The sequence below is a fragment of the Chamaea fasciata genome, unplaced genomic scaffold (assembly GCF_029207755.1).
Source record: "Chamaea fasciata isolate MVZ Bird 193981 ecotype frontalis unplaced genomic scaffold, bChaFas1.0.hap1 SCAF_6, whole genome shotgun sequence".
NCBI lineage: Eukaryota > Metazoa > Chordata > Aves > Passeriformes > Sylviidae > Chamaea > Chamaea fasciata.
The window spans coordinates 68,933,075-69,060,930 of NW_027094091.1; the positions used below are offsets into that span (position 1 = coordinate 68,933,075).

The 127,856-nt window shown below is 44.5% G+C and overlaps 3 protein-coding genes across 9 annotated transcripts; 1 reads left to right on the top strand and 2 right to left on the bottom strand.

Moving 5' to 3' along the window:
• Positions 1-38,569: 38,569 nt before the first annotated feature.
• USO1 (USO1 vesicle transport factor) lies at positions 38,570-64,094 on the bottom strand. Of its 5 annotated transcripts, none has more exons than XM_066186734.1 (25): positions 63,992-64,094; positions 63,643-63,729; positions 63,449-63,513; positions 59,107-59,186; positions 55,840-55,940; positions 54,814-54,916; positions 54,601-54,656; positions 54,238-54,358; positions 52,798-52,976; positions 52,214-52,354; positions 51,356-51,444; positions 50,687-50,841; positions 50,230-50,435; positions 49,377-49,397; positions 47,593-47,703; positions 46,839-46,957; positions 46,450-46,631; positions 45,461-45,582; positions 44,367-44,505; positions 43,442-43,605; positions 42,817-42,906; positions 41,984-42,070; positions 40,592-40,690; positions 39,917-40,132; positions 38,570-39,528 (listed from the first exon to the last, which is right to left on the bottom strand). In XM_066186734.1, the coding sequence occupies exons 1-25, from the start codon at positions 64,055-64,057 to the stop codon at positions 39,451-39,453; spliced, it is 2,877 nt and encodes a 958-aa protein (XP_066042831.1). In that variant the 5' UTR covers positions 64,058-64,094; the 3' UTR covers positions 38,570-39,450. The 5 variants fall into 5 exon arrangements, with proteins under 5 accessions (XP_066042831.1, XP_066042830.1, XP_066042833.1 ...); XM_066186733.1 differs by having other exon boundaries at positions 50,230-50,441; XM_066186736.1 differs by lacking the exon at positions 49,377-49,397.
• A 9,518-nt stretch (positions 64,095-73,612) lies between these two features.
• On the top strand, positions 73,613-90,253 carry G3BP2 (G3BP stress granule assembly factor 2). 3 transcript variants are annotated; one of them, XM_066186739.1, is made up of 11 exons: positions 73,613-73,730; positions 75,883-75,964; positions 77,015-77,188; positions 78,085-78,175; positions 79,102-79,204; positions 80,759-80,939; positions 81,901-81,999; positions 85,759-85,861; positions 86,134-86,262; positions 86,447-86,565; positions 87,323-90,253. In XM_066186739.1, the coding sequence occupies exons 1-11, from the start codon at positions 73,636-73,638 to the stop codon at positions 87,593-87,595; spliced, it is 1,449 nt and encodes a 482-aa protein (XP_066042836.1). In that variant the 5' UTR covers positions 73,613-73,635; the 3' UTR covers positions 87,596-90,253. The 3 variants fall into 3 exon arrangements, with proteins under 3 accessions (XP_066042836.1, XP_066042837.1, XP_066042838.1); XM_066186740.1 differs by lacking the exon at positions 81,901-81,999; XM_066186741.1 differs by lacking the exons at positions 73,613-73,730; positions 75,883-75,964 and adding an exon at positions 76,019-76,086.
• Positions 90,254-95,026: 4,773 nt separating this feature from the next.
• On the bottom strand, positions 95,027-105,326 carry ALB (albumin). The gene is made up of 15 exons (XM_066186743.1): positions 105,192-105,326; positions 104,404-104,464; positions 103,445-103,577; positions 102,409-102,623; positions 101,685-101,817; positions 101,416-101,513; positions 100,510-100,639; positions 99,395-99,609; positions 99,137-99,269; positions 98,235-98,332; positions 97,937-98,075; positions 97,063-97,286; positions 96,421-96,553; positions 95,417-95,473; positions 95,027-95,200 (listed from the first exon to the last, which is right to left on the bottom strand). Exons 1-14 carry the CDS (start codon positions 105,274-105,276, stop codon positions 95,423-95,425), a joined length of 1,848 nt encoding a protein of 615 aa, XP_066042840.1. The 5' UTR covers positions 105,277-105,326; the 3' UTR covers positions 95,027-95,200; positions 95,417-95,422.
• Between the last annotated feature and the right edge of the window lie 22,530 nt (positions 105,327-127,856).

The following is a 127,856-nucleotide window of genomic DNA, read 5'->3' on the forward strand; positions in this document are numbered from 1 at the left end:
CTCCATTCCTGTGGGTTTTTATCTACCCCATATGTAAGCACTTTGCAAATATTTGACTGGAAATCACCAGAGATAAGACAGGTCTGCCCTTGCTGCAGCAGGCAAGCACCTACCAAGCAGCATAGGAACTGCAGGGATATATTTCAGCTTATCATATCCTAGAATGAGTATGGTGTTTACTGAGAGACTGCCTCCTCTACTTCCTCATTTATCCACTACAAATTGTAGTTGAATATCTGAAATGCTGGCATTTATTTATTTGCTGGCACTAGTTCTCTTTGTCCCACATTCCATGTTTCAGACAAACTGGGTTGTGCAGGAGGAATGATAAAGGTGATGCTGCTGATGTCAAATGCCAGCATGGACTTAGCACTGTCTTCTTCTGGAAAAAGACCTGTCTGAGCCTCTCCGCTCTGGGAGGAGAGCAGGCTGGGGTGTCCCAAGTGCAGTCCTCTGTTCCAACTCCCTTTTGAAGCATATTAGCAGTTTCCATCCTCCTCCTAATTCCACTGCCATAAAGCATCCTTCTTACTCATGAAGCAGAATATCTAGATCCACCTTCTTGCCTCCTGGCTAATTACTGTCATTATCTGGCTAGACTAACTTGTCATGAGATTAGAATCTCCTCACAAAACAGGGTCATCTCAGGAAGTTCCTGCTATCTGGTTTTGTGTAAATCAGTCACCTCTGGAGCTAAACAGCTCAGATTGTTGAGAATTCACACACTCCCAGGAGGGGAGCAGAGGAGTATTTCCACACAGGAGATGCTTCAAAAGAAACTGGGCATTCCTACTGACATCAGTGGGGCAAAGCCTATGCCCACTCTCTTGCACCTGCTCAAGGAGTTATCCTTTAAAGATACTGAAAAGAACTAGCCACTTGCAGTAATTTCATTGCCTGGATGGATCATTGCTGTAATAAAGTTGTTATATTCTACTTACTGTATCTTTCACCCCTCTGCTTTGGCAGTTCACCTCATTATAACTCCACAGCAAGCCTCAACATGGACAGAGTCAAGAAAGAAAACCAGGCTGGTCATCTTTTTGTGTTTTTTAAGGCTTCAGGTAATTCCAGCTGAAGATCCAAAACTAAAATAAATTCAACTTCCCATTTAAAACAGACACTCAGCTTAGTGCTGTAGGCATTGGGTGGTTTGCCCTCAGCTCTGTGGGGCTTTTACACAGAGGCTGTCGGGGCTGGCTGTTTCCATGTGTGGGGAATGTAGGTCTCTTTGTGCTTAGGCAACTGGAGAGCCAAGGACTTCTTACCCAATGAGCGTCCTAAGCAGGCGAGCACAGCTGGAATCCTTCCTCCCATAAACCTCTGATGACTTCACTTTGCACGCTAGCCCACATGGGCTCCCATGCCAGAGAGTACTATGTCACCAATGCACTAAATAACTGTATTGCATTTTAACAGGCTTGTGGCATCAAGGAAACTCGTATTACCCCACCAGTGCTCCAAAACGGAAACCTGCGCAGTTATAAGTGACTGTAACCCTGGCTACAGTTAAACAAAACACTCCCTCAGCTATTGTAGCAACCTAAATTGTAGGTGGATCTGGCTGTCTATAGACCTGTGATGCTCCAGTGATTCTCATTCTCTAGTGAGAAACACACAGCTGTACTGGAAGAAGGCTGCGCTGCTCTGAGCCAGCCTTTGGTGTAAGTTCTCTCATTTTCCATGTGAGTACATCTTGAGGCCTTGCTGCAATCCATTCTTCAAATGGTACCCTGCAGACTAAACCAATGAGACTGTTCTTGAGCTTTTCTGAGCCCTCCACCTCTGTGGTATCTGTGTATTTGGCAAGTCTTGTTGAAAAACTCACAGACTCTGCTCCATGTAGTGCAGACTAAACTGAGGCTGGTAACGCACTAAGCCTAAAAACAGAGCAATTCCTTCTTTCGGTGTCTGAGTTTCCTGTGTTACTGCAGGACCAGTGCAAGGCTGTGCAGATGAACATTCAGAAAAGGGGTGTGTGCACACATTCTTAGTGAAGAACTCTGAACAATTCTGGTTTGTTTCTTTGCACAGCAGGGCAGGAGAGCCAGATCCTCAGGGCAGCAATTGGCTGCCCTAATCCTTCCTCTTCCTACAGTTTCTTGCTTCACTTACACACTTTTGTCCAATTTCAACAAAAGTTGAAGCTGGGATGCTACAGACAATAGTATTCTCTGATTCATCCTTGGAGCAGGCCCTGTCCTGTGTAGGAAAGTAGGGAAAAATACAGTATTGTCTGTGTGTGTAATGAGTCTGTTTCATAATCCATTCACACAAGACAGCCAGATGAGGGCCGTACAGACATGCTATTTCCAAAGGGTACCCAAATAAATGAAACTTCCTACTTGCTTTTTAAGGGCCCTATTTGGACAGATTTGTGAACCAGCCAGCTCTGGGGTGAATCTAGGCTATACTTGGCAGTCTGCTTGGGAGTGAGCACTGTGGTTGAGGGTGCTTGTGTCAGACTTCTGAGCCATTCCTCAAGTAGTCACACCTTTGTATAGCAGTGCTGTGAATTGTCCCAAGGGGATAGAACTGAAAAAGCCTGGACACTAGTCAAAGGATGCATCAGGATCAACTTGGTCAGTCCTAGAAAAGGCTTCTTCCAAACCACTGGTTCTTAAATCTAGTCTGTGTGCCTGGATCATAGCAGCTGTAGCAGATCTTCCTCTGGGTTAATCTCTGTTAATATCTCTTTTTCATACTGTAGTAACTGGTCTCCAATGCACTACCAAGTGTGCTAGTGCAGCCAAGAGGGAACAGCATGCTCTAGGGAACAGGTGGTGACTGCAAGGATTGCCAGTCAGCCCTCAAGAAGACATCCTTGGTGAGGTGCAGACTGAGGCTTGAACTGCCTCTCCTGCTGAGAATATGTTTATCTGCAGGCTGTTGAGCCAGCTGGAGCCACCTCTACATCTCCTTCTCTCCTGTTGAAGTGCTTCTGCTTTGGTGTCATCAGCTTTGTGAGATTTGAGAGGTTCAGGGTCACTCCCCAGGGTAACTTGTAAGAACAAGGTGTGCCATGTTCCCTCAAACCAGGGCCACATGCATCTGAAGTCTTACCGTCAGCTCAGCTCAATATTAGTGGAGAGGAGTTAGATCAGAAGATACTCCCCTGAGAATGCCACATTTGTGAAAAGAGCAGGTTGGTTTTATAGTGAGCAGGGACCGTGCTGGCTGTCCTGCTCCTGGCAGCTCTGTTGGACTGTCGAGGCAGAGAGGTAAAATAGACCACTAAGCACCTACTGGGGAAGGGCAGCTCCAGCAGAAGGGTCTGAGGAGAAAGAAAACGATCCAGTTTAAAGCCCACTGATCTGCACACCTGCCTGAGATAAAGCACTGCTTCAAAGTCCTGTTCTGCTGGTTTTGGGTCTCAAGTGTTTAATTTCTCCCAGAGCCACCTCTCAGTGTCTTGGGGCTGCTGACCTTCCAGGCCACGGTGCCCTCCCTCTGCATTACCTCCAGCTCTTCTGTTGATGCAGTGATACCATCAGGGGGATGAGGGTTTCAGTGCTGACTTCTGAAGCGTGTTGCAACTCTCAGTACCTGTGGGCTGTCAGGGCAGCAAGAGCAGGTATGTCATCCTGACAGGGAGGGAGGGGCCCTTGAACAGTGCACCCAGAGAATGATTAGACAAAGATTTGGGATCTTTGCTTAGGCATGAGGAGAGACAAAACCTTGAACTTTAGTCTCCCATCCTCCTTTAGATTTCTGCTAACAACATCTCTTATTCCCTTAGATGTAGCTTAGGATAGTGAAGGAGGTAGAGTAAGTGCCTGGTGCTCCAAGATGCTTCAAAGTGACCTCTGATCTGTCGAGCAGTCTCCATATTCTCTATATTGTATGTCATGATCATGTATCTCACAGCTCTGTGACCATTTGGGAAGTCTGACAGAGCATAAACAAAATATATTGATATACATAGCAACCAAATCCACCTATCAGATCAACACGTAGGTTTTGCATTCAATATATAGAATAAATTTGACATCAGACTTCTAGTGCTGATGCACAGTACCCAGGTTATCAACAAAGCTTCCTAGATAACCATAATAATCTTGGCTATGACATAGCAATTAAGAGAAAAAGAGATCTGACATTACTACATGCATGCTTGTTTGTGCAGAAGTCTCTGCTTGCCTTCCAGTGAAAACAAAGCAGTTTCTTGTGTTTGCACTCCTCACATTTAGTGAAGAAATGAATCATTTTAGGGTTTTCTTGTTTCGTTCATCAAATACAAAGTAAAAGCACTCTCTTATTCCCTCCTACCTTTTTTTGGCTAAGCAGGCTCATGCTCACCTGAGAGCCACAAGACCTTGACAGGAAGGTTACAGCCTTCAGGTGCCTTTCCTCCTTTACCCTTGACTCTTGCTGAGATCGCTGCCTTCTGCCAGGACCTTTTAGATTTGTGCTGGGAAGCAGCGCCCCAGCACAGCCAGCCTGGTACTGCATCCCCTGCTTTTCTTGCTTGTCTACTGCACTGAAGTACCTGCTTCCTCGGAGAAAAGCGTTCCTCTGTCCGTGTTTTCTCTCCTGACAGTGGGACCTTCTTGCCACAGTAGTAAAGCGACTGAACCATGCTAAATGGTGCAGGGCTGCAGCATCCACAGTTGCCCTCCTGGCCACAGCACAAACCTCTTGTGAATGTGCTGATTGTAGACTTGTCCTTCAGCAGCTGAGGGAAACGCATCAGGTCTGCTCCTCCCACTGATGAGGCTTCTCTACTACATGGAGCTATTCAAGCAGGACAGGCATTGCAACTGGTCCTTCACAAAGCACCTGTGTCTGATTTAGCTCTTCCCTCACCCCTGTTTCTCTTTCTGCTGTGGTAAAGAACAGCACTGGTTTCCAGCATCACCTTAGGCAAAACACTTGAGGGTCTTACAAGCTTTTCTTGGTGTTGGCTTGCTACTTCCTTCTCATGTCCGGAGGATTTAGAGTTTTGCCCTGGGGCAAGCAATCTCCCCGTGCCCTTTCCTCCCTCTCTCATCGCTTCCTGAAGCCAGGCCCATCTCTGCAAACCCATGGGACAGTGATGGGAAGCAAGGGATGGAGAAGAGTTAATGTCACTGACGTAAAACCAAAGTGTCTTTCAGTGTTTATTTAGTATTTCACAACCTATAAAACACTCTGTAGGGGTGCTGGAAACAGAGATAAATTAGTGACTTGACAAAGATCCTTGTTGGTTTTGGTGGGTCTGTGAGAACCCTCTTCTGCACAGGAAGCCGTGTTGACACACAGCAGATAGCAGCTCTCCCCTGGGCTGGATGTGTCTTGTGTACCATGGATCATTTCTGGTAATGACCTCTTCAGTGCAGAGACAGTGGTCAAATGTTAATTAGTTTATGGATCCAGAACCAAGCACATTCCAACGACATGGTCACATGCCTTTCTAGTGATCTGCAGTACTTGAAATCCAAGATACAGTGATGCACTAAGTTAAACACTAAATAATGAAGCCTCTTTGGTTTGGGCCAAGGCTGGGACTGAACACAAGAGCTTGAATGGGAATCGGAATCAAAAGCTCAAGTGTACCTCAGGCTCCTCCAGAGGCCTTGAGTAAAAGCTGCCAGCCCAAATTGTCCTGTCTAGACTGTGTGCCAGAGCACAGCTTGGGCCAAAGAGTAAGGAGTCAGGAGTCTCAAATCACAAGTTACATTTGCATTTTTTTGCTTGTAAATGAAGTGTATTTGATAGGAAATTTCTAGGACAACAAGCACCACTGTCTTGCAGCACAGTGTAACTAAACCCTTATACTCAGAAATCACAAGTAGAGCCCTCAAAAGACTCTTAGGCTTGGTATAAACTTGATAAAACATGGTATCTTAGAGTAAATATTTTACACTGCATTTATTTGCTAATCATCCTTCAGAATTCAGGGCTCAAGCAGTTTAATATCTTTCTGAAACCCTGTGGGCTACCAAGGTATTTACTTTTTCTTTCTTTCTTTAAAATGAAAAGTGGTAGTCTCATATAATTTCTGGAGTTGCAGCTGTAAAAGGGAAGGATTGCTCTAAGAGCATTGTCATCACAGCCAGTGAGACTGTTTTCTGGGAGGTGCTGGACTAGGCCCCTCCTCAGCCTTCTGGGAAACACGAGTTGTTGATTCCTCTTTCCAGTTTTGTTTCATGACCCTTCTCTTTTGTGTCTGAAGCCTGTGTTTCCCATCCACCCCTGAAACTGGTGACAGTGTCAGCCTGAGCTGTGGGGGACAGCAATAGGCTCCAAGTAGGTAAGCAGACACCCCAATCTATGTTCACTAGCACTGTCTTCTCTGGTACAACAGTGGATTTTTTTTGTAAGGGCTGCAGCATCCCTTTAAGCTGCAATACTGATGTACTTTAAGCAAGTATCATTCCCGTCATTATGATACGACCCTTCAGCCCAATACCCATGGTAAGCATGCATCTGTCTAGGGCTCCTTCTCTGGAGCAAATGAAGCTGTGGTTTCATCTTCATCCCAGAGAGATGTCACCCTCTGGGGAGGACAGCTGAAGCTTCCCTAGTCATTCAGACAGCTGTCCTATTGTTCCTTACCCCTCCCCAGCTGCACAGCATGAGGAGTTTGTTTCCAGTTCCTCTCTGTAGCAGAGATATTTTGAGGAGCATGAGGTGGGATAGTTGTATTCAGTTGTCACACATGCTCAGCACCCTCTACAAACGGGCAGAGTGAAAAACTCAAAACAAAATAAAGGGCCTGAGGCTAGTTTCTCTGCAGACAGACAGACCTGCAGTCTTGCAGAACAAAACTCTTCTCCCTGTCCTCTCTGTCAAACCCCAGCTTCCTCACTGAACTCAAACTTTCCTTTGTACAGTCAGAGTGACCTCTCACCCAGGGCTTGCCTGCCCAATTTGTAAGCCCTTTAATAATGGTAATTCTTTATCCTACTTTGCACATCAAAACACATGCAGGCTCCTCCCAAACAAGGGAACTTGGCAGATGAGCCATGGGTAAAGAACACAGTAATTTATACAAATTATGCTGTTCAAAGGTGTTATTTCTCTTTCTCCCTAGCAGAAGGAAAAGATTTCTTCCCATCCAAATGTTACAGAAGCAGTGTTTATAATTAATCACTGCAGTATTAGGTTTATCTAGGCACAAGACCACTCTGCTATAGATGTACCATGTACTAGGGGTGCAGCTGGCAAAGCCTCAGTGTGTCCTACTGTCTCTCCAAGACCATGGCCTGGAGAGGGGGGCTGGATCAACATTTCTCTTGCTGCAGCATTGCCTGTGGTTGTCTACACTGCATCATAACCCTTTGTAAGTGCTGCATTTTGTTGCTCTCTAAAGAGAGCTCATGCTCCTGTGATTATGAAGCATCTAACACAACAAGTCTCTAATTTGAGCTGAGGATTATCTAAGTATCTGTGGCAAATTCTTCATGGAGAAAATGAAATAATTGTAACGTGTTGCAGCTTCTTTTAGAGGTGATGACTTCTGGTATCGTTGTGGAGGGGGGCAGTGAGTTTGTATGCTTTGCAGTCCTTTATAAGCCACAGATAATGTTTATGAGAGCTCCTTCATTCCTGGGAGTGGAGGAGATGCAGGCAGACCATGCCGTGGATGTGCTGTACCCTGCCCAGGACTGGGAAGGATTGTCACTGCAAACACATGGCCCCTGTTGCACCGTCCCTCTTCAGGGCAGTGGGCCGCTTCCATTGACACAGCTCATCATTGCCACAGAGAATCTGTTGGCATCTTTTAGACCTATGTAAATTCTGGTGTTAATTAATTTGGCAGCTTCCTCTTGAAAACCTTTATTGGGTAACTTTCACACTGCCCCCACAGAGCCCTGTTCCTTGAAGTCAATGGGAGATCTGGGTGTGGTGAACAGTCAAGATGAGACCTGTAAATCAGATGATAAAGAGAAGTGAATCAGTAGGAAATGCATTTGGGGAGCAACATATTTCTCTCCTGTCAATTGAAAGAGCAGGGAATGGCCCAGAAAGAGTTTTCCTCTGACACGTAAGGGACTGTATTTCAACAGCATGATGATCTAATAGGGCTTTCTGGTAGGCTGAGGACATAAAAGCACACTTGTGCCAAATACATTGTTCAGGCCATCTAATTCAAACCATTTCTGAGGAAGGATATGCAAATCTCTGTGGTTCTTCCAAGGATTCATTGAGACCACTTGCACATTATTCACATAGCCTGTGGCAGAGCCCAGTCCCCAGCAAATTGATGTGCTGTGTGCTATGGCCCAAATATGTTTGATGTGGCTATTCAGGCTTAGCTCTAGGGAACATATTCTGCTGTGTCCAAATCTCTTGGGTACTCTGAAAACCTCCCCTATTCACTGGCTCCTCCTGAAAGATCTGTGGCAACTCACTGTGAAATTATGTACCACGTCTGTCTTTTTGGTTGCTGAGTTTATTTACGTTATTCCAACTTTCTTCCTGACTTTCTTCTTCCTTCATTGTTTCATAAGTCACTGATACCTGGTATTCTGTGGGTCATAAGTCATCAAAAGGTTGCCTCTGACATCATTGCAAATAAAGTAAAAATGCATTAAAACAAGCCTGTGCATGTGGAGAGCCCGAGTGGAGAGACAGAAAGGGCAAACAAATGTGCCAGCTTTCAGTGCCAGCAGCTGCAGTGCTTCTGGTGCCATGCTGAGGTGAGCTGTGCTGGCACAGGGCCAATCTCAGGCTTTGTCCCCAGAGGATGAGGTAGGCTTCCATAAAAACACAGATTAGGAAATTCAGTTGCCAGCACTGGACATCCTAACTCCTATTGTCTGTGCTCATAGCATTTCCTGTGGTGCTCCCTTGCCCCTGCACCGTGGCTCTGCTTCTGCTGCCACCCTATCCTGGCTCTTTCTGTGTTTCTGGGGCAGTGTTTGGGAGCCAAGTGCCTTTTCATGAGCTGTTCCATCTTGTTGCTTCAATCATGAACAACAGCGGAGCTAGTAAAAGAACTTTTGAGTGCTCTGCAGATGGAACATGTCATACTGGGAAAATCAATCCACAGATCTGCTCTTTGATGGAATCTAGCTGCAGGCAGATGCTTTCATGTGAAGCAGCATCTTCCCAGACAGATTATTTCCTTACTCACATTGTGTACAGACATGCAACTCCTGGCATAAGCAGCTTTGTGCTGCAACACTTCTCTAAACACAACTAGAGTTCCTTTCTCATGCAGGCCCCTTTCCTTTAGGGGTGTTTTGGAATGAACGAAAGAGAAAAGAGACTGGCAGTGCATCTGACTAGGTAAATGTAGTTCCAGGAATAACAAGAGGCAATGCACCAGGGAATCACAGGAAAGCTACAGTCACCCCTACAGCCAGCCTCAGGACAGTGCATGGTAAGGTAAAGGAGATGAGAGAGCAAATATCTGGCACATCCCGTTGCTCACAAGAAAAGGCAGGAAGTTGGTCTGTCAGCATTTCCATCTCATTTCCTCAACATTTTTAAAGTGGGGAAAAAAAAAGTGCAGCCACATCCATTGCAAGCAGGAAAATTACAAGGATCAGCTGGGAGTTCTGTTCAGACAGCTATGCAGAAATGGTCTGGAGTTCTCAGCAGACAAAGAGACACATTGGAACATGTTGTGATACTTTGTTCTATTACTCAGTATCTCATGTGTACCTAGAAACAGCATGAAATTCCCAACAGGCCAAGTGTCCCACATGCCAAACTCCAAAGAACTTCCACAAACAGAGAAAAGGCTCCCTTTGTCCACACACTTTTCGTATTGCACACTGAAACCATAATAAATCCAACCTGTGAACTTCTTACATTTTTATGAGCCCACATTTAGGGCAGGTGTTTCATTTTAAGTGAGATTGTGTTTGGTATCCGACAACTAAAACTAAAAATAGTAAATTGCCATCTAATCTAACCTTGGGTGACTCAGCTACTTTCTCCCAAGCCTATTTGGTTTATATCTCAATGTCAATTATTGACTGTTAACAGCTTTCCACAAGACAGCTTCTAGCCAGGTCCAGGGTGAGCACAGGAAAATGTAGTGGAGTGTGAGGGCTTGTGAACTTTGAGACCTGAGCTGACACAACCTCTTGGAGCACCTCCCCAACGCTTCTGCTTTTGTAACCCTCTCCCTTCCATCCACAGTTGTCCTAAACACACCTTGTGGCAATATGAGAAGTCATTTATTTACATGGAAAAGCAACACTGGAATAGTGCCAGTGCACTCTGCTTTTGGTAGGAAAAGCAAGTGGGTTTTGTCCTTTTAAAAAAAGTTGTGGAGTTTTTTTTTTTTGTTTGTTTGTTTGTTTTAGCTTTTCTGTCTTATTTTACATCTCATCACATGTTTTTCTCCCTCCCTTGCAACCCGCAGCCCTAGAAGCTGGTTTCCATCAGGAGGGGTCACTGTGCCTTGTCTGAGCTCTGTCTCTGCTGAGCCTGAGCTCTGACTCTGCTACACATCATGCACAAGAGGGATGGCTAAAGAAGGACAGGCACAGTGAAATTTCACTCAAATCAGTTCATTCAGCCATCCCCAGATTTCCCTGTAAGTCTTGCTAAAGTTTACTATTTGGTAACTCTGACTGTGGGGCACAGCTCTATCTATGTATCTATGTATCTATGTATCTATGTATCTATGTATCTATGTATCTATCTATCTATCTATCTATCTATCTATCTATCTATCTATCTACCTACCTATCTACCTATCTGTCTGTCTGTCTGTCTATCTATCTATCTATCTATCTAGTCTGTCCATTTTTACTACACAGCACTTCAGTGACTTCCTCATAACAGACTGGTCTCTTAATTGTTCTGCTGTTTGTTCTTCCAAAGTGCAGAAAGGTTATTCTCCTTCAGATCTCAGAGTTAATGGCAGACAAAAGGAAGTGGGTGTGAAGTAGCTTACATGTGTACTGAGAAAAGCAGATGCCCTTTCTATTTATAGCCCTGCTTGAACTTTCATTCATTTAGTTGCTATTTTGGTATGACAAACATTCAATCTCCTGGGGAAAGTACGTTAGCAGTGCACGTGAGCAGGAGAGAAAACACATTGGTCATGCAGGCAGATATTGAATGGCCTAGAAACCAGTGCCATTCCCAGAAAGCATATAGAACCAAAGAGATACTGAAGGGAAGCGCAACTCATTCAGCTAACAGGCACAGAAGTGCTTTGAGGTAAACCCAAACCTTTTATTGACTTCATGTCTTTTATTCTATTTTAAATCAAAGGAATTGTTAATGTATCTGTTTTCAGTGGCATAGGTTTGATAAAATGACCACCCTCAGTCACTTACCCCATGCTCTGCTTTCTGGGTAGAGAGCTGGCTAATGTACACTGAAAAACCTCAGAGGGGCTTTCTAGTGTTGGCCAAGGGGGTTTCCATAGCTAGTCAGTGTCTCACATCTGTCTGTTACAGAAATTTTTTGTTCTCACCTTCTTATCTCTTTTTTTATCTAATGTGAATTGTACCTACCAATACAGACTTCGTGCACAAAGTCATATGAACCTCTTTGTGGATTTCACTGAAGTTTATCTGCTGAACAGGTAAACAGTCTGGCCACTGGCTTCAATTAAAGCAAATTGATGAAGGGAAACTCTGGGCATGGCCGTGTGTAGCCTGTACTTCGAGGTCTTCCATGAGGCACATGTGCAAGGAGGAAGAAGGAAGGTTCATTATGAACCAGGAGTACTTGGTGTGACAACTGCAGTCTTGAGGAAGGCTGTTAATAGTCAATAATTGACATTGAGATTAAAAAAACCCAAGAAAATATGTGTATTGATAGACATATTTTCTTCTGGTTAGGGAGGCAAACTGAGAATTCTTGGCCTAGTCCTGATGGATACCGAGGACACAGATGGAAATGGTATTTAATTCAAGCTGTTAGGTGTTTATTAAAAAAAGAAGTTGGATACACTCAGTGATTTTGACCTAGAGGAGCTGCTTTCTGTTTAGGACAGGGAAGGTATTCCAATCATTCCATGGGACAGAATGGATGTGCTCAGTTCCTGTGACTACTGGAAACAGTGAAGCCAGAAGTCTCATTTTGAAGAACACAGAGAACCCGTTACTTTGACCTCCCTCTAATTGCACGTGAGTTTAACCGAAGTGGTGGAAGGCCTTCCACTAGATGGAATAATAAAAGAGAATTTCCTTAATCCTTCTCTGCATTTGGTTTACAGAAGCAATGAACTTTGCAAGCTGGTTGTTCAACAGGCATGGTGCTTGCCCTCCGTTCTGGGGTTAAGATCTGAGGGCAGCAGCAAGCCTTGAGGACAGTCCTGTCACTATGAAGGAAGATGTGAGTATTGATACTGTCAGAGGATATTGACATCTCTTCTGGCTTGAGTAATCCTGGACGTGGGGCGAGGTCATTCACACTTTCATGTGCTAGCCAGCAAGTTGGATTCTCACACCCTTATCTATTATACTGGCTAAGGCGTTGCTCTGTTTTCTCTTCTATCTGCATAACCAGGTGTTGAGCAACTGGAATGTCATTCCAGAAATTCTGACTGGCTTGGGTGTATGCCCCTCGCAGGAATAACTTCTGGGAACCACTTTGGAGGGCCAAAAAATATGGTCTTCAAAAATTATGCTACTGTACAGTGTGAATTTAAATGAATTATGTAATTTAGCCAAGCATGATCCCTCTATTGCAGAGTAGCAGACTCCTCTGCCTGCTGTTTCAGAGGGTGATCCAGCTCCTTGGAACTGTGTGCTATTCACATAATTACAATGTTTATTCATACTGCCTATATGTGCCAGCAGGGAGTTAAGATTTATTTCATATTTTCTGTTGTTTCAAAATTGTAGCAGCATTCTTCATCCTCTCACAGCCCCATGTCTTCATAATTCAGCCTTGTCATCATTCATTTCACTCAGCTACAATCAGGACACATTCCCAAATGGAAATGACACTGCAGCAGGCACAGAAACTGGGAGGGAGTGACCCTTCAATGCAGCTAAACACTATTTTCTATGGCTCTGGGCAAAACCCTGGTCTCCAGAGCAAAAGGATGATCAGAGTAGGAACAGGAAGGCTTGGTGAGCCAGGGAGCCACCTCCTGATGAGCCCTGATCTCAGGGGGACGCATTCCCCTGCCAAGGGCCACAGTCAGGGCAGGCTCTGGCCAGAGTGAAGGGCAGGATATACCCCATGTTCCTCTGGGCACCACAATGGCATCAGAGCCCCCAGGACAGCGGGGAGATGTAGGGAGCATCCTCGAGCAGCCAAGTCTGTGTTGTGTGTTGTTGCTGTATCTTGTTCAGTTGGCATAGTCAGCTCAAGGGTCAAGACAAAGTGTCTCCTGAGGGAATTACCCACCACACTTTTGCTGGCAGGGAGCAGGCAGTAGGAAGCTGTTTGCCATAGAAACTAAGGGCTAAGTCCCACTTGTACACACAGAACTCCAGTGGCTGTTAGCAGATGGCCCTAGGATGCAGGCAGCCTTGGATTTTAAATTCAGTGCAATGTTTGTTTATCTAAAGACAGTCAAGGGCATTTAAGTGAGGCTATGGCAGAAGAAGAGAAGCAGCGCCTTAAGAAAGCATAGTTAATTTTCTCAGAGCAAGCCAGCTATGGATCAGACAGCTACTCTAGGTCATAGGAGCTGACCAAAGCTGCAGAATATGAAAAAAGTCAATTCTGCATCTGTGTGCAGCACACCAGGCTATAGCAATTTTTGTAAAAGTTGAGATTTCCATTGTGTCTCGATGCTTCAGGGCTCCCTGAGAATTCGAGGCCATCCTTGATGCTTGAGCTCCCTTTCAGCTAGATGCAGTGACTGACCAAGGCCCTTCTGTACATCTCCTGAGGTTTTGCTTCTGAGGTTTTGCACCGAGAGCAATGACAAGGTGAGCTCACACCTCCTTCCAGACCATGGCCACTCATACAGTATTTAAGCAGAGAATTATGCTAGAATTGGCAGCATCACTTTTTGATATCTGGAAATTTGGCCTCTCCAGAGCATTTATAATCAAGAATAAATTCAGCTGTGATGGTAAGGAAAGCTGCCGATTAGAAACTTTGCCTGGCAATTGTGCTTTATGTAGCTGGGATATGTTATTAACTCACTGTACAACCACATTTCAGCTGTGCATTATGCAACTGCTATTAGCATTAATGAGTTACAAGGTTCATATACTGATACGGTTCCAAGAAACATTGGATTGGATTAGTTTGGGGAGTTAGATGGAGCAGAGGGGCCCTGTGTACTTTAGTCCTCTGTTGGATACCTGGATCCAAACCCAGACAAGGGTCCGGTCCTCAGCTCTGGATTTCAAAAGTGAAAAAAAAAGCTGCCTCTGGGGTAAAATTTGGATTCTGGTTAGGAATAATGTCTCCCAAATGTTTGTGAGTTTGATATCCAGCCTGATATAGGGATTGAGGAAACAAAAGCAACTATTTAAAACCTACTAACTAAAAATCAAAATAAAATTCATCTCCAGAGCATAAAGATATCCTACCATGGAAACCTCAGTAAATTCCTATTTTGAGTAAAATGAAAATAACTGTCAAATGCTTACATTTCTCATACTGGTATAGAAAATACACTTCGAAGAAGGCAGAAAGTGCAGCTTAACCCATCTCTAATAGGTCACTGAAGTCAAGAAATAAGCATTGTTTTCTAGTGACTGAATTTCTTACCTTTTTTTGGGCTAGCAAAGTAAACCTCTGGTTTCTCGGGCTGACAGGAATGAAGTTTGGATCTCAGATTTGTTGTCTCTCCAGAGGCTGTGCTTGCTCTCACCAAGGACTATTTGCATGTCCAGACTAGGCACTGACGCAGCCATGGATTTAGCATACAAACTGGTACTGACTTTGCTGGTGCAAAACACAAACCCTCTCAATTACCTGTCGAAAATCCTAGCCAAGACCTGAAATTTGTGTTCTGCTTGGATGTGGCACTTCCTCTCATGTTCCCTGGCAGCTGTGCAGGGCTTCCTTGGGAGCCTGGAGGAAGACAGGGAGAGGATGGTAGGTGCAGTTGAAAGGCAGCTGGATCAAAGGCGGGTGATTAGCATCAGGACAGGGTGTCTGAGCACAGCCTTCCCCTGGCTGGCACTCAGGGGTGGGTCACTCCTTTGTTTCTACCAAGCCTCGTGGGTGAGGGGCAGCCTGTGCATGGGGCACAAATTAAACATGCACAGGCAGGAGCCCAGGCCAGCCACATGGCTGGGGCCAGAAAGATGCCACTGGAGATTCCCAGGACGCTCTTGGCCAAACACGAGACCTGAACAACTGGTGGGAGGTGTGCAGGTAATCAGGAAATAAAACCTGGCATTCTCAAGCGTGTAAACAGCAGAAACCACAGAACAGCCATACTTGCTCTGGTAAACAGCACTGCACTTCTGGGGCCAACAGCTGGCCAGATGCTCAAGCTTGAAAGGCAGTGACTCAAAGCCAGTACCAGCCTCGGACTTGCTGTCTTGCATCGAAAAGCCACGACGTCCTCAAATCTGTCAGAGAGAGGTGTTGAGGAGAAAATTGCTCTGTTGTCTTCATGCCAGCCTGCAGTGCTGAGGCTAATGCTGATCTGTGGATATGGATCAGGAAGAGCTTGGGTAAATTATTATTCCAGAGTAAACTGGCAACAAGGAAGAAATCTGCAGATTTCATTCACGCATTCTCATGGTGTTTTTCAAGCCTGAGCATTCCTGTTCCATAGCCAGACAGCAGAAGTACATTTAGCTGTGTACACATAACTTGGTCTGTGCCATCCAAGGAACCTGGACTGTTTTGGGGTGTCTATAGAGATTTTAGGATGAAGGAATAGCCAGGGGAGTCTTTCAAGCACTGGAGCAGCTTAGGCACTCAGGGGTTCACAAAGGGCTGTCTGCCACATCATGCTGTAGGAGGTGGTGCTTAGAGGAGACTCCCTGAGTATATCCACTGCTTCTTGCCTGTTCCCCTTGGGTTAGGAGAAGCATCTTTCAAAAGCCATGCTGTAAGCATGCCACCCACCCCAGGTCTGCCTTTCTCCAACTACCTGCTTTGGGTCCTGTAGTGACAGTAGTCTTTTCCAGGTAGATATTTAGCTGTTATTATACATGTGTTGTCAGCCTTAGCCACATTCTGTCATTATTGGTGTCACCGACTGCTCCACTTTAGGAAGGTCAGGGCTAGACCACTGCAAGGATGGAGGGAACTCTGCCCTTCATCATCACCTCCCCCCCAAAGCTGATTGCCAAAGCATTTAGTGGGCACCCAACAATTTTCATACCTGGCATTCACTGTGAGGAGCCTATTCTGAGTTGCAGCTTTGAGTTTTTCAACCTGTGGTGCCAATACAGGTATCCCAGGCAAGTCCTACCACCCCTGTTAACTTTCAGGCAGCTCTTCACAGAAATCTCTTCCCTAAACCTTGCCCATTCCTTGAATTTATAGTCTGGTAGTATCACCACTTTGGGGCCTGAGCAAAGGCCTTTGCTTAAACAGCAAATGCCCTGTGACTAAGCAATCAGCTGCAATTTTGGAGTGAAGGTGTTTTAAAGATTAGGACATGTTTTACTACATGAAACAAAGACAAATGTCTCCTCACTCATGGACTTAGCACTTAACAGAGCTGCATGCAGCAAATTCTTTTGCTTTGTGTCTCTTGTTTTCTCTTTCATAGTAATAACTGGGCATGAGCTTGTGCATTTCCTTGTTTGTTTTTAAAGGCAGTGGATGGAGTTGGCAAAGATTTTCAGTTTAGGAGGTCTGAGCCTACTGATTTAGCTCTGAATAAGGGGATTATAGAGTCAGAAACACAGGGAAACCCTGTTCTGGTAGATCTTGTACACATTCCTTCAGACTTGTTTTGTCATCTCTCCAAAACCAATGGTAAATTATGTCAGATGCTGTGAGAGAATGGCAGGAGTGTGAGTATACATCTGCTTTTGGGTAAGAGGGGAAAATATGCTTGCTTTTTCATTCAAGCTCACTTGGGGAGAAGAAAAGGCAGGCAGGCATAATGCCAAGTACTAAGGCAGGTGTTGTCAGTATCCACTGAGGAAACCAGGATGCTTTCTCATATTAGCAGTGGCTCCTCCTCTCATTTTCAGCTTGACAGTGCCTGAAACTGTAAGAGCTTTGGGAAAGCAGTCCAGTATCATAGCTCAAAACTACAATGCTTAGGAACACCTTGGGTTAGCAGGGATGCAAAGGCTGAAACTAGGATCAGCTAGGCCATTCCAGCTGTACCCTTTGAAGAGGTTTCTGCCCCTATCACTCAGCCCCATCCTACTCAGATGGAGGATGCTGGTCCTCACCAAACTGTTTCCTTGAGGCTGGTCCCTGTTCTGGGCTCTAGGAGGATGCAGGCTGAAATCAGCAATAACCTTCACGGTCAGGAGTCTCTCTCACCTCTTCTGTGGTCAGATCCCACTCTCCTTGTTTCTCCTTTCACCTTCCTCGAAGGGTGAATGTTGACTTGCATGGGGAAGGTGTTCCCCTCTCTGTGGGCCTGTGAGTTGTATCCCACATAAAGCTCTGCTAGGTTCTGTTTTCTGCCCAAACTGTCTCTGTCCCAAAACACAATTCTCATGGGTTCCATTTTCATCCCTGTACCAAATTAGGCCCCTAAAAAAAAGGGAAAGACTAAAGACTGCACTGCTCCCTCTTCTTGTTTACCCTATGAATGCCCAGTGATTCGGCTGATCCAAACCTCTTCCAAATTGCCAAACCCATTTATTTTAGTTTTTTAATTGCACTGGCTGTGCATAAAGATCCTTTGGAGCACACTAGAGTCAGAGAGGCAGTACATCCTAGGCTGTCAACTGCAGCCAGCCCACCTCTTGTTGTCCAGGAGGTCTGTGTTCTCTGTGCCCAGTGATCCCCCAGCACATTTCCCAGGGTGACAGATCTCTGCAAAGCCAAGGTGAAGACTGCCACCTACTGAGTCCCCAGAGGTGGCTCTGGGGACACCTGACTGTGGCTTTGAGGTTTCCCAGCTGGCACACTGCTGGAGGGGAGGATCTCAGTCAGGATCCCTTGGATCTGAAGTTTTCACGTGTCATTAATCTCTTGCACTGTATATTTAGACATATTGTGTTTGGATAGCAGGACTTTGGGATGAGATTGCCCCATGCAGTGTTTTCTTTTAAGGAAGAATCACCTTCAAAAGCAGCCCAAGGATGTTTCTCTATATTACCTGTTCATGGCATGGGGCTCTCCCAGGAGGTATTGAAAACTGCTGCTGCTGGGAACAGCTAAATTTGGTTTGGTGCCTGTCCATTCAGTGTGTAAATATGGGGTGGGTGAACATGGTGTGAATTTCTACAGATAGTTCAATATTCCAGGGCCTACTGAAATCAAAAAGACTTCAAGGGATGGACTGACTGTGTTTAGCCACAGAGATTTAGCAACAAAAGTCTCTAATAGGAGTGGTACTAGAGGCCAGGTTTACTAGAATCACATTCTTAAAGCAATTAAGATCCGATTGTATAATGAATGAATTGGAGATCACCACAAAGCTGCAAGTTTCCCACCCTTGATTCAAGTTGCAAAGACTTGGGATCATCCTGTTTAGGCATCTGTTGCAAATACAATTTATCATGCTGTTGCTGGGAGGATTGTGATAAGGGAACAAAGCTGCAGAGTTAATTAATTAATGGAAGCCGGCACTGGGTGGGAAGCCTGGGAGGCCACAGGGTTCTCCATCTACCTTTTGCAGGGCTCTTGTTGCTCTGGAATGTGCTCATGGCTGCTGCTGTGAGGTGGGATCAGCTTTGATGTGCAGTCACAGGCCTGCTCAAAGCCAGTGGGTGTGTTAGCACTCCCCTGTCAGGCTTGATGGCAGGAGCAATTAAATCCCATTTCTGTGGGAGAGAACCTTGAAACAAGAGAATCCAACAACCCAAAATCCGCATGACATGGCCTGCTCTGGGCTCACAGGGTGGCTGGAAGGGTCTTGTTCTGCAGCTCGCATTCACTGCTCTTTATATTAAGATAATGTGTTCAGGAAAAGATTGTTTTCCTTGTTTTATCCAGTGCCTGGTTTTAATCAATGATTGAGTACGACCAGATGAGTTTTAGATTTAGATGAACGGGAAGTTTAGCCTGACTACCTGCTGACACAGGCAAGGCTGCAGAGCTCTGAGTGACAGCACTGAAAGGGAATGATAGTGAAGTACTGCCTTCAAAAACTTCAAACACATCCCTTTATCAGAGTATGATTCAAGGCATCACTCAGCAAATTGCTACAGGTGTAAGTTATCACTTGAACACCAAGCACATTCCAATAACTGCCTCTGAAACCAGGAGAATACAATCCTCAATATCGGTCAATATAACATCTTTCCCCTTTTGAACAGATGGGAGAACTTTTTTTCTTGGCAGAGATGATGGTCCTGGGATCCTCTGCAAGTTCAGGGAACTAGCAGCAGTGTCTAGCAAGAAGAGCTCAGCACTGAAATATGTGCCTAGTTGTTTAGAAAAAGAAACATGGAATATTTGCAAACAGCTCCAGCAATCCAGCGAAGAGTCTGGAGTTCCAGAGGCAGAGGGGAGCCACAGGACCTGCCTCCTCACAAGTGCATATAGACTGGTTTACTCCCTGCTCCCTTCCAGAACTGTCTCCTTGGATTCAAAGCTGAACTGACCAGAGAGGAAACTACATTGGATGGAACTGGAAAAGCACTGCAAGCTCGCTTCAGAGAGCCTGCAGGCTCTAGTTCTAGACACCAATCCAGAGGAAACCTGGGATCATGAGTTTCTGGGGAGCAAGTCCTTTAAACAGGCATGGAGGGGACAGACAGACAGAGTATAGAAGATAAGAAAACTGTAGGATAACGCCTTTCTAAAGCTCAGCCCATGCTTCTTTCATTCTTACTCTGATCCCAGTGTTTATGCAAACAGTCTGATAAGCCTCAAGAAGCTGAACCGGTTGGCTGTTGCCATAAGCAGCTGTCAGCGTCCTGTCTGAGGGCACCACAGCTCCAGCAGGGGGGAAGGTCAGTGTGAAACCAAGGGCTGCCCTCACACTCCTGACCCGTGTCGGCAGCACAAACCAGAGTCAAAGCCAGTGGAACTTTTCTGGTCACCTGTTTTATTTATAAGGGTCATGCAGCTCATCTCAGCTGCAGAGTACTGCAGAAAGAGGTCAAGAGAGCATTTAGCTACAGCTTTATGTAATGGACCACACCAGGCATATAAAAAATAAATGACTCAAAATATTGCCAAACTAGCAACACCTGGAATTTCTTAGTTTAATAAGTTGGAAAAGTTTGCATGGATTGTGCATCCATATAGTTAATGCCATGCCAAATATTTTACCTCCTGCCCAACTTAAAATTTAGTGATGCCTGGAATAAAGCTGCCTGCTCATCTCAGCAAAGCTGCTTCAAACATGGCCAACGAGTCCTGGGCACCCACGGCCTGTGAAGCCTTGGCCAACATCCTCCGGGTCTAGAAACAGACTGGTATGAGGCACTTCACCAAGCAGCATTAGCTCTCCAGTGCTTGTCTGGAGAAGGTACTGGAGCCTTGCTTGTTCCTGGTAACACACATGGAAAACCTTGAATTTCTTGAGCTTGCCAATAGAGGGAAATTTTCTGGATCAAGGCTCTTGTCTGTTCTTCTTCTCCTTCTGATTTATGAATAGCAGAAATCAGCAGCATTCGAACTATGCATTTGGTGGGTGTAAAAGAATGACTCATTAGCTTAATGGAGAGCTATCTGGGCAATAAATGCATGAAAAAGGATTGTGACAATGAGTCACTGTTTGATTGTATGCCTCAGTAGAACAGATACAGGTACCATTTTGCTAGGGATTGGTGTCGGGCAGAGTTCAAGATGGGTTCACAAGAGGTAGGATGCTTTTTTCAGAGCTTAACTAAAGACCTTTAGCTGTAAGAAAGTTGTCAAGCTTCACTGGATTCACACTTCCCAAACAGGGTCAGTCTTGCTGGATGGAAAGGTCTTGGAGCTGCTTAGCTAGGTGTGCCCTGCAGGGACTGTCTGCAGGATCCCACAAAGAAAGCCCAGTCTTGTCCAAACCGTGTCCAGAACCAGCTTCCATCAGACCCTCAGTGTTCAAACCCTGCCCTGTGTCCATGTCCCCCTCACATGTCACCAGCTGGTTGTGTGAGCTTCAAAACCCAGGACAGAGCTGAGAGTGGTTGTGTTTCGGTGTTGCCATAAGTCTGTCAGCACTGCCAGGACTTGTAGCCTCTGCCACAGCCCTCGAGCATTCCTAGGCTGTGCCCCTTGTGCCTGTGGCACGGCTGCACCTAAATCTCTTATGTGGTCCCATAGCTGAGGAAAGGGTGCATGTGGTCCCTGAAGGAATTCTGGGCAGGGATCTTCATCTGGGAGTTAGAGCTCCTGACTTTTTGGTTCAGGAGGACCTTTTGTGATTCATCTTGAACGACTATTAACTCCACATCACGGCCTGGGTAGGGCTTTTGGGGTGACCCACTGTTTTGATGACTGTTCTGAGGAAGAGGTTTCAAGAGGAGGACTCTGCATGCCTGCTGAGGTGCCTCAGTTGAAATGCTTAGCAGTCATAAGATCCTAAATCATTAGTTGATCTTTAAAGCTCTGGCCTGGAATTTCTGATGGATGGTAGATGCCAGAAAGTGAAATTGCTCTTTTGATCAAATGAATCCTCCCAGTGTGTGAGGGAGTTACAAAACTTCCTTGGCACCATTACACAACAAACAATTGCAGCTGGTTCGGGGAGAAGAGCCTCCACCCTTAAGTATGGTCTGTACCACTGCTCCACTCACGTTTTTGTAGGGACTGAACAGGATTTGCAGGTGTTTCTCTATGTGAGGCTGTGCAGTAGTAGGGGCTGCAGCTGACCTGGCTGAGTCTGTAGGCCTTCTGAAAAGAGGGCAGCCAAACCTGGTGATGCAGATGTGGATGCAGCACTTCACTCTTGTAAGGTGGTGGTATTTCTTAGTCAGCTTAGAGCTGACTTCTACGACCCCAGGTGCGGCCAGCAGCAGGGGGTCTAGGGTGTCTGCTACACTGGTGGTGCTATCCAGAATCACTGTGCTCCCCGCATTAACCCGTATCATTTATGGAGATCCTTCCCATCATTCTCATTGGTGCAGCGACATCATCTTGGAAGATGATCTTCCCCCAAAGCTCTAACCTACTTGAATCCCAGCAGGGAATAAACAGGCAGCACAATCCCTGTGTGACTCTGAGCGCAGGTGTTTGATGTGGCTCGCTTCCCCAGGGCCAGCCAAATTCCCACCCACCACAGCATTGGAGTAACAGGACAAACAAGCAGTACCTACATGGCAGCCCTGCCAGGTGTTTTGGCACCAGGGAGTTAGGGGAGCTCACAGTGGAAAAACAAACAGCACCAACTGAAAAAAGTACTTTTCCCCTCTGTCTAACAGCTCTGGAAAAGGCAACGGACTGTCAGTCCAAAGGGCCACAAGAGTATTAGGCCTTGGTAATTGCATGAAATCATATGGCCTCCTGATGACAAGACACAGCAGTCTAAGAGCATATTGCTCAACCCTCCTGGCACCTTTCTAGATCTGGAGTGGCTTCTTTTCTAGGGCAGACTGCCAGGGGTATCTTAGCAAGGAAATGGCCAAGATAATCAGGCTTGGTGGAGTGAATACCTTCAATCCAACCTCAAAATGCAGGTCAGCATCTACATACAGCAGTCCTGTAAATTGTGATGTTAGTGTAAATATCCAATGAGTATACTTTGCATACACACAGTCTGACTTTTTCCCTTCTGTGCCACATCCATACAACATCCAGGGAGATCAGGGAGCACTTTATTTATTATTTAGAGGACTAAATAAGTATTTTCATGTAGGAATACAGGACTGGAAAGTACTTCAGTGCATCAAGTCTAGGCACTGGCATTGCAAGCTAACACCTTACATAATCCAGTTAATTCATTTATCACGCTCCAGTTTAAACCCACTTAGTTTTCCTGCCCCAGGCTCCCTGGCTGAAGGATCATATCAGGATGTCAGAGTGCATCCCTGCTGAGTGCCTGCACACCTCTTACTCTCTGTTGGACTGAGTTTGGACACAAGTTTAGTCCTTAACACATTTCACATCACCTTGCTGGTTTATTATGGACTCAGAACCTCAGAAGATTTGAGCTTAAGAGTTTGGAAATCCCTTCTGAAAAAAACCTAAACAAATGAAACAAAGCTATACAGGCCACAACAGCCTGTAAAATTTGACACTCATGTTTATCAGAGATTACATTTCAGTTCTTCATTCTGATTTTGTATTAGCCTTGTACTTCAAAAATTAAAAAAGACTCATAGCAAAAAATGAAAATCCTTAATTTCTACTGAGCCAATAGTTGGTGAAGGTGAAGCAGTTTCTGGCTGTTGTGGTACTTTTCATGAGGCAGTGCCATAAACAGCATTTAGTGTCTGTCTGGGTGACACCACCAGGGCCTGTGAAGTAACATATCAATTAATGCAAAATAAGCTTTTCCTTGTCCCCTGGGATTGTGAGCCTGAAAGCTCAGTACATGTTGTTCTTATTTAGCGTTTTGAGTATAAGAATAATGATTCCCCTGTAAGGACATGAAATGCTCTTTTTTTTTTTTTTTTTTTTTTTTTTTTTTTTTTCCCCCAGTTATTTGGGAAGGTTTCATTTTTTTTGTTTTTTGGTGGTGGTGGTTTTTTTACCTATCTTTATGTATCACAAGAGACGTTGTGGTTTGTCATTCTAGGATCTTGTTGTTTCTTACTCCTCAAAGAAACAGTGATAACATCAGCAGACTGCTAAGGAGCAACAGCATTTGATGTCTGCTACAGGGCTGGTTGAGTGTCAGGGTACAGCTCTCCTGGAAGGCCATACAGAGGTCCCCACTCCTCTCCATGAGGATTGGACCAGGTGTTTTGTTCTTTTCTGAAAGACCAGGACCAAGAAGTGTTTAATGTGAAGAACAAGCAGCACATGGACAAGTCATTTGTTTGTGCACACAGCTGCAAAGCAGACACATGATGGCAGAGTTAATTACAGGTTCAGATCCAGTTGCTATTCAAGGGGGCATTTTGCACTCAGGTGAAGACTTCCCATGTGATCCAGCATGAGTCTAGCAGACAGTCCCATCCACAAGCCCATTTCATTCAACCCTCTGCCCTTTCTCATGTGCCATGGAGAGGCCAGAAGAAGGAGAGGGAGAGAAGGAGAGAGAGGGAGAGTCACTTCTTGTGCTGTGGACATATCCCAGAATCTGCAGCAAACCCCAATAACTTCAGGCTTCTCTTGGTGCCAATCAGACTCCTCTCCACTTAGGTTGGTGGGCACATATCAGCCCTACAGTAGCAGAAGTAAAATAAAAATCAGGGCCCAAGTCTGAGTATCAGTGCCCTTCCCAGAGGGAAAAAAAAAAAAAAAAAAAAAAAGAGCTCTCCCAGTGCTACGCCCTTCCTTTCCAACCTCTCCCCTAAAACCAGGTTACCCAATTCCAATATGATTTACCTCACAGCTGCCACCTCGAAATGCTTTCCTCCTGTCATCCTTGTCTGGCCCTCACTGTTAGCCACTCTGCCACATGCCTTGCATTGCATGACTTAATCATTTGAGACTTTGGACTCTATTTACATATACAAACAAATAAAAAATACACACCTGAAGTTGCTGTGGCCAGCTGGGAACTGCCTGAGCAGTAGCTGCATTCCTAGATCATGACATTGTACAGAGACACAGATGGGGCTTGCATGAAGTGCTCCTTGCTGAGAGCCATCGGCAGCAACCAGTGCCTTTGCTCCTTGTGGGCCTGCTCCCACAGAGATCCAAACCCAGCCAGGACTGCACCTTCTTGTGCAAGAAGCTTGCACATGGCCCAGGAAATCCAGCCAGTAGCGAGGGAGTGGTTGGGAATCTCCATGCAGGAACTGAGATACTGGTTATACACACAGGTAGCACACCTGGCCTGGTCCTGAAACCTCTCTGTCTCCATCCAGTAGGCTTGCAACAGGAAAGGAGAATTGCAAGGGCAGGATGAGGGAACAGATTGATGTCAAACCCTGACTTCCTTTAGATAATCAGCAAACTTCCCTCTGCCTTCTGCATGTGAGCAAAAGCCTCAGCTCTGTTGTCTTTGTAGTGTGAGCCAGGTGCAGTCATGGCCCAGTGGACCCACTTTGTCTCTAGCGCGTAACCTGCTGGAGTGTGGCACCACAGTTGGAAGGCCCCATGCAGCTTGTTACCACCATGGGCACTGTCAAACATCCTGATAATTTAGTTTCATGTGAAAATGTCAAAGCTTAACTCCTGTCTTGAAAATTTTGGCAAAAATAGTTCCTGATGCTACAGACCCCAGCTGTAGATGGCTCTGAGAAACCCAGAAATCTCTGGATACCTATTGCCCTGACAGAATCCAGACATTTCTTCCTTTAAGTCCTAAGAGAAAGAAAAATGTAGTCAAAGCCCTGCTTTGTCTGAAGGGCACATTAAATGCTCAGCCCTTCCTCTTGAGGAATTTTGGGTAGAATATGTGTGGAGCTAAGGTTAATAAATGATCAAACATGGTTTTAACAGTTAACATTTCTTGGCATTGTGTGAAAACCACTGGTAACTCCTGTGGCAGGAATGAGAATGCCCACATGTTTTAAGTCAGGCATGTGTTTAAACACTTGAGTCAATTAAAACTCCAGGACAGCACAAGTTTCTATTATTAATAATCCAGTGTTTCACCAGAGGATACTTTAATTGTTCCTCATCGGGATCCCAGGGACAGAAGATTCACCTTTTAAGAAGCTCAAATGATAACATGCAAAGCACTACTCAAAATGATAATGAATTGTCTGTTCATATTGTAGACTTTGATGACAGCAACCAAAACAATGCACATTGGGTAGCTGGTTTGGGGAGCAGACTTCCCCTGGATTACAACAAATTTCTGGATAACAATTTATCACAGTTTAGTACGTCATGATGCCTCACTTTTCCAATTCAGTATTCATAAAACCCTTGGGAACTTTACAACGCAATAATTAAGCCTCTCTGCTCTATTGGGAAATAAGCAGGTAGGAGCAGCACAGCATCTCAGCATAAGCCAGGAAAAACCCAGATGATTGATGTGATTTGGGAAATCCCATGTTTAGATGGCCTTGGTGCCTAGTCCCAGGAGGCAGCTTGAAACTTTATCCAATGTGGTCCTCCTTGCCACGTGATAACTGTGCAGGAGGCACTGATTGTGGAATTTAAACAACAAATCAAAGCAACAGAGATCACCCAGAGAGATCAAGACTGTCTCAGAGACAACTGAGAAACACTATGTAAGTCAGGATTTGTTCTCTTCACCTAACCCATAGCCACCCTGGCCTTCTCTCCACACTCTGCCACTTGTGACTCAAACGCCTTTAGCCAAAAACTGTGCAGAAAAGATGTCTGGAGCCAGTGTGCAACCACACAAGAGACCAGTGTGTGGAATCAATGGGGCACTCACCGATCCATGGCACCAAGAGAACACGTGGTGTGGCAACAACTGGAGCTTAGCATCTTAGCAAAGTAATTAACTCTTCCCAAAACTCAGTATAAACACATGATATAAGCTGATAGGAGCATATGTGACAGAAGGCAGATGAGGAGACAGATGCAGCCTAGGTGAAGGGTGATTGTGGGTTATACTCTGACAGGTTGGCAAATGGTACCCTTTCCATGTGCTGGTCAGCCATGGTTTCCATGTGCCGTGTCACCCTGAATAAAGAGGCCTTCCTGTCCAACCCTCTTTAGGATCTATCTTTACAGGTGGGCAAGGCCAGGAGCAGTTGAATCAGAAGCCGTCTCTGGAGCACTTGGGCTGCATCCAATGGAGGAACAGCTCCCTGCTGGGGTGCTCATAATGGGAGGGGCAGCCCCTGGAAGCAACACCAGCAGCACTCTGGTGTGTCAGCACAAAGCACCCAGGCACCTGGCTCTATTGAGTCACTGTGTCAGCAAACGTATCCTTCTGCACTGAGACTCACTGTGAGGATCAGGCTCCAAAGCCCAGTGGCCACTGTCCCCAGGGCCACCTTGCCTGCTCCCATCCCTGCCAGGCAGGAGGCAGGAGCCTGGATGGAGCTGGGCGCTGCACAGGGCTCTGCCTGGGCCAGCGCCACAGCACTGGGAGCAGAGATGTTATCCCAGGGCAGGTTAAAGCCGGACAGAAAGTCAGCATTAAAGACAGATCCAAAGATAAAAAAGCTCAGATTTCCATCAATTTACTTTGCCACATTATTCGTAAAAGCACTTTGATCTTGAGTCGTCTGTTGCTATAATTACTGAGCCATGGTTGATGCAAACACACTTCCCACTGCAGCTGGGTCACTAGAGCGAGGACACTCTTGCCTGAGCACTGACACAGTCCTGTCTTCCCATCCCCTTCTCTGCTCAAAGGGCTTCACACTGAGGGTTTTCTTTTCTTTGGAGATCAGAACTTGTTGACTGGCAGTCAGTTAGCTCTCTGCCATGTGTATGGAGCAATCACCGTGGAAAGAGACTCTGGTACAAGAGCAGGCTGTAGAGAGAGCTCGTCGCAGGCAGACAAGATGCTGAGCCATGCCTGGGGCTAGCTCAGGATCAGACAGTTGGGGTGCTTATCTGTGGGTGATCACCTTTTGATGTTCCGTGGATGCTGTTTGGACAAGCCCATTTGGGAGCTGCTCCAGAAAAGCCACTCTACTTTATGTTTTAGCAGAGTAAGGCAGGATCTGATCCTTGATGTAAACACGCCTTCAATAAAACAGGTGCATTTTATCTTCTGCAGTTCCCTGCTTCTAGCAGCCAGATCAGTCCTGTGCACTTCCTGCTGCTCCCTCTGCTCCCTCTGCCTCTGTATGGCATTCCTAGGGTCAGACTGCAGCTTGCCGTAGATTCCTTTGATGCTGCCCGTGCAGGTTGCAGAGGATGAGTTGATGCTGGGGACAAAATACTGCTTCATGGAAAAGGGAGAAGGGAAATCACTGAGAGCAGGAATGACAAAAGAAGAAGTCCCTAATCTCCTGGGAACAAAAGAGAAAGAAAGGACTTTAAAAAGGTTGTCTCCCCTGAACTTGCTTGCAGACATGGCGAGGCAAGGGGGATGCCACTGCCTTCCTCCGGTCTGGTGGGTGACATCCCACCCATTTTAAGTGAGAAGCTGCCAAGGATCTTTCTACCCTTTCTTTCTTTTCATGCCAGTAGCAGGAATGACCTCAGAGGCCCTGAGTCATGGACAGCCACATCAGCCCAAACCTGTGCCCTCTGGTCTTTAAAAAACTCTTTCTCTAGAGCAGGTCTCATCCATTTTTAAAGGCCAGTTGAACCAAGTAAGCCATTGCCAGTTGGAAAGGACTTCGTTATTGTTTTACCAGTTTGCACTTTGCCATATCAGTGATCTCCATTTTCACTTACTTGTCCTTATAATTCATGGAGTTTCACTTGCTCCTGGGGCAGTTACAGTCATCTTCCATATCTTAGCAATCGCCACAAGGTGATTTGACTTAAACAATTAACGTAACAAGTAGCACACAGGAAATGAGAAGAGAAAATATTTATGGGAAATGGAATTTTTGAGGAACAGGCCACTTAATGAAGTTTGTCTCAGATGTTGTGCTTGGAGGTTCTTTTGCTTGTATGTCACATAATTTCTTAGGAAGGAGATGGAGTGATTTTTCCTGTATATGTAAGTTCTTTATAATAGAACCACAGAAGGGGGTCAAATGGGAGTGCTGACTTTGAAAGGCTAAGATTTCAGGTGCTGAAGATCAGTGTGGGAAGTTCCAAGTTAAACTTTGCTGTTGCAGTGATGATACAAATTTAAAGGGGAGCCTTTTCCAGGTTTCTTTCATAATGGATCAAAATCTGACTAGCTTCTTCCAGTAGGTCACAGTCCAGAAAGCCTGCAGGTTGTCCCAGGCCTCCAGACATCCTTGACATCCTCAGCCCTGAGCACCAGTGGTGCTCAGGCCAGGTGCATCTGCTCATCAGCCAGCCTTTTGGCTTCCTAACCACACTCTTGTGCAGGGCACTCTCCCTCTTTCTTCCCTTCAAGTTTCCTTTTCGCTTATCCTACGTCCAAAGGATACCTGTAATTTTCATTAATTTCTTTGTGTTGAAATTTGCTTTTACAGTTATATTTATTGCCATCACATATATCACAAGGCATCATTGCTGCCTTTTGACAAAAAAAGTATTGTCACAATTGTCAAATTGAAACACACTAATGTTAGGGCAACAAAGCAATTGCATTGTTGAGACAGCAAGTTAGTGTTCTTTAGGATTCCTGTTCCATGGGAAATTGACAGCCCTGGAGTTTTGCTCCTACCGGACCATGGAAAAAGCTACAAAGTACTGCTAATTGAAAAGAAACTCAAGTGACTATTAATACAAATCATTTCCTAGATAATTGGAGGTGCCTTCTGGAAGAAGAAACACCTGAGACCTCTCCTCAGGTCTCATACCTGAAAATAACGCAGCATTAGCATCACTGAACTACTGGGGGATTCCAAGCTATATCTGTTCTCTGTCCCATCAGCCTGGTTACCAACTCCTGTGCAGGAAAGCAAGTGGAAAAGTACTGCTGAGGTGGACTTCCCTCTACTCCCCCTCAAGAGCCAATGACACAGCGTAGCATGCCTGGTATCCTGTGTTTCCCAAGCATCCTCTGTGCTAGGGAGGGACCTCTTCGATGTCTGCAATAGATGGAGCTGATAACATGTGCCCACAGCACCTATGAGGAGTAGGTCACATGAGGTATGGCTCAAGATGGCAGCACCAGGAATTCTGTCATGTCTGGTTGATCCGCCTTGATTGCAGAAAGGATCAAAGCATCTATAAATAGTTTAAGTAACCTGTCACCTTGGGAAGGACTAGAAGGAATACTGGGGTTTAGGTCAAAAAACAAGCAATTATGCACTAAGAGGAAATTGCCCAAATATTTGCAATGCATTGTTGCTTTTCTTAAGTTCACCTTCATGATGCATCAGTTTCAAAGGGTCAATCATATTTCCAAAAGACAAGGGTCTCTGAATTACACTGTGTGTCCAGTTTAACCAGGACGTGCCCTGCAATCTGAGCCTGGCCCTGGGGAAAGTGGTGGGTACAGGGACAGCAGGCCAGGAGCTCCTGGGTGCCGTTGTCCCCTAACGCCTGACTGTCCTGGAATGTAGTTGCTGCTCTTCCCCAAGAGGCAGCACAGCTTCCTCAGGCTGCCGAGGATCCAAACCTGCTGCTTGTAGTAGTCCTGCTTCTGAAACGAGTAATACTGATGGGGAGAGAGGTGATAAGCAGCTCGCTCTGAGCCCCCTCCCCTTCTTTTATTTCATGAGGCTTTTCTGGTAGGAAATAGAGGAAAGAGAAGCCCACCCATGGGGAGAGGGGAGAGTCCTGATGGCAGGAAGGAAGTGATTAGACGGTGACATTCAGAGCTGCCACTTGTAGCCAGCTGTTCCCTACCAAAAGGGAGTGCTCCTGCTTTGAAGTTTGTTTGGAAAGCCTTAAAAATACTTACTAATTGAGGAACACTTTGCAATGTAAATATGCTCCCTTGGTACACTAAGAATTAGATAACAAGCTCATACCCCTTGTAGAAGCACAGCTTGTCACTGCCAGAACCTCCCTCAGAGGTCTTGGGTTATCCTTTTCCTTCTATTCACAGTGAGTGGCTTCTGTTCTGGAAAAATGCAACATGGAAGTGTGTATGCTAGGTGTCACTCTGACCAGTGTAATGTCCCACCTATAGCAATAGTCAAAGAACTCCAGAATTCACCCAGCACAGTCGGCCTTTGCCAGCAGACAGTTAAAATATGTTCTAATTTCCCAACAAAAGCATACCTGTGAATCCAAAGGAGTTATAGTCAGTGGGGAGATACAGTCCTTCCTCGTTGTGTTGGAGGGCCTAACTGAGGGTGTTGGTGCTGATCTGGAGCTGGAAGCCATGGCAGTGTCTCCATGAGGACATGGAGGTCATGTAACAACAAACTGTGTTGGAGCCACATGCCAGGTGAGAGAAGGTCGATAAACCACAAAATGTAAGTGATGGATTGTTTCTGCAAGATAAATACATGTAGAGTTCACTGGAGCCAATGTGAACCAACGAGGCATGCTGGGGCAGGGGAGGAGTGGGAAGAAGGAAATGAGAAATTGTCTACTCGAAGGGATGAGTGGGGGTTCAGGAAAGGCGTGCTGCTCAAGCAGAGATTCAGGCCTGGTGAAATGGCATTTTAGGGAGAAAAATTTGGGCCTGTTGTCCCAGCCAGCTTCCTCCTTGTTAGTATTGTCCACATTTGCCTTATCTGTAAAATACCCACCTCTAGGTGTTGCCCTATAATCTTTCCAGCTTTTGGATTGCTGTGGAGGAATAGTAAAGGTGGGAGCAAACATGTTTTATGTAAGCAGGAATCCTTGAGGCATCCCAGTCTGATTCTACCAATAAATTTAGTCTTGCAGACTTGGACTTAATTCCCTTAATTCGTGGACTTAACTCCCTTTCCACATCCCTCAGCCAGCCCTGACTGCCCTGTGTCAGACTGACCCAGATGTATAGAGAAAGACTGTCTGGCAGCAATGTTCCTTTGGCACTTGTGTCATGATGAAGTGACTCAAGGAGGTCAGGAGCAGGTCTTCAGTGCATAGAGAACCTACTCTTCAGAGGAAACCAGTCGCAGGAAATAGCAAAGACTGGTTTTTCACTCATTTGATAATGTCACTGTAGAACTAAGAATGGACGTCATTCACATTCAGTCATTTGCAAATAATCGATCTAAAGTAAATAATCCAGTTACTTTTCCTTCGGGTGTAGACAACTTCCAGGTCTTGGCTGGGTGGGGGATTTCCTGTCTGTGTTTGGTTTGTACCTTTTCCAAGGCCTGTAGTTTGCCAGCTGGTTCATGCCTCCAATTAACACCTGCTGCATGTTGAACTCATTTCTAATTTTATGACCAGGGGAGTGAAGCCTGCCATCTGCAACTGGCAGAATTATCCTGGCAGCTGAGACTGTGCCTTCTTCTGCCTGCTGTGAAGCCAGAGGGTTTGCTCAGTTTTGTTTTGCCAAAACTTACCTTGAGAGTATAGAAAGGGAAACCAAATAGAAAGAAAGGGAGGAACACAGAAGCACAGCTTCCAAGTTATTTCTGTTCATCTGTCAATGGGTACCACTGCTGGCAGAGGGGACTGCACATTAGGAGGGGCTTTGGGAAAAAGGTGCTGTCAATTCTGTCATCTTCTCAGAGATGGACAGATGTGCTACATCATCCATCCTGTTATCCTGACACTTCCTTTGGGACATTCTTCAGGGAAATACAGCCAAAAAAAAAATAAATCTGCAAGTAGCAGATATTTGTAGACAGGTTAATCAGCATGCACCTGAGAAGAAAATATTTTGACTTACGTCCTATTGCATTCCCAAGCAATAGGGAAGAAAGAATATGACAGTCACGTTATTGCTAAATCAGAAGTCTGCTCCTCTGATGAGGAGCTGGGAGCACCACCAGGAACATTCAAACAGGAGTTGAAGGTTGAAGAAAATTTCCTCATAGCCACCCCGTTGTAAAAGCTGTGTTGCAAGGGTAAAAGCAGAAATGGGGGGGAAACTTCTCACTTGTTCTTTTCTGCTCTCTGTTGAGGTCAAAGCAGGAGATTTCTAGAGCAAAGGGCAGACTGACTCAAGTGTACGTGAAACTTTGCCGGGAAATTGTTTCACAGTACTGACATCAGAGCACTTCATCCTGAGCACCGGGCCCAGCTCAGGCCCTCACACGCTGTGTGCAGAGCAGGGGCACTCGACTTTAGGTGGCCAAGTCAGGGATTGTAGGGATGATGCAACCAGCCTCAGAGTGCACAACCAGTACTCAGCTCCGGTTAAAGGGCACCTGACAGAGCTGCACTAAGTCCAGACACTGCTGCGGACTTGCAGAGCACACAATAAATGAGGGCAACCGGCAGCCCCCGTGGCTCCCTTTTTCCCTCTCACAGGAAGGGGAATGTCTTGCTGGGTGCTCCCATCAAGAGCAAGGAGCAGTGGGGGACCTGCACTTGAGAGTGCTCAGAGTAGAAGCCTTGTATCAATTGCCCAACAACAGTTGCCCCCCGTCATTCCCAGTGAAGCACATAGTGTGTAAGATAACATCAGCTGCAGACAGCTGATGACAAGGTGAGTATAGGTGTCTAAGAAGTTTTAAAAAGAACAACAGAGAAAGTTTGTTCGTATCCAAGTGGATTTCCTGGAGCGATGAGTGAGCCTGGCATGTTTCCACTCTACCTTTGGCATATGCCTGTACATCTGGCAGGCTGACACACCTCATTCATTTCTAGTGAGAAAGGAGCAGTTGACCTTAAAAGTAGAGCCTGATCTGTCCCTGCCTCTGCTGCACTAGCCCTCCCCCTTGTGCCCCCTCCGGGACAGCTCAGTGGGAGGGAACAGGGGAGAACTAACCTCCATGGAGAGCATCTTGCTGCTGCCATCTTGGCATGCCATGCCTGCTGTCTTTGCTCGCTGCTTTGAGCCAAAACTGTCTCCTACCACAAGCGAAAAGTCAGACCCTTGGTAGCCCCTCATATTCCTGTACTCATTTGTGGCTGTGACAGGCCACACAAACCCTTTGCCCTTTTGCTTATCACCAGGCATCCTAATAAGTCTTTGCTTTTTTCACCTCAGAAAATACTTTTTCCCTTGTTTTAAAAAACTTATGTTCTGACACTGAGCTGCTAGAACTATTTTAGAACGAGGATTACCAGGATTAGATAGCAGGAGAGTAAGTTATATTATAGCTGTTTGCTGATAGCCCTCTTTAAAACCAAAAGCAGCCATCTAGTTAGCTCGGAAACCATTCCACTCATGTAACCTCCGCATCCGTAAGGGTTTTTTCATTCCAGACTGCAGCCGGCCGGGTTTGGTGCATCCGGGAGTAAACCGTGACATCTAGTGGCCACACTCGAGCTTGGCAAGCGCTAGGACCCCTGCTAGCAAAACGTTCCTGGGATCGCTGAGGCTGGCCGTGATGGGTACAGAACCATGCCAGGGGATAAACAAGGGCTAAATAATCACCTTGGCAGCTTTCTCCCTCCCAGCTGCACACATGTCCCCGAGCCACTGGGAGAAGAATGCAGCCTGGGGCAAACCTGCTGGCCTGGTCTCAGTTTAGCCTGAATGTCATTGCGGGTGTTCAGTGGAGAGAATCTGTCCTCACTTGAGGGCCAGGAAGGCTTGTATCAATAAGCTTAAACCTGTGCGTGTCAGAACTCCCCTGATTAATGTGGAAGCCCTATTTGTCCTTTGCCTTTGAGCCATATGTCTGTCTGGGGGATAAGCTCTTTACCCAGTGCCATGTCCAGATGCATGATGGATTTATAGGTGTAAACACTCCCCAAAGAAGGAACCTGTAGAGTGAGAGACGTTGAGCATGCAGCAGCCTGGCCCCATTGAGCACCTACTTCGTGTCTTAAGCTGCAAATAGCACCTCTGTAGACCCTTTATTCTGAGAGAGAAGGTAGCAACAGAGAGGGCAGGCTGAAACTTGGACTAATGATTCAGTATGATACAGAATGAGTGAGGTCCTTCAGGTGACACACATAGAAGTACGTTAAGTACAGGCAATAAATGTGTCTGCAGAGGAGGAGCAGGTGACTTGGGAGTTCAAGGAACAAATTTAGAGTCACGCAAGTGCTGACAAAGCTTCTCCTTAGACTTGTGTGCTTCCATGAGTTTGATCCTATTTTGTTGGAAATGTGGGGTCAGCATGATTGAGGAGGGCATAAGCACCAGCTCTGTCTTTGGCCTCAGCCTGGCTGCAGTGTAGAGCCAAGAAGCCCAATAGCGAGATGGTTTCCTGTTCTGGATGCAGAACTTGCCTTCCTCGGGGCTTACCACATGGCACCCTGGTGAAAGACAGGGTGTTTAGGATTTCCTGCTTTGCCTATAGCCCTGCTGCACCTGACAATTCAGGAGCTCAGGGAAGCTCTTGGAATCCCTCTTTGTTGGTGAAACTCAGATGAGAGCCTTCTCACTCCGTGGAGTGCAGTCCTCTTGTGTTGTCTTATATGCCCTCATGCATCCCTTAGATGCAGGGAGGGCAGAGCCAGGCACATACCCATGCTGCTCTGCTCATTTTCATGGTGGCATTTCGAGACACAGCCAGGGACTTGCATACAAGCCAGGCTGTTCTGCCCTTGTCTAAATGGAGGCACAGCAAGAGAGGAGTCAGAAATGGCTCATTCCTGTAGCATGGGCTGGATGTTGTGAGCAGTGTACTCAGTGCCAGCCGTGGGAGCTGGGAAGCACGTCTCTGCCCTGTCTGTCACGTAGCCTGGACATCCCATCTCAGCATGGAGATAGGATCTGGCTGCAGGGGCTGCACCTGCTGACATGGCTGGGGGGTTCTGGCTGTGCTGTGCCTCAGGTCTCACCCGTCATCGGGGCTAATTCATTTTTCTTGATGCTGAGCTCATCTGTCACTTGCTGTCCCAGGGCCGGTCTGAGGCCACGCTGTAACACTAACCCTGGAGCACATTTTTTCTCAAGGATCTTCCCTTGTGTAGAGGCATCAGCCTGAAGAGCCACATCCCTTCTTGAGTGGCACTAGTATTTCCCTGCAATCAGGCAGGCTGTCTGCCCTGGGGTCTGATACACTGCTTCTGGTACAACACATGCTGCCTACCAGCAGCGTTAATGACCCCTGACTTTCCCCTCCTTGCCCAGCAGTGACACTTTCAGCCTCAAGGCACAACACTGCACCGATGGTATTTTTGGCCTTGGCCTGACCTTCACATCAGCCTCAGCTGATGCCATTGCAAAGCCATTCCATCACCATTTGCTCCCAGTAGGATGTTCTTTATCAAGAACAGTGTCATAAGGTTATTGGTTTCTTATAAAAGTGATAGGACATGATCACAAGCTTGTTCAGACCCAGTTCTTGTTTCTGAAATGTAATATCAAATAAATTTCATGTTCTAGCATGCTTCATGGAGAAAAGGTGCAGGATATGTACAGTAAAACCCAGAGCCTGTACAATGGAGCTGTAAAATTAGCAAAGAGCAGCTTGGGAGTACCACAACTACCTATCTAGTGACAGATTCACCACCTGCCTCCACAGAGAGGGCCTGTGGGTTTTCAAAAGTCATTTTAGCTGGATCAGCATAACCAGGTGAGCATGGGGACTCAAGCTGTAGGAACCACTTCCCATTAGCCATTTCTGCAAAGGGACGCTTTGAGGCTGTTCCATGCACAGCAGTGCTGTGTGGGTGTGAGGTACAAATGGGCCCAAGTGGCATGACAGAGTCACACCTTCAGGAGCAGCTGAGAGGGCAGTGAGCAAATAAGCAATCTATTGCAGTTCTGTTTTCACAGCAGAGTCTGGATTTAGAAGCAAAGTGCAAATCTGGCTCCCCACAGGGGCTCTACTCTTGTTTGATGGCAGTTGTCCTTTTGCTGCTGTCCATCTGCACAAAGCTGGGGTAACCCAGTCAGCATTCCATTTAAAGGAGATGCTGCTTGCTGAATTTTGGGCACTCATGAGGAACAGGAGAAAAGGTCCTGATTCTCCTCCAGGTCTCTTAGGGGCTAAGGCAGGAACCCTGCAACGGGACAATGGCAAATGACACTGCTGGTGGTACGGGAGCCCCTCACCTCTCCTAAGAGATGTTTGCCAGCATTAAATCCCCCTCAACCACCAGTCACTCATGATACTGACAGCTGTCCCAAGGGCTGTAGGGAGTAGCTGTGTTCCACAGACCCCCATACCTGCCTCACCAAAGTGCCACACAGGCCAGGGGCTGATCGCTTGGTAACCAGTCTCTCCCTCAATTAGTCTCCAGTCTCTCCTCATTCAAACTTCTCCTCATTCCCACAGTTTAAAGAAAGGAAGACAATCTTTCTAGTAAAATATTCACAAAAAGAAATCTCTCTTAGGCTTATACACACTGCTGAACCTTTGTTGAAAATAAATTCTAAGAAAACCTTCACACAAACGAAGGGGGTTTGGTAGTTTTTGAGCTTGCAGGAGACCAGGAGCTGGCAGAGGTTGGTAACACAGGTCAGGCTGCTTTTGCTTCCCTGAAATCTGTATTTTGCAAACAACTGGTCCATAACATAGTGTAACACATGTCTTAAAGAAATGACAAAGCCTTCCCATGTTCAGACTGTGCAGCACAGTTCCTGGAAAGCCATCATGGAAAGGGTGTACATGAAGGGACCCGCACTGCCTGGTCTGGACATGATGTGTAAGGCCCCAGCTCTGCTGTTAGCACATCCTCATCAGAATTACATGCTCCTGCTCTCCTCTCCTGGTGCTCTCTGCAGTTCAGCACCTCTTTCTGTTTCTCTGTATCAATGTGAACACATGCAACAAGCAAAGCTGAAATCTGGGATGGATTTCCTTTCTTGTTGGCAACAGCTGCTTGCTTTGACAGAGACCCTGTGCAAGGGATCTGAACACTGCAGTGAGAGGAAAACCACCCTGTGTTTGTGATATCCCAGCCACAGTGTGACAAGAAAAGATTCCAAAGATCAAAGAATTAATCTGATTTTCATGACACAGCCAAGAATGCAGACAAGTGAATACCTCCATTTGACAGTAATACAGTTATCACCAGACACGTCTGCTACCAGCAGGAAGACAGACTGCTAGGATGGTGCAATAAAATAATCCACCAAACAGGTTTTCTAACTGGGAAAGGCACTTTGAACAGGTTTTTTTACAACCTGTTTGTAACCAGCTTGTCTGTCTCCTGAACTCCCTACCCCCACCTTGTTCTCTTCCTTCATTTCTTGCAATTTTAAACATTTCCAAGTTGCACCCAAAAGGAAGAATTTCCTAATAATAATGCTGCAGAGACTGGCAACAAAAAATATGTTGCAGCATGCCATCTTTTGGGAGGAGCACTGGTGTCCAGGTCTGGCTGCCAGATTAATAGGGCCCCTTCAGGGTAAGGCCAGAGCAGCACGCACTTGCCTTTTGCTTTCATAAACTGAGGCTGTGCTCATGCATCTCATCCGTGGAAAGAGCAAGGGAGGAAATGTCCCCGCCAGTCCAACTCTACAGGGCACATCAGCTTTCCACATTTTCCATACCCAACAAAGCCACAGGGCTTACTGACACCACTGCTCCTCCCCTGTCCCCTTAAGTTTCTGCTGAAGGATCCAACACTTCCAAAGAAAAGCACTGCTTCCTGGGCCAGATGCCAGTAATGGGGAAGGGGCTCCAGCAGACATGACTACATTGGGCTGCCTTGTTCAGGCTGGGATGGGCAAAACATCAGCCTTGTACCCCCCTGAGGGGGGCCACTGCTGCCACAGCAATGAACAGCCAGCCCAGCAGCCACCAGAGCCCTGCATACTGAAGCTGCCACCACTGCCAGGGATGGTAAACTTGATTTCCCAAGAGTGGCAGCTGCAGCCCTGGGTCCTGCACACCAGCTCTTACCGTAGCCTAAGAATGCCCAAGTTAAGCTTTGCTTTACTCCAACCCACAGCCTGTAACTATTATTTAGGCCTGTGAGTCCTGGTGTTCTTCATATTAGCTATTGATTAAGGAATGATTTCATTTAACTTTCTTGGACCATTCTTAAACAGTCACTGAGGACTGTAGTGTTCCAAAAAACAAAAACTCAACCCCCATCCCTCTCTACTCATGTGGTGAGAGGCTCAGTATATGGTGTATTATTACCTCAATCAACCAGAGTAGACTGATTGTAGATGCTCTTATGCATATTAAAATTTATGTTTTTAAATTAGGACAAGAGAATTAAATGAGGACAAAGGAGACATATTCTCTTTATTACCAAAAAAAAGAATTGGATGCATTTACCATTCTCTGTTTTCTTTTAAAATGTCATCTTTTATTTACTCATAAAGAGCCAATAAGTTATATAAATCAGAGTAGTTTTCCTTTCCTTACTGAAGTAGTCAACAAGATTTAAAACTTAGATTTATGCTGACTCGGTAGCACTTTAGATCTTAAAGTGTACTGGTCTTTGTTTCCCATAGCAATTCTTCACCCCAAGGCTACATTTCTTGCACAGCTTTCAATGAAAACTCTTCCATGGTATTAGCAGAGCACAGTTTCCCCAACAGGTTCCAAGTGCAGCCAGGAAAGTGTTCAGGTACATATCTGTGTGCAGGACCCCTGGCACCCCCAGAATCAGACTCTGGGCTGGCAGAGGCCACCCCAACCCTTCTGCCTCCCACTGCTCTTGAGAGGAAGCCACAAACTACACTGAAGCTCCATGCTGAAGGCAGGGGGAATGACTCCATGTAACAGATGTTAAACCAAATAATTTTGTATTTAATTGTGTTAAGAGCTCAAGGAAGTTAAAACCATAGGCAAATGCACAGAACTGTCAATGACAATCAACCAAGGCAGTAACATTGCCATTCCCTGCTTTAAACAGTGTCTGAAGCAACTTCTAAACAAGTACAACCTGGGATATTCATGTAGAACTGAAACTGTGATTTTTGTTTGCTTTACCTAGTACAAAGGATTTTCCAACACTTGAGTAACTTATAAGTAGGCCCATGGTTGTCATTTCCCGATCTGCTTCCCATAGGCAGATGTTCTCCTTTGTACACCAGTAATAGATTTTCCCCAAAAACAATGCAATCTAGCTTTCATGGTAACACACAACAGTATTCTAGTCTTGTTCCTCTTCATCCCCATCCTCATCTTCATCCCCTTGATCTCCAGATTCAGTATCATCTTCATCTTCAACCTGAAATACAAGATCTGTTGTGAGCAGTAATATCCTAATATCCCTTATTCTGATCCAACCTTTCGAAGGCAAGACAAATGCTGACTGCAAGTAAGCTTAAAGATAACCTAAAACAACTATGCCACATCAATCAATGCTTATTAAATGCAACTGTCATCTTGTAATGTCCATAGTTCTTCACTTCTCCGCTGAAGACAGCTGACCACTGGGGACAACAGGCAGTGGTCATCTTTCATAGACAGCTGCCAGAAGAAGTTGAAAAACTAACTGATAGATTTAACTTCCCTCTACTTATAGAAAGCAGCCTCACCAGACTTCTTGGATCACACATTACTGTGCCCAGACCTGTCTCAGACCCAAGAACTCACTGGTCCATTTCTTTGCTTACCGGTACACCGAGGTCCTTCAATTTGATCTTCAGTGCAGATATTTTCTGATCCTGGTCAGCCAAAAGCACCAGGAGATCATCCTGTTCTTTCTTGGATTCTGCAACTTCTCGCTGCAGTTTACTTTTCTCATCTTGCAATATAGCAACTGTGCTACTGGATGAGTCCAGGTGCTGCTTTAGTGATTCCTTCTCCTCAGAAAGGGCTTTGACTTCACTCTGGCAACAGGGACAATCCCACATCAAATTACAATACAAGCATAGGTAAAGCTGAAGCTCTGTATCCTTCGAACACATTCTATACACAACCTTTAGCAGCTCCAGCCTACTGTTGGTTCCTGTAGCCTTGTTCCCACACACACTACCACATCCTTACACAAACTATTGCAACTTGGATAAAACAGGAACAATATTAACAGTGGTTACCCTCCTCCCAGTCAGACTGGACTGTCTATGTCAGAGTAAAGCTACAGCCTAGACTGTCCTTACCAACTCCTTAAAGGCAGTTTTCATTTTCTAAGTGAAAAATGAAGGGGACATCCAGCTTCCCTTTCAGAGCCTGAAACACTAAGGATGCTGAGGAAACAAACCACTTCCAGCAGCCCCGGCTACCGCAGAAGCCTCCTAATTGAAAGCTGAGTATCCAATGGCTTGGTTTGGTGCTCACCCACTACCCACCTTCAGCTCTTTTATTTCTTGCTCCAGTCGTCCCTCCAATTCTGAGCTTGTTGCTGCTGTTGCACCACTGTCTCCTAACATGGGATCTGCAGTTGTATTCTGTGGACAAGGAACTCCCTCTCAGTGCTGCACACACCAAGACAGCAAGCTGTCATTTTTTTAAAAATGCATTCTCTTTTTACAGGACAGCCAAGGTGTGGTCATTACATACACCCCATGCTGCAAACAGATCTGTGCTTCCTCGGGTCTCAGACTCGTACACACACAAACACCCCCACCAAGAACACAGAGTGAAACCTTTACTGCAGGTGCATTTGAAAGACTTGTGGGGTTTTTTCCTACACAGACTCTATTACAGGCAATCCACCTTTGCTCTCATACTTCTGAAGTGCCACAGAAGTCTTTTTATTAGGCTAAAGATCCAGTTCTTTGCATAAGACTACTAAAAATAGCAACAGTTTCATCTCAGTCAGCCCTACACAAAGTTATTTCTAAAATGTGGCAGCTGCCTGTCAGCTGCCTGGCACAAATTCAAGACCAATGCCTCTCCAGTAGGAGCACACTTAAGCCAGTTCTCCAAGCAAGGGAGGCAGTAGGATGTAGGATGGCCTTGAGGTGGCCTGACAGCTGGAGGTACACTGGGACACACCTCTGCCTCAAAAAGCATCACCACAAGCACACATAGCCAGCACCTGTGCAACAGCATCTTCCCTCCAAGCAGCTGAGTCTGCCTCTCTTGGACCATGTGTACATGAAACACTCATTTGTCAACTGGTTGCGGAGCCCCTGTTCCTGCAGCATGATTTGTTAGCTCTGCTGTGGAAGCATCTGACAGACAATTTGTTCAGGTTCTGTAGCCCAACATTCCCTTTCTAAAGCTGTTTATTAGTTTTGAAGACAGTTACATTTATTTAGCCACAAGGCTTTACTGCCTCATTGGTTCAGTACACAGCCAGAAAAATCTCTGCAGCATTTGAAGGCCTGCACAGACAGATGCCCCTATCATTTGCCCTTCAAATACATCATCTTTCCAATTAGTATCCTCAACTGCTTGTAAGAATAATGATCTCTCATGTGGATGATATCACACAGTTGTGTCTCACAAAGGCTATTTAATTAGAGCATATGCTTGGAACAGGCAATAGTTTATAATAGTTTAAAAATACCAAGGACCAGTGCCATCAGAGAGAACTAACTTGACTAGAAGTCCCCTCTATGCTCCTGAAGGATTTGTCTGGGTAACTCATTACTTAATTTGAAACCCTGTTGGAATCACTTGCTGATGCCTGCACTTAAAAGGAGCTTGGTTTAGTAAAGTAGCTACAGTAGCAGAAAGGCAAGTCTTGAAGACTTAGTTCCCACAGATAAAACAAACAACTTGTTCACCAGTACCATTACTTGTAGCTTTTGATTCTCCATCTGAAGCTTAGAGATTTCCACAGACTGTAGTTGTATCTGACTCTTGAGCATTTCTAATTCCTTCAGGAAAAAGAGACAAAACTTTTCAGTTAATTTGATAAAACAACATATTCACATGAAATTTTCCTGAGGTTAAATGCTCCCAGAATAACCGCTTCATACTAGCAAATGTAACAGGAAAGCTGCCTCTCAATGAGACCACAACAGGTCTTTCTTTAAATGACAAGGCTAGACAGAAACATGTACACCCTGCTCTCACAAACCCTTTTCTGTGGAATGCCCAACCAAGGCACCTGTCTGAGCTACAGTCACTTTTATAAAAGTGTTTCATACCACCTGCACTCCCAACAGTGACCTCTGTGCATTGCCCCTCATGGTGCAGAAACCCATGACAATTTATTAATCCAGGCACCATTAGTTCTCCAAACAGAGGAACTCTGCCAGGTATTTTCTGAACAACAGCTATCTTAAAGAACTGAATCTCCAGTTATTTATTCTGTGCTATATATCTAATACCTGGAAGCTTTCATATCAACATTTAAATATACGTTTTGCACTGGATAAACACATTATGCAAGTCAGTTCAAGTGTTTTATTCTGCCTCAACCCTGCTTAGTGAAAACAAACAATTCATTTTTAGATGTATAACCTTGATGCTCCAAGATTAGGACCATCATCACAAAGATCCCTGATGAAAAACAGCAACACATTCAGGAATCAACGCTCCTCCCTAAAGAGTAAAGCTCCCTTCCCATCCCAAGCTACCCCTGGTTCACCCTAGCTGAGCTGAAATACCACAAGCTCACCTTCATCAGCTCGTTATTGTGCTCCAAGCCACCAAATTTGCTGGTCTGTGAAGACTGCTCTGTAGTTCCCATTTCCAACTGGGAAGAATTCTGTAAGAAAAACAGAAAAAAATCAGCTTTAGTACTAGAATTCTAAATGTAGTTACATTGTCAAAAACCCCCCAGCTGTTCTTGCATTATCACATTCCCAGCAGAGAAGCTGCAAGCAGGCTAAGCAACGCACATCAAAGCTCTCTGATGAGAGCAGCTGGTTTCATCCTCTGAGGTGGGTGTGGAAGGACCTTTCACCAGTGCAGGAGACGTGCACCAGATAAAACACAGCACACGCCACCCTGCACTGCGACAACGCATGGAGCTCCCAGCAGATCTCTACCCATTTTTTTCCCCACACTTTGAAAACAGGCTAAAAACCACTGATGCTACAGCTGCACTGATTGTTCTCTGCACAGTGTGAAGCGGACAAGGCTCTGCACAAGCCATCTCCCACCAGATTCCCTATTTCTGGTATGCAGTCAGTCAGGATGGCTTGGCTGTCACCACAATGAGGACGTGCACAGCTTAAGGCAAGTTGGACTTGAAACCAGGAACTGGCAGCTGGATCAAGTTCTGCTGAGACAGTACTTACCAATTTTTCTATCACAGAATCCTTTTCCTTTAATTGCCCTTGCAGCAGCTCATGCTTGTTTTTCCACTCTTCCAACTCCTCTTTTAATTTGCTCACTTCTTCTGTCTGGATGCCATTCATCTGAAATGTGTCACCATGGGAATTATGATGCTGGGTGTCCTTTCCTAAACAGCAAGAGTTTACAACCAAGGTCAAACAAGCAGTTCTATAACTTAGTTTCCAGCACACCAATCAAAGTACTTGTTACCCATCCTGCTCCTGCCCCACAAGGCAATACAAGCCCTTCTAGTTCTAACTAAAAGAGCAAAGCACACTACTTAAGAACTCTCTACATATAAAACAGAAAAAACAAAGAAGAGTTCTCATTTGGCATTTCTTCAGGTATGTATGCTGCCAGCTGCTTCAGCCATTCCGTTCATCCAAAATAACAGCATGGAGAAATTCTGAAGGTAATTCATTCCTTACGTGTTTTTAATCATAAGTAATCATGAAGGCAGTTTGGGTATTTTTAATCATGTCATGTACACCTTATCAGGCATTTTGACCTTGGGATAAGGAGAACATACTGCCCCGATTTACACACTGAATTATCAGTTTCTCTAGTGACAGTAATAGGCTTCATCTCGCACATCTGCCATACCATCTTCCCCAATTCACACTTCCATTCCAGACCCAAACTTCAGCTGACTCCAGGGTCTATCTGGTCCTGTTCTGACCCTGGACAGGAAGTGACTGGTTTGGATTGACTTGATTCAAGGCAGAGGCAGCCTCCCCCAGCAGCTCCCTGGAAGCCAGCAGTTCCACAGCCAGTGTGAGCTCTTACACCCACAAGGTTGTCTCTGCTGGAGCTCTGCTGCAGCTTGCCAGAAATCACAACAGCTTTGCACAAGGAAGATGATTTTATATTGTCACTCATGAAGCCTACCAAGCTGAACTTTCAGGAGATTATATTGGTCCTTATGCTGTTGGATCTGAGACACTTGTTGTGTGACTGTAGCCTGGAGCTGTTCATTTTGAGATGTTAAAGTGTTGACTCGTTGTTTTAGTTCTTCAAGCTCCTGGTCCTGTGAAAGAAAAAAAAGGCACTGTACTATATAGATATAGATATATATATATAGATATATATATAGTTATACTAGTAACTCTTAAATACAATTCTGTCAGGAAGGTGAAGGAAAGCAGCAAAACCTGAGCTCCACCACTTGGTGCTAGCCAGGACAGATGAGCAGGAAAGCCCTCTGCATACTTAGCTAGCTATGCCTAGGAAAAACACCTGGGAAAGACAGCAGCAGTCTGTCACACCAACAACAGGGAAAGAAAGGGAAAGGTAGGAAATCTGCTAATTGTAATTTTTATCCAGCATATTACAGCCTGCATTTGTTTAGTCTACTACTTCAGGAGTCTTTATAAAGAAATCATGGTAACTACAGACATCACATGTTCAGTAAAGCCTCTGGTAGTTCCGAAGCATCCCTAATGCCTCATGGACCCCATGCTTTGATCTCAGAACACCAAACACCTGCTTCAATTTCCCATTAGCAGTTTAAATTAATTAGCTTTGTTCCTGTACTTCTCCATCTAAGCTGCAGCAACCACACAAGTTAACTCCCCCTGGAAAAACGTTCTGAGAGTCTGGTCCCAGAAGGTATAGCCAAACTTCACCAACAAACCATTTCTTCATTCAGCCCCATTTCATCTGTCATCAAAGCGATAGCACAGAACTAAGACTTCTGTCTCTGAAGGGCTGTGAGTTCTCTAGTTCCTCATTTGAAATTAAACACTCCAACACAGTTAAGAGCATGTAGCCCAAGGGGAAAAAAAAGAAAAATACCTTAACCAGTGCTCCATACACTGACATTTCAGGTGAACCTTGACATGAGTGTTGTTGGAAGCATTTCTGCATTGCTAGTGTCCTTGTTACTCACTTTGGAACAAGGGGGATTGAAGTGCACAGCAGAGCCTCCATAAGGCAAAACCAACAGCTTTTGGAGGCACATGGAGGGTCCAGCACCCTCTTACCTGCTCTCTGATGACTTTTTTGTAGTGAGTAACAATGTTGTCATGCTGTTCCAATGTCTTCTTGACCTCCTCTTCCTTTTTATCTTCCTCGCTGGACTTGTAAATTGCTTTACTTATGACACCTGTCAAAAACAGTTTCCGTCAACTAGATCCCAGTTCACATCTTTGTCCTCAGAACAGTCTCACAGTTTGAGTTCATTGCATTGCAAACTCAACCTGCACATTTAAAAAGGGATTGTCACAAAGGTTTAACAGAAATGGTGACTTAATTGCAGTTTGCACATTTACTGCTTTTCTCTGTTTCTGACAAGTAAATGGGTGTTTTGAGTACTTCCTGTCAAAAAAGCTGTGTTCTACTTGCACTATGACTCCACTGCAGCTGCAGCTCAAATTATTTTGCAAATAAGTGAAAGACTTAGGACTTCAAGAGCAACATGCAGACAAAAGTCCTTGGGAAAATCCATCTTTACCCTTGCTGCTTTAAGGTTTTTTCTTTCTCTGGACTGATTTAAGTTTAGAGCAATATTAATAAACAGGACACCAGTCACATGTTAGATTGATGACAATCCAGGAAGCACAGACCAAAGCAAGTGTCCATTTCCTAACAAGCCAAGAAGTTCAGCATTCACCTTTTTTTAATTTATCAATTAGAAATGGCAAATATCTGGATTGTGTACTTCAACAAATGAAGTTTCTATGATCATTGTACAGGTTCAATACTTGAGTTTCCATGTGAGCACAGATAAACACCTCTTGGCCACTGTGATAACTCACAGAATCTATTGATAATCATTTCACCTAAGAATATCAGGTAATCCAGTTACAGTATTTTTATTTAATGCTTAAGCTGCAACTTGGGTATATGATTACTTACAGCTATTACTATAACTTTTAGTGTCATCACACTACTTTCAAGAGTAACACAACACGTTTGGTAGCTCATCCATCACTTTATGACAAAAACTAGAGAAATGAGTGTAGCATCTCACCTTCCAATTCCTTTACCAGCTTTGTAAATTCATGGTCAAACATCATGTGGTCTGGGCTGGAGAAACTGGGCTGTGGCTTCTGAGCAGCTCTGGAATAAAGTTCATGTTTGCTAATGAAGCCAAGCTTCTCAATGAAGTTCTCTCTGCCAATCCTCTTCTCAATCAGCTGCTTCAGTTTCTCTCTACACGAAAAAGACAAACAATGACAGTGCAACAACTGGACAAGAAGCAAACCCATCATTCCCTCAAAGTGGGTTCTGCAGATATAACTCTTACTATCTGTCTCAAGTCTTAATCCCACGGCTGTCCCACTTAAAAGCTTCTTGAACCATCATCTGCCTTTCACAGAACACTTCCATACAGTCCTATTATTTCTCCATCATACTTACTTCCTGTAATTCTCAAGGGAATTGTCATTGTAGTAGATGGAAATGCCAAGCAAAAGTGCACACAGGCCTTGGACAAGCTGCTCCTCTTCTCCAAGGTTTTCAGCTATCTGCCCTGTAAGCTAGAACTCTTGATAAGGATATTGGAGATATTCTGTAATCACAACACATTTAATACTTCTCTCTGTCTACATTCCCTTTTATTTATACACAAACCCAAGCTTTGTTAGGAAGTAAGACAAAAGAGCTGACAAAACCCTTGCGAAGGTAACTCCTACTTTGAAGGACTTGGGTGATCAGTGGTTTCCCATAAACTTCTCAGTAGCTGTCTAACCTGAGAGATTTAGTTGTTCCAAAGCACACCTGCAGTGTAGATAAAGGTCCCAGTTCAGCTTTATGTGCTCATGTACTTAACTAGTTTTTTTCCTGAAAAGCACAGAAATTAACAGAAGTACAAAGCATTCCTCTTGCCCCTTCAGTTTAATTCACACTAAAAATGCAAACAGGCTTGTTGCACTAAAAACTCACTTGGCTGGCAGACTGAGACAGTTTTCCACACTACTTTGGTATGTGCATCTTATACACAAGTCTGTACACAGAGCACTGGCAACAAAGGCTGATTTTGTCTCTTGGCCCAGTGCATTTTCTGTTTTGCAGAACCCCTGTAAACTGATCTAGACAAACATTTAACTTGAATATGAATAACCCAGGTCATGTCTAAGCAAGGGGTTCCATTCCACAAGCAGGTCAAGGATACAAAAGGCACATTGGCTGGGTTGTGAAGGAAGTGGGTGACAGCAATGGAGCAGTTGCTCAGCCAAGTACAAAGCAGCATCAGTAGTCCAACCCTGGTCTGTACTTTGCTGCCCTGTAAAGAATAAACATCTCCATCGTTATCTTCCCACTGAGAGGACTAAAATACAAACCCAAGCTGTATTGGATCAGAACTCACCTACTTCCACCTTAGTGTTTTATAAACTACAAGTCATGTCTTTCCAAACACCCATTTGTTAGTTATACTGAACAGCTTTAATGCTTGGATAAAACAAGGATCATTCATGTTGACCTGTTTTCAGAGCAAACCAGCAAGCGACACAGATGTGAAATATTACTCAATGCAAATCAGCACCAATATAAAATCATAACATATTAGTTCCGCATTTTTAATACAAGGGTGACATAAAGGAACATACACAAAACCCCTTTAAAAAGAAGGAACAAGGTGTGCATTTAGTCACATAAGGATTCCCTGGAAAAGATGCATCACCAAGACCTACCCTGCCAACTTAAAACTGACAGGTGTTCCTAGTATTATTTTCTGAGTAAAAGAACAGTAATCCTGTAGTGGCCTTTGGTTTGGACAATATGCACATTAAGCCAGCAAGGCAAATGCTAACTGCAACATTTTTTGTTAGACGGACAAAATTAGTTTTCATCTCCAAACTGACTCTTAATTGTGCCTCTGCTGCAGGTATTTGGGCCCAGCTGAGCTAAGATAAGCATCCATCTCTTCCAACAGTCAACATTCAGATGGCAAGCAAGGCAAGTGTTCCCTCCCCCATTTACAAACACTGCCTCTAATTGTCCGAGCAGGATTTGCCAGCCTATGCACACTGGGAATAACCCCTGTAAGAGGCAGTGGCCCTACAGCACATGGTCATACCTCAACCTTCTCCAACCTTGGTACCAGTGGTCCTTCCCCTTCCCTTGGGCTTGTGCAGACCAACACTTCAGCACACCCATATGCTGGAAGCAGCTGCAAACCACATTTATTCTCAAGCACTGCTTGGTGTTCAGAGGTCAAATTGATCTGTTCTGCCTAAGGATTTTCACACAGCCAAAAACCTCCTCTCTAAAAAACAGCTATTTTCTAGGCATATCACAATAACACCTACTCTGACAGATGACAGCTCCCCAAGGCTGCTGTTCCACAGTTCAGAGCTGGTAACAACCCTGATCTGTGATCAACAGGGTAAAACAACACAATTCCACAACAGAAATACTTGGTTTTGTGCCACCAATAACCAACTCAGCTATGTTTTAAGTAACAGCCTGGAAATCAAACAACGCTTCAGAAGCAATCTGCTCATAATGAGACACCTGCTATTCACAATTAGGCAGGCAGGCTGAACCATTTTACCTCTAGCAGTCAGGACATTAGCAGCATATCCCCACTTCTGATGGTACCAGCTGTTTGCTACAGGCCATTCAGAAAACACTATTTCTAACAATTTTAGTTCTCCTTACAAGAAATCCCACCTATTACGTGAACAGATGGTCCATTAGCCTGCCCACCAAGAAAGAAAGCACCCGTGCTGCACAAGATATGTATCCCATAGTCTTGGGGAGCACCCACAGAGATTCCCCTGGAGGCGCCAAGAGGTTGATATGCCAGGGAAAACCCAAACCACTGCAATACAAAGCTGTAAGTGGAAACACATCAAAAAGCAGTTAAAGAAATCCTCCCCGGCAGACCCCAGACAAGAGGGAAAGGCCTGCTTTTGGCAGGAAAATGCACAAGCTGTGCCAAAAAATACATACCCGTCTGTCGATCTTATCACCCTGCAAGTTACACACACATTACTTGAGAACCTTCAAGTGGAACATTTCAAAAACATCCCCCATATCTGAGTCCCTTTTATCATGTAGTGCTGAAGAATCACAAGCATTTTTACTGATTAAAATTTACCTTACACAGAAATACCTTACACAGGTTAAAAATGAATACTGACTATTTTTAGCTAAAGCAGGAGAAAAGTCATAGGACCAAATTCAAAATTCCGGCTGTTATTTTCACTAGCAGCAAAATCTAATTACCACCAGACTTAATCAACTCCCTACTATTACACAGGGAATGTGCATTTAGTCGTGAATGGTTTTTTCCCTGAATGGTTCGAAAACAGGTTAATGTCACAAGGAGGCGTGGGCCAGGAGGTGAACTTCACTCACCTGACATTTGCCAAGCCAAGTACTAACATGTTGAACAAGCTCAAAAAAGTTTTATCTTTGCATAGCATGACAGCCTAATATTTTTCATGATATCTCCAGTTAGCAGGTTCAGGTTAAATACCCAAACAGGCACTGCTTCAGCGAAAAAACCCAACATGGGTAGAGACTCTGCCAGTTGGCCTTGTCCTTTAAACCACGTTTAAGGCATGGATGCTTTGGGGCCAACTGAAAACAGGCAGCACTAAGCAGCAATCTGACGGAAAAGCAAGATTTGCTGCTATTCTCCTCCCCTCAAAGGAGCTTTAAACAAAGCTTTAAAAGAACAGCCTGCAAAAGAGAATCCTCCTCCTCATCAAGGCAACACTCATGTCCCCACAATGGCCCTGCCCAGGAGGGACACTACCCCCGGACACCCGGAGCCATGGCAGGGCAGGTAGTGCCATACCTGTGAGAGGATGTTGGTGCACTGCTGCAGCAGTGACACGGGTGGGTTGCCGATGCTGGTGGCCAGCTGGACCCGCAGCAGCTGCTCCTTGAGTGTGGCATTCTCCTGCAGGGCGTGGGCCAGGGCCACAGCAGCACACCAGTTGGACAGAGAGTCCGTGGAGAAGAGGCCCCCGCAGAGCAGCTGACCCGCCGAGACAGAGTTACCTGTAGCTACCAGAGCAGCCAAGAGGGACGAGGGAGGTTAAAACAAGCCACAGAAAATATTAATTTTCAAAATATTTAAGACAACACACCTAAAACACAGACGAAACAAATTAATGAGGTTTTAGACAAATCTAAGTCAAATCACCCTGCCCGGAGCTGTCACTGAACAGTAGGTACATAATGAGACGCCAGGTGGTGCACTGAACAGGTGCTAATTCAGAACTCACTGCAGCGATGGTGCCCTGGCCTACCGTCAATGGTGGATGGCAGGAGCGTTGAGACAATTTCTCCTTGTCCTTTTTGGTTTTTGTACAGAAAACACTGGAAACAGTAGAGAACAGCACAGCGTAGCACGAACGGCTGCCTCTCATTTACCATGGACATGAGCAGCACTACAATTGCAGGCCTGTTGGGAAAGCAGAGAAAAGCAGAGAACTAAAAGCAAGGAAAAGTTGAGAACTAAACTGTGAATGAAAACAGCTGCAGGTACATGATATGGATGTATTCCACAGGTAAGGAAAGACACTGTGGCCTAGTACTGCCTCTATTACTATTTAAAACAAGGGTATTAAAACCCGTGGTGTTAAAAGTTTTTCAGTTATTTATACACAGAAAAAGAGACTGATTATCCATCTCCCTTGCCTCTAAATCCTCTTTGGCTGATAGCAACAGCAGTTCATCCTGATTGAGGAATTTCTCAGTCATTGCTCATTTGTTTTTCAAGTTGCTAATACCAGTTCTAGGCCTCACCTCTCTGCAAACACACTTGACACCTAAATGCTGTATCCAATACACCCTACATGAACTTGAACCTGTTATTCTGGACCATAATTCAAAGTGTGGAATTTAAAGAAACCCTATGGATTGCTCGTACCAATATCTTATCACCTAATAGAGTTAAAACACTTTTCTTCCTCTACCTTGGTGGATTAGAAGGTGCATTTACAGAGGCAAAGTAGTCTTGATTTGTCTGGCATCCTCGGATGACCTCCGACACAGTATTAATGGTCTAGGGAAAGGGCAGAGAAGAAAGTTAAATCCATGTTTAAATATGAGCCATGGTCTACCACCTAGAACTTTCAAAATTATTGCAGTTTACCCTGACAATTCAGTACTGAAAAGCACATACAAAGTCTCAGCTCAGAGACTTAAGTAAAACCAGAGTGCATGAAATCAAGGCATTTAACAGCTGTGAAAGACGCTGAGCAAAGCAAAGCTAAGCAAAGGTTGAGGGACACAAAGCTCAGTCACCTCCAGCTTCATTTTGTATGCCAGATCCGTTTTTCTATGACAGCAAAATAACAGCTAAACTGGACATTTGTAAAAAGTGAAAAGGTGAAACCTTTTAAGAAATTAAGAACCGGAATAGAGGAGTCCACACTCAATCCAAGCACATGGTTTTATCAAGGGAAAAACCCTTCACCACTGGAAGCTATACAATTACAATATTTGTAGACACTCCCAAAAATTAAAAAGAGAAATAAACCCACCCCCAAACCAGGAAAAGTCATTAATAAATTCAGCTGCTCTGGGATATGCTGAAATCAAAAGGAAAAAAAATAGGCAAATCCAAATCCTTTCTGGTTGCAGAACACCAGAAATTTACTAATGTAAATAACTCTTCTGTTTATGCTGCCACACAGGAAGCCGACATCTCTGCCATCTGAAATAGTTGCTTGGCAAATACTCAGTTAGTCTCTACAGAGCTGGCTATCCCTGCAGACTGCTGTTATCACCTGTCTGGTCGTTCCCACCCCTCCATCCATTGCCCCTCTTACTTCCGTGAGGATATCAGCAGGAACCCCGGTTGCCATGAGGATAGTGCAGAGCTGCTGCAAGAGCGCACAGTGGAACATGGCCTTCTGACAGCTGCTGGTGGCACCAGGAGGGTTTGTGGGGGACACCAGGACCCGCACAAGCTACAGAGAAGGAAACACTGCCATGTGAACAGAGCCTGGGACCCTCTGAACACAAAACCAAACTCATCTGCAGTTTCACCAGAAAACAGAATTGCTTCTTAAAATGGAGACTGGAGACAATGAACAGAATGTTTACCCCATTGCTATGTATGGCTGCTTGATTTTCAGTTTTATACTGGGGGATTCTTTACACAGAACACCCCTAATTATGTTTTTAGTTTAAATCTCTCTTACATCTCAGGTGACATCAAGTTATGTGATATGCCAACTGCCACAGATTTACCTCTGACAGGGTTTGTGCTGAAAGCAGCACAGCTCATGAGCACTGCTACCTAATTCAAAGCTGAAGGACTGGATTTCACCGTTTTGACATGACACTTTTCACTGCACATGAGTCAATAGAGAGCTGGCATCAGTAATTAGGAGTTGTAATAGCACCTTACCTGCAGCATCAGGTGAAGATTAGTTACTTTCTGTGCAGACCACCCGCAGTTGTCATCTCCAACCTCAAACCAAGGCTTCATACGCTGAATGTATGAACCTTCCTTGAAGAAATTCTGATTGGAATTATTATTCTTCAACAAGTTTTGCAACAGAAGCAGACAGTCTTCTACCACTATTCCTGATGAGACAAAGTATTACGTGGTGAATCAAAATATGCCCCACAAAAACAAATTAGCATGTCCATACACTGAGGATGTTCTAGATGGAACAGAGCACACATTTCTGAGCTCTTCATTCTTAACACACATTTAGGCTTGGATCAATAACTAGAAACCTTGTGAAACCAAAACTGTTTTTGTTCCCCAAGTCCAAAGCAAATTTCCAAAGCATGTGCAGCTCATATCAGTTAAGTGGGTAAATGGGAAAAGCTGCCAACAAAACCTCACCATCACTTTGTGTCCCAAAGTTCACCTGTTCCACAGACTACACTGTCCCTATCAAATGCACTCAATTGAAGTTCCTCCTGAACTGCATCTTGATTCCGAGGCAGTAGCTCTTCCTGCCTCACATATTCATTCTCTACAATTACTGGCTACCATCTTCCAACTTATTTCAAAGCTACTTTTCAGTTGTCCAATTGCACTCAGATAAAGGCTCCTCCTATCAGAGGAACAGATAAGTAGCAGGGGAGAAAGCAGAGAAGTCTTAGCACATAGGAATTTACATAACAAGTCTAAAAATATTAACTGCCTAAAAATAGCAGCTTTAAATCAAAGGTTTGCTGAATATTTCCATGCCAACATACCTGGAATAATATAGCAGGGAGAGAAGCAATAACTGCTCCTGCAGCCCACAGAAAGGTCATGGAACAGCAACCTATCATGCTACTGAAACAGACTGTAGTAAATGCATCACATTGCTAGCAAAAAAAGCAAGCCCTCAAGTGCTGCATTGTTTTTTGCTCCTTTTTAAAATGCTTTTTCCCTCCCAACAGGTGACTGACTTGTCAAAAAGCTGACCAGAAAACTGAAGTTGTTGGTGCAGCTGAAGGAACTCAGCAAGCTGTTACTTCCAGCCACTCCAAGCATCCAAGGATCTTGTGGGAAGAATGCAGATGCTCAGCTCGGTAAGTGACAAATGCAGCACGCACATCTGACACTGCCACTCCAAGCACAGGCCTAGGTCAAGCAAGAACACACTAACTCATGCACACGTGCTCAGAGGAGTTACCTGATGTTTTAACTACGTACGCCAATTTTTCAAAAGACACTGAAACACAGCTACCTGGTCAATCTGGTTTTGCTTATTTTCTTACAACCAGTCTATGAATTGTGATCATTTTACCAACTGACCAGTCTCCAACCACTGACTAAGGTAAGCCTGGAAACATCAGCTCATAGTTGCAGAAGCACAAGGCTAAGTCTTAGACTCCACTGTACCTCCATCGCTGTTTCCTTCCTCTGTTATGATATCCAGAAGTCTCTCAAAGGCATTTTCAAAGGCAACAATCTTCTGTATGGCTGCATTACTTTTGGTCAACTGCTGTAACAACAGGACTCCCTTGGCAGGTAGAGGAGAAAAGAAACCAAACCTGGGTTTTAATAGAACTCCATTGTTTTTCACAAATCACAGCTCTTGGGAGGAGGCTGAATCAGCAGCATAATCCTCAGCCAGGATCACAGGCACACCCTCATGCCCTGCAGCTCAGCACATCTACACCCCCCCATGGACAGCAGGTTTCTTGGGCCTCGATACACGGATACAGAGGATGCCAAGGTGCCACACAGTACCTCAGTACTTACATCATTGCGGATAACCTCCCTGGAGTCTGCCAGCAAATCCATGAGGCGGGAAACACCTGCAAGAAACAGTTCAAAAAAAACCCCCAAAACATTAAAAGGTGCCGCTTTTTCATGCTGGAGGTCTTTAAAGCATTTTGTTCAAGATGCCTCTAGGCCTCTGCCATGTCTGCTGAGCATCAAGCTCCAAGTGTAGCAATAGATTCAAGCACTTACCCATGGGGCTGACCAGAATGATCTGCTGCACTTGAGGCCCTTGCTGCTTTAAGAGAGATGTCAGTAGCTTCACTCCAGGCCAACGAACATGGAAATCAAATTCCTGAAAGCATGAAAAAGAGCATATTAAGTAATAAATTCCACAGCATTTGACTCAGATACACTGACAGTTCCTTCATACCGCTCAAAGCATGACATAGGTTCCACATGGAAAAAGCAGAATATCATGCTTTTTACTGAGGTTGGACTACAAAGGAAAGGAAAAAAGAAGAAAGTGTTGTATTGTTCTCTCTCTCAAGCACAATCATTCTTAGTTTGGGAACAACAATTTTAACAGCTCCAAGTAAAAAGGTACTCCATGAGGACAAAACCATTGGAAAATGAGTTAAATATCATGCTGCTGGAAAACAGTCATCCTTTCCACTTGAACTGTATCTCAGACATAACTGTCTCCTGATGATTTAATGATCATCTGAAAAACAATCCGTGCACAAGGGACAACCACTGCTGTTTGGGGAGCAATAATTTTTATTGTTTCTAATTAAGGAACTGAACCCCTTTCTCAAGTAACAGGATGAGAGAAAATGGCCACAAGGTGCACCAGAGGAAGTTTAGATTAGCTATTCAGGGAAATTTCTTCAGTGAAAAGGTGGCTGGGCATTCAAAAGACTGCCCAGGGCAGTGGTGGAGTCATTCCTGGAAGTGTTCAGGAAACATGGATGTGGCACTTTGGGACACAGTTTAGCAGTGAACACGGTCGTGCTGGGTTAACAGTTGGACTCTATGATCCTAGAGGCATTTTCCAACCTAAATGGTTCTGTGATTCTCTTCCATGTTCCCCCGCTTTAAAAGCTGCACCAATGGTGATCATCCAGGTCAGTCCTGAGTCACCTCCAGCCCCATCTTCACTGGATTCTGGCACACCTCATCCCTGACACCAGCTTCACTAGGACAAAACCATGGCTCTCTCCATTAGGAAAAGCACCACCCATCTCTCAGGAGCTTAAACATTACACAGTTACTCACCTCCACCAGAGTCAACAACAGAGTGATATTTTCTTGCTGTTTAATGAAAATCTCTGTGAACTGACTCCCCAAATCATCAACTTGTTTTGCTGAGTTTTCTTCTGTAACAGCAAAAAACAACATATTACAACACAACTGGAACAACTTCAGCAGCTGTGGTTTTTATTCTTACTAAAATAAGGCTATGGGTGACCGTAAGATTTTGGGTCGCTGTTATAAATGTTAATTGTTTTCAAAACAAACACCAAAACAAGATTTGCACAAAACAAAAACCCTACATTATTCTAAATGCAACTTTTGAATCTCAGCAGTTACATCCCCATATAGCTCCACTATTCCAAGAGAGCAGCCCCTCATAAGCACCCTACACTGATGGGCTAAAGCAAAGTACATTTCATACCAAGAACCTTTTAGTGTAAGGAGTATAAATCATCTAAAGCTAATTGCCCCAAATATCTTCATTAATCTATTTGGTTTAGCAATAGAAAAAGACCTAAACGTCAGGAAGGGAAGAGTCACACAGATAAGCATCAAAACCTCTCAGTCTTGGAATCTGAATTGATTTCCAATGTACCAGAATTGAGGGCTACTCCATTCTTCACTCTACAGTTACACAGAATTGGGCTAGCACATTGTCTTACATAATTATTTCATGCATCACAGTTGCATTAACAAAAAACAAATGCAAAAGTATCCCACAAAACGACCAAACCCCATGCAAGCAACATCTCTGCACCACTGCTATTTTTCTAGGCTGAGTGACAATTTACATAACCGTTCCACAACACAATGTCTTGTAGGTACTACTGCTTGATATAATCAAGGAATGTCAACTGAAAAACTGAGCAAGAGCAATTCTAAGTCAAAGGGAAAGTATTTGTTTTAATAGAAATAAACAGAAAATAAATGGTAAAGAAGTGAATTTCTGACCAAATCCAAAAGTCTTTGGATTTTCTCCTCCAAGAAACACTCTGCTCTGAATTTCTAGCTGCAGAAATTATGATATAGTACAAAAAATGTTAAAAGGGAAGACAGACTATGTGCAAAAATAGCTCCAGCTGAGGCACGTAGCATCTAGCAGGACATACGGCCTATTGTGACCTCTCTGAAGTTGAGGGTCTTATCAAGTCTAGGCCATTCCTGAACTGATATATATTCATTTACAGAAATGAAGATTAAAAACTCCACACAGGTTCAGCTTCTGCACTTTCTGCTGTAGAATAAGAGGCAGCTCAGCTGGGAATCAATCACACATGGATTGCGCTTCCTGTAGGTGGCTGCAGGTCAAGGAGAGAGAGTCCAGGAAACCTAAGCATTTTACTTTCAAAATTAAGTCAAAATACTTCACTTTGACTTTTCCATGAGCTGTGACTGAACGCTTTGTCCTTGTCCCACCCTCAGCTGCAAATAGCAAGTGTTTGAACTCTTGATGCCAACTGTTGCCCTTGCACAAGCTCCAGGTGCTAAGGCAAAACCTGAGCAGCATACACAATTGGCACAGCCTCTCTCAGGGTGTAGTTAGTTTTTCTTATTCTAGCTCAGTATTCATCTATGAAAGGACCAAATCACATTTTTTCTTCTCAAGTATTTCTTCTACTGCGTTTAATAAAAACCAAACAGACAAAGGGAAACTGCATTTTCCACTTACACCAGAGATCTTGCAACCAGCCTTCTACTCCCAATTGTTCTTTAAATCTACACATTCCCGGGCTATCTCAAATCTAGCCAACAGCTTCCATCTAGTAAGATCAGCTCTTATAAATTCACTACCAAGCAGCACTGCAGATTAGAAATTAGTTTAAAAAAATAAAACCAGTTTCAAAAAGAGAACATGCAAAGCATTAGTGGTAACCTAGAGTAGAATTGAATACTGTATCTTAACATGCATTGCTTAAAAGAGACACTGTGAAGGATGCTCACATGCAGCTCATGCACTGGTGGCCAGCTTCAGGGCTTCTTGCAAACACAAACTTTGATCCCTTAAAATCCTACCAGTTTTGGGCTGCACACCTTTGACATCTTTATCAAGAATTTACCATTACTGCAGTCTCTGGGGATCTGCTGGCATTCAACATGCCAAGTCACAGGAGAAGTCAGATTGGAAACACACTTAAGGTCCAAAGAGTAAGGATACAGCAGAAGGCAAAATGCCTTCCCTGAGCTCCAGTGCAAGTTTTTACAGTGTCCTTTTTTAAACAGCAGCAGCGTTACCAGCAGGAGTAGCAACTAGGGCTAAAATAAAGTGCCATATTTACATAAGTAAAGGTTCTTTTACCTTCAGAGTCATCTGTCAGTGCAGATAAAATAAGAAGAAAGAGACAGGTTTACCAGTTGAACAGCTTTCCACACAGCACAACCAATTACAGCACAAGCTCAGGTTTCCAAAGCAGCCATCCCAGCTTCCTACAGCAGCTGGACTCCTGTGTGAAGTTCTTATGGAAGGGGTCAAACTGAAGCACCCCATAACCCTTACAACCCTGGTCATCTCTCACAGACAACTCTAGCTAGACACTTCTTTGCTCTTTGGAAAAATTTGCCAACACTTTTGTCTAGTTCCTAATCAAGGCCTTTACCACAAAAATGAGTTCACCAGCACTATGAAACTCTGATCTTACTCTAAACCTTTTTAATCAAGATGAGGAACTGGAGGAAAATGGAAAAGAAAGCCAAGTAAGCCAAACACAATTTGAAACATGGTTTAGAATAACATTCATTGGCCTTGGAGACGGGTTCAATGGCCTTCAAAAATGAAAGAGGTAGGAGTGGCATGGATTTTTACAGCCCAGCTGTAGAAAGACAAGTAGAATCTCTCTAAATCTCTTTCTCCACTGCCAAAGCAGGGTTGAAAAATGTTTTCACACTTATATGTGGCACCTTATCACAGGTACCTCAGATTTTACATCTCAACATCCTTGTCAAATCATGAGATGGTAATGTCCCATTTGACAGTAACAGCCAAAACTATCCTTTCCCAACAGCAAAGAAGGACTTGATTCTTGACTTCCAAACTAGAAAAAAAAGTTAATCCCATTCCAACCTGGCTCCTGTTCAGAGAACAAAGTCTTTTAAATTAATAAGCAAGAGATCCAGTGTTACTTTAATGCAAGCTACATACAAGACCTTTAGCATTATCCTAAGAGCTATACACAGTAACAAAGCAGGTCTAGGTAAGCATTAGTAAATCACAGTATTACAGCTGATAACTTGAACAAAGCACCAAGGAAAGCAATGCCACAGTTAATACAACTATTACTACCAAGTGCTTACCTTGCTCCTCCTCTTCTAGGTCATTCGATATAACATTGTAGAGTGTGTCCAAAGCATAGCCAATTATTTCAGAATCTGAACTGCAAATGAAAGAACCACTTTTCTTTAATTACTTATTTCCAACCACTCTTACAACATTGCTCTTCCGCCCAGGCAGTTCCCTTTGCAGCACTAGGCCAAGTAAGAAGCAAAGACTTGTTGCAGCACCATGTAACCATGAGCTATCTGCTCCCTCGACAGAGTCAAGCTCCTTTTCCCAGTTCCGTTCCCTCAGGTGAGCCTCAGGAAGTCTGGTGAAACCAGATGACAACAGGACTCTTCACTGTAGGAATGTCTTTAATTTTCTGAGTCACTCCCTCTGACCTGCTCCTAAACCAGCAGAAATCCCTAGGATTACTTCAGACTTGTCAGAAGATCACCCAATGAAGCTGCAGACAAGCTTCAGCGTTTCCAGGTGGGACCCTCCCTGCTACACTGTCAGACAGAACCAGAGCCAAACCTCAGAGCTCCAGGGGAATGCAGCAGCAGCTTGTGGATTCTCACAAACAGGTGGCCTCCATGTCACCAAACCCACTAAACCTAGTTATTACAGGGTTTTGAACTCCAGCATACCCAGGAAGCTGCAGGGAACCCCAAAGCATCAGTTCACCTGTTCACACCCAGACTCTTCTCCAGAAAGACCTGTTTCTTCTGCATTACCAAGGCTGAACCCTCTGTAAACCCATTGCTTACAACCAAGACACAGCACAAGTTTATGGGGCAGAATGAAACTATTTCTGCTACTTGCTTTGTTGCTCTTAAACCAAAAGAGAATGAAAGCAGTTGGTTAAAAAAAAAAAAAGAAAAAGGAAAAATAAAACTTAAAACCACAGAGGAAGGTGTATCCAAGTGCAGAAGAACACACCTCACAGCACTTTCATGACTATCAAACATCTGAAAAGAAGACTGTCAAAACCAAAAATCTCTCATTCCAGCTTTTAAGTACTTACTCTCACTGATCTCCAAGGCATTCCAAGTAAGGCCCCCACACCAAAGATAAATTTGCATTTCATGAGGCTGCAAAGCCGGTTCAGAGCAGAGGCCTGAACAACCACCCTAACCTTCTAGTCCATGGAAACAGTCTCATCTAGCAGGTATGATCATACCTCCAGCCTGCTTATGCTTTCCTTTTACTGTCATTTTAATTCTTCAACACACTACCACAGAGTCTATGCTTTAATTTTCATAGAAATGAAACAGATTCACATCTAAAAACACACAAATTCTTTCATGGAAACTTGAAAAGCAAGGCTGCATTTTGGTGCGTTTTTTAACATCCTTCGTTAGGGAAATTACAGCAGCTCCAAAACAATAAGCACATTTAACGTACATATGACTAAAAGCAGGCGTTGTTTCTCTGGTTGAAAGACAAGAGATTACAAAATGAGGACAGCAGCATCCCACCTCTGCTGTTCACTGCCTCGCCACCATCTGCTGCTCAGCACATCCTACATCTCATTGATTATTCTGTTCATGTTGAAGCTGTCCAGCTTTTACTCTACAGTAAAAACCAGTCAAGAAACAAGACTTTTGAGGCATCCATAAGAGGCAGCCTTTGTGCAAGGCAACAATCCAGCACAAGCCACCTCGGCCAACCTATCTCTGCCAGTGGTGATTTTCCACAGCATTCAAGTAAGTTCACCAACAACAGCAGAGCAGAACCATGTGGGAGTGAAGGCACCTGTGTACTGACTGTCCAGCACATGGATACCTGAGGTTTGTGCCTTTAGGGAAAAAAAGTGCCATCTCTTAGGATCACATAACTAAGCTCAAAATTCTTTCAACTCTTTCAACTGTCACACTGAAATTCAAAAACCTTTTAATGTATGTAGAAACAAAGCAATTAAGGATCAAGTTGCCTTCTCACCCCAGTGCCTTCTCTTGCACCAACAGTCGAGTGGTATTGCCCTGTTCAACAGTCAAATGCCTTTTTTTTTTTTTTTTTAATAATCTCTGGTGGGATGTAGCAACATCTCAACAACAAGTCAGTAGAAGTCCTCTACCAGATCACTACTACATATTACAAAATAAGCACATAGCGTAAGAATTCTAGTGTATTTAAGTCTGGAACATGTAAAAGCTGACTCAGGCTCTGGGATGCCCAGTTGACAGAACTGGAAAACTTGAACAAATCAGTTTTCTGTAGAACAAGTTTTGAGCACTTGAGCAGGAGACACAGCTTCAGGCAACCTAAAAGTAAACTGTTTAACAAGTGGAATAATGTCTTCCACTTCAGAAGTGGTATATTGCTGTTTCAGGGTAAAGGTTGTAACTAATTCAAAGGAGGATCCAAGGAACTGAGAACTGGACACAGGCAGGACTTACATTTTTCTTTTCAAATTAAACCTGCTGTCATCTTAAGCTTCACAGCAACACAGCAAATGGGCCACAAGACAGCACATATGCATGATTTACATGAACACAGTGACATGTGAGAAGACTACAGTCAGTCATTGACCTCTCTTCTTAAGCAGCTGCAGTGAAAAAAAACCAAATCAACCAACAAAAAAACAACAACAAAAAAACCCAAAACAAGTGGAAAAGAGCATTTTCCACTTCTGCAGAAAGCTTCAGGGCACTTCAGGTGGACACTGGAAAGGTCCAAAGATCAGACCTGTGCACACACCATAAGAGCAACCTCCCAATTCAATATATCCATCACACTAGGCTTTGGGGACAGCTGAGCCTGTGATTCCTTTATCAACCACCTAATCAGTTCAGCTAGTTTTGATTTGCATTGAAAGAGTCCAGGAAACCTCACCTGTATCATTACTGACACCAAACAGTAATGAGAACTTCAACACGTAACACCTGCACTGGTCATACACACAGACTACAACTCTCTCTCCAGGAAGCCACAGCACCCAACACTTGGCCCAGATGATGTGCTGGCCCACCAAATAAGCAATAGCAAATGACCCTAGCAACATCTTGGCAAAGCCAGCATTTCTTCAGCTGAAAACCAAAAAAAACCCTGTATATATTTTTTTTCCAACTGCAGCCTGAGTCACACAAGATATGTGTGCAGAACCCCAGCACACACAAATTCCAAAGGATCAACTGGAGCCCAAAAAGCACTTAAAAGCCTCAAGCCCTTGCCCTACAGGGTTCAGGTTGCCTCCTCAGCTGGATGAGTAGAGCCCCGCCTCCCTTCTCAAAGTTCAAATCTGCTCTCAGAGCAGATAAGTGGATGAAAGTAGGCTCCTTAACCTATTTTTTTAAAGGGTTTCCCCTTCACATCTGTGACAGTTACTCCTATAACCTTCCCTTTCACTGTTTTGCACCAGGTCAGACATTCAGTTTTAACTACCTGGCCCAAAGAATAGGAATAACATGAACTTGCCTAGACAGCAGCTTTCACACCTTCTTCCCAGCTGGTGTAACTGGCCAGGCAAGAAAGGCCTCAATGAGCAGCCTTCGGCTAAGCACTGAAGAATTTCATGTCCTACATCCATAACTGGAGCAGGAGGCCTCCTTCCAGACACCGAACAGCAGCTTTCCTAATTTTCCTCAGTACTGGAATCAAAGGACATGCTCCTCCTTCCAGTGTATGCACATCCAGGTATTCCACAGCCTCACAACTGTCTCATATAAATTTACCAGCCTGATGTTCAAATCCAGATTGAATGACTATCCCCATACACTTGCCTACCTCGTTACCAAGTATGTGCAGTATTTGAAGCTTAAATCCAAGGACTGCGAACGGGTTCCACAGTACAACACGTAGGCACTATCAGGTACAGCACGGATTCCAAGGATGGATAACAAAGATATTCCAAACACTGGACTGCATAAGTATTACATTCTAGTCCACACAGAGCACTCAGACTAGTCCAGCTCTCCTGTTTACCTGAACCCAACTTGATTTTTAACACACATGAGCAAAAACACACACCTGCTGACTTCATTCTTTTCCTCTATGTAATTCTGTCTAGCTCACCTTTTGCCCAATGACAGCTTGATCTGGGCTATTCCAAACAGTGCATTTAGTTAACATGATCCTTTGGACTCACCCTTCTAGAGCAGTGGAAAAATACCCCTGAGAAGCATTAAGACATACTTTGGTAGTATATTCACTCTAAGAGCTTGTCTTTCTGTCTCTCCTCCTGGTTCCTGGAATTCTGTTTTTTTACCTCCGAATAGGCTCTGAGGACATTTACCAGCATAAAAAGCCCAGGTGGCAGAGGAGTTCCCCGAAACCCAGCTGCCCTCCCAGCTCTGTCAGGCCAGCAGGTTTGCATCTCTCGCGTCAGCAGCAGAGAAGAGTCAGGTCAGCAGCCCAAGGCAGCTGCAGGATGCTTACCGGTCGGTCTGGAGAACGTGGATGAGGTGTTCCATGGCTTGTATGCCGACCTCCAATCGGTATTTCTGTTTGGAAAAGAGACGAATAACCATTCGAATAATGGTAGAGCCCAAACACCAAACAAAGCCTTTTCTACAAGTACCTGACAAAGGTACTTGAAATTCACGTCGCTACTCGGGAAGTTGGCTCCTTACCTTGGATAATGACTTGAGCGCACGTACAGCATCCCTCCGGTCATCCAGTAACGTGGACGAAGCCACTCGGTCACACAGCTTCTGGATCTGGAAGGGTACGTACAACACACGGGATAAGCCAGCACGGCGGGGCTGCAGGAGAGACTCCCGACACACAGCCTAAGGTCAGAAACCGCACGGGAGAGCTGCTCCTCCCCCGTTCCAGTCAGCAGCTCACGGCCCCGAGCAGGACCGGGCACCACCCGGGCCTGTCAGAGGCAGCGGCGCAGCCAGTGGCGACAGGGCGGCCCCAGCCGGGGCTGTCCCGGCCCCCCGGTCCTGCCCCAGCCTGGCCGCGTCCTCCGCTCACCGTGTCGGCTCCCGAGGGCTGCGGGCCGGCGCTGGGGCCGCCCATGACGCCCCGCAAGAAGTTCATGGCGGCTCGGCTCGGCCCGGCCCGGCCAGACGTTCCCGCTCCCCCCGCGGAAGCGGCCGCCGCGCCTGCGCTGCCACGTGGCACCGCCACGGCCGCGGGCGGGGCTCCGGGAGGCGTGCGGCGGGACCGGCCCAGGAATGTCGCCCGCCGTGCCCTCCTGAGCTGGGGCAAGCTTCGACTGCTCTTCCCAAATGCGCTCGGGTCCCAGGGCGCGGCCCGCCTTTCTCATGAGGAAAAGGGCCCCCGAACAGGTCTGCATGGCGGGGCAGCTCGCAGAACGTTTTGCTGCGCGTTTGCTCACCGTGAACAGCAGATACGCAGGGGCTGGGGCCATTAACCTCTCTGAGAAGTTAAAAAGCACACCCCTGTAACACGGTTCCATCTACGTCTCGGGGTCTGTGCATCCACATCAATCCCTAGGCAAACTCTCAGGCTTGGAATTCAGAAATTGCATTCACTTCTAATGAAAACCAGCAAGGTGATAGCTACTCTTAACTACAAGTAGAAAGTATCCAAATACTTTTGGAACGAAGACACCTCAGTGAGAACCAGAAGCTTACCTAGATAAGACTGATGGTTCGAGTCCAAGAGAAAAGCACCACGAAGTACTTAAATTACTTTCAGATGCTGAATGCCACCCTTGGATGTCACCATGACATATTCTGGATTCCTGCTGAGGAGCAGCAGCCAAGAACCAGAACTTCAAACCCTTCGGGCACTGCACCAACACACCAGCTCCCACCCTCATGCTGCCTTCCTAATGGCTACTGGTAGGGTTTGGCAGTGCTTGGCTTATTCTACATATCCAATTAAAGCAATTTCAGTTGCAACCACAGCAAATGGGCACAGAAAGTGCCAAGATCATCAGTTCCAAAATCTAGTTAATTTCATTCCAGTGAGACAACCCCTCTCACATCACAGTTTAAATCAAGAGCTTTGGGGATTTCATTTTCCTTATCTACTAAAGAATGAAATTCACCACCCAGCATGTGGCCCAGAGGTTTTTTACCTTTTTCGGCAACAAAGAATCCTTATGTGAGGTTTGGTCACCAAATAACGAGGTGGTTATAGCAACCATAGCCATGTTAGCAGTTTCCTGATGCACAGGAGGGTGACTCCAGCATGCAGCCACCACACACCCCCAGTTTTGCTGAGCACAGTCATGCATATCAGGCCTGTGCATCCCTGACTATGCTTTCTCTCCTCAGCCTACCCGGTAGCATGCTGGTGCTACATAATGAGCTGCAGCTCACTCACAACGGCCCTAGTTTTTAAATGCCCAGATCCTCTTACACCTCATTGCTCACTAGTAGCAAAACAAGTCTGAGAAAACAAAAACCCCTTCTCCTAAACCAAAGGTGTTTAGATATTCAAAGGTTAGGAAAGGATCCCCACCCCTTCCCAACAGTGATGATTCAAGGCCCGTTCTGGGCCAGTGCAAATACACACCAGAACTCACCTGATATGTTCAAGTTGGCATAAGGAAATTCTAGTCCTTAGCAAGAAAACAAGAAATAACCAACACCAAGTTCTTTCACAAACCAAAATTTATTTCAATATTTCCATCCTCACACACAACCGCAGGAAAGAAAGTGAGCTGCCTCCAAAATAGATGTCTGACACGCCCCAGCTGTCCTGTTGGAGAGACAATATACTCCAAGGGGCAAATTCTGCCACCCTGTAAAGGAGTTACCTGGTATTTGACCTGCAATCACGCACAGTTTTTTATTTCAGCATAACTCAAAAGTGTTTCTATTTCAGTGAGAAGATGTAAACTTCTGACTGAGCAAAGGACGGGGGCGCAGCTCTCCGCAGACCCCTGCTGTATCCCAACACTGACCGCACCGTGGCTCTACAGGCTGGAGACCTCCGTCCAAGCGAAACAGCTCCGGTGGGCACTACCAAGGGGGTCAGGAACTGAACCCGCCCGGCCACGCGCCACGATTGACATTGGTGCCTTGATGCCATGGTAAGGGCCGGACACTCGGGCACACCCGGAGGAGAACCGGAACAGTTAAGGCAGGAGCAAAGAGCAAAGCCCACTCTGCCTACAACACCACTCCTGCCGCGGGCACTCCGACCTCTCCATGACCACTCCCCACCCCGCCGGTGGTGGATATGCCCTCGCGCCTGACGTCACCGCGGCAGCCCGGTGCTGATTGGCGGAGAGCGCCCCGGGATGCTCCGCCCTTCCCCTCCCTGCCCCGCCCGTCTCCGTTCTGCGCAGGCGTGCGCGCGCACGCAGGCAGGCAGGCACGCACGGGAGCCGCGGTCGCCCGCCCTCCCCCGCCCGCCCGGCTGTGACGCCGCCGCCGCCGCCGCGCCCCGCTCGCCTTGTGCTGCCCGCGCCGCGGGACGCGCCGCCCGAGTAACACGCTCGCCGCGCCCGGCTCCCCGCAGCTCCTGGCGGCCTGGGCGAAAACGCGCCCCGGCCCCGCGCACCGAGACTTTTGTCCCTTAGGTGAGCGGCGTGGGGGGCGGGGGGCAGGGTAGGCCCCGGTGCGGGCGGTGTTTGTGTGTGGGGGGAAGGCTGTTCAACGCCCGCCGGGGGCAGCGGCGGGAACGGCGCTGTGCGGGGCTGAGGGCAGCGGCGGGAGCGGCGCCGAGCGGGGCAGCGCCCCGGATCCCGGCTTTGCCCTTCGCTGCCCGCCCCGGCCGCTGGCTCCCGGCTCGGTTCGGAGTGGGGTGGGGGGGGGGCAGCTTTTGTTCACCGTCACCTTGGCGGCTCTTCCGCTTCGCCCCGGGCGGCGCGGGGAGGCCGGGGAAATGCGCCCCCAAGCCCCGCATTGTTCGGCACTGGCTGTGTCGTTGGGCCTTGCGATCGCCTCTTCCCCTCTCACTTCATGGATCGATCCCTGTGCACGGGCCTCCAGCGGTACGTGGGCTTCGGCATGGGCAGGGTGCTGCTGCGCCGGCCTTGATCGTGCTGCTGAAGCTCCCTTAGCTCCCCATCCTCGGCCCAGCAGGCCCCTCTGCTCTCCTACGAGTTGGTACAGCCGTGGCAACCTGGCTGTAAGGGCTGCCCCAACTCTGCAGACCTCACCATTTTGCGCTTCCCCTTTCCTCAGTCATAACCTAGGCTGCTCTGTTTCCACAGAGTGATATCGTAGATGTTCCTGTGAAGCACCTTTTATTCTGCAGAGCTGGATGCCTTGAGTAGGTATTTTCTGAGCTGCTCTCGTTTGTCACCTGAGTTGAGCTCATTGGGTTCTCAGGCTTCTGCCTCCCTTCACCTCGGGGGTCGCTGCAGTTCCAGTGTGGGTGCCCAGGAGCATCTGCACAACAAGTGTTTAAAATCCCTTGGGTAGCTGGGTGAGCCTGAATCTTGAAATTGGTGTCAGGTACCACTGCATAAAAGGACTGTCACAAGAGAGAACGAGATGATATGAGATTATTGTGTAATTTCAACCAGAAAGTCTTAACTAGTCATGCGGATGCTGTTATTGTGGCCTTCTGAGATGGTTTAACAACTCCCAAGCCCTCTGTGTGTTCTTCAGTTCAGTGTGCAAATGGATCTGCTTTCATGCAGAAAGAATTGTAGAGATGCCCAAGGTACTTGGGAATGGTTGAGAAAGAGGGGAAGTTGTGTCAGTCCATACCCAAGTTCTGTATGTGGTGTGGCTCTGTTACTGTAGCGCTGCGAATGTAGGATTTGTCAGCTTGGATTCTGAGCCGAGAAGTGATTGCTGACAAACTGGTGTTTGTTTACTTCTGGCGTTGATTTATCATTCAAGAGGCATTCTTGTGTCCATTGTGGGTGTGGGTACAGGGCCATACCTCCCCTAGGAAAGCCTGTCATTCTTGAGGATTCCTTCTTCTTGTGAACCCTGTTTGCTTGTATGTCAGAAACATAGTCTTGGTTTGCCATTAGAAGTTTTCTTGGAATAGTCTGCCTGGTGGATGTGGGCTTGCTGTGTGAAATTATGATCTGTGTCTGATCATAATGAAATTTTCATTAGGTGTATAAAATCTTTTCTGGGTAAACTAGCTTGAACTGAAGAGAAAACCAAATGTCCGTCATCCACGTAGCTGCTGATGTCCATATGAATGTTCCTTTATGGAACTGAGGATTCGAAGTAAGCATCTATTCTCACACTCAAGATTATTTAACAGCACTGAAGATACAGTGAGAAAGCACTGTACCTTAAGGCACAGTGTTGGACTTGAGTCTTCTGCTGTAGTACTTATGGTGCTGGATGTCACTGCTTTTGAGAGCATTTAACAAATAAAGAACTGTGTTGCAACTCAAATAACATGAACAGATGAATATGTCAGACTAATAGACGTATCTGATGAGACACTAGGAGAAAGGTGCTGAACCTGGTCTTGGATGATGACACATAGGTGGAATGGCTCCCCCAGATCAGATCACTGTTGTTATTGCTCTTTGGGTGGCTGTTGGCCCTTTTGGACTGCACAGCTTAATTGCCCAGAGGATGGTCCCCTATGGCAGCTGTGTGCCTAAGATACAGGGTGCTGTTAAACTCCTCCCCAAAAACCCCAACCACAAACCAAAACTAAACCAACCTCTCAGGAGAGCTTGATTTGAAAGAGCTGCTTGCTGTGCCTTTGAGCCCAGCCAGTTCAGAATGTAGCACATGGGTAAAGGGGATTATAAAGTTAAGGGATTCTGGTAGATTACACATAGTTGCTAGTCCTTGCTGCAGATGCAGGATGCTCTGAGTACTGACCTTGCAGAGTGTGACAGAGGGATGGTACTGTCAATACTGGAGTGTTCTCTGGGACTTTTAATTGCCCTTTCAGGATTTTTTTCCTTGCAGTATGGGGTACTCGCCAGCCTCTTGCCGGGCTGTGTGTGGGAAGCCCTGCCTTGGGGCTGCTGGGCTATCAGTTTGGGTTTTTAGCTTTTTTTGAGGTGTGGCTGCTCACTCCGTGTGTGGCAGTGATGGCATCTCACAGTCGTGCTTAAGGATCGCAGGAGCAAGCATGACCTGTGAGGCGTTCATTTTTGCTTGTCTCTAGTAAGAAACGCAGCTTAAAAGTGGTACTCTGGGTTCAGGAGAAAAGTGTCCAAGATTGTGAAAGCTGCTGTCCCCTTCCCTTCTGTTTTCCCTCATCTCCAGTGGTATGTGAAGTGGCACTGTGTTCCTTGTGGCTTTGCTTAGTGTGCCTGCTGTGTGGGGAACATCTTCCTGATTTGCCAGAACATTTTTCTCAAATTTATTTTCATTTTAAGTGGCGTATTTAAATCTGGTTAATGACTTGGACAAGAGTTGCAAACTTGTGGATGTACAAACAAGCCATGCTGTTGCAGATTTATATAAAATGATAGCTTGATGTCTGTGTGCCTGTAGTTATGGACAAAATGTTCTATGGATGACTTGTTCAGAGGATGAAATTTGCTTGTCAATAAAACAAAATTTTATTGGCTTGTAGGTTTTTATTAAAACAACTGGTGAGGTGCACAGCTCCCTTGCAGAGCTTTGAAGATTTTCTTGATGGAGGTTACGTTCAAGTTCAGGTGATGCTTTCTTCAGCTAGTGTCAGAATTCAGTTCAGCTTTTTTCTGGTTTGTTTGTTTTTTGTGTTTTTTTTTTTCCCAAGTAGAATTGATGAAATGTCCAGGCAACTTCACTCTTGTTGATCTTTCTTGAAACAGGATAAAAGTGGCTTTGAAATACCTCTTTGGGCACAACCAAAGACACTGTGCCAAAGTTTATTTTCTGGATTCCTAACTTTGAGCAGGTAGCCACCATTCTGTAGCTTAGTCATGACCTCGGGTAACAGGGCTTTGCCACAGATGACGAGTCATATTTCTGCTTTCTACAGGGCAAGGGAAGTAACAATAATAGTAATCGTAATGGGAATGCTTACATGTATTATAGGGGAAAAAAGCTTTGCTAATGTCAGAGCTGCTTATTGAGCAAAATGCATGCCAGGGAACATTTCACTGCTCAACATGTAACAATCTTCACTACTTGGTCAGAAACAAATTGCTGCTGCCCTCTTGTGCAAATCGATGGATGATTATTTGGGGTTTGGATTCTCGTTGTTTTTTTTTCATTCAGCTGAAGAAGGGACAAACACAGCTTAATAAAGTTTTGTGTAAAAAGATGATTACAGGTTAAGTGATTTTGCATGCTCTTACTTGAGTGTGGACATGAGAAATGATTGTAGTTGATTCTCATGTACTTCAGCACAATTGTCTCCGTGTCGGGTGTACCTTATCCCGCTGTCCCTCAGCAGGTTCACCATGTTGCAAAGGCTGATTCCTGGCTTTGTTTGTCATGGCCATCTTTGGAGGAGATTATCTTTTCCGCTTTTGTTTGTTTGCTTTTTTTTTTTTTTTTTTTTTTTTTTTTTTGCCTGCAAATAACAAATAATTCCTTTCTGTGCCAGTTCTCTCATTGTTTTTGTTCTCTTGAAAGAAATCCTGCCTGTAGGCTGAAGTTTTTGTTATAAACTCTAGTCCCACAGGTTGAAGTTGCAAGGAGTATTTCACTGACATGTGCGTGTTCTTTAGTTTTGGAATTGGGTTCCTCACCTCTGTGTCTTGTCTTGGGAAGAAAGAGATTCCATGTTGCATTGTGCCTTTCAGCTTACAAGTATACTGCAAAATATTTTGTGTGGCTCCTGATTCTCCTTGGTTGAGGAAACCCAGTGTGCCTTCCTGGTAACAGAGGAATTGGAAGTAGTGGATAAGGTGGAAATCAAATCCTGTCGATGAGTTGTTATGTCAGCTGGATATAGGTAGGAGTGCCTGTGGATGAGCAGCTGCTGCATGGGTGTTCCTGTTACCCTGTCCATGTGGCTTATGGTTTTTGGCCATTGTGCATGCTGGAGGGATTTTTTATCAGTACAATTGCATCATAAAGAAGCCAGCAGATAAGTGCGTTTGATTTCTGGTGATTGCCATCTCAGTGCTGGGATCTCAGACTAACAGCAGCATTTTGTTTCTGGCTAGTGTGTACACGAGTGCCTCGTGCTGTAAGTTCTCATTTCTTGATGGCTGCTCAGGCTGATCTAAGAATGTGGCTCATTACATTCAGCTGAGAAGAGCACTCAGTCTTGTTTCTTAGTTTGTAATTCACTAACTCTTGATTGTGTCCTGATGGAAACTGGAAGTAGAGCTTTTATAGAGTATTGATATCAGTGGGGCTTCCCTTGTTGCCTGGTAAGCCATGGAGATACTGTTCTTTGTAAATTGGGCCTGTTTAAATTGTTGATGCTCATGCCTTGACTTTTTGCTTAAATTTCACTGGTGTCTTTACCTCCAAATGCCTTGGGCCTGCTAAGGCTCAGGTCCTTGACTTCAGGGAGGTGCTGTACTAATTGGGACACAAACTTTTGAAAACCTAGTTTCATGGCACCCATGTTGCTAGCAAGGAGTAGCTCTGATTTTATTTCACCACTTTTTTTTAATGACTTGGGAGACCTGAGCAGTTCATTAAGACTCTGCTATCCCTATTGAGATCTTTGAAGAAATAATGGAAGGAAGTAATTCTGAGACAGGTGAAGAATTGTACTGAGACATCCTCTCAAATTATGTGACAGTGTCATGTAAATCAGTGATGCTGTCACTTGAAATATGGAAGAGGTGCACAGTGAGGAAATAGAACAGCTTCCAGTGAAGAAAAGACGTAGCATGATACAGATCTCCTGTAGGGTAATGAGTTGCCACAGATCATTATGTTTTGTACCCAGAGACATTTTTAGTGTTCACTGAGATATGCCAGCAATTTATTAACAAGTATACTTTGCTTATTGCTATATTAATAAGAGCGTGTGGTGGTTATCACCTGCTTTTTAACAGATTCTTTTAAAAAATCCTGATGAGGCTCCATCTTTGTGTATTCTCCCAAGTGCTCATGGTGAAGATCCTGTCACCGATTTTGTGTTCACCATCTGCTTGTGAGGCAGGGGAACAAAAAAAAAAAAAAAAGGATAGCCTCTCCTGTAGAAACAGAGATGTCCTTCTTCTTGTAGGGCTGGTTTCTAAGTAGAATTTCCTAGTGCATGCCATTGCTGTAGTATGAATTGTGTTGGGAAGATCCTCAAATTGCTCATATTTTGTTTTTTCTTTGCCCCTGTTTTGAGCATGCACAGGGCTCAAATCTTTGATGTCCCTTAGTATTTTGGCATTTGGTTTTGTGTCTCATTAGCATAATTACTTCCTCTGGGGCTTCCTGTGAGGCAACACTAGTACTGTGTTCCAGAGTCTTGCAGAGTTACATCAAAGGGGTTTGGATACAAGAGGGTTTTGGATAAAACTGTTGTAAGTTGGCTGATTTCTTATCTCCAGGTTCAAGACCTGTGTTTCAGGCTTTGCCTTCTGCTTTACCTGCACTTTTTTGAGACTGTTGTTTCTGGTATGATTCCTGACTAAGTGCATTTGGGTGCATTTCTTGGTATTGTCTTGTGGCTTGGATTGCTGGCTTGAGATAATTTCTGTGAAGTGTGAACTATTTGAGCCAAGTATGTGGGCTTTTTTTCTTCGGAGCTCCATTACGATGCAGGATCTGTCGCATTCATGGCATTGTTCCTGTGTGTGTTCTACCTTTATTAGAGGCCCTTCTTAAGCTGAGGTTAATCTCCCAGTTTCACTTCATATGCTTTATGTGCTGTCTGGCTGTAATTGCAAACAGTCTTATGTCTGGCCTTTGGTTTAGATTGATGGGTCAAGGTCATTTTGGTAAAAAACCAAAAATCTTACTCTAGGATTGTCTCCCAAGTTGGAAACCCGGATTTTTGACTTGGTCTTCTTTCCCTGTTGTCTTGCATAAATACTAGTTTTTGGAGAAAGAAAGTAGATGAAGCATCTGTGTGAGAACTGGAGGGAATTTCATGATTGCAGACAGTGATAGTCTTAAGTGAGCTGGCAAAAATAACATGTTTGGTACTGGCAAGCCATCAAAAAGTGTTTTAGAGTACTGAGGATTATTTTATGACATGGATGATCTGCAGGACAGTAGGGATTGGTAGTAGCATAGCAGGTTGAAGCAGGTGACCCCCTGGAAGTCCTTTCTAACTTAGATGATTCTATGACAAAAGTGAAATGCAGTTAGGTTGGACAACTAGTACCTAAGACTTTAGTCGTCACTGAGGCACTGAGGTTTCCCTTCCCTGTATTCATGGAATGTGAATCCAGCCCACATGGTTACTTCATTGTGAAGCAGAGGTACCAGCTACCTTAAGGAAGTGTATTCCTGTCTGCTTTGCAGGCCTGTTGAACTGGGGTTTTTTTAAGTATTCATCAGCCAAAGGGATAAATAAATGGTGCAAGAGATTTTTAACAGGGTTTTTCTTTGTTTGTTTAAGGGTAGTTTTTGATGTTTTTCAATGCACCTGTTCTGTTAGGGACTTTGTATCTACTGTTCCCTTTTCATCAAAGTAATACATGAATCGACTGAAATTTTCTTACTTACTCAAAAGATGTGGGGGAGGGTGTCCTGAATTGGTTGAGTATTTTCTAGTAGATTAAGGGCCTGTGTGCATAATTGTTTCAATTCTATCATCACAATGTTAATCCTTTTATGGGAAAGCTGTGATACATAGCGAAGCTTTCCAACTAACATGAATATTTTCAATTACAGCATTTGACACTGACTACCAAAGAAATGGTGATGGAGAAGCCAAGTCCCCTGCTTGTAGGGCGGGAGTTTGTGAGACAGTACTACACCCTGCTAAACAAAGCTCCTGACTTCTTGCACAGGTAACACTTGCACTCACCAAGTGATAATGTTTTTGAACAAAAATGTGTCCTGTTTCTTGTAAATCAGATGTTTGTTTCTGAGTATGGGAGAAAATTGACCTAGCTAACTTCTGGGCTGTTGGAAAAGCTGTTCTGTCTTATTGCAAACTCCCTAGGCTCTAGAACCAAGTCAGATCATGTGAATGCATGGCATATTATCAAGATATTTCTTCTGTGGAAAAGTGTGATGCTTCTAAGGCAGTAAAATGGTAATGTGGACAGATTCCAGGAATACCTGCTGAGGCTGGACAGATACTCATGAGCAAGCTCCCCTGGTGCATGTGTTACTCTGTGCTCAGAAACATTATCTGTCCACTTGAAAGGTGGCACAAGTGTCACTAATAACAGCATCTATGGAATTCCTCTTAACTACCTCTGCAGAGAAGAGTCTCAAGAGGTTTTGATCTGGTCTGGTTTAGTCTTACCCAATTCTAGAGCTGCTTGAATGAAATGTTTTCTAGCCACTTGCAGTCTCTGCCACCACTGCCCCTTTCTTCTGGTCAGGCTCAGATATGGAGGACATTTGCCTTTGTATTCTTTGGCTGCACCTTTCTTCTAAGTGATGTTCTCCAGGGAGGCATCTTATGCTCTCTCTATCTTGCTGTTAGTCTGAACCGCAGCTTGCTCTCTGCCACAGAAAGATTCAGGTTTCCCTGGTTTTCTGGTGCTTGCTGTGCTCTTTGCAGCAGTGAGCGAGTTAGGACAGCAAGTGTTAAAGTTACTGCTTCATCCTACTAAAAGCTGGAGAAGAGCACAGAGGATCCTGTCACTGGGCATTATCCAAAGCTTGCTCAGGCCTTAGGAGCTGCAGAGATAAATTTGCCCTCTACATGGGTGTTACTCAGTGTGATTGAATGGCTATTGCATTTCAGTTGAATTTGTAAGGCTTTTCTTGCCCCTTAACCAAAAGTCTTTAATTCCATTTAACTGGGGACTCTACCACCCAGAGACTTTGAGCAGTTCCTTTAAAAGCAAGTCAAAACTCTAGGTCCCCTGTGAGGGCCCTTAGTAAGAGCTGTTGACTTTCAGAGATTGCTTTGGAATTTAGAGAGAAATGTTTTAGAGAAAAGATGTTTTCCTATCTGCTTGTGCACTGCTTCAGCGAAGTTTCTGTATTTCCTTGCTGTTAGGAAGTGCTGGACTGTGTTCAAAAGCATGATTATGTGGTTGGTACCAAAGAAAACAATCTAATATCTCCCAGACTTTTTCCTGGACATAGTCAAGGGAGTAGAAGTGTTGTGCTTGTATTTTCACAGAAGTAGAACTAAAAGGAGTTTCTAAGTTCAATAGAATAAACCAAGAAATGGCAAATGTTGAATTTCTAGGGTTTAATTCTGTATCCTGGCCCTCTGCACTGGCTTGTTCAAGTAGAGAGACATATTCAGTATTCTTGCGACTCTGTGTGACACTGAGTTCACAGAAGTACTTCATGACAATTTTATTTCCTATATACCATACAAGGGCGAACAATAACGGTATGTATTAGCATCTGGACCTCATGGCAATCACCCCCAAGGCAAAGCATGCTCCTAAATAAAAACACATGCTACGATGTTTTTTTCTATTAATGTAAAGTTACTGGAAATATAAAACATTTGTCACATGCTTTATAAGCTGACAGTAGCAATCCAAATCAAATCAGACTACTCTAGGCTCAAAATGTGGAAATGGAATGAAAGTGCCAAAGGATCTCTGAAATGTAAGAAAAATATTGGAAGCGAGTGTTCGTATTTAAATATCAAAACCACAAGCTCAGTGCTGGCCAAGGCTTTGAAGAGGACAGAGTTCAGGGGAGCGGCAGGAGGGTTGTACCTGGCTGGGCTGATGCCTCTGTTAGAGGCAGGGAATTCTGAGGGTGAGGAACCTTCCAGCCAAAACAGCCACCTTCCTTAAAGGAAGCAAGTGAAAGGTTGAGGTTGATTGAGGAGTTTGCTATGCCACCTTGGGCAAACTGCACTGCTGAATATTAGGTTTGTTTGTTCCTCCATTCTTGGAGCTTCTTGAATGTGTTGAAATTTGTGAAGTATTGAGCTCTACAAGTGTTGGCTAAAATACTTCTTTGATCTGGTTCTGTTTTTTCACTTCTGTGACTTTTACGTCTCTTTGCTTTCAGGTTTTATGGCAGGAATTCTTCTTATGTTCATGGAGGACTGGATGCCAGTGGGAAACCACAAGAAGCAGTGTATGGTCAAGCTGTGAGTATTAAAATTTGTCCTGTGATCCTTGTTAATAAATCAAGGTTTTTTCTTTACCAGTGACTTTGACTTTCTTACCTGGTGGGTAATGGATTGTGATACTGCTTCCTGTTCGGAGACAGGTAGGAATTGGCTTGAGGGGTTTTGTTTGCTTTTTTCTGCTTTCATTGGTAGTTGTGTTTGATTCTTCAGCTTTGCATCTGGGCCGCAGAAAATACTTTTAGGATGGGAAACAAAATCGAGAGGACCTGATAGATTTGGGCTATAAATATATCTTGTTTCAGTTAGAAGTAATTCCTCAGGAAAGGACTTATCTTTGTGAGTTTCATGAAATTCTTGTGTGAGTGGAGTTTTGTTAAAATGGAACATAACTATCTGAAGAAATGAATGAAGTGAATTGAGGATTGCTTTAGTTGTACTGAATTATTAGAATTGTCTGTCACCTAAAACATCTCTTCATGTGGCCGCCACCTCTTTGAGCAGTGTGGCTTTTTGTCCAGGGCAGGCTTGGTTTCTTCTCCCTTCGCCAGCAGAATCTCATTTGCAGCACAAAAATCTTGGCAGTGCAGATGTTCCCTGCTCCTGTCATGTTTGGTACTTCAACGATGTGTAAAGGGTTTGGGGATTTTTTGTTTTGTTTTGGGGCTGGTGCTTTTTGTTGTTGAGTAATTTTGGAGGTTTTCTGTATTTTTTTAACACAAGCTAAATCCTGTCCCTTCCACAGGCCCTTAAAAGCATTAAAGCCTTAAAATAGCTAATAGATTTTAAAACAGCTGCAAAACTTAGATAGCAAGTTGTATGCTGTTTGACTACTCTGAGAAATACTTGAATCATAGTGCAAAGCTTCCAATTAAAAATTAAGTGAACTCAGGAAGACTGTTCTCAGTGAAAGACACTTTGTGGTTCCTGTGTTTCTCTTTTGAGCCTCCTGTGTTTCTCTTTTGAGCCTTGGGGAGTGCTCTTTTGGGGTTAGTTGAGACTCAGGTAGGTAAAAGGTGTAAAGCTCTGTACAGAAGCCACTGCAGCTAAAATGTATCTGTCTCTTTCTAGGAGATACACAAGAAGGTGATGTCACTGCAGTTCAGTGAGTGCCATACCAAGATCCGTCACGTGGATGCTCATGCCACTCTGAGCGATGGGGTGGTCGTGCAAGTCATGGGAGAGCTGTCAAACAATGGGCAGCCAATGAGGAAGTTCATGCAGACTTTTGTGCTTGCCCCAGAAGTAAGTCTGTGTAAGATTGTGTCAAACTTCAAATAATGATGGAAAAAACCTGACCTCACCTGTAGCTGCAATTTGTCATATTGGGACAAAATGTAAGATCTGGCTTTAACACGTGGTCTGGAGGTTATCATTAAATGTATCACAGTGTGTGAGTGTAGAGGAACTAGTGTATTTTACCCATCCTGAACTGTTTTATTTCCTTGGACTTGAAGTGTTGGAGCAGTAATACGAAGAACTTTGAAGCTTGCATTTGGGAGCTGCCATTGGCACAAATAATTTTTTTAAAAAAATAAGGTTCAGCTCTGTAGATAAATCTCTGCTGCAGTTGTGTAGTTTCAAGTCTAATGGCAAACGTGAGTATGGGTTGCACAAATTGCTACTCAAATTTAGCTCTTGGTGAGAGCAAAGCTGTGTACAGGTAAAAGGTGTCTTATGTTGTTTCTACTTCTTTCCTCCCACTGCATCACAAACTATTGTGTGGTTGGATATTAATATTTTAGGTTCATGTTGAATTTCTTCATTGTTTCCCTGCAAAGTGCTGTAAGCTTATGGCAACCACGTGAAAGTTCAGCGTTTTTATTGTAAAGTTTTTGTAATAGGGAAAGTTAAAATGCCTCAATGAAACTGAGGGGCTGTATGCTTAGTTAAAATCTATGATTGGTGTGGTTTAGTGAAATTAACAGATTTTATTCTGCTTGAAACTTCCTTTTTCAGTTGGGCACGAGCTACTGTTCAGTTGTTTGCTTAGAGAAGAACATAACTTGGAAAATAACTTTAGTGACATAGTCCTATTACAAAATGTCAATGTGTACACCAAAACCTAGGTCTGTAGTCCATCCTTTTGTTGCCTGCTGATACTCCATATATGCTAAACATAGCAAATTCCTCTTTTGCAGGGATCTGTTCCAAACAAGTTCTATGTGCATAATGATATCTTCAGATACGAAGATGAAGTCTTTGGGGATTCAGAAGGAGAACTTGATGAAGGTGAGAAGGACTGCATGCATAGGGTTTATGTCATTCTTGTTCCTCTCTCCTGTGTGCAGGGCTGCCAGAAGCGTCTGGTGGAAATATTGGGATGCAAACTGGGTGGCCTTCTTGTGGGGCACAGAGCTGTTGTTGCTGAAGCTCTGCTGGTTCAAAACGTTCTGGAAAATGAAGGTCCTGTAGTAGTGGTGTGTTCCCTGAAGGGCTGAACTGACTCACGGGGTGAGGCTTTGCAGAGAATGGAAGAAGGGAGCAACAGGACATCTGCTGTTGTAGCTGCAGCAGGCGCACTTGTGTTCCGTGGTCAGTCAAATCTGTATGTGACTTGAAGAAAAAGTCTAACTGGTTTTCAAATACGACACATAGTTCACTTTCACATCATCATCATACTCAGTAATTCATTGTTCCTTGAGGGCTGAATTGGACCTGAGTTGGGTTTTTCCCCCTCTGTTCAGTGAGGCAGAGGAAATCAGAGTGTAGCCAGAACGTATGTACGTGTGTTCACTGGGTGGTTTCTGGAATTTGTTCAGCTCGATTCTGTGGAACAGAGCATTTTAGGCAATCATCCTTGTATTTGAGGTTCATCTTCCTAGTCAGAGGCACTGAGATTTATGAGGTAATAGTGCAATCTTTCTCTTTCACTGCCACCATATGAAAACCACCTGCTGCTTTAAAAGATCCTCAAAACCTCCTCCCAGAACTTCCTAGCAGTAATATGTCTCTGGCTTCCTCTTTTGTGGAAATTGTAAACAGCCAGGCCTCTTGACTAAGAGGCAGGCTCTTGCATCTTTTTGCAGCTAATTTTACCATGTTTTGTTGATGAAGCTTTATTTTGATTGCTACTAAGTTAACATGCTTTTATTTTAACTGTGGCTCGCATACCCTTGTGTAGATCTATTAGAGATGACGTCTCTTTTTTGTGTCAGAGTCTGAGGAAGAGGTGGAAGAAGAGCAGGAGGAAAGACAACCATCACCTGAACCTGTGCAAGAGAATGCAAGCAGTACTTACTATGAAAACCATCCTGTTACGTAAGAAGTCCTTTTTACTATATGAAGCTGCTTTTTTAGTAAAGATGACAGACAGAATTGCTTTGGATTTAGGTTCTGGATGTGTTTTAACAAGTAGTTTAGGAGAATACACTTAGCTTGATAGGGATCTGTGTTAACATTACATTATTTTGAGACATTACTTCTTTACTAAAGAGAGGAAATGGGGTATTTTTTATGGTTGTTAGTTATTTTCACTTCTGTTCTCAAAAGTGAGATGAAAAGGGAGCAACCCACATGTATGTACACACTTACTGGAATCTTTATAAATCAGACTTGGAAGTGTACATTTGATATGATGAGACTTAATGTCACGGGTACGTTAACAAAAGTGTGGTTTATCACAGAATAGTTTGAATTGGAAGGGACCTTTTAAAGGTCATCTAGTCCGACCCCCTGCATGGATCAGGGACATCTTGATGTGTTACTCAAATTTGGGTATCACTTGGGTCTGAGAGAAAAACATCCTTTTTGAGAGGCTGCTGTACAGCTGTATTGGAAGAATAGATCTCTGACCTGAGTGTCTGCAAATCTAAACAAGAATAAATAAAAAATATATTTATGATTTTGTAAGAAAAATACAAAAACCAACCAAATAACTTCCACAAACACAAAGAAACAAACAACACCAAATCCTGTGCATTTTTTGAAATATAGGAGTGGCGTCATGAGGGCCAGAACTGACTTTCTGGTTCCCCTATTAAAAAAAAAAGTGTTTGACATCACTAGGTGATATCTGCTGAATGCATCAGTGATAATACTAAACACAAGTCACTTAATGCTTCTCATGAGAAATCGGATGGAAAAGTGGAATCTGCTGGAATTCTGGCAGTGGCTTGCTCAAGAGAATGCAAAAAGTTTTGCATGCCTGAAAGCATGAAGTCAGGTCTTGTTCAGGGGTTACTGTGTCATTTGGAAAGAGCCTGTAATGGCACTGTTCATCATAGAGTCACTTGAGCATGTGGTGACCTGTGGCAGGAGCTGTATAGACAGTGGTGACTTGGAGGTAAGGTAGGATTTTGGGGTGGCTGAAGAGAGAAGATACTCAGATTCCCTACCTTTCAACCACACAGAGCAGAGAAAAAGTTGCATGTGATTTTCTGTAAATGGGACTCACAGCTGCTTTGGTAAGAAAGCTGTGTAGCATTTTGGTAAAGAAACAGTAGGTTTCATTCCAGAACTGGCTTTGTTTATGTGTGTAGCTTAACCATCCGTTGGTCCTCACTGTGTTTGTATTCTTCTATAAGCAGCAGTTCTTGAGTTGAGCACCTCTTCTCCAGGGTTAAAAGGCTGTGTGATTCTCTGCAGAGAACTGTAGAACATGTCTTTGCTTTAGCAGAAGTAAAATCTGGTTTTGTACCCAGTGTGGAAGTACAGCTTCATTTCTCACTGTATTGCATACGTACAAACCACATTGTAGCAAATGGAGACACAACAGTCTTTTTCATAGCAGAGGTGTTGCTATAGCACTGCTTACAAAATGTGATAAAATGCAAAGCAATTGATAAGCTCGTAAAATGCATTTGACTATTGTAGCAATGGGATAGAGGAGGCACTGGAAGAATCTTCTCATGAACCTGAGCCAGAATTGGAATCTGAAACAAAAGCTGAGGACCTGAAAGCTGACGTAGAAGAAAAGACCCTTGAAGAACTAGAAGAGAAATCTCCATCTCCACCTCCTGTAGAACCTGTTTCGCTACCGCAAGAACCACCAAAGGTTAGTTACAAGTCATATCTGTACTACTAAGTGCACATGGAAACTGGATTGGCCTTTAAACTTTGCCTTTCTGGGTAGCTAAACTGGTACCTCTCTTTATAGTGTCATGCTGTATGAACAACTAGGCTTGACCTTTGAACTTGTAAAAACGCAAAGTTTCACTAAAAAAGGAGCAAATGTTATTTTTAAGTGCTGCTCATCGCCCGTTGTAGATTTTGAGCTCTTGTAAAGTGTGTGTGTGGGTATAGGCATGTGTAGACATTTTTAAATGTGTAGTTAACATGTTAAGAAAACACCTGTAGCTGTCACCACCAAAAATCACATACAGTGGAAACTGCTGCTCTTTCCTTGAAAAGAAATAGAACACACTGACACCTGCAAAATTGCTGCAGCCTAGGTTCAAAATCAATCTGGGGGCACTGACTGTCTCCTTAGAGGCAGGATGCCTAATATTAAAAAACAGAGTGCACACCGTGCATCCTCTGGTGTGGTTACACCTGTGGGCTTGCAAAGTGCTGGGAGCAGCCAGGGAGAGCTGGAGCGAGGTCGTTTTCTAGCTCCAGTGTGTCTCCTGGGTTTTTTTCCAATCCTTTTCCTCTTCTCCCTTTTTGATTGTAACTTCAGGCATCCACTTCCCTTCTTCGTGCAAAAGACACTTAATGCTACAGGGTTCTCAGTCCTAGGTTTGGTTACATCATGGAAAGCACTGATCTGGGAATGCTGAAGGCACTGGGCTCACTTGGGTAGCGGTAGTGGGCACGGTACACGCTTGTTCCATGCCATTGGAATCCACAGACAGCTGGAACTGCAAAGCTTTCTATACCTCCACTGTAATCCTTGCACAACCATTATTTAATAGTCAGATATGAACCCAAAGTGTATTTTTAGCAGACAAGTTTCCCTGTAGGAATGTCAGTGGTTTGCCATGATTAGTAGCCTAGGTTTGTTGCATTTCCTGCAGGCTTTCTCTTGGGCTTCAGTGACCAGTAAAAACCTGCCTCCTAGTGGTACTGTTTCTTCCTCTGGAATTCCACCCCATGTTAAAGCACCAGTCTCACAGGTAACCCATCTGTGAACACCTTGGATTGTCTCATTACTTTTGCAAACTGCATCAGTTTTTTAAATTAACAGATCAACTTGTTTGACTTAAATTGCACAATTAATTGTGTCTTAAATGTTAATGCACTCACCTCCTTGTTGAGAGTAAAGGCACAAACGTGTAACAGGTGTAACTTTGGGTGATGGTAATGTTAAAATCTGGTTTTGAGGAAACAGGAAATCACTCCTGGGGCTTTTTTACCTAAGTTAGTGGCATATGGTTTGGTTTAAAGGGGAAATACCAATTCCCCACAAAATGTTACATTTCTCAAGTGTGTTTGAAAAGGGCATTGGTGGAAGTGGCCCAGCAGTAAAAAGAGTGTGCACCATTTATGAGGTGCAAGATTGCCTTGTAAGGCTAACATCCACAGGACTATGCTGGATTTCATTATCCATGGATAATTAGCTTGTCACAGAACCCTGTACCAACTTATGACTGTGTGAGGAATGGAAGGATTCACATTTCCTTGCCAGAACAATGCTATCTTCCCATTCCGTGGTTGACTGGGTGAGGAGGGAAAAGAGGAGAGCAAGTTTGGCCTGGTGACAGCTCGTGTCCTGCTCATGCCAAGGTGGTGTGAGACATTCTGAGACTCTCAATTCAGCTTCCTCCATATGTATAAAAGTGCTCAAACGGGAAAATGTGTCCTTTACCCCTGTGCATTTGATAGGGTGTGCCAGAGCACTGTATCTTGAGTTGCTCCTATCCAACCTTTTTGAAAGGCTGCAATTTTCAGGCTGGATTCCTGCAGCTGTTTTTCTTGCACTGGTTTCTTCTCAATTTTGTGATAACCAAGAGATCCCTGTCTAGGACTAGCCTTCAGCCAAATGCATGTTAAGAAAGAAACAGGGAAGAAAAAGAGAAAAATGAAAGAAAACTAACCAAACAAATCCCAACACCTTACATGGTGTTGCTTCTGGTCTGCTGGGATTATCATGGACATCCAATAAAGGCTGTGTAATGAGTTGGGAAGTCTATCTGTCTTCATCAGCTTAAACAGAGCTTTGAACACTTAGGTGGTATTTAACCTGTAGAAGCTGTGGGTTTTCTAATGCAGGACAGGTTTTCCTTACACAAAACCAAAATTAGTTTTAATTTATTTGCCACAGAGAGCGTGGATGGTTGTAATGTGGCTACAAAAATCTTTTCAAATGATCTGCCCAAGAGAGCAGGAGATAGCTTATAGATGTCTTCTTAAAGTCTTCTGTGTTGCATCTGTTGCTTGTCGCGCTTTGTGCCTTTTGATTTCTTTTGCTTTGACTTTATGTTTTAAGTAGTGGTGTGTGGAAGTTTCTGAACAATACTGACATAGCAGGAATTTCAACTCTCAGCTCTTCTGTAGCTAGAATTAGTCAGTTCTGAGCTCCTTTTCTTGAAAATATTTCAGACACAGTGTAGAAATCAGGTAGAAAAGGCACCTGAACAAGGAGCTGCAAATCAGTAGTAGCTTTTTCCTGTTCTCATGTATCCATTAGTGCCAGACACTGTGCATGTAAATGAGGACAGAAGATGCCCTGGTGGGTGGCTCCTTTGAGGTGCTGTTCTAGCTGGTGTCAGTGATGTTACAAAGAAATAATTGTCCTGCTCATTCCCCCTCTTCTATCAAGCTAAAAATACAGCCCCTGTAGTGTTAACTCCTCAAAGGACTGCACACCTATTGTTCTGGATATAAACCGGTTCAGGGCTGTTCCCTTTCAGCTGCAGACTGAAACAGGTCAGCATTTCTTGCTCTTTTTCTAATCATAGATGATTAGAAATCAATCTGCCTACAGTGATAAACTGGGACTTTTCCTTACAGCATTTTCAGTTATTTTTATCTCCTATTTTTATTACTGCATTGTTTGTCATAGGGCAGCAGATGGGCAGGCAGGGCCTGATTCTTGTCTTTTGGGGTGAGTCCCTTTCCCTCCCCAAGTGAGCTCCTGAAGAGAAAATGCCACCTTTTCTTTAATGGTTGTCAGAGTTCTGCCAGGCTGAGGTTTGTGGCATACTTGGCTCCTTTGGTAATTTGGGTCTCTTGAACTCCTTAGTCAGTGTCCTTGCATCCACTCTGGAAGTGAATCCCACTTGCTGGGACATGAGAGTTGCAATGAGCTGCTGCTTGGGCTGTAAATGGCAGCCCTGATCTGGAGTCCTGTGGTGCTGCTAATCATGGCACTGTTTTGAGGAGCACAGTTCTGTACAAGGGCTTTCCTCTTGAGGCAGTGAGGTAGCTCTTTTCTATAAAAAAGGATGGTACTGCTTAGAAAACAACCAGAGAGATCAGCTATTTGTGTGCTGAGTGAGAAGTGAAACACAAAGCAGGTACAAGGTCACTGTAACTTGGAATTTAACAGCAGAACATCAACAAACTTAGCAGGTCTTGGCTGGGGCTGACAGAAGGAAGGAGTTGAAGCCTGATAGCCATGAGTATCTAAGAAATAGGGGTCTGAAGGTATCAAGTTTTGCTTTTGAGGTGTAATTTATGATGTGCTCAAGATGGGTCAGTGAAAGATGGCAGAGGAGCTCCAGTGACTCACGAAATACAACGGAACAAGATTTAACAGGAAGGCTGATTTTCCCAGCTTGTTCTTGGAATGAAAAAGTGATCCTAAAGTGTTGCAGGGACAGACTAATTCCTAGCTGCATAGAGCACAAGTGATAGGAGGGCAAAGACATTCGTTCAGTGTGTAACACTTGCATATTGCATGTAAAATCCAGTCTTTTTTCCCTGAGAAGTACTCTGTCCGGAACTGCCAGTTGTCATGAGTCCTTAAAGGAAAATAAGGGAGCTGTTTAATATAAACTACTTCTCCCCAGCAGTCTGGGCCTATAGCTGTTCACCTTGTGTTTAATCTTGCTTGCAGGCTACTTGTCTATTTTTGTGCTCTTAAGGATAATTTTGTTTTTCTAAGATAAGAACCCAGCACACCAGCAGCTGCCTAACTGTTGTACAGAAAATGGAATTTAAAAAATATTGGGAATTGCTTCAGTGACCAGCAGTCTGCATAGAAACATTTTTATCGTTCTATTTATTTCTCATAAAGCAAATTTTTGCTTGCAAAAAATTGGAATGGGTGTTCTAGTACTTGAATATGAAGGGTGTACTTTGAGCATCATGGTCTTGACATCAGGAAAGTTGAAGTGTATGCTAAGAGGTAGTCTGTAGAAACCCATTTCAGGAAATACTATGCTTCTGAGGGCTTTTGTTCTCTTCTTTCTTTTTGTTAGTTTTCGTATAGTTGTTCTGCACTGGAGGAAAATAATTCCTTGGGGTCTTGGACAGAACATGTGATTTGCCCATCCCTTTGTGTTCGTCTTGGACTGCCTCCTAATCCATGAAGTTTGAGCTTGGCTTGAGGAAGCTTTATGCCCTTTACAATTTAAGTCAGGCTGAGGGATTTATGAATAATGGAACGTTGGGATCTCAATGCCTGGTCAAACATGGAAAATTCGCCTTACCCATGTTTTGGGGAGATGTGCTGATTGAGAGATGTTTGCTTTGCACCTTTTAACAGTGATAAATGAACACTGCAGTCCTGGATTGGTACAGAGGAATTTAGACAGGTGAAAAAACCACTCCCAAACACATTGACATCAATGTCTATCTTCCGGAGTTTGTTTTGTGCATGCCACTTACCCATATCTTGTGTTGTGGGCATTTTTGTTTTGGTGAGTTTGGGGGTTTGGGTTCCTTTTTTACCAGACCAGTGTTAAATAATGCATGTCCTCCTCTTTTAGCCAAGAGTGGAAACTAAACCTGAAGCTCAGTCTCAACCTCCTCGTGTTCGTGAGCAGCGTCCCAGGGAAAGACCGGGTTTTCCACCACGAGGACCTCGGCCAGGTAACGTGGATGAGCTTGTGTGTCTGCTTGGGATGGGTTAATGAGAAGTTAATGAGAGGCCTCTGCTGAGGCCTTGTCTTGTACCTGTGTTGTGTTTGGCTAATCATGAACTGCCTGTGCCTGCTGCCTTCAACTAGAAGTGAGGGAATGTGATTTGGAGTCCAAGCCAGCTGGAGTGGATATGCTTGTTGCTGCCCCTAGATATGTTCATCTAGATTTGCACACATCTTTTAACCTCAGTGGTTCTACCTTCCTCTTTGTGTTGATGGTAGGAAGGGGAGACATGGAGCAGAATGAGTCGGATAATCGTCGGATAATCCGCTATCCAGACAGCCACCAGCTCTTTGTTGGGAACTTGCCACACGATATTGATGAGAGTGAACTGAAAGAGTTCTTCATGAGTAAGTAGTGATTCCAGCTGCAGGGACTTAAATGGAAAACTATGTTAAAAAGTCACATACCATTGATTTGGACTACATGGGTAAGCTTTTACATAGTGCCACACTACAGATGCCTGGAACGAGCAGAGGGTAGAGCTGGCACTGTGGGTTTTGATAAAGTGTCTCTTCCCTTGTGTGTCTCCAGGCTTTGGAAATGTGGTAGAACTTCGCATAAATACTAAGGGAGTGGGAGGAAAACTGCCTAATTTTGGTTTCGTGGTATTTGACGATTCTGAGCCGGTCCAGCGAATTTTAGTTGCAAAAGTAAGTATTGGCGTTGAGTACTGAGTATCCCCTTCCAGGGATGGACCAAAAGCCCTTGTGGGCTTATTATGGGCCATCCTAGTTTGCATTGCCATTGACTCTGGCATGCAAAAAACAGCTGAAAGAAAAACAGTTTTGGCATACCCATTCTGTTGGGAGTACTGTGTAGCTTCAAAAGCTGTGCCAGCATTCCTCAAACTGCATTATGTGGAATTTGAGGTTTTTACCTCTACATAATACTCCATACAGAGCTCAGAACTTATTTTTAGAGATGCTTTAGCTGAAATTGGAACAGGTAACCCTTCGAAGATCCATCACATGGATCTCTGAATTCTGCACCCTGGGATCGAGAGGAGGGAGCAGGGTTTTTTGCAGTTTTGCTTTGAGGAACTGGAGGGGAGAATGCAGCAGTTTTCATTTCCACAATGTGGGAGTGAAACCTAGTAGAGCAATTCTTCAGGAACTTCAACCCTGAAGTGAAAAGACTAAGGCTGGCACTGAAGAAGCTAAAGACAACACTGCTTTTGCTTGAGACAAACACTTAAATTCCTTGCATGCCCAAGTGAATGCAAAAATGGTGCTCTACAGGGCTGCGGTTGTGTGCTGCAGGGAACCCTTAACAGGTCATGTTTGTCTTGGGCATGTATGTGGAGGAAGGCTGGGGCCCACAGCCAGTGCAGAGTTTTCATGTGCCTTGTGTGGAACGAGCTTGGTGCCATGGTGACTAACGTGTGCCCTGACTGCTTTTCCCCATAAGCCCATAATGTTCCGCGGTGAGGTGCGCCTGAACGTGGAAGAGAAAAAAACCAGAGCTGCTCGTGAGCGAGAGACGCGCGGCGGCGGTGACGAGCGTAGGGATATTCGCCGCAATGAGAGAGGCCCTGGGGGGCCCCGTGGAATAGTGGGTGGCGGCATGATGCGGGACCGTGATGGAAGAGGACCTCCTCCACGAGGTGGCATGGCACAAAAACTTGGCTCTGGACGAGGATCTGGGCAGATGGAAGGCCGTTTCACTGGACAGCGTCGCTGAAATCTCCACTGTGGGCAGACAGTCTTGGCAGTGGTACATTATCCATCGTGTTTGCATTCTTGTTAATTTTTTTTTTTAGCTTTGGAATGTGACACAGCCCTTCTGATCGTTTCTTTGATGTGAAAACATCCTTTGGTTTCCAGTTTAAATTGAGGTGGACATTTTTTCCCCAGTTTCACAACAGGAGTCACACTCTTAATTTATAAATGTAAACTTGGAGAATGGAGGACTGAAAAATAAAGAAAAAAGAAAACAAAACAAAAGACCAGTTAACTATCTGCAACAGAAGTTGAACTAAAGGACATACCCAGTAGAATTCAGGTCCTTTCAGTCAAAAACCCTCTGCTGCACATTTTGTATAAGTGTTACCGTTTCTGCCTACTACTGTTGGAAACACAAATAGTGCAATTTGTGCAATTGGAGAAGCTTGCCTTTTTTTTTTCCTTCTTAGAACACTCAGCTCCAAACAAACTCGTGTTTACGCACTCATCAAAATGCACTAATGGGTCCTCTGAACTCATTTATACTGACAGCTGCAGGAGGCATCAGAGGGAAAACCTCATCCTTTTACTCAAACAGAATAGCTTGGGGAATGATGCGGGCATCTGCTCCGCTTGCTGTGACCAACCTCTGTACACAAACAAACCTTAATAAGACTACACCTTTGTTCCAGAAGGAATCCAGTTAGCTGTAACCAGAACCCAGAGTTTCCAAGTCATAGCCCTGAGTACGCAACAAGTTTGATAGCTCATGTCAGATTTTTCTATCTGCCCCTCTTCAGTGCAGGGATGGCTGCTCAACACACTCCTTCTTCCCCTTCCCCCTTCGAGAAGCATTGTACAGTGAAACTTGTCTTGACTGTATTTGAGTTCTCTGGTAATGTAATAAGCATGATGGTGCCTTCGATGAATACATCATTCCAGTCTTGCTGGTGATTTTGTACAGTATAGTGTATGAAGTACTGTGCTGCAAAGCCAAGCAGCTGCAAAGCATTTAAAGGAAATAATTGGAAAATTGTATTTAAAATATTGCAGTATCTTTCAATGAGTAAACATTGCTAAAATGATTATCCACCTTGCTCTTCAATTAACAAGTTTGCCTGTTTTTTTTGCAGCGGGGGGGGGAAGGGAGGATGAAGGCATCCAAGTAGTCTCTGGGTTGTCTCTCTCCTTTAATCAGTGTCAGAATTAAAGAAAATGGAGTTCTAATCTCTCTTGGACCTGAATTTCAGGAATCAGTCCAGAATGATGGATGCTTCTGGCCAGCGTAATGGGTAGACCTAAGCATCCTTTGTGAAGGTGAGCGTATCAAATGGGGATACTGCAATTTTCAGAGAACTAAACAGCAGCTTTTAAGTTCTTGCATTTTCCAGTTGCACTTTTTTAAAAACTTGTGCTCATTTTGCACATAACTCTCAGCTGAAGTTGACACTGATGCAGCTCTGGCCCAACGGATAGAAAGGAGTCATCCTCTTCTGCAGTTTGACTGGTGGGTTCTCCATGGACGGGTGTGTTTCTGGATGATGTCGTGGAGCACATTCCCATAAACTGCCGCTGCAGCAGGCAGTACAGGCGGGCCCGGTCCCAGGCTTTGCAACGAATGTTGGCTTCAGGCTCAGGAGCAAAGGGGGTGTTTGTGCATGCATCCGTGCTAAAGTGTGACTGCCTGCATCTGCTTCTGAACATGGAAGACTTCAAATTAAAGAAGGGCAATTTCAAGCAAAAGCAGGGAGGGCGTTCTGGAAGTCTGTCCCTGGATTATGCAATCATTTGTTGATTTCGAGTAATGTGGAAGATTTTGCACATCTTTTCTGATATGCTAGGCAAGGGGAAGTGGCATCTGTCTGTTCTCTCCCAGACTTGAGGTCTTCTGTGTTCCATGGTAAGTCTTGCAATATTTTCATACATTTTTTTTTTCTGGGACACATTTCTACCAATTGGCATTTTCATATTTCATGGTTTTTTTTTGTTGAAGGTCTTGCGATTTCAGCTGTTACCTGGAAATCTGTAGTACTTGAACTGCTCACCATACAACTCCACTCCTTAGGTTTGAAGCCCTCGGACAAATTGCTGTCATCAGTTAGCAGTTTGCCATTAGTGTGGTTTGTATAGCCTGGAGGTTTTTTTCCTTCTGTAGTGCTGTGGTGTTTTGCTGCCACCTATTTCGTTTGTATGGCAAATGGCACCGGAAATAATTGACAACAAAAACGGAGTAGTAAAAAGAGCTCCTGAGCCATTCTGCTTTTTGGCTTGCTTCTTGTTTAAGTGACACGAACCCTTGGAACATCATCCAGAGACGTTTACATGGTGATAGCTCACCTGCTGTGCTGTGGACTCTTACGTGTTCTCGACCCTCTTAATAGTAAATGTACCTCTTAGAGCAAAGGAAGGGATTCACTGACCATTACTGTTAGTTGCTGATTTGTGAATGGTGGGAGTATTTTGTCATTGCGGTTCTACTTCAACAACTTGGCTGACCATCTTGACTTTAGTAGGTATTCGAGACAGTGGATTACCATCTTTATTGCTGTAACTTGTCAAGCATTATATGCTAGTAGATTCTAGTTTAATTGTTGCAGGTGGAAAGTATTTTTAAGTTTCCATTCTGAATGTGTTTTGACTAAACATACCAATAAACTACTGATGTCTGCAGCATTTATCCATGTCCCTAATTCTCTTGCATGCAGGTGGCTGTAGAGCCCTGGCACCCCTCGCTCACAGAAAACATTGTAAGAACATCGTTGCTGACATGGCCGGTGACAGTGGCAAGCTGCAGCCGCACAGCATCATGTGCTTTGAAGTGTTTGACTTTGGGGGCTTCTCTCACCTTGGGGTATGTGTAGCCCAGGGAGGATGTGAGCTCCTCTCAGACATGTCCCAGCTGGGACTTCTTCACACTCTGCCAGACTGCAGCATCTGGCTGCAGGATACAGCTTAGATGGTTAATGCAGTGGTGCTGGGAGGAATTTGAGCTGAGCTGTCTTTAAAAAAAGCAGACTGGAGTTGCTTGCTTTCCACTTTACTGCCATTGAGTCTTGATGGTGCAGAAGTGATTGCCCCCGATTTCCTGATTTTTTACTTCTTGTGTTTGTTCGCATTTAACCAAAAAGGTTGGTTAAAGGGTTATACTTGCTCTGTTCATAGATACACTGTGGCTGAATCATGGAATCTCTGAAGTTCCTGTTAGCTGTTGTTGGCTGTAACGTGTTGAGGGCATGTCTTGGCTGTAATATTTCCCGATAAAAGGCTAGGAAGTGACTGAAAAGTAATACAGTGTGAGTTGGAATTCTGGAATGAAAAAAATGGATCCTCTAGAAGTCCCAAAGCCAGAGTCAGCAAAAACTCCTCAGAGGAGCACCCTCCACAGCTACAAGATCTGCTGGTCGCCAAAGATCTCCAGAGAAACACGATCCCCTCTGCTGCCGATGGGGGCCTGCAACGTTCAGACCTTGGTGCCTTGAGTTGTGAGGTAAATTGTGCTAGTTCATGTTATCTGGGGCTGAGGGGAAGGGCAGGAGATACTGGTATCTGAAACTCCAGAGTCAGCCAGGACCTGGTTTTACTCGTGCCATAAAGTCTTGTGTATTTCAAGTTGTTCAAGAGCACCTTCTATCAGCATCAGAGCTGACACGACGGCTTGTAGTGGAGGTAAAAGAGGAAATGCCAGAACAGCTGCAAAGCAGTGACCTCACCTGTTCCCCTGGCAGTGCCCACGCTTTGGTACCTTTACAAAGTCCAGTGGTTTTACAGAAGCCTTTGCAGTACAGTGAGTACTGGGGTTTTGCATGTCATATGGAGAAATACAGCTTGGAACCGTGATTTATTGGACATGGTAGAGGAAGATATCAGGCTGCCTGATAATCCTTGGGAAAGCCATTGCTGTCTATTTAAAGCTTGGCTTCCCCCTTGCAGCTTGGGAAGTCATTGTCCCTTTGGCTTGTGCTCTGCCTCGTGTTCCCTGGGCCTGAGCTGAAAGGAGACGTCTTGGTAATGGTGCTGCAGCACTTGCTGTTCCCTTGGAAGGGTGGGAACAGTGCAGTGTCTGTGTGTAGGAATTAAAGCTGAGAGCAGCTTTTGCACATGCTGACATGATGTTCCTGTTGGCTGCCTTGTTGCAGTGCAGGCTTCGTTGCATGCTTGTCCCTACCTTTGGAGTCCCTGAGTGCCCTGAGAGGTGACATTCAGTAGTTAAACCAGAAGTGGTACAACGGGGCACCAAGGACCTGGAAGTTTCCTGCCCACAGAAGCTTATTGGGGCCTGCAGCCCTCACAGCCAGCAAGTCCCAAAGTGCTGCTACACATGCGTGCTCCGGGAAACATGGTCACCACATTTGTCTGAAGGGACCAAAGACTAAAATTTGGCTGTTGTGTGATCTCCTGGCCACACTTTGCCCTGCCAGAAGCCAGTAAGGAGAGTGAGTGTGCTCTGCCTGGAGCACACATGAGGGCTTGTCTGTCTGGGATACAGTGGGTCATTGTTTGTATGATCAGGACCGGGTCCCCTCTTCAGCAAAGAGAAGAAACGGGAGCGTGTCAGGGGAGAGCACGGCAGCTCTGCCAAAGCCTCTCCTGGAGTATGGCAGGGGCAGCAAGAGCTGCTGCTGTTTCCCCGAGAAGGATCACTTGGATTTTCCCTGGCATGTTGGCCTTTGCTGATCTGCTCCTGGAGTCTGCACACAGGCATTGCCGTGCTGGGGGCAGAGGAGGGGTGGTCTGTGCAAAGCTGGTTCAGTTCCGTTCATGCTGCAGCAGGCCTCTGACTCCATCAAACTGCTTACAGGAAAGAATAAAGAAAAAGACTCTGGACGTAAAAGAGTGTCGAGCAAGGTTCATGTTCCTCTGTAATAAAACATGCTGCAGAAATGAGCCTCTTCATCCCAGGGGGATGCAGTCTGTGAGACCCATGTGTTGCTGCTGGGCTGCCGGCCCACGGAGGGCAGTTCTGGACCGGAACTGGTCTCGTGTGAAATGCGACTCGGCTGCCCCGTCTCCAAGCCTGGCCTCTCTGACAGCAGCGGCCGTTCGGGAACGTGGAAGAGGTGGGATCGCTTCTCCCCGAGAACGATCAGGGACCAAACCTGAGTGCCACCGTGGGGTGACACAGGGACATTCTGGGAGCGGGCAGGGCCCTACAGGGACACAGGACTGGGGATGGGAGGGGCTGTTTCACTCTGCCGACGTGTTCGGTCTCGTCACAGGCAAGAGGTGCCACGGGCAGCGAGCAAGAAGGAGCCGTGGGTGTGGCACCTCAGCCGTAGCAGCGGCCCTCGCTTAGCAGCGGGCTGCAGGCCCGGCTGTGACTGGTGTTAGAACTGCAACGAGTACCAGACCGCCTACAGCACCGCTTTAACTCAGAAAGCGCCACTGAGGGGCCCGCAGCAGCGGCTGTCGTTCGGCAGAGCGCGCTACAGGGCTGCTATAGGGATGCTTTCCACAGTCCCGGCTTGGCTTTGGCAGGATGAGTTGTAGCGGCGCTCCAACAGCGCTGTTGGGGCGGCGCCGAGTTCAGCCGAACCGAGCCGAATCTACCTGGAAACAAAGCTTATGGGTCACGGATGGTTTGTTAAGGAATACACTGAAGAGAGGGACATGAGAGAAGCAGGGAAAAGGGGATTTACTGGAGGGTAAAGAGAAGCCAAGGCAGTTTTGGGGTATGAAGTTCATCGGGCTGAAACAGCACTGGGAAGGCAAGAGGAAAACAGAAGAGGGAAGATAAACAGGGAAAATGCTTTCATCTAAAAGCCCATCGCACGCACTCATTAATGGTCACAAGGGCAGGAGGCTGGGTTCGGCTGAGCTCGGTTCGGTTCGGCCAAACTCGGCTCGGTTCGGCTGAACTCGGAGCCGCTCGCTGCTTTCGACTGAGTTCGGCTCCCCTAAGGGCAGTGTGGGCCGGGCCGAGGGAGGCGCTGGTGGGAAGGGAGCGTTCCCTCACGTTAAACACGCAGAGCTCGGTGTTTTCCTGCTGCCGCGTCCCGCGGGCGGCCCGGCCATCGCACGGACACGAACGGGAGCGCGGAGTCGGACAGGAGCTGATTAGGCAGTGACTGCATTCGAGCTAATTGATGTTCATGAGAGCAGGAGGCTGCGTTCGGCCGAGCTCGGTTCGGTTTGGCCGGCTCGTAAGGTTCGGCTGAGCAGGACTCGATTCGGCTCAGCTTCGGACCACGAAGTGGTCTCGTGTGAAATGCGACTCGGCTGCTCTCTCGGCCGGACCCTCCTCGGGGAAGCTGACAGCCCATGGCCCCGGCGATCCCTTTGTCCGGCAGCCGGGGAACCCGAAGGAAAGGGTGGGGACTCACACAGCCGTGAGGAGAGCCCGATGTTCAACGTGAGGGGGCCGCCGCTTTTCCGCCCAGCGCCTCGGCCCGGCCCGCGCCGCCTTCAGGGAGCCGAGCTCGGCCGAGCCCAGCGAGCGGGCCTGGCCCAGGCGCGGGAAAGCGGCGGCCCGCCTCACGTTAAACACTGGGCTCCCCTCGCGGGTAGCCGCCACTGCCGCGTTCAGGGCATCGGGAGCGTGGCCCGCGCCTCTCCCGGGGCAGCACCGGGCTCGGATTCTCGTAGAGCCCCGGACGGCGAAGCTGGGACGCCCGCACAGGTGCTCGGGGGCTCCGGGGCAGCGAGCCGGGGCCGGGGCCTGCGCGGGGCCACAGGAGCAGCAGCGGCAAAAGGAGCTACTTTTTTTCAGTTCCGCGCCTTTCGCGGAGGGAGCGGTAGCGGTAAGGCGGTTCAGGTGAGGTGTGGTGGGAGTGGGAGCTCTGCCGGGGCCCGGAGTTTTGTTGGAGCTTGGGGCCGGCAACCTCTCCGGGACCGGGATAGGGGGCCTTGGCGGGGGCCGGGGTTGGGGCTGGGGGCATCCACGGCCCGAGCCTCCCCGGGACGGTGAAATGAAATATGTCCTAGCAAATCACGGTTTTATTGGCATAGGACCAGGAAATGTCTCTCCAGGGAGTTTCCTGCAGTGAAGGGCGTGATTTAGGTGGTGAACTTTTCAGGAGAAAATTTAAAACGCTTTTTTAAAAACGAGTTAAGATATGAAAAGTGTCTTAAAACAAGGCTGTTTGTAGCTCTTTGCAAATTAAGAGATACTTGATTTGTGGCTGGTGTAAAAATAATCTTTTTTTTTTTTTTTTTAGAGGAGCTCCTTGCTAATCATCTTCTTTAGATCGAGCAGTACCGTTGAAACTTCTCTTGATATGTAATGATAATGGCCAAAGCCTAAAATCAACATGCAATTGAATCAGGGTATTAATGTCTAACTAAATGTCTTATCACCTTTGATATTCTTTCATAAAAACTTTCCAAGAGCAATAAAGAGAAAAAAATCTGAAATACAGACTCTCTGCCGATATATTCTACTTAGAATAGCCATTTGGTGTAGGCAGCACTGCAGAACTTTGCCTTATGGTAGTCACCAGCAGACAAGGACAGGTGCAGTTTTATAAAGCCTTTATTTATTTTTCTTTAGTGACGGAATTGAAAAGCACATAGTGTGACAGAACACAGAAGATTCATGAAATATCCATTCAGTACCAAAGGATAAAGGGTAAGGGGTGCGAGAAGTTACACAGGAAGTTTTTTTCTTCATGTTTTTCCCACTGGCAACCTAGATTGGAGAGACAAAAGCATACTGGTAAGTACTTCAATTTTTTGAGCCCTGTGCAGTGGCAGATATTAAAACAATTAGGGAAAGCACAGGTGGTGACTAAACGGAAGCTGGATGCTTTTTGGGGATAAAGAAGTTAAGTGGATGGAAGGGTGGACAGGAAGGGACAGACAGATTGACATACAAAGGTATTTGTCCATTGCTGCTGTAACCTACCTTAGGTTAAGCACCAATTCCTAATGTGGCTCTGCTCTGGACTATTAGGGCAGCACCCTAGGAAAAGGAACACAAACAGTTGTGAGACAGAAACGAAGGAGAAAAGTAGGTTGTGCTTGAGAAGGAACTATTAGAAACTTAAACTTGTGCCTGAATTATGGTTCAAAGGATAATTCTAATGGTACTTCCTAACCCTAGAACCAGTGTGCCCCTGGATGTTCTGTGTCTTCCAGTTTTGCCAAAGTAGAAAAGAAACTACTGAAACTGATTAGAGACAAAATAATTCTTTCCTAAGTCTTCCCGAAATATCTAACTATGTAATACTTCGGATGTAAATAAAAAAGAATTCAATTAATAAGCAGTTTAAGATATTAATAATAGTTCTATGCCCTACATTATAATGAGGTTGCTACTGTAAACCTGGCAATGCAATATGGCTCTAGATAAACTTCTGTGTCATGATCAGCTGAACTCCCAATATATCTGCATTTGTTGTGCAGTTCTGAGAATTGGTCCTGATGCACTTTTTACTAGTAATCCCAGAGTTTTGTAAGGGTCTGTAGCACAAAAGGAATTTAATGTATGCTAAAGTTAAATCTTACACATGGATCTTTTTCAACTGTGGCTTGTAGATGTTTAGCTCTTGTGACAAGGCCCAGGAGAACTTCATCTAATCTGGGATTTAGATGTGCTTTGAGCAGGTGGTTTGACCTTTCCACTGAAATTGTTCAGTGACTATCATCTCTGCAGCCAAGACACACATTAAGGTCTGGCCAATTATTATAAGGGCACATGGACAAGTGACCACTGCAGTTTGCATAACAACTTTCTGTCACAGTTTCCAGGTTCCTGTATATGTAGTTTGGGTAGTGTTCGTTGTTTTGGGTTTTTTTGGGTTTTCTTAATTTGTTTTGGTTTTTTGTTTGTTTGGGCGGGGGGGATTTGTGTGTGCATTTTTTTTGGTTTTTTTGTTCATTTTTTTTTTAAAAGGAGATAGAAAGTACCTCTTCCCCAAAGCACGAGTTTACATCTGACTGCTTGCAGCACTTATCCATCATGGCATTGAAACCCCCAGTAATTGTTGTTAGTTGTTCTTCTGTCATCTGGGGCTTGCGTTTGATGAGGTTGATGAGCAATCTGAAAACAGAGCCACAAGACACAATTAATTTTGCCTGCTGTAGTTGGATTCCCCATTTTACAAGACACCCATTCTCCCCAGGCACAGCTCATTTATGAGGATTTTTTTGCCATGCCTAGATGAGCCTGTGCCTGTTTGTGACTCCAAATGCCCAGTCTAACACAACCATCTGTTTGTGTTAACTCAGGTACAGGAGGGGAGAAGCTTATGGAAATGATCTGTATGTTGTCTTAATTAAGTACGTCTCAAGATTTGCACTGGCAGTGGGCCTACATGAAACTGGTCAGTTAAGAGAGTGATTTTAAGTGAAGAAAAAATTCCATTTGCCTCTTCCAAACTACATGATGTTATATGCTGACCAGGTCAGTGCAAACACATAGTTCCATCTGGTTTTCTCTGTCACTAGTGAAGTCCCAGTTAGATGACAAAACAGGGTGTAGCTTCTTTCTGCACTCCCCAAAGTGCTACACTTCAAAAGCTTCCCCGCAGGGTATTTCTTGGCACTTACTTCAGCTGTCCTGCTTCACGCTCAGCCGGAGGAGCAGTGCACATTTGCTCATCAAAATTGAACATCATAGGGTCAAATGGTGGAGGCACGTATTTGGTATCTACACCCATGGCAGTGAAACATGGTCTCCTGTAAGAGTAGAGCTCGTTGCAGCACTGTGAAACCTGGTCATTTATAGGGGTGCTCTCCTGTCTCTTGCACATATCTTCAATGACCATGCTCAGCTGAAAAGAAAAGGGCAAAGGTGAGTTACATCTTCCCAAAAACACAGCAAACAGGTGATGTTTGTATCACAATAGCACAGCTGAAAGTGGAAGCTATTGAATGTAACACCAGCTGGGAAATGGCATGTGTTTAAAATTTAAAATATGTAAATATTCCTGGAGTAAGGCATTTCTTCATCTGCAAACAGTTTGGGCATTGGACTACAATCAGTAGGTTTGAGGGTACTGTTTAACTTTCCAAATGCAACCTGCCAACAATCTCAGTCATGGAGCTCTGTGCAACCTGGTCCAGAGGAAGGTGTCCCTGCTCATGGCAGGGTGTTGGAACTCGATGATCTTTAAGGTTCCTTCCAACCCAGGCCTTCCTGTGTTTCTACAGAATTGATTCCCAATTCCACGATTCTATGACCTTACTTTTGCTTTCTGAGGGAAAGCAAAGTTTAACTAAAATTCTCACAAGCTACCATCAGATAGCAATTTAGGCTCTCACATCCATTAAAAATGAACAGGTTTGGAGCTCTGTTAGGCAGATGCTTAGCATGGTGTTTATGAAAAATCACTGTGTTTGCTATCTCACCAGGCTTCAGTATTTTTGTGAACAGGAAAAATCTCCAAGAGAAGGAGGAGAAAGAATAAATCCATGTACTCACATAGTGCTCAGAACAAGACATGCGTTTCTGCTCAGGAAGACTGCAGCACTTGCTGCCCACAGCTGTCATTTTCTTCCCGATTTCCAGCAAGGTGTCAGTTGATACCTGAGGCATTTTCTTAGTGTAGCGAACCAGAATTCTGATAAAGTCAAATCAAAATGATTGTTAGTAGAGCATTCTTTAACTGTGAGCACATCTAGGCCACTGAAGAGAAAATAAAAGTGAAGACCAAATCAATCTGCCCAAAGCAGCCAGTGTAATTCATTACACTCCAGAATATTTATCAGGAATTGCTCACCCTTTAAGGAAGTCTGCCTCGCCATGGGTATTGAACAGCTCACAGTTTGTCTTCACAACATCCTCAGTTTCCTTCACATGTTTGTTCAGTTCCACTTGCTGCAAACAAGTACAAATTTATTAGTAATATTAGAGCAAGACTTGATGGTAACAGTCATACAAATGTAACTTATGACCTTTTCTAAACCTTAACTACAAAATAACTCATTTTACAAGGTTGATCACTTCTGTATAGCCAGGATGGTGTAGAGAGGATTTGATTCCCTAGTGGATATTAAGTTCTAACAGAAATTTCCTTGAAAAGGGTGGCCATATTTTTAAAATTTAATTACCCCTTGGACTTATTTTCAAAACAGTGAGGGTTTATGTTCATTTGTTTAAATCAAGTAAATATTTCAAATTACGAGCAACCACGAGGGCAACATCTCTTGGCCAAAGCTTTCAGGAACTCAGCTTATGCTGTGTCTTGTGTGTGACTGAGTTGCAGATCAGACTTAAGCTGAGGTGTCTTTGTGTGCTGGTCATGTGCATTCCCATCACAGTCCATGAGCAGCCATACATGGTGTAGGCAGTGGAGCTCAGAGAATAATTGAGCTATTAATTGTCAGCCTCAGGACAAGCAGAATCACATTTGAGATAGAGAGGCATCAGACAATTAGTAGAGTGAGACTGGTCTGAAATATTGTGATGTGAGAAATGAAATTACTGTGATCTGAGATAACCCTGTATCCTTGCCATGGGCCATGGGCTGCTTCATCTCCCACCAGGACATTAACTTCCCCTGGAATTAGTCTCTCCAAAAGCTTTCTGTCTGCTCTTCTGTAGGAGCTTCTCAACACAATTCTCTTACGACATGTACCAACCAAGCATTCCAGTCATCTGCAAACAAAGCTTTGCACCTACAGCGTTTCCGTAGCAGTCGGCAGGGTTGTCTGACTTGCAGCACTTATCCAGGAGTGTTTCATATCCCTTAGTAATCCTCATGATCAGCTCTGTGGAGAACTCGGGGTGTCTTCGTGAATATTCATAAACAAACCTGAAAAGCATAGGACCAGACAGAGCTCCTGAATAATGTGCTGCTTTCATCAAGCACAGTGCAGTAATAACAAGGATATTTCCTCAGGTGGACAATGAGCTTGGAATGCTGTTGACACTACATACTCTGATAGGAATGCGTCATGGTTTGGCTCATAGCTTTGACACACTTCCTTATCTTCAACGTATTTTTCAACTAGTGAAGGAAGATTGTCAGGTTTGTCATCAAAATCTGCCTCCATGATGCACTTGGTCCGTTCCACAGCTGGCAACTCACAGCAGGGCTTGATTTTACTTGAGAAAACATCTTGTTTAGAGCACAGAGATGTCACAAGCTCTGACTGCAAAATTAATACGTAGTATCAGACAAGCTATGAAATAGTAATTTAAAAACAGATTAATTTATCTGCTGTCTCTGCTTCAGACTCTTCCCTTTTCACTCAGGTCACCTATTTACTTAGCAATTTCCTAAAAAAATTCTGTCTTCACACCAAGAGAAATAACTGGGCATGAGCATGCCCGCTGTTTGTTGAACACGATGTGCAGGGTAAGTGGTTCTCTCCCTGATCCTAGACACTCTGAGGACACAAACTCTGGTAAGCCAGGGCACATCATTGAGTGCTGTGTCACAAGGATGCCTGATGAGTCTTGTCTTCTCTGACAGGAAGCCCAGCTCTGACAGAGGACAAAACATGATAGGACCCCAGAGCACTGGAACAAGATGGTTCAACAAGTGTGTGCAAGTTTCAGTCAGCCAAGCAATATTCAAATCATCTCACTATTGCAGAGGTTTGTCAATCTGTTCTCTAGCATTCATTGGTACTACAGGAAAGCTGGATTAATGGCAGTACACTTGACAGGACAGGAGAAAAAAATTGCAACCTTTTTGCCTCGGCTTTCTTTTCCTTTATTTATGATTGAATTGAAGTGAATAAATACCATCAAACCACCTCCCTGATAAATGTTCTGATTTTGGCCAAACACACTGGATAGACTGCAAGCAATGGCTTTTTGTCCTCATGATCAGACAGGGCTAGATCTGGAGCTAGATCTGGAGCTGAAACCTACTTTCATTAAGAGTCAACTGTGCTGATCCTGAGCTTTTCAATGCTTGAGGAACCTTCCAGCAGTGCTGAGTTCAAGTTTAAGTTCCCTGAACTGTGAATGCGTAGCTGCACAAATTACTATCTTTCTAAACATTTTTCAAATATGTAAACATTGTTTTAAAATAGTGAGCTCACCCAGTCATCCACACATTCTACCATGTCCCCTTCACAGCACTCTTTGTAGACATCCTTCACATCATGGACCATCTTGACAAGTTCTGCAAATGGAGCCTTGGGGTATTTCTGGCTCATACGAGCAAGTTTACTGGGTAGAAAAGGAGAAAAGGACACTTGTTTTAAAGCACTGCAGGGAACAGAAAGGCACCTTGCAAGTCACTAACACATGATGGGGTAGGTCAAGATTGTTTCAAGTAAATACTCATTCTTCTCATGTAATTTCTAGTGGCTAAAAAAAAGAAAGGGTATCAACATCTGCACCAGTAAAGCCAGAAAGGAAGAAATCTGTTCTTCTGTTCTGCCAGAACTGTAAGAATCACACCCTTGTATTCCCCATCACTCTTGAGCAACTGGAATGCTCTCCAAATTATCTGGCACAGATAGATAAAGTCCTGATTGTACCTTTAAATGAAAGCTGACTATGCCTATAAGATAATCCTAGTCAATGTTAGTGTATCAGACTGGCTATAGAATGAAAGCACCTCTCTGTGTCCAGACAGGGGATCCACTTATTAATTGTAAAAGCTTTTCTTGATCTTACAAACAAAGGTTTAAACAACTGTGATTCTGCCAAATCTGACTTTTTGGTTGGCTTAAGGTTCAAACTAGCACCTTACTTTGCTGATTAGTGATGTGTCCATCACTTAAAGCTGTAGGCATTGGAATGTGGTTCAGCTTTGGCAGAAGTGTGAATTAAACACACTGTAATCTCTGAGTGACACTCCCAACAGTTAACTCTCCATCGTCTGGACTGGTTCCAGAGATGGTTTAATTGCTCTGCAACTCTCACAGCTGAGCTTTTCCTAGGTCTCACTCACAGGCTGACAAGCGTACATTTTATCAAAAAAAGTGATTGGAACTTACGCTGCTTGGAAAACCCTCTCACCATACTTCTCAAGGATTCGACATCCGTGCTTCTGCTTCACACCTATATACTTGGCTCTTTCCTTGATGACAGCTGCCTGTGGTAACAGGACAAACATTTTCACATTAAACTGGTTACATCCATAGATATGATAAATCCTGGCCTGTCTCTCCAAGTTCTTCATTCAAAGATTTGCATGAACAGGAAAATTCTGCCTGTTTCTCACTTAGTTGCTTAGTGTTTATCCACAGCCACAAATTTGGTGTACCTTTCCATCCAAGCAAGCACCAACATCACTCTCTGCACAACAGCTTTTAAGTGCATTTTCATACTCAGCAGCCAGACCCAGGATCGCAGGGGCATGCAGGAAGGGGTTTCTTCTTGCAACACTGTAGACAAAACTAGAAGGAAAAGGAAAGTGTTTGTTAAGTTCCATGTTCCAGTTACAACAGCAAATGGCCTTAAACCTCTTGCAGCTTCTCTAACCTTTTTCCTGTTTTACAAATCTAGTTTAGCAATCTACTTTTGAGACATAATACCTGCTGATGGGAAATGCTCTGCTAAATCTCACTCTTCCCAAGGCAGGACTCAGTAACTGTGAGTGAAGGGTGAAATCCTGATCTTGTCAGCCATCTGGTTTGACATACACCTGCTTTTTTAAAATGTGTTGTCAAATATTTGAAAATTCTGATTTTCAGTGTGAAAAATTCATCTGCAGTCCTTTCACCAAGATTTTATTGACAATTTTAAATTATTTTCATTGTTATCTTTCTTCATTCTTGCAATTATACCGAGAGTAGTGGGAAGCCGGAGCAAGTGAGTTATTAAATCAATATTGGAAACACTGTGAGTTTTCAGCAGGTTTGGGGAAGAAAGGTCATCCAGAATTTATCAAATGTGATCCTTAACCCCTGTTTCGAATGCAAAAACCTTCTCCCGCTTGAAATGAGAAAATGTCAGGATAAGAGGGCAGAAGCGGCCATTTTCCTTACTGTCCCAGGAGCTGCACCCGGTGGTCCTTGTACTCGTTGCATATCACATCAGCAGCTGGTCTTTGGTATGGGGCAATGAAGTCGGGGTGGTGAACTCTGTAGGACAGGAAGCACTGGTTTCTCTCAGGATCAGCCTTACCACAGCAGTCAGCCATGTCACCATACGAGTCGCGGAGCTTGTCAACTTGGCAGATTTCATCAAGGAAAACAGAGGGCTGTAAAGGGAGATGCAGAGGGTCAGAACTAGTGTTTATATATAGACAGTGGATTGTATTGTCTATTTATCTGCAAAAGAAAAGCCAGGCTGAATAGTAAATACATTTTTACTGAATAAGATTTAGACCATAAATCAAAATAATCTACTGTTTTTCACATAATTTTATAAAGTTTTATTTTATGTAGTCTGATACTAAAACAGTTCCAGTGCTTGACTGAAAAAAGTTAATTATAATTTAAAACACTCTGTGCAAGACAGTGATCTCATTTTACTAACAATCTGACTAAACTGAATTTTCAAATTAATTGAAGCAGGATTTGATGGAAACCTTTAGGGAGAACTGTTAGATGTCTAGGGATTCTAAATATCTGCAGATTTGTTACCTAATTTTAGAGGAATTTTTCTAAACGTTCATAAACTAAGTGCCTTAAATTAGCACACACATACACCTTTTCAAGTCACCCCAGTGTGAATATCCATACACTTGGGTCGCTTTAATACCTAGAACTAGGCCTGTACTTCACAACTGGGGTTTTGTAGTTAAGTGCTAACATTTATTTTCAGGCAATACTAAGCTAAATGTGCAAAAGCATGATATATGGTCTCCAACATATGGCTCCATGGATCATTTAGGCACTTCTTAAAGGCAGAGTTTTAGAACCCATCAAAACCAAGTTCTTCGTTTAAGCACTAAAATCTGAGCATTGGCCTGTGACAACAGCCACACCTGAACGGTTTGGGTGTAAGTCCTCAAGGAGGGTGATCCTGGCAGCTGCATAGAGTGAGGAGAAATACAGTATTGAAGGATTCACTGCCTACCAGTGGTTTTGTGCACTCAGGAGCATCCTCATTGGCCACACACTTATGTGCCAAATCAACAACATCCTTCACCATCTTGGACAGTCCATCGTAGGAACATCTCTGCAGGTACTGGGCAAATGTGATCATGGTACTGAAGCACAAAACACAGTTTGGAATATGAAAATGAGAAACATTAGTTAATATTTTCAAAGGTGCCTCTGAATTAAATGTGCTTGTTCAAATGACGTGCACTATGGTTAACCAGAATACCATGCAGAGCATAGTTCCGGATCTCATATTTCTCTTATTCTCATCTCCTCTCTGAATGTGTTTTTAACCTTCCCAAAAACCTTTTTACCATCCCAATATAGTAAGTCCTGAATAATAAACTAGAAACAAACCAGAAAAGACTCTGATTGGAGTTTTTTGTCGCTTTTACCAGCCAACTCATAAATGCCATGACCTAAGCTGGATTTGGCCACTGTTACAAATTATGATCTTCAGGCCGCCTTCTCTCACTACTTACATGTCTGTCAGGGCCCTCTGTCTTTCCCAAAACCAGTCCCAAATGCAAAATCATTGAATTGTCTCAGAATACCTGTCTCAGGTTTGTTTTTTGAGGTTGGTTTGTTTGTGTTTTTTTCTGGCAATGTCTCAATGCACCATAATTTCTCTTCATTCAAAGGATATCAAACCTGTATTCATCATGCCTATTTTCTTTTCAGAGAAGGAGCAGAGGCTTTTTCACAAGGTTTTCAAGGAGTTATTTTCCCAGAGAGCAAGAACGCCATTGTGAAATTTGCAGGTCTTAAAATATTTCTAGGTTTTGCAGTAAGAGTAAGGGGCTAACTCAGTGTTTCAGGGGGACATACACACTCCTTGTGAACTCATACAGTGTGTCTTACTTTCCCTTTTTGGTACAATATCAAGAGAGACCAAAAACCCAATCAGAAGATGGAAGCTGAATATTCACTTACACTGCCTTAAATGTCTCTTCCTTCAAGTCATTGAAGCGATGGGCAATTGGACTCTTGTGGTCTAGGAAGAAGAACAAAGGGAGAGCAGTGATGCTCACTGTCACACTGGCTGTGCTGGACCCTGGAAAATACATTCTGGGCACCAAGGGCCAGATTTTCACAAGTGTTCAGCATTCGTGAGACGTTTATACTTACAAGCATAAGAACTTGAACTTGTTCATTTGTCTACAGATACCTAACTCTTAGGTTTTCTTGTTTTTCTGAGGGAACCCAAGCATGTGATTTTTATGATTCTAATAGAATATTTACCTCTGTAAGCAGCTACTTAATTCAGATATTCAAAATGACTGTTAGGACTTACTATTTAGGGTTAGCAAACGTGTCCTTTGTGTAACCACCACCACCAAACACTGCAAATAAAGCAATGCGGCTGAAGTTTGATTAGAGCAAACATTCTTCTGAACACTAAGTTATTAACTTGTCAAAAGACAGAACTTCCAAAAGCACAGTGAACCTGCTTTTTCCATGCTGAAAAGAACAGATCCTGAGTCATTTACATCTGTTCATGCACCACATAGATGTTGCAGAGGGACGGAACCACACTTACTCGCCCAATTAAGTTGCCCTGAGTGTCCATCTCCCCACTGTCTCTTAATTTAGTTTCTTTTCAAGTCAATCGTATTTTTCTGTTCAATATGGATCAGGCTCCCAGGAATTGTTCTTGAAACTGTATTAAAGGCATTAAATTGATAGAACAAAGACTTCTAAGAGAGTTACGCCTTGCTTACCTGCATCTCGTGCAGTTCTTTGCAGATTCCTGGATCTTGCAGAACTCAGGAGAAAAACAAACAAAATTAATGTTAACCACTTCATGGTTTCAGATTATGATGTGAGCAAAACTTGCTCAAAAATGCTAGGAAGATTGAAGGAAGAGCATTTGCTTATATACCCTTCACTGTCCATGCTTGTAAAATATTAACCCTCGAGTTGGTATTTGTAGATTTCCATTTGGCCTGAAGAAGATTACAAAACTTCAGCTGCCCTTGCCAGAAATTAATTTGGTATTAGTTATTTATTCTGTGTTGTTACTCTGGGCCTTTTCGTCCTGAAGAGGTTGAACCTCCCAGCACCCAAAAAAGATAAAGTTTTGCGTAAATTTCCTTATCAAATGACAAACAAGGAGTTCAAGGCATCAGACAAAAAAGTCATCGGGGCTAATCCTGTAGCCTTTTTTTTTTTTTGCTAGTATTTGTTCAAATGCAAAGCATGTTGGTATTGTATAGCAACAACTCACCTAGAGAGGACTCAGTCCACTTGAAATTAGAGAATTTTAATTTTAAAACACTTCATTAAGATGAGATGGCTAATCTAGACATCTGTGACTGATTTGAGCACTTGAATTTGGTAGGTCCTGCACTGGTTTTCTGTGGGTACTGCCGTTCTCCAATATCCTGAAGACAGCCAAACACATGGGTAAAAATGTGCAAGAGCTGTCATTTCAGAATTTTTGCAATTTCTCCTTTGTACTGACATCCTCCCAAGAGTAATCTCTTAATTAAACATTCATCTCCTCTCTGAAAAATTTCCCGTTGATTAGCCAGTAACTTAGGAGACCAGACACAGGAAGAAATGTGCAGTTTGCACAGAGCCCCAGGACGTGGAATAAAATTGAAATTACTTTTCTAGGACACCCAGTGAGATGCTTGAAAAAATCCTGAACAAGTACAAGGTTGGATCCTTGCTGAGTACAAAGTGATGTAGATTCCCAGTGGGAGATACTAGGAGTTATTTTAATGAATTGATGTCCCCAGTGTGTGGATGTAAACCAACACAACTGGAGGTTGTGTGCTGCCTTGCAACTCTTTCCTTTGTGAACACCCACATGGTAGAGCTGAGCACAATGTCTCCAAACACCTCCTTAGTCTTTAATGTTCCCTTTTCTACTGTGTTTTTCTTCCTCAGGCAGGAAGTTTTGCTGTAACTCTGTATTATTCCTAATGGAAATAGTAAGAACAATTCAGTGATCAGTTTTCTGGAAATTTAACTAAGTAAGTACATGCATAGTATTTCCTTTTGTTTCTGAGTGTGAGCTTTTAAAGACTTTTGAAATAAAGCAAGTGACATGTCTAAGCTCAAAGTATTTGCAGGCAGTTTTCATTCAGGAAAATGCCAAGGCAATGCATCTTGCATTCCAGAAAGGCTGTTCTGTTCTCCAGAAATAACCACATAAAACTGAGTTGAGTTCACAGAATAGTTTGATACAATGAAATTTCTACAGGCTGCTGCTGTTGCAAAAAATGTTTGCATTTTCCTGAGTCTGCTCCTGATATTTTTGTAGGTAAAAGACAGCATTCTGTTAGTGATATAAATGAACAAGGCTCTATTTTGGGAATTAAAAGGTTTTTGGATAACTTACGTGAAAAATGGTGCAGGAAAGCCAGGCTAGCAGAAAAGTAGTGTTAGAAATGTCATAGTGCTAGACATTGGGATTGTTTTCAGGTGGTTGTAGCAAAATCCCTCATTTCTGGAGGATGATGGGAGTTGATGAACAACCTGTAGCTTTCAGACCTGTGCTGCTTTAGCCTAACAAAATCTGAGGAAGGACCTTGTTAATTTAGTCTGTAATTATTTTACTGACCATATGCCTCTGTCAAAGACCCATCTCCTTTCAAATATTAATAGAGCATTCAGTGGGACAGAAACAACATTTAGGTATTTTTTGGATAACTGTAAGGTGGTAAAAACTGTGGTATTGGTGACTGATGTCTTAGAACAGCTCTTGAGGTGCTCTCAGGCTGTACCAAAGAAGTCTCCAGAAAACTACAGCTAAGGGCTGCAAGGGCAAAGCTGAAATTCAGCAGAAAATGAGTGCAGTGTTGCTTCTTGAAAGCTCTCTGGAATTTTCCCTTGCAGCATTGTGCAGTGTTAGCAAGAACACTCCTGGTCCCCTGGAGTTAATATGTAAGTTTGGAATACAGGGTCCATGTTTATTTCTAGATATCTTCTGTTGTCTGTCCTGTACTTCATGCCAATGGTTCATATAACTGCTGAGAGCTGAACTCCAATGCTCATGTTTGTTTAACAATATTAAATATTATACTGAGTTTCCTGTTTCTCAGTGTTTCATACTGCGCTGAGTTCACTCCAACAAAGTTGTCCTGATATTAGAAAAAGGAATTTATCAATGGCATTTTAGGATGATCCATTTTCACACTCATTTATGTCTAAAGTTACAGGTGATAACTAGTTTTATTCCAGGTGTGGGGAACCAAAGGACAATAATTCCAAGATTTAAAAATTATGCATCCTTTTTATTTCCAAATCAATTATTTTTAAATATTTCATCATATCAGCCTGTGCAAAGTGGAAGAGTAGAAACAAAGTGGACCGAGATATGATACGTCACCTTTGTTTCTCAAGAGCCTCATGCCACATTAGTATAAGAACAACTGTCAGAGCCCTTTTGGGAAGTAAGTACTTTTCAAAGTAACCTCTCAAAACCCAAAGAACATGAAGAAACCCTTTACTTTTGTGGCCCTCGATTTTATTTACTGTAGTTTCTTCCTTTTTTCAAGACCTATAGTTCTGTTTGTGGGACTGGACCGTGACATTCCTGTGCTAGTAGCTGCAGTGAGCAACTTTTTTTTCATAACTGGAATGATAGGTATATTTCTAAATAAATGTCTATAGCTCTAGATGTCTGTAGCTCTGGACACATGGACAGGTATCAGGTGTTACTTTTTTTTCCTGCTCTGGTGCATGATGTTTGTCATTCTTATCACTGATGTTTGGCTCCTGTGCAGAACGAGTCAGACATCTCAGATACGTGGCCTTTGTTTGAGCAGAGATGGACTCACCGATACAAAACAAGCAAACATAAAGACAGAAGGGGTTTGATCACTGCGGTAGAGCAGGCAGAGACCTGCTCAGGTGTAGCTAACAGCATTCCATGTCAGGTGTATCTCCTGGGCATATCATCAATGAATCCTGATACTCAAATGTTCATCTTTGGGCATCAGCCACTCACCTGCAGTGTTAGTGAGTTCTTGATCATTCAAATAAGGATTTTTGAATTGACAAGAATGACTATTCTTGCCGATCCTGTACGTTTGATCCCTAGGGCATTCTGTCATCCCTAGTGCTTTGTCTCACAAGTCCACAACGTAGTGATATAGCTGTTTTCCTTATTAATTATCATTTGCCAACATCATTCTTTGGCAGCAGGTACAAGGACAGCTTTGCTTTGCCCATTAAGCATTCAATTGCTTGGATATATCCAAATATACAGCCTTCAGTGCTTTTTAAGGGGATCAATTCTGAGACTTCTCAGAACGTGTCTCTATTTTCCATGTCCCTATGACTTACTTCTCAGCCAGTTCAAGTAGGTAATCTACTGGAGTATTGGCTTAATCTATTATCCATTTCTACAGTTCCTTAAAAAATCAGTGTTACATCTTGGTATGGGTGTATCTAAATTTTGTATCTAAATACAAAATAGATGCGGGAAAGAAATACCTGAGGTGCAGACTTGCTCTATTCAGGAAGTCCTTCTCAGGAAGATTTTTTTTTTGTTTAGTGTTTCTGCTAATGCCTTTGATAGTTGTCTCTGGAACTGAAATCATTGCGGTGATGTGATTGATGTTTGGCTCATGATAGGACTTGTCAGTGGAGATCTTTCTTCTTCCTCTTACATAAGTCCCAGAGACCTTTGGAATGCAGTGCATTCACTTGTGCCCTAGAAACTTTTTGGCACTCAGTTTCCAATTTCTGTGCGGCTCTACTATGCTACCTGATGGCCTTTGGCAGGAGAGAAGAGCCATTTAATGTGGTACAGTCAAGAGCCAAAGCTGAAAGTTTTTGTTTGGCAAGAGATTGATAATATTTCTTCCCTAAGTTTGATGTACTTCAGCTTTAGCAATCAAAGAAATATTGAAAACTTTTTGAGGAACCGCAGGAAATGTTTGGAGAGTCTTTTTGTTTTGAATTTCTTTAGGCCGTTGATCTATAACCTCCAATTTTTATAAAAAATATGGCTACAAACATTTCTTGTAAGTGTAAGCAGGTGTATTTGCCAAAATCAGAAACACACCATGTGTAAAATGAACTAAGGATTCTGGGAGCCACTGGGTTTGCTCTCAACTTGAAACACTTTGAGTTGGAAAAAATCTTGTAGGTCTAGAGGGGCTGTAGGACTTAGGGAAAATTCCTGCCATTCTGCAGCTGCCCCCCCCCCCCCCACTACTACTGCATCACCTGGCAGTGCTGACTTTCGCCTTATTTTTCATTTAGTTTCATTGTAAACTTATGGTTTTCCCATTCTGGCCTAAAAACTGCCAAGCTGACAAATATTTTCTCTTTCATGTTCATCTCTATATAAACAGAATCTGTGCTACTGCTATAATTGTTCTCTTGTGCTGTTTTTTTCTGTTAGGGCCTTGGGGGTTTTTGTTTGTTTGTTTGTTTGTTTTCTCTTTTTTTTTTTTTTTTGGTGGTGGTTTCTTTCTTGGGAAGATCCTAGTTCATCTGTTTAAGACAACTTGTAATGTTCAAGCATTAAGGAGATAAAGGGACTGATTCTTTTCTCAGCCTTTCCTCTATTCCTGAGCAAACAATTTCTTAAGATAAAGCCCTCAGAACTTTGAAAAATGAAAATGTAGTCATTTTAAATGAAGTCCTGGAGCAAGAATAGCATTTTTCACCTCAAATATTCCCTACTGTCTTTGGAATTTCTTTAGCTGAGTCAGGGCCTCAGGTGGCACCTCAGCAGGAGAAGAAAAGTTTGTAGAGCCATTTTTAGGTCCTTGTTACTGGAGCAGGCAGGACAAGATATTTTAAAATTTGCCACAGACATTTACTTGCTGAAATGAAAAGATAATCCACTCCTGTATATTATGCTGCAGTTACAAATTCTGAGGCTTCATGAATGAAATGTGAAGCATCCTGTCCCCACAACTGAAATTCAAAGGCACAGTGAAATATTTCCACATTTCTGCCTTAGCCTGTGAAGCAAAGTTCAGTTAGTCAAATCCAAGTGCCTGTACTTTTCTGTTGTAAAAATCAATTGTTTTTCAAGCAGCATTCAACCAGACCACATTTATTAGGTGAGCTCTGGCTTGTAGTTCCAGGTTCAGTACTTCCTTCAATGTGAATCAGATTCCCAATGATATTACCAGGATGTAATGATCTCTTAGAAGAAAACTGGATTTGCAGCAGCAGCAACAAAACCTTGTCTTTCTTCAGATTGGTGTTTTCCTTTCCTTTCCTTCATGTTCTCCTTTATCTGGATTTGTTACACTATGACATGTAGCACTGGAAACCTGGGATTCCCAGAGTTAATTAAGTGACTAAAATAATACAAAACTGAGGAAATGTTGCTTGGTTTATTTGTTTGTTTTTCTTTAGAGTAGTGCTTAAAAACTTTGATTTACAAAAGAGTGAATATTCAGGGCTTGAAATTCAATCTCTCTGAATTTGAGGCCTTTCAGGAAGTCCTCATTTTAAAAGAAGGGTTCCTCAGTACATTCCCAGAATCAGAAAAAAATCATCAGAGACCAAAAACTGCGATTTAGCTTAGCAAAGATCTGTATGGTTCTTGTGGTTCTCTTAAATAAGTTATCAAAAGATTGGTCCATACATCAGAGGAACTGAAGAGATCTATCAGGCAGATCTGTGGCTGTGCAAACCCCAAATAGCTGTGATGTTTGGTTTGGGGTTTTTTTAATTTGAACATTAAACTGAGAATTCTTCTTAAATCATGCAAAGAAATATTAACGAACTCTTTGCACATGAAGCTTTTGGTGTTGTCTTTTGGATCAATTAAGCAGAGGCTACACTCGCAAGGCCGTTCCTCTGTGGTGCCCTCCAACCCCATGCTGACAGTCCTTGACATTTGCTTTCTGCCCAAAGGCCTTTTCTGCTCATACCAACAGCGCTTCAATATTGCCAGTCAGGCATATCGACAGCCTATCCACAGGTCTCAAAAACAACTCAGGAAGTTCAGTTGTAACAGTTAATGTTGTAGTGCCCTTGTCTGGCACCTCCAGTTTAGTGTGAGCTTGGGTTTCTATCCTCCTTGACTCTGAGTGATGGAAACACAATGGGTGTCTAGGCACTGGAGCTATTCCCAGTGCAAAGAGGCTTGAGGCTTCCCTTAAAATCAGTGCAGATCTAGGCAGATTCCTGGCTCCCTGGACTGGGAAATTGGAAGCTGGGCAAATTATGTGCTGAACCCAATTTCTCCCAGTATCTGCTGGCAGAGAGAACAGCCTAGTGCTAAGTCAAGACTGAGGAGGCTGTTTGTCATGAGCCCAGGAAGCCTGAAAATGCTGAGAGTCTGACATGAACACAAGTCTCATGGATTCTGAGGTCCTGATGCACTGCTGGGCACTGCAGCCTCTTTGCTGTCAGCATGGAGGGGTTTTGGGATGGATCCTTTGACATCCCAGAATACAATGTTCTTGCATCACTTGACAGAAATCTCTCAGGTACAGAGGCTACCCCTCCCTGCAGGTTTGTTGGAGTCAATATGGAAATACAACTGTGGATTTTATGAAAGTTTATCAGTACTCTGATGTTTCCAGTGAAATTTTTTGGATTCAGTTAGTTTACGTGCTTTATTGGTACAATTGCCAGTGCTGGGTTATTGGCTAGATTTGATGAGCATAAAGGGACCAGTTTGGTCAGGCACAATTTGCCCTCAGTGAAGCTGTGATGGCTGTGTCCTGGATCACTTCTCTGTGTTGCACGTGCCTCAATATTTCTTCCATTAAGATCTGCTCCAAGGTCTTCCCTGGCCCAGAGGTAAGGCTCAGTGGTCTATAGTTCAATGGGTCTTCCTTTCTACCCGTTATAAACAGTTTCCGTTTTCCCAGTCACTGGCGACTTCACCTGACAGCTATGACTGTTCCAATTTGATGGAAAGTGGCTTGGAGACCACATGAGCCAGTTCCACCAGGAACTTGGGATGTGTGCCATGAGAGACTCGTGGCTATAGTGTTCCCACAATCCCACTATCACAAAACAGAAACTCTGGTGACATGGGCTTATGTTATTTTACCTGTCCACCCACAAGAAGAAAACTTCACACTCAAGCTGGTCATAAAATTCAATCCAGAACAACATAACATCAGAATTAAAAATTATTGTGTGGGGAAGTTGAAATTGAGACTAAGAACTTCTGTTCCGAGAAAGGAAGGAACAGAAGGAACTTCTGTGTGTTAGTTAGTTAGTTTTCAAAGAAAAGCCAGATTACTTTATTTGACTCTTTGTTATCAGCTAGGCAACGTACCTGCTTCACTTCTGAAAGGAAAATTAAGTTTTCCCTTCCTGCTTTTAGTATATAACAGCACTTTAGGCTGAGAAAGGACTGATTTAAAGTCAGACAAAGCAGAGACTCCAGTCTCTTGGGCACTGATATTGCTTAAGGAGCTTTTTGGCAACTCACTAAGGTTACCAGGTCCTCTATGCAGGATTTTGAAATACATTCAATATTGGCCTAAATCTGGTCACGTCAAAGTCCGTGTCAAAACTTGCCTGACTTTGCTGGAAAGCAAGCTTGATAAAAGGGAGATTGTATCTTTGATCTTTCCATGCAGATTTTCAACCCTCCCTACAATATTTTAAGGAAGTTATTTCACACCAAATCACAGAAATGTCTTTAGATTGGTTAGTGGGAGAGTAGGAAATGTACCTGCAATAAAGCAGGTTTAGCTCAGGTAATACCGAGATTACTCTAAAACTGATGTTCCAGCCTCATCTCTTCCTAGAAGAGAGCTTTGACGGGGAAAGCTACAGCATGTCCTGAATAAACAGCTATCAGCATTCCATAAGAACTAGCCCGATGAAGCATTTTCCAAGCTCTCAGGTAGGAGAAATCTGCCACCTACTGTTAACAAAACTATTTGCGCAAAGAGGCTGTGGACCTCAAAACTGAGAAAAATTTAATGTTCCTGTGGGCAAAGAAAGTGACAATCAGAGAGAATTGCCACAATGATGTGTCTAAAAAAGACATCAGCCCTCAGTGGGGTTGGAATAATAATAGAGAGAAAACTCGCCTTGTTGATTAGTAATGATGTGTGATTTATTTGGTGCTCTTACACAATTATTTGTGTAAGGCTTGTGAAGGAACTTTTCTTGAAGAGTGTTTGCATTGTCCTTACACTAGTCTTTTTCAATCAAAGAAATGCATCAGAAATATAGAATGTGAGAAGTTCCTTAAGATATGAGGTAATGCTACTAAAGCACTTCAAAAATTCTTGACAGCTTTTCTGGCTTGTGACAGTCACTATCTAACAAAGAGAGGCACAGGATTTGGAATTAGGGTACATAAATGTTACATGTAAAGTGCTTTGCTGAATCCAAGTTTAAAACTCACTGAAATTAGGCAGCATTTAAGAGCTTTGGTAAACATGGAGAGACTGCAGTGATATCTGAATGTAAGCTTGGGAATTTGTATTCAAACTGATTCCTGGAATACAATGTTAAGTACTGGAAATTAATATATTGTCTATTATTGAAAAGGACATACTTGAGAAAATTGAGCTGAGGCTGTGCATCAAAATTCAAGAATGAGAATAAAAGATCCAGATTTACCTTTCAAGACACTCATAGGCTCACTCACCAGACACTTAGAAGTTTGACATTTGAGATATTTTCTCATTTAAAAAATATAAATGAACTCAGTCATAAAGAAGAGAATGACAAGTGACAAAAAAAAAATTCACCCCACCAGCACTTTTTCTCCTTATTGAAAAGCTCACTAATTCAGGAACACAAAGCTATTCAAGGCAGCTCCTAACCTTGTAACTAGCTAGAAATAAAGTCAGTGGCATTGTAAATGCCACACACACAGAGAAATGCTTATTTAGCCTGCTGGAAATAAATTACACACAAAAAAAATCACTTTATTTATATTATATTTATATTATATTTATATATTTACTGTTGAATAAAAAAAATATTTCAGGACATACATATTTAAGAATCAAATGCTTTAGTAAAAATTAATCTCCAAAGCATTGGAAAGAAAATCAGACTAGTTTCAGCTGCAGCTGTGTTGCCGGCTTTTGGCTCCACCTACTGAGTCCAACTGAAATAACAGAAACATTTAGCTCTCCTCTGTTTTTAAAAAACCCTGTCCGAAGGGCCCCTAAAACAGAGCAGGAACCCACAATATGTAGCCAATAAGTGAAACAGCACGCAGTGAACAAGAGGGTAGGTTCTGTTTGAAAACAGAGGCTCCATGAGACCTTGAAGTTAGGGAATTTTAGACAATCAAAAACTTGCAGATAGTTTTTCTAGTTCTAATTTGAGCTCTGTAAAAACCTTCTTCCACTTTAAGTGCCTTTCTGAGATATCAAAGGAATTTCTTACACTGCCTTCACTGAATCCAAGGTCTTACCGAGTTTTACATGGAGATTCCCACTCCCTTCCTTATCCAGAGATAAAACCACCCTGGGAGGATAAATATTTTCAAGGCACACTCTATATGAGGATAGAAAAAACAGCCTGAACCTTGTTGTTCTGCATGTCAGCAGAAGGCTGCTTGCATTGAGATCATCCAGGCTGCTCCAGGAGAAGCTGTTTCAAGGACTAATTTCAGAACTAATCAACTGTTTACTTAAAAAGTGGTTACTATAGAAATTATCATTATGGATTGGCTGAACCCAGGCAAAACACAAAGTGTAAGAAATGTTTAACCTTCTAGCTGACTCCTGTGCAGCCCACAGCTGATGCTTCCTTAAATGTCAGCAATTAAAAAAAAATAACCACCAGAAAAACATTAATTTGATATATAAACCTTATTATTCAAATATAGGCAATGCGGCTTTGGCTTGAGAGGTCTCATTTACATTTTTGGATTACAGATCTATTATACATGAAATACACACCAAAAAATCACTTTTTCTTATGATTTGCCTTGCCTTTATTTTACCTTCAACCACACTTGAAGAGAATGAGAAATAATCCAGAATCTTGTCCTGATGCCCTTTGCCTCTATATTTGCCATGGTGTTTTTCAGTTTTATACTCACAAAGGATAATCATTTTGAAAGCTTATCAAGCAAATTAAGACCCTGAAACATACCTTCAGAATAATTTATGGATGTTAAAGTGTAAGACTATCCTAAGAACGCCTGGTTCCTCGGGCCCCGTGCTTCAGCTGCACTCAGAGGCCAACACCGACATTGCAGGGTCTGCCAGGGTTAAGAGCAGACAAGGTGACGTGGCATTGCTGAAACTTGAGGGGGCCCTCCCTCCTCCTCCCTGACTCACCTCAACTCCTTGGCCGTTATCCAAGCCTACCTGGATGGGGCCTTCAAACAGAGAAGATCAAGGCTCCATCACAAAGTCCTGGGATGCTCCCAGAGGGCTCACAGGTGAGGTGACCTGGGTCTGTCATCCTGTTGGTGGGAGGGGAGCTCGGCCTCATGTGAGTGGACTCCCTAAAACACACAATAACGGAGGCTTAGAGTTGCACCAGAAAGTGAGACCTGAACAAGAGCAACTGCTTCTGTCCACCCATCACTGCTCACCTTGCCCACTTCATCTTGACTGCTGATACCCAGCTTCAGCTCCTAAAAATAAAGACAAGGAACAGATCTGTAACATAGCCACCAGTTACACCTCCCCTGCAAATAAAAACAGTGACTGACCTTCTCCCTCACCAGGAATGGGGCACTCTGCCATAGATTTAATCCACCTGCATCTGAAAGAAAGTTAGGACAAAAGTCAAAGGGCTGCAGGATACCTTGACAGCCCCAGACATCTTGTGGCAATCTAGGAATACCCTCTACAGGCCTACTAGACCCCACATCACAAATTTCAAGTCCCCGGGACTTGTCCTATTACCCCTACACCCAGAATAAGCAGCAAGGCAGAGCAGCTACGGGCCAAACACACCAACACCCATGACACAGGACACCACAAACGAGGGGACACAAAACACTGGGCAAGAAAAATGACCCTGAGCATCCAGAGAACTCGAGATGACCGAGGTGAGACTGAAGGTGAGCTGACCAGGCTCAGAGAACCCTGCAGCAAGAAGATGTCAACAGGATGATTTAACCCAAGAAACGCAGAGATGGATGCCTGAGAATCCTACAGTCAGAATCCTCCACCTGTCTTTGAATTCTTACAAGACCTAATCTGCCAGAATGGATCAGGGCAGTGCACAGCTGGTAATACAGCTCAGAACAAGACCTGAAAAGGCATCGAACCGGATGCTTGTGAAGAGAGATGGATTCTGATGTGTGTCCAAGCCCAAGGTTCAACAGCAGCAGCACCTGGCCAAGGAATAGATGTTAAGAACAATGCCTGGCATTTCCAACAGGCCCCTCAAAGGGCTAAGGCAAAACACACACCAGACAAGACATCCAGAAGACACGGAGTGCATAACAGACAAGTGACACAACATGCCCTGGGACTGCTCTGCCCTGTGCACCACAGCACTGTGAGATCTTCCCTTTATGTGGCCTCAGGGGTCACATCTTGGACATCCCGATCTCCAAATCTGACTCAAAACCTCCTACCAGTGACCCCTGACCCCACATCCCACTTTCATCCCCTCTGTGGCTCTGAGCTCTTCACTTATCTTTGGGATGTTCAGGGATGAGGTGAATCCACATCATGTGCCAAAGAAGGCCACCTCTGCCTCTGGGAATTCCCTGCTGTCCCTGGGGTGCTGTCTCTTAGGTACCATAAAGAAAACCAAACATCAATGCATGATCTCAGCAGATCTGTTGGCTGGTCAGTGAGGGGGTCTCAGTGTAATACCAGTGGACCACCTAAAACACACAAACAGTAATGGATGCTTAGAGTTGCACCAGGAACACCACTACCCTGACCACACAAATATATAAATTCTAGAAAAGAAAACACAAAAAATAGTCCATCAAAGAAAAAGCCAACTATTATTTCTCTTAGTCCAAATACAATAAAAATAACTCCTATGTCAAATCCCCTCAAAAAACCTCCAAAATAGATACCCAGAACCCTGCCATCCTAAAACTAAAAGATCCATTCAACTATAAATAATATCTCACAAATTATCCATAACTATAGAACACATACTATAGCCAAACAAACTAAATAAATAAACTCCTCCAAGACAATAAACAATGATCTGATTATAAATATTAAGAAACCCTAAAAAAATGAACTACAGCACCTTACCTTAAACCCACTGAAAAAACACGACACACCATGATAAAAGCCACCACTAAATAAATAAAAACCTCCCCTATACCTCACACTACAACCAATTACACCACTGTAAACCTCAGGAAACATATCCTTGGAAAACATAATACCCCACAAAAAAAAATAAAAATTCAACAACAAAACTCAGTTCAAAACCAACTTAATCCACATGTAAACTAAGAAACCTAACATGAAATAACTCATATCCCTCTTCATACACCATCTCCAAGCAAAATAAAGCTACACAGTAAGTTATTAAAAGCCACTTTAAAACCATTAAACAGTAAAAACTTGGAAAAAATTTAAAGCTGCATCTAACAACACACCCAGACTTCAAAAGGCCAGGGTGGCCCTACCCAATCTGAATCTCTGCACACCATGAACAAAACCCCAATAACACATATCAGAAACCTATCAAAGAAAGCTACTTAACTCTACCTCAAACACAAACCCACCCATAAAGTTATCTTCACTCAAAAACCAAACTACATGTAATAAATAATACAAAAAAAAATCAAAAGACCACATATCACCAAAGAAAGTCATAGTGAATAAACACCACACACAAGTACTCCTACTTATTAAAAATCCAAGTGAAAAGAAATTCCTCTCCGTTTAAACACAGACAACAGAAGAAGAGTTTCATTGCTCAATTTTGACTCCTTTTGCCTTCAGAATCCCTTTTTCTTCTGGGAGCACCGGGAAGAGATTGGCAAAATGAAGCTGAAGAGGAGAAAAATCCCCCCTAAAACCCTGCACTGGCTTACCTGCTGCTGCTGTCTAGCACAAAGAAACACTCCACATCCACGTGCTCTTACAGGTGCTGTAAGAGGCTTTCCCACCGCTGCAAAAACCACACTTGGAAACTCAACATGAGTTCCTCACCGTCCACAGCTCGATGGAAAACTGAACTGAGGCTCCTCTGTTGAACTGCCCCCGGCAGGAACTGCCCCCTCATCACTCTGACAACTCACACCTGCCGCTGGTCTGTTCCCTCATTATCCTGACAGGTCACCCCTGTGGCTGCTCTGTTCTCCCCTCATCATTTACATCTCACACCTGGGGATGCTCTGTCCCTTCACTATCCTGTGACAGCTCTCACCTTGCAGCTGCTGCCACTCCAAGTGAGGGCAGGGACAGAGGAGACTTGCTGCTCATCCCCGGACATTCATTGTCTGCACCTGACACACTGGGGCACCAGGCTTTCCTTGCTATGGGTAAGGACTTCTGCAGGTGCCCAAGGCTGAAACTGGGATTCCACCTCCAAAAGTCCATATGCCTGAGATCCATAATTCCTAAGGAAATTCCTCAGCAATTGTTACCCTTCATTTACAATTTTTTTTTTGGAATCATTACTACCTTGTCTTTCTGTGGAGGTGTTTCAAATATTCATTGAGAGTTCAGGAGCCTGGTTGGCTTGTTTATGACTTAGCTGACAATTCCAGGCTAAATCCAAACACTCAGAATTACGGAGAAGCATGGAGACAATTTATAAACACTTCCCTTCCTTGCAACTTAGTCCTTTATCGAAGATCCCCAGAGCAGATTTACTTTCTTCCCAACAGCACTGCTCCGGCAGGGATCCCACTTCTCAGGCACAAACCAAACACAAACTCGCCATAGTGGGGTGGGGGCGGGCTGGGGCTGGGCTGGTCTCAGAGCCGGGGCAGAGCCTGGGCCAGCGCCAATCAGGGCCGGGGGGAACCGGGGCCGGGGCGGCCCGGGGAGAATCGGGGGTTTGGGGCCGGGGGATCGGGGCAGAGGAGGACCGAGGGAGCGGGCGGAGCCCTGGGCCCCCAGACCGGGGCTGGGGCGGGTCCAGGATGGAGCCTGGGGTGGGGCCAGGGGAGCGGGGCTGGGGGCAATCGAGGCCGGGGCTGGGGTAGAGCCCGGGCTGGGGCCGATGCCAGGGTAGAGCCTGGGCCGGTGCCAGGGCCGATGCCAAGGGTTATCAGGGGATCGGGGCTGGGGGACCGGTGCTGGTGCTGAGGGCGGGGCAGAGGCCCCCGGCCCACAGAGCGGGCTGGGTGGGGTCAGGGCGGTTCCCGGGGTCCACTGTCGAATCGGCACTGCCAATGCCTCAGCAAACTCGCCAATCACGAACTGGGCGGGGATTCAAAAGGGCCCCGGAAGGCGCTGTGGGGTCTGTGGCTTGGTGTGGGACTCTCCGGTCAGTCTGCGTGGATATGCGGCTTCTCTAGGCTGTTTTAGTGCGGTGAGAACATGTTCTTTTATTTTTCTATAAGCTGTGGTGTGTGGGACTCTATTTAGGTGGTTTTTATGTGGTGGGTGGTGACAGGTGGGGCTGAGGGGCTGTTATTCTGTATTTGCCAGAGTTTTCCTCAGAATTCCAAAACATTTTCTTGTGTGGAGTTGGAAGGTAAACGTTGTTTTAGTTTAGTTTGGTTTTGGCCTTTTTTGGTGCTGAATTAGGGGTTTTTTTGTGTGTTCTGTGTGATAAATAAGAATGGTGATTAAGTTATAAGTTGTTGGTTATAGAGTTGTAATGTTTTGTTCAAGAGTTATAATGCTGTTTGGCAGTTTTGTCCACTCTGTATCCCCTACCCCAAAATCCCACTTAGCTTTTCCATCAAGTCAAGCTGTTGCTGCTCCCTGGCATCACTGCTCCCTGGCATCACCACTCTCCATTTCTGCTGCTGCTTTGCCTGCCTGCACCCAGCCTGTCCCATCGGCTTGTGCCCTGCTTGCTCCACTTCCTGTCGGATCCTCTTCCTACTTCCTGCTGACAACCGGCCTGTCAGTCAGGCTGCTGCTGCCACCCTTATGGTAATTAGAAGAGCCCAGCTGCATGATGGGACCATATCAACACCAAGAACCCCTAGCCAAAACGAGCCAGCTCAAAGTTTCAATCTGCCAAAGACAGCACTGGACTTAGCATACACAAGGGTATTTATGCCGAGGGTTTTCATAAGTTTTTGTATCTCGCCATAACTTACGAAGTACTTAAAGAGCAAGACACCCCTGGACTCCATGAGCCAAGAGAGTTCTTTGGAACCCCCGCGAGGCGAGAACTCCCACTCTGCAGCACCAGCAGCAAAGTGGATTGCACCTCCTCCTCAGTGGTGTGGACGAAAGGGAGCAGCAGCGGCGTAGGCCACCCCTCGAGACCCTGTTTATTAATAAAGGCATTTAAAGGAGGAAACTGTGTCTCCTGCCCATTTATAACAATTTGGGGGCTCGCCCGGGAGAAGCCACGCCCAGAAGAGGACCAGGACGGGAAGGCACCACCCGACCTCTGACCTCCTGGATCGCTGGCCTCCTGGACCAGAGGACGACGCTCGCTAGCCTCGAGGGACAGCACTGAGGAGAACCGGTAAAACCAACCGGTGGCGGGAGTGGAGGCGAGTGAGTGTGTGGGTGAATGAGAGGGGGGCCGGCAGCTCGGACCCCCCAAGCGAGTCTGGACTCCTGAGTACCGCGGTTCCGGACTCCCGCGAGGGGGCCGGCCGGGAAAAGGAGGAAGCGAGTGGATCGGTGAGTGAGGCGTCTCCAGGGGCTTAGGGGGCCCCCCCTCCGAACGGGCGGAGGAAACCTAGAGTGTGCGTGGCCCGTCATAGGTTGCCTGCAGAATAGGCCTCCCCATTTTCAAGCTACAAGGGTAGGCTGCCCGGGTCAGTCCGAGTGGGTGGATTGATCCGAGGGAGTGAAAGGTGCACACCACACTGCCGGGGCTACAGTCCAGGACACACGGGTGATTTGTGGGGTCTCGCTGAGGTAGCTCACAGGGTGTGGAGAGTGTTGATGGTATGGTCACCTTGGTCGGGGGCACCTGAAGGAGAGGTGTGCTGTCCGGGTGTCTTGGTTTAGGAAGACAGGTATCTGCTAGGTAAAATTACAATCAGAGGCTCTTTGGCAAAGATTTGGGAAATAGGAATAGCAGTTCTTTACTAGTATGTAATACAAAGCAAACAAACACAAAAAAAAACCTCCCCCCCCACCAAACAACTACAGCATTAATGACAAACGACAACAGTACCAAGAACCTTGAGGGCTTTGTTTCACAAAACCCAGGGCAGTTTGGTTTCGGTGTCCCTGCAGGATCCTCAGAGCACCAAGCTGGAACAGTGGAAAAGTCCCGGGCTGGTAGCTGGGATGGCAGGGTGTCCCGGCAGGCAGGGGCAGGATGTCCCGGCAGCACAGGGGGTGCAGGGTCACGCTGCAGCAAGAGGAGCAGCGCCGAAGAAGCCGATGGCGAGGCAGAAAAGCGGCCCAGCTTCTGCTCGGCATGCTTTGCGGCGGCTGAGATCCTCGAGGAGCGGCCGACACGCGTCTCCCGAACGCCGGAAGCAGAAAAGCACGCAGCTGCCTCAAGCTGTGTCTTTTACCTGCGTTATCTCCCCCTTCCACCTTTTGTCCATCTCTTTGTTTCAGCCAAGCACTCTCAAGTATCCAACACCCGGTCCCCTTGGCAACCCATGGGGAAAAAATTCCCCAGAGAAAGAAGGAACAAACCCAACCCCCAACACCGGGGGTGAAGAGTGGCATTGGTCGGGGGTATTTCTAGGTGCATTTCGTGTTTCTGGAAGGGCCTAGAAGATATGCTGTCCGGGTGCCAGGAGTGAAAGTTAGGGGAGCTTCAGCTGGTGCGGGAAGCTCAACAGTAGTGAGAGAGAGTGAGCCGCACACTATACACCCGATCTCGGCAGTAGGCAGTGCTGACACCTTGGGCCCCGGTCGACCGGCTGTCTAACGGAGATTTGTCCTGGTGTATAGGGGCAAACGTGGGTACTGGCTGTGGTGGTAAGGTGGTTGAGGCCCTATAAGGGGGGGGGCCAGTTTAGGCCACTTACGGGTACCAGGGACTGAGTGGGAAAGGGTTGATTTAGACCCAGTGAGAATGGGTGGATATGTGAGTAGAAATCAGCAACAGGAGAGAGTAGAAAGTAAGGTAAAGTACCTTCCACCAGAGAGCCCCCTTGGGCGCATGTTAAAGACATGGGATGAAAATGATAGAACTAGAAACCTGGAGGAAGGGAAAATGATCCACTACTGCACTGAGGTTTGGCCCACCCTAGACCTGCCAAATCAATGGCCTTGGTGCGGGACCAGGGACTCGTGGATGTGCAATCTGTTATATCAACACTTAAAGGCTCAGGGAGATTGCAATGTTGAGCAAGTTCGTTATGCTGCCTGTTGGCAGAACAGTACATCTGGTGAGGAAATTACAAAAATTTGTAAATTAACAGAAAGAAAGGAAGTAGATAAAAAGGAAAAGGAGAAAGAAGAAAATAAACAGTGGGACCCTTTGGACCATCTACCCCCTTCCCCAACTTATCCAGACATTCCCCGAATCCAACCTATAGACCATCCTCAATTACACCTGAGTCCCCCAGTTTTGCCTCCTTCCCCTATATCCCCACCTGTAGTCCCTACTTGTCCACCTCCTCCAAGTCCTTCTCAACCTAATCCCCATATTTACCCTCTGGACCATCTACCCCCTCCCCCAACTTATCCAGACATTCCCCGAATCCATCCTATAGACCCTCCTTCATTACCCTTGAGTCCACCAGCTTACGTGAATCCCCCAGCTTTGCCTCCTCCCTCTATTCTGGTATCCCCATCTGCAGTCCCTACTGCGCCACCTCCTCCATTTCCTTCTCAACCTAATCCCCATATTTCAAAAAATAACCCCTTCCATTCCACCACCTTACATTCAACACCTGATAGCAAAAACACAGCACCTCCTTTACCATCATTAGTTCCCACTCCTCCTCCAAGCTGGGAATCAGAAATATCAGCCTCTTGTGCTGAAACACCCCAAGTAGCAGAAACCCCTGAGAGACCATACCAAAATACGAGATCAAAGACCAGGCTGTTCCCTCTGAGGGAAGTTCCCATGGGAGGAGTGGCTGGAGGTATAGGTTTTGTCAATGTACCACTAACAGCCTCTGAAGTGAGGAATTTTAAAAAGGAATTAGGGAGCCTGGTAGAAGATCCTGTGGGTATAGCAAACCAGATAGATCAGTTCTTGGGCCCTAATATATTTACCTGGGGAGAGTTTAATTCAATCCTAAACATACTTTTCAACCCAGATGAAGTAAGATTAATTAGAACAGCTGGAATGAGGGTATGGGAGCGAGAAAATCGAACAGGCCCACCAGGAGACCAAAAATTACCAGTAGTCAACCCAGACTGGGACCCAAACCAAGAAGAGGGTCGCAGGAATATGGAGGACTTCAGGAGGTTAATGATAAAAGGGATTAAAGAATCAGTTCCTAAGCCCAGTAACACCAAACTTGCCTTTGAGGCATCACAGGAAAAAGATGAAACTCCTGCAGCCTGGCTAAGCAGGCTCAGGAAGAATGTTCAGCAATACTCAAACCTTGACCCTGATAGCCCAGAAGGGCAAGTTTTCCTAAGGCTACAGTTTGTGACAAAATCTTGGCCTGACATTAGACGGAAGCTTGAAAAATTAGAAGATTGGCAAGGGAGAGAAGTGAGTGAATTATTAAGAGAGGCATTAAAAGTATATTTAAGAAGAGAAGAAGAGAAGACCAAGGCAAAGACTAGAATTATGGTAGCGATAGCAAGGGAAAGTGTCAAAGATTGGAGAGTTGATAGAGACTCTCAGAACAGAGAAGGTATAAGACCCCTGGCAGGACGGGGAAGGAGTAGAATGTTGCCACCCTGGAGCACTCCCCAGAGACCGGGAGAAACTAGATCCTGTTACTATTGTGGTGAGGAAGGGCATATAAAGAGGGATTGTAAGAAGATGATTTTTGATGAGAGAATAGCGAAAGAACAAGAGGCACTAGAGAAATGGTTGAGAGGAGAGACTAAAGAAGACTAGGGGTGTCATGGGCTCTTTGCGCTAGGGGACCTAGGAGAACACCAGGAAGAGCCCATTGTAAAGTTAGAGATAGGTCCCCACCATGAAGAAATTGAGTTCTTAGTAGATACAGGAGCAGAAAAATCTAGTATTAAACAGCTCCCAACTGGACTGATGATAGGAAAAAAGACCTGTGATGTTTTAGGGGCAGAAGGAAAACCCTTTAAAGCCTCTATAGTTGAAGGTGTAGAGATCAGAGGAAACTCAAGAAAATGTGTCACAAACCTTATTTACTTGCCAAATATTGATAGTAACCTACTCGGACGTGACTTACAAGTGAGATTGAAAGTAGGAATTATTCCTAGAGAAGGAAAGATGGTAGTACAAATGATGAAGTTGACAACCAAAGACCTAGATGAAATAAAGCCAGATGTGTGGGCAGAAGAGGGGAGGTATGGATATTTGAACATTGCCCCTATAGAAATCAAAATGCAAGGAAGAATGTCACCAGTCAGGATAAAGCAGTACCCCATCTCAGCAGAGGGAAGGAAGGGATTGGCTCCAATCATAACTAATCTATTAGCTGCAGGAATTTTGGAGCCCTGCATGTCCGCTCATAATACGCCCATCCTTGCTGTGAAAAAGGGAGAGAACAAATACAGACTAGTCCAGGACTTGAGGGAAATCAATAAGAGAACCGTCACCAATCACCCAGTGGTATCTAACCCACATACTCTATTGAATAAAGTCCATACGGATCATGCATGGTTCACCATAATTGATTTAAAAGATGCTTTTTGGTCCTGTCCCTTAGCCAAAGAGAGTCGTGACTGGTTCGCGTTTGAATGGGAATGTCCTGAGACCCACAGAAAGCAACAACTGAGATGGACTCGCCTCCCACAAGGCTTCACTGAGAGTCCAAATCTGTTTGGGCAGGCTTTAGAGGAATTATTGAACCAGTTTATTCCTGAAAATGACACCCAAATTTTACAATATGTGGATGACCTTTTGATTTCGGGAAAAGAGCAGAGTGAAGTCAGACATACTAGCATAAACCTCCTAAATTTCTTAGGAGAAAAAGGCCTCAAAGTCTCAAAAGAGAAACTACAGTTTGTGGAGTCTCAAGTCATTTATCTCGGACATTTAATCGAAAAGGGGTGTAAGAAACTAAGCCCGGAAAGAATCTCAGGTTTACTGTCTATTCTGGCGCCAGTCACCAAAAGGGATATAAGGAAACTGTTAGGGTTATTTGGCTACTGTCGATTGTGGATTGATAGGTACTCCCAGAGTGTTAAATTTTTATATGAAAAGCTAGTGCAACCCGAACCAGTTAAATGGACAATAGAAGATGAAAAGCAATTGGAAGATTTGAAAACTAAATTATCCACAGCACCTGTATTAGGCCTTCCTGACCCCAAAAAGACATTTGATCTATTCATCAATACAGAAGAAGGGGTTGCGTACGGAGTACTTACCCAAGAGTGGGCAAGCCAAAGAAAACCCATAGCCTATCTCTCCAAAATCCTGGACCCAGTAGCCAGAGGATGGCCAGCTTGCCTCCAAGCCATAGCGGCCACTGCAATCCTCCTCGAGGATGCACAAAAGCTAACCTTGCAAGGGAAAATCTTAATACACACCCCACATGACTTACGAACTGTTTTAAGTCAAAAAGCCCAACAGTGGCTGACTGATTCCAGAATATTAAAATATGAAGTAGTACTCACTACTGCAGAAAATATAGAGCTAACTACTTCAAAAATTTTGAACCCGGCCCAATTCCTCTCGGGGGAACCAGCAGCCAAACTTGAGCATGATTGCTTAGAAGTCATTGACTTACAGACTAAAATAAGGGAAGACCTGGAAGACACTCCCCTGTCAAATGGAAGAGTATTGTTCAGTGATGGATCCTCCAGAGTGGTTGAAGGGAAAAGAATTTCAGGCTATGCTGTAGTTGAAGGCACTGGAGGCGAACATAATCTGAAGATCTTAGAAAAAGGGAAGTTACCAGCAAATTGGTCAGCCCAGTGCTGTGAAATTTATGCCCTAAAGAGGGGACTTGACCTATTAAAACAAGATCAGGGGACTATATATTTAGACTCCCGGTATGCTTTTGGGATCGTGCATACCTTCGGGAAAATTTGGGAAAAAAGGGGCTACCTCAATTCAAAGGGAAAAGATCTAATTCATAAAGAGTTAATAAAAATGGTGTTAAAATCTTTAATGGGACCAAAAGAGATTGCGGTGGTACATGTAAGAGGTCATCAAAGAGGAGAAACCTTTGAAGTAAAAGGCAATTGGATGGCTGATCAAGCTGCAAAGTTAGCAGCTCAAGGCCCAGGTGATCCAGTGAAGATTTTTACTTCAAACTGTACTCCAGACAATACCACCAAAGAACCGCTTTATGGCAATATTGAACTAAAAACAATAAAAGAATTGGGGCTAAATCAAGGACAACAAGGGGAATGGCTGACCCCAGATGGAAGAAAGTTTTTAAATAAAGCACTAGCTCGGAGAGTATTAGAAGAAATCCATACGTTAACCCATTGGGGGACCCAAGGACTCTGCGATCATTTCTTAAGAGAGTATCTATGTATAGGTGTGTGTAGCCTGGCAAAAACAATTACAGAAGGGTGTCCAATTTGCCAAAAGATAAATCAAAAAGTAATGAGGAAAAATAAATTGGGAGGAAGACCAATAGCCCTAAGACCTTTCCAAAATGTACAAATCGATTTTACTGAAATGCCACCCGTGCAAGGCTACAGACACCTACTAGTAATTGTTGACCATCTGACACATTGGGTCGAAGCCTTCCCCACCAAAAGAGAAACAGCCCAAGTAGTAATAAAAATACTTTTAGAAAATATTATTCCCCGGTACGGTCTAATAAATAACATCAATTCTGACCGAGGTCCCAAATTTACAGCACAAATAGTACAGGATATCATCCAGGCACTAGGAATTAGGTGGAGACTACATACCCCTTGGCATCCCCAGAGTTCGGGAAGGGTCGAGAGGATGAATAAGACCCTCAAAAATGTGTTAACCAAATTAATAACAGAGACAGGCATGAATTGGCTAAAGTGCTTGCCTCTAGCACTTTTAAGGATCCGGGTCCGCCCCAGATCTGATGTTGGAGTTTCACCCTATGAGATGATGTTTGGACTCCCCTTCTTGTTAACTCCCTACAGCGCTGGAGATTACATAGACGGGGAAGCAGAAGCTCAAAAATATATAAAAACAATTAGCAACACATTGGCTGATCTCAGAAAAAGAGGGCATCTTCCTCAAGCCTCTCCCTTAGACGCAGATTTACATCCATTCAAACCAGGGGACTGGGTTCTAATAAAATCATGGACCAACGCTCCACTAACTCCTAAATTTGAGGGTCCTTTCCAAGTTTTGCTAACCACCCACACTGCAGTAAGGACAAAAGAAAAAGGCTGGACCCATTTCACCCGAGTCAA

Excerpts from the sequence above, each read along its gene's own strand:
- USO1 (XM_066186733.1), bottom strand. The coding sequence starts at position 64,057 with ATGAACTTCTTGCGGGGCGTCATGGGCGGCCCCAGCGCCGGCCCGCAG. Across the intron at positions 63,514-63,642 it reads CGCTCAAGTCATTATCCAAG|AAATACCGATTGGAGGTCGG; the intron begins GTAAGGAGCCAA and ends TTTTCCAAACAG. Across the intron at positions 46,632-46,838 it reads TCCCTTGAGAATTACAGGAA|AGAGAAACTGAAGCAGCTGA; the intron begins GTAAGTATGATG and ends TTTTTCGTGTAG.
- G3BP2 (XM_066186739.1), top strand. The coding sequence starts at position 73,636 with ATGGTGATGGAGAAGCCAAGTCCCCTGCTTGTAGGGCGGGAGTTTGTG. Across the intron at positions 80,940-81,900 it reads TACCGCAAGAACCACCAAAG|GCTTTCTCTTGGGCTTCAGT; the intron begins GTTAGTTACAAG and ends CATTTCCTGCAG. Across the intron at positions 85,862-86,133 it reads ACCACGAGGACCTCGGCCAG|GAAGGGGAGACATGGAGCAG; the intron begins GTAACGTGGATG and ends TGTTGATGGTAG.
- ALB (XM_066186743.1), bottom strand. The coding sequence starts at position 105,276 with ATGAAGTGGTTAACATTAATTTTGTTTGTTTTTCTCCTGAGTTCTGCA. Across the intron at positions 102,624-103,444 it reads CTGAGTGCACAAAACCACTG|CCCTCTGTTTTCCTTGATGA; the intron begins GTAGGCAGTGAA and ends CTCCCTTTACAG. Across the intron at positions 99,270-99,394 it reads CATGACGCATTCCTATCAGA|GTTTGTTTATGAATATTCAC; the intron begins GTATGTAGTGTC and ends TATGCTTTTCAG.